The sequence below is a fragment of the Vipera berus genome (assembly GCF_964194415.1).
Source record: "Vipera berus genome assembly, chromosome: 12".
Classification (NCBI taxonomy): Eukaryota; Metazoa; Chordata; class Lepidosauria; order Squamata; family Viperidae; genus Vipera; species Vipera berus.
The window spans coordinates 17,555,158-17,699,336 of NC_138215.1; the positions used below are offsets into that span (position 1 = coordinate 17,555,158).

General features: G+C 43.1%; 2 protein-coding genes across 3 annotated transcripts in view; one reads left to right on the forward strand and one right to left on the reverse strand.

Moving 5' to 3' along the window:
• Positions 1-57,729: 57,729 nt before the first annotated feature.
• Positions 57,730-115,299, forward strand: NEO1 (neogenin 1). 2 transcript variants are annotated; one of them, XM_081337050.1, is made up of 28 exons: positions 57,730-58,212; positions 81,299-81,616; positions 85,288-85,563; positions 86,071-86,224; positions 87,101-87,237; positions 89,977-90,131; positions 91,219-91,339; positions 93,843-94,062; positions 94,916-95,070; positions 95,193-95,341; positions 96,312-96,450; positions 96,766-96,815; positions 97,277-97,421; positions 98,260-98,370; positions 99,165-99,359; positions 99,720-99,815; positions 101,255-101,478; positions 101,629-101,767; positions 101,897-102,004; positions 102,735-102,929; positions 105,228-105,296; positions 105,564-105,708; positions 106,845-107,083; positions 107,550-107,642; positions 109,986-110,144; positions 111,077-111,334; positions 113,256-113,392; positions 114,374-115,299. In XM_081337050.1, the coding sequence occupies exons 1-28, from the start codon at positions 58,059-58,061 to the stop codon at positions 114,455-114,457; spliced, it is 4,425 nt and encodes a 1,474-aa protein (XP_081193176.1). In that variant the 5' UTR covers positions 57,730-58,058; the 3' UTR covers positions 114,458-115,299. The 2 variants fall into 2 exon arrangements, with proteins under 2 accessions (XP_081193176.1, XP_081193175.1); XM_081337049.1 differs by lacking the exons at positions 57,730-58,212; positions 81,299-81,616 and having other exon boundaries at positions 85,329-85,563; positions 87,079-87,237; positions 114,374-115,298.
• A 12,336-nt stretch (positions 115,300-127,635) lies between these two features.
• Positions 127,636-144,179, reverse strand: part of HCN4 (hyperpolarization activated cyclic nucleotide gated potassium channel 4) — a gene marked incomplete at both ends in the record, with an annotated part of 43,102 nt that continues 26,558 nt past the window's right edge. The window contains 6 exons of the mRNA XM_081337051.1: positions 127,636-129,173; positions 129,699-129,863; positions 130,589-130,829; positions 131,448-131,594; positions 134,828-135,046; positions 140,650-140,811. Coding sequence (XP_081193177.1) covers positions 127,636-129,173; positions 129,699-129,863; positions 130,589-130,829; positions 131,448-131,594; positions 134,828-135,046; positions 140,650-140,811 — 2,472 coding nt within the window. The remainder of the gene's footprint in view (positions 129,174-129,698; positions 129,864-130,588; positions 130,830-131,447; positions 131,595-134,827; positions 135,047-140,649; positions 140,812-144,179) is intronic.

The window sequence follows — 144,179 nt, forward strand, 5'->3', positions numbered from 1 at the left end:
TCCCTTTAGAATCTTGAAGGATTCGTGCACTTCTTGGATATTTGGAGCTGTAGAACGATAGCGGTAGTCCCTGATTTTGAAGAAAAGTCAAGAAATTCAGGGGGGGGGGTCCGCTACCATACTTGTTCACCGCATCCAAGTAGCGATCCTCTAATTATGCTTTCCCCCCCTCTTCCTTTCTGGATGTAGATTTATGCAGATACAATTAACCAATGGCTTAATGAGCCAATCTTCCTGCAATTAATCAACTAAACATCTCTGGGCAACAGCTTTTGTTAGAGCAAGATTTTTAGTCCACAGAGAAAACTCATGCTGCGCCTGGTTTGTGGGTTGTGGGGGCTGCAAAATGGGTTAGATCAGGGATGTCCAACCTTGGCCACTTTAAGACTTGTGGACTTCAGCTCCCAGAATTCTCCAGCCAGCATGGCTGGCTGGGGAATTCTGGGAGTTGAAGTCCACAAGTCTTAAAGTGGCCAAGGTTGGACGCTTCTGGGGCAGATGCTCCTTAAAATGCAGATGAAACCAACTTCTCTTCTGTGGCACCACCCAGGACAAGGCGGGGCGAGTGGCAGAGAAGATTTGGAGGGGTGGAGAACAGAATTAGCCTAGCTAGCTTCCTCCTTCACTCCAACTCGACAATCTGGCTCAAAGCAAGTCTCAACCTGAGCATTAGGGCATGAGCCAGTTCTCATTAGACATATTAAACCGGGCCATGATTTAGCCTCTTACACCATGTGATTCAGTTGCCCCTGGCAAGGATGCAGGGAGCGTTCATCACCTTAGTTGCTTAAGTGGCAAGAGGTGTTTCCAGTTCCAGCTGGGCCTCGGCTGATCTCAGCAGATTCTGCCCAGATCAGCCTCGTTTAACCCCAGGGCAGCTGGTGTGCCCACTTTGCTAAACCCTAATGAGTCTGGGGTTGGGATGAGACGGTTCTGCAAACTCAGCTGTTGTGGCTTATGAACCGTGGCTCACTGTTTAATGCTTGTGTGAACCCAACCGGTTCTTCTTGTCAGCTGATTTGTCTGAACTGATGACGTCAGGATGAGGGTCCATCCTAAGATGGGATCCCAGCTTGATGAAAAAGGCCGGATCGGTCAAATGTGGAATCCTTCCCCCACCTCCACCCCTTTGTCCTTACACTCAGCTGCCTGGAGAACTGAAGAAGCTTCTTGGATGAGAAGCGAAATGTCTTCAAGGAAGAACAAAGGAAATCCAGCTGCCTTTTGAAAAATGCACCTTTGGGATGCCTTTGATCTGTATGGAACATACAGATGTTCCATAATTCAAACAATGCATTTGGATCATCTACTACGGGGTGACTCATCCTTTCCATGTCTGGTTATGTATCCTTGTTCCTCCAAACTGTAGAATAGCTGGATTATTATTTTCTTGTCTGCTGCTTCTGAAAAGCCAATATTTTTCAACCTCTATCCATCTTGTGGAAGCAATAAAGGATGCATATACAATACAGGCTTAGTTTGTTTTGGTTGTTTTTTTAAAAAAAAACACCAAAACAATTGTCCATTTTAAAAAAACCATGAATACTTGGTGGGTGTCCAAAGCAGCACCACCATGTGGGTTGTCTGTACCACTGGGAATATTTTCCTAGAATTCCAAGAGCTGGTGACCTTCCTCTTATCTGCTAGAACTTCCTCTGAATGAAGTGACATGGGGGCTGTGTGTTTAATTAGCTTCCGATGGTCCTGTTTTTCTTATTTGCCATTTGCGTTGGTGTGTGTGTGTGTGTGTGTGTGTGTGTGTGTGTGGATGACATTGTTGGCTGCTTTGATCGTCTGGCCTGCATGGAAAAGCAGGATGTAAATTCGGAGAAATAACAGGGGGAGGTAATTAAAATCCTGCTGCTACTGCAGCTCAGCCCTAGGCAAGGAAGAAGGAATGAATGAATGAGAGAATGAAAAAGCTGGCATGGTGAACACAAGAATGATGATGAGCTTGTCTTTCCGGTGTGCTTCGCAGTTCTGAAGTGACATTTGTTAAGAAACACAGCTGAATCTTATTCATGTCTGCAATCGCATGGGGATAGTGAGGTCACAGGTATCCTTACATCATGATTGGGGTATTGGGGCAACAATGACATCACATCTTATGTCTTTATGGCTTCTACTAGGTGCCTACAAGTAGTCCTTGACGTAGAACCGGTCGTTTAGGGACCATTCAAAGTTCTGATGGATCTTTCTGGGGGTACGTACAACCAGGATCTGAAGTTGTGATGGTCTCCCCCACCACCTCAATCCAAACACTCTCCAACTGTCCTTGTTTTGAGTTCTCCTCCTCCTCCTCCTTCTCCTCCTCCTCCTCCTCCTCCTCCTCCTTTTTCTTTTTCTTCTCCTCTTCCTCCTCTCTTCTCCTTCTCCTCCTCCCCCTCCCCCTCCTCCTCCTCTTCCTCCTCTTCCTCCTTCTTTTTCTCCTCCTCCTCTCTTCTTCTTCTTCTTCTTCTCCTCCTCCTCCTCCTTCTTTTTCTTCTTCTTCTTCTTCTCCTCCTCCTCTCTCCTCCTCCTCCTCCTCCTCCTCCTCCTCCTCCTCCTCCTCCTCCTCCTCCTCTTCTTCTTCTTCTTCTTCTTCTTCTTCTTCTTCTTCTTCTTCTTCTTCTTCTTCTTCTTCTTCTTCTTCTTCTTCTTCTTCTTCTTCTTCTTCTTCTTCTTCTTCTTCTTCTTCCAATGAAGCGAAACATCATCTTCTTCTTCCTCAAGGGAAAAAGTCCAGTTTTGAAAAAGCACCTTGGAGACAGTTATGACCTGGATGACTGAATCTTTACAAACAAGGGCATGAAGAATAAGGGGAGGGGGGGGAAACCAACAATCTGGCAGCCTCAAGAAAAAGCCAGCTTTGGGGCTCACGGCGTCATTGTAGTTTTACAACAGGGAGATGGGAACAGCTACAAAAAAGCATTCTACCCCACCCACCCCATCCCAGGAGATAGGGGTGTGACCATCCCTCAAAGCATGACGTCAACAGGGATCAGGGATCCATTTCCAGAGTCTTTCATGTTTGCCTTGATGTACTTCCTTCCACCAGAAGCTATTTGGCCCTGGGCAGTGGGGGAGACTGTTTGAGTGACGCACAGGCAGCAGCGAGGCTGGGAAGCCGAAAGATCTGGGTGTTCACAGCTTCCAGGCACAGGAAGAAGCGAGTCTCCTGTCTGTTGGTCAAGGTGACCTCTGCCATGGGTGGGACTGTCACCACCGGCCATATCGGGTTTGAAATCCTCTTTCAAGCCTGGGAGAGGCAGAGTGGAATAATTGAAACTCGAGCCCACGGGCTCCCACCTGTTGAGAAAGCCACCCCAGTGAATTGAATGGGACTTGGTCTCGGATACATTTACATTAATGGGGACTTGGCATGGACTTTTAGCCGTGCTTGCTTTTTTCGAGGTCAACGAAAGAAGATCAAAGAGAGCACAAGAGTCACAGTGGATGAAATCTGCCTACAGGGTGTCCTCAACTTAGTATGACCACAGTTCAGCCAGGAAACCTATGCTGCTAAGTGAGACCTTTGGTTAAGTGAGTTTTGCCCCACTTTAGATAGCTTTCTTGCCAGCGTTGTTAAGTGAATCACGGCAATGGTTAAATTGAATCGTGGCAATTGTGAAATAGAAGATGAAGAAGCCAAAGTGCTTTTGGGACTTTAGAATTCAAGCAGACACAAGCTGTACCTGGAGATAACAGAAAAGACAGAGCTGGAGAAAATAACAAAATGCTAGGACTCTAGGCCTCTAGGCCCAACACCTCTACACCGTGAGCTGCATTGGCTTCCGGTTGCCCTCCAGGTGAGATTCAAGGTGCTGGTAATGACCTATAAAGCCCTAAATGGCTTGGGGCCGGGATATTTGAGGGAACACCTGCTGCCAGCATCAAGCTCCCTTCGTCCAGTGCGCTCCCACAGGGAGGGTCTTCTCAGGGTACCGCCGGTAAGAGATTGCCAGCGGACGACACCCAGGGATAGGGCCTTCTCAGTGGGTGCGCCTGCCGTCTGGAACCAGCTGCCAGTGGAGCTTAGGACTGCCCCCGACCTCCGCACATTCCGCCGGGACCTGAAGACCTGGCTCTTCGAGCTCTCCGGCCCAGGCTGAGAATTTTTAATTTTAATTTTAATTGTTTTTTTTTACTTTTTCAGGGACTGTTGTAATTTTTTTTAATCATTTTTAACTTTTGTATTTCTTGTTTTAATTACCCTGTAAACCGCCCTGAGTCCTGCGGGAAAGGGCGGTATACAAATCCAATTAAATAAATAAATAAATTTTGTCCTAACTCAACCAAGAAAGGTCTTTTTCAAACCTTCTATCTATGGGGATCGTGAGGAAGGAACATGGGCCTGTTTTGCATGCAAACCAGGTCCTCTGGGATTTGCAGAAGATGCCGCGCCATGATTTGATCCTGATGCATGGAACAAACCACCACTGTGCAGATTCACACAACATGCCAAATAAATAATGATTAGGGCAATGTATGAGCCACATGTTAAAGTAAAAAACTCGTGCATGTTGACTGGGGAATTATGGGAGTTGAAGTCTGCTTATCTTCAAGCTGAAAAGGATGACAATCTCTTCCTTCCTTCCTTCCTTCCTTCCTTCCTTCCTTCCTTCCTTCCTTCCTTCTTTCTTTCTTTCTTTCTTTCTTTCTTTCTTTCTTTCTTTCTTTCTTTCTTTCTTTCTTTCTTTCTTTCTTTCTTTCTTTCTTTCTTTCTTTTGTAGCCCACCTTTCAATAACAGTCCAACACAACCTTGAGGAGTAAGTGGGTGGGTTGAGACTGCCTGAAAACCAGCTGAGCGATAGTGGCTGATTTCCAATCTTCCATAAACATCAGTGGCTGACAGTAGATTTGAACCCATATTTCCTTGGTCTGAGTCCAACGCTGTTACCGTTCTGTCATACCAAATACGAGTAACTCCCCTGCAGACTTGGGTCTGCTTAGACAGGCTGGCAAAAGCTTGAAATAACAGCTGGTTTCTTCGCCAAGATAGCAGCCAACTCAGTTTGAAAGGAGAATATGTGCAAATGGACAAATACTCTTTTGCTCTTTCTATATACGGACCGTGAAAAAACTGTGGAATTTGGGGAAGTGGGAGGATGCCCCCTCCCCACAATGTACTGAAAGCAAAATATATAGCAGCTAGTCCCAAAGTATCAGTCTGGGGTCCCCAAGTCCCTTTCTAGAGGTCCATGAAGTTAGATATATTAAAATTTCTCAGTTTTAGTTTAACTTCTAATGCAGATTAGAACGTAAAAGGATCCTGACACCAAAAATGTTTGAGAATTGTGAAATTTAGCCATACCTTCTCAGTTAGGTTGGGTCACTTTAATCCAACCAAGACAAACGACTTAATGTGTTGTGATTTAATCCTTTTTGTGATGCATCTAACAGGGCTAGGGTCAAAACTGGGCCTATCAGCATTGTCCTTTTTCATAGCCATTAGGCCACAGGTCTGCAACCCGCGGCTCCGGAGCCGCATGCGGCTCTTTCAGCCGTCTCCTGCGGCTCCCAGTCCTCTGCCATGTGCAGTTCAAAAAAAAAAGTGGGACTAAAAAAGTTCAATCAATTCAAATATGCAGGGTAGGTGCATATCTCGCCTTGGCTCCACTCTTCAGTCAAACCCTGTTCTGTGCATGCGTGCATGTACGTGCATGTGCACACATTTTTTGCGGCTCCCAGTTTTTCCTTTTGTGAGGGAACCGGTTCCGAGTGGCTCTTTCACTGTTTCAGGTTGCTGACCCCTGCATTAGGCTGAAGATCATCCCTCCATTTTTTTTCTGGTGTATGAGGAACATCAACTAGATAGAAGATGACAATGGCTTCCCTGAAAAACGCTTTGTAACAGGAAAAGCAGGACAGCACGTGGACCACAATTCTTGCACAAGGTGAATAGGAGCAGATGGAGGGTGAGACTTGACAACATATGACTTCAAGCTAGCAGGGTGGAAGGATATTGAAGTGAGATACTCCACTGAGTAGGGATGGTAAGGTTGGAGAACAAGCCTGCTGCAATCTAGCCATTTGCCCGACTCTATTTCTCTCTTCTCCAAAGGTGTTACATCCAGATGCACATCTAAAGGATTCCTCTCCAGTGAGACTTCTCTCCTTGGTCCTTGCTGAAGGTGCTTCTTTGCTCAATATCACCCAGTGGATCTCCTAGCTGAGCAGAAAAGTTGGCCTTGACTTCTTGCCAAGAAACTCATTTTTCAGAGCTGTTACTCCATCTTTTTCTTACCAATTACACCAGTTCTCAGTTCCAGGACCAAGAGATAAAATGATAAGCCTTGGATCTCACCTCGCTGTTCTTCAGCAAGGAGAGCCAAGCATAAACAGATGCGGACAATTTATTAGCAGCCGTCATAGAAGGGAGACTGAACAAGCACGTAGACCCCGTTTCTCTCTGGCAATTTATTCCCTCCGCATCTCCTGCTCTTTTGTGTTCGTTCATCTTTTGAAATAAAGAGGGAGGAAGAAACTTAAGCCGGTATCCCATTCTGGTTGCAAGAATATTTTATGCTAATCATTAATGAAACGATTTGCATAGGGGGAGCCCATTTGCATAAAGCCATAAACTTGGCCATGGCTGCTGTAGATGTTTAGTGCGCAATTTTAATGCCGTCACAATGATTGGCTTGGTGAATTGAATCTTGCACTGTTCGGGAGGATGACAGGGAAGCCAACGTCTCCATTGCTCGCGATGCCCGCTCTGAGTTATCTGAGCTCATAAAAGAAGCCGTTGGTATCTGATGGAGCCCAGACGAGGTTGCTATCATTTAGTCAAGGTAAAGCAGCAGCGTTAAGGCAAGCAGAACTAGTACAAGTTATCTAATCAAGTGATGCCGGCCAGGCAAAATTAAAGGATAATTCTTACGCAGAAAAAAGCTTCCGACAAGACTTTGGATAAGTGGTCCATGGTGCTCTCTGAGCTTGCTTGTTTTCTTGCAGACATTTCATTACTCAAACTAGGGAACCTCATCGGTGCTAGAAGGAAGGAAGGAAGGAAGGAAGGAAGGAAGGAAGGAAGGAGGAAGAGGAGGAGGAGGAGGAGGGTGCCTGGTTGAGGAATTCTGGGAGTTGAAGTCCACAAGTCATAAAAGGGCCAAGTTTGAAGACCCCTGGTCTAGGATGATCACATTTTCCCAATTGAAACTATGGTTAAGTCTGTCTGTATGTTGTGAAATTAAAGAGTTTTCATCCTGTCCTCTGACTGCTAGCTGGTGTTCGTGGACGCCTTCTGCCAGGCTTCTGCCTCTTTGTCCTCCATGGTGGTGGTTGCAGTCATTACATTGTTTGTGGTAGATGCCTCTTGTTTTTTCTTCTGGGGGTTGCTCGGCCTCCTGGTTCGCTTAGGATGTTTTGAAGGGATTTTGGATAGTCCTTATGCAGAAAACAGATTCGGACAGGACCTTGGACATTCTGGAATGTTCCCTGGGGATGGGCACCAGCACAAGCCCAAAAGCTTGGACAAAATAAGCCTTTGGTCCTGGTGACCGGCTCAGATTGGATCCAGAACCTTGGATAGTTCCACAGGAGCTTTGAGGCTGAACCGATGGGTTGAATGTTGTCTCAGCAAAAAGCAAAATTAAATAGAAGCTTAAGCAAAGAAGATGTCTAGCACAATTCAGGGTTATCTCTCCTTGAACTTCACGCTATTAAAAGATTCTTGTCTATTGTTTTTTTAAAAGTCTCAGACAGGTCTGAGTTGTGGGGGATTTCAATGGGTTTATCCTTTGATACTGGGCATGTTCTTTGAATATAAGCCTGCCAGCCCTATCAACGGTTGGAGCTAGATTTTTGAAACTCTGGTGTTTGAAGAGGCAGCAGGATCTGCATTCTGCTTTGGTTGTGGATACGCACCCTCAGACACTCTCTCTGCTCAAAGACTGAGCTTCCAGAGACTCTTCAAAGCCTGGTGAAAAACAAGGCTAGAAACGCATCATAAAGAAAGAGAGGAAGCCATCTGCACATGGAAAAAGAAGAGACAAACTAAATTGATTTTTTTTTCAGGCACTGAAAAAAATTTATGGAGAGCATAAATTTTATGCATGTTGAATTTAGCCACAATCAGAATTGGATGGACAAAGTTTCCTGAAAGGGAGGGGGGTTGTAAGCTGCTCCCCAGTTAGAGCTAAAGATGCTAGCTCAAAAGACCTAGCTGTTGTTGTCTGTTTAATATCCTACCTCAGTGCTTTTATAGGTAATCATAATTTTAATTATGTGACTGTAGGGGATTCTGCAATAGTTGTAAGTGCATGCACTGGTCAAAAGTCACTTTTTTCCAGTGCTGTTGCAATTTCAAACAGTCCATAAATGTATGGTTGTATAGGACTTCCTATATCCATTTTTTCAACTTGAATGCACCACATTCAAGTTTTCTCTTCTCTTCTCTTCTCTTCTCTTCTCTTCTCTTCTCTTCTCTTCTCTTCTCTTCTCTTCTCTTCTCTTCTCTTCTCTTCTCTTCTCTTCTCCTCTCCTCTCCTCTCCTCTCCTCTCCTCTCCTCTCCTCTCCTCTCCTCTTCTCTTCTTTTCTTTTCTTCTCACCCTACCCTACCCTACCCCTACCCCTATCCCTATCCCTACCCCAACTCTACTCTACTCTACTCTACCCTCACCCTACCCTACCGTAGCCTACCCTACTCTACCGCTACCCCTGCCCCAACTCTACTCTCATCCTACCCTACCCTACCCTACCCTACCCTTACCCTATCCTACCTTACCTTACTGTACTCTACTCTACTCTACACTCTACTCTACTCTACTCTACTCTACTCTACTCTACTCTACTCTACTCTACTCTCCCTAAGCCTGACCCTGAATCAGATTGCTCAGCCATTGCTGCTTCCACTCTTAAAAAAATGCCATTTACTTTTGCTCCTGCTTATTAAGTTCATTGTCTTGAAAACCAGTGATGGGAGAAAATGTCAGGGCTGGTTCTGCCGCAGGGGGCCGTGAGGGGGTTGGGCAAGGAAGAAATTAGCAGGATAAATTGTGGCTCCACATTTGTTTTCCAAACAACATGTTAATAAAGAATCTCTGAATTACAATCTGGCGTCTTACACAAATTCTGTTGTGGAAGGGACCTACAGGAGCAATAAACCCAATATTGTATCTTGCTGGCAGATGTATCAGAGATGTGTTTTTTTAAAAAAAAGTCTATCTGGGTTTTAAAGCTGTTGACAGCTGGACAGCCACATCAGCAAGCACAGCCGTGCAGGCTGAAATGACAGGGCACCTACCATCCTCCAGAAATGGATGGTGTGGCCCCTAGAACGGCTTCGAACTTGACCCCACACGACAATTTACTACTTGAGAGGGGAAGAGCGGTTCAATACATGGGGGAAAAAGCCCCTTTCACTGGATTTATGCGCGTTTTTACTCATTTAGATGCAAAAGAAATTAAAGGAGAGGCTTTGCTTTCTTTTTACGGGGCTCTGAGAAACGCAGTCCTTGGTCTGCAAGAAATTATGGAGCCCCCCGTGAGTGAGGAGCATCATTTTCCTACCCCCAATCCCCCAAAATAAATGAATAAATAAATAAAACCTGCTGCTTGCATAGGGAACACATGCACGCCTGTGCGCGCCCACGAGCTTTTCTCCTCTCCTACGTTTCCTGCTTTGTGGACACGATTTGAAAAGAGGATTGCCTTTCTGCAGTCAAGTCTCTGCAGCAAAATTTAATTGCAATTAAAGGCGAAAGCAGTGTGTGTGTGTGTGTGTGTGTGTGTGTGTGTGGTTTATTAATTGTATTTTTCCCAGTTAATGAAACATAATATTTAATTTAAATAATTGTTGCCAGGCTTCTGCCAGGAGGGGGCTGATCCATTTTCCAGTGACAAATGCTTCCCAGCTTTTCTGGCTCCTCTTAGCTTGTGGAATGGATTTGTCTGTCGAAAAAGGAGCGATGCATTTTCCACCCTCTGCTAGAATAACCAACCCCTGGTCCGTGGACTGGTACCGGGCCACCGCAGCATGCCAGCAGTCGGTCTGCACAAACAAGCAAAGCCCCATCTGCGGGATCCAGGCAGCACACAAAACCACGCACTCTCCGGTCCGTGGAAAAACCTCTCTCCACAGAACTGGTCCCTGGTGCCCCAAAGGTTGGGGACCTCTGATGTAGACCCTTGGGCTATGGCTAATTAAATTACTGATGGCCAACAGAGCAGTAGAAATGTCCCCGTTCTCCCTTGATCCAAATTTAAGAAGAAAAGAGGTAAATGGGGGCAAATTCCAGATCGATGCAACCCCCCCCCCACACACAAACCCCATGCCCCATTATCATGCCATCCTTAACATCGTCTTTGGCTTGTTGCTACTCTTACCGACCGTTGGTACTCTGGAAGTGTGTGACGCAGAGGTTTTAATTGGTTTTTGTAGTCTCCACCAGCTACCAAGTGTCTTCAGGCTGCGGTGGGACAGAAATGTGCAAAAGGATTAGAGGAAATAATATTATTTTCCATAAGCCCCTTTGCGCCTTCTGGAGGAAAAAGATGCAACAGAAATGAAACATAAAACCGAACCTACGGGCGCACACATTTTCTCTTCTGGGTAAGCGTGAAGACAAAATGATATTCATGTTCCATTTTTTCCCCCTTCCTAAAATCTCTGTGAACTGTTGACAGGCTTTCCCAACGGAGTTCAGCGGGGATAAACAATGGCAGCTGAAGTCATTAACTCTAATACTTACAGACGTTTGGGAAGGCCGTGGCTTGTGGATGAAGAAACATTTGAAGTGGCGCTTAAGCAAAGGGAGAAGGTTTGTGTCTGTCATCCCTTGATTGAGCTTCCTTGGACAGGCGCAGGTTACCCAAGCACGGAAGGGGGTATTTGCCACCCCCCATTGATCAGAAGGGTGGTCTGTGACGGCAAGGGTGTTTCAAACATGGGACGGGAAAGATGCGCAACCAGTGGCGAGGATATTTATTCACACTTAAATGGCTTTGAAGGGCCCACAGTCAGCTCCCAAAGCTTCAGTTTTTCCAAATCAAACAGGAGCTTCAAAAGAGAGGAATGTCAACACAATGGAGCTAGAATTTCTTCTCTGAGATACTTCCAGGCGATCGTTAACTGGAAAACCCAGATGAGGAATCCTGAGTGAACCATCTGGTTTCCCTCCATGGAAATGGTTCTCCATGGAAATCTATTTTCCAAAGCAGCTGAAGGCAGGACAAAAAGCGACGGATGGAAACTAATCAAGGAGAGAAGCAACCCAGAACTAAGGAGGAATTTCCTGACAGTGAGGAACAGTTAATCGTTGGGAAAGCTTGCCTTCAGACGTTGCGAATGCTCCAACACTGGACATTTTTAAGAAGAGATCAGACCACCATTTGTCTGAAATGGTAGAGGGTTTCCTGCCTGAGCAGGGGGTTGGACTAGATGACCTCCAGGGTCCATTCCAACTCTGTTATTCCCTGGAGCTTCTCAACAGATGCTGCGTGGAGTCAACCACTCTTCAAATATGGGGTTTCTTAGAAGGCTCTGAGTAGCTTCCTTAGCTTCATGTTGAATTGTTTCTTCCTTGGATCATCTGCTCTCCTTGGCTCTGGAGGACAAGCCAGATAGAATATCTGGCTACTATTGAGTTTGGGGAGAATTAGAGCAAATTACGAATATGCAAATCACGAACTGATGCCAAGGAGGGATTTGTAACTAAGTCCATGGAAAGCTGGACCACAGATAAGTTTAATTTTCTCCTTCCTGATTTTCCACAGGACGTCTGAACAGGCCAGTCCTTGGCTCGGGAATCCATAGATCCCTCCACCCCACCCTGAGTGAACGGATAAGGGCTAGAGCCGGGCGGTCAGGATCCCTTGGCATGGCATAATCCTGAGAATGCTCACATTGCAACGTGAGAACTGAAGAGCGACAGAGAAGAGGATGACAAACGGGCCCTTCTTTTCGTGGGTGAAAAAGTGGAGGCTGCCATGAGGTGGGATGCCCATGGAGTGAACTTTTGCTTTGCTCTCTCCACTGAATTTTGCAGGCAGACCTTACCCAACCGGGCCCCTAAAAGTGCACCTTTCTTTTCTCCCCCTCCCAGCTTGTTCCAGGAAAGAGCCTATAAGGGTGACTTTGTTGCTTGACAGCTGGAGAATAGAGGCTGCGTTTGGAACTCGGCAGGCATATTTTTGGGGTTAGGTGTTTATACAGTGTGCTTGGTGATGCCAGCAGCAGGAGAAGAAAAGATTATTGTTCCTTAGCCAGAAACCATTGGCGTCTCCCTGACGGTGCTCATAAATATCTCTGTTCTAGCCATACGCAGCACAGCCGCGAGGAGGAGGAGGGGGGGGCAGCGTGTAGCTTCGAGACTGACTTGCGTTCCAAGTGATGGCCTCCTCAAGCCAAACCCAGGTTCTGCCTCTTTGTTATCTTTCCTGGTTCCCCTAGGACTGCAATCTGCTCCCCCAGAGAAGGAGACGGGATTTTGAGGCAAAATCTGGTGTGTGATTTCAACACCGTTTGCTCTTCCAAGTCCGTTTGGGGCTGGCTGGTTGTTGAAAGGTAGAATGGAAAATGGAACTTCTCCAAACCATGAAAAATGGTCAGACTGGGATCCAGCAGCTAAAGCCAACGCTCTAAAATCGTAGAGCAGGAAGTCCTCATTGAATCTAGCTCCCGGCTTTGCAGGAGATGCCAGTTCAGGCCAACCCAACAGATCGCGGACCAGCTCAATCAATCAATCAATCAATCAATCAATCAGAATAGAGCTAGAAGGGACCTTGGAGGTCTTCTAATCCAACCGCCTGGTCACGGAGGAGACCCTAGACCATTTCAGACAAATGGTTGTCCAGTCTCTTCTTCTTTGCTGTGAACTCCACAGAGGCATCAGGAAGGGCATCCGGACAGTAAATGCTCAGCTCCAATTAGTCGCCCCAATAAAGGGGATTACAGGATCCTAAAAAAAAAAGAAGAAGAACAAAAAAAGAAGACTTTTAGCTCCATTCATTTGGAAAACTGTTGGCTTCTCTGGATAAGGATGGGCTTACTCACTGTTTCTTGCTTGGGCGAAGGCTTCGTTGACTTTGGGATTCAATTTAGATGAAAACCTAGAGCCTTGGAAGCCCCTTTAGATTCCCGCCCTAGTATCCTGCACAGCGCAAGAGCATATGAATTTAGCGGAATCCATTCCCCTTCCGTCGAACTGGGCTTCCTCTTTGGAAACGGCGTTTGGGGGTCTGCGAGGGCCGAGTTTTTCTTTGCAAATCTACAGGTACCTCCTGGGGAACATCGATTCCATCCAGCACAAATGGGGCAGCTTTAGAAGGTGGCTCAGTGGGTTAGGACGCTGAGCTTGTCGATTGGAAGGTCGGCAGTTTGGCGGGTCAAATCCCGAGTGCCGCGTAGCAGAGTGAGCGCCTGTTACTCGTCCCAGCTTCTGCCAACCTAGCAGTTCGAAAGCATGTAAAAATGCAAGTAGAAAAATAGGGACCGCTACGGTGGGAAGGTAACAGCGTTCCGTGCGCCTTTGGCGTCTAGTCATGCCGGCCACATGACCACGGAGACGTCCTCGGACAAGCGCTGGCTCTTCGGCTTTGAAACGGAGATGAGCACCGGCCCCTAGAGTTGGAAACGACTAGCACCCATGTGCGGGGGAACCTTTACCTTTACCTTTAATCAGTTTATAAAAGGGTTTGTGCATCGCTGGGGGACCCCAGGAAGAAAATCCCCTCAAACGCAGCAGCCTCTAAATATGCAACAGGATTGCAACAGTGGGGTTTCTCTCCCCCCCACCCCGCCACCCGCTTTCCACAGCCGGAACATAATAAAATGGAAATTATAATACTAATTTGGAGCGATGCCAAATTGACCTAAAAATGTCTCTGATTACTTGCAAATGAACCCTGAAGATTGGGGAGGAGAAGAAAAAATATGCAAAGGCTCAATTCTTCAGAAGGCCCAACTCTAACTACAAATGAGAGAGCGAGAGAGCTTGGAGTGATATCCACTCATCCCCCAAGCTCATTTGCTTAGCTTAGAGAGGGGGGGGGAAACCCTTCTCTTATCCCTTCCCAATTATCCTGCGTATTAATTTTGGTTTCAAAAGAAAAACTTCAGCTGGTGGGGTTTCTCTTCTTATTTCACCCAAATTGCTCCTCTCTGAAACTGGGCCCAAGTGGCCTTTTTTAAAAAATCCCCCATCAGATTTTGCAGGTCAAAGAACTCAAAGGGATGCCTCCTCTGAATTTCTACAGGAGAAGGAGAACTTTATCCTCAAGGGCAGAACTTCGGGGGGGGGGGGGTGTCAGCCGCAGCAGAGCAGCGGGGGGGGGTAATCCCGGAGGGGGGGGGAGGAAATTCCTTATTGCTTCCCTCAGGATTGAAAGGAAACAGAGGGAGTCTGGAAAGGTAGTCCTTGACGTAGGACCACAAATTGAGCCCAAAGTTTCTGTGGCTAAGGAAAACAGTTGTGAGGTGAGTTTTGCCCTGTTTTACAGCCTCTCCTGCCACCGTTTTTAAGTGAATCCCTGCAGCTGTTGAGTTAGTAACCTGGTTGTTAAGTGAAGCTAATTGTGCTGACTGCCAGGAGTTTGATCCTAACCGGCTCAAGGTGGACTCAGCCTTCCATCCTTCCGAGGTCGGTAAAATGAGGACCCAGATGGTTGGGGGGTAAATATGCCGACTCTGTAAACCGCTTAGAGGGCTGTAAAGCGCTGTGAAGCGGTATATAAGTCTAAGGACTATTGCTATTGATATCTATCTATCTATCTATCTATCTATCTATCTATCTATCTATCTATCTATCTATCTATCATCTATCTATCTATCTATCTATCTATCTATCTCAATCTAGTGGCAAAGTGGTTAGAATGCAGCATTGTAGGCAAACTCTGCCCACAGCCAGGAGTTCGATCCTGACCAGGTCAAGATTGAATCAGCCTTCCATCCTTCAGAGGTTAGTAAAACGAGGACCCAGATTGTTGGGGGCAAATACGCTGACTCTGTACACCGCTTAGAGAGGGCTGTGGAGCTCTGTGAAGCGGTACATAAGTCTAAGGAGAATTGCTATTGCTTTCCCAGAATAGCTTCTTGAGGGACAACTATGAGAGCAGCTAACTCAAGGGAGTTGCACTTTCTGGCATTCTCCCACAACCCTAACCCCCCCTCCCACCCCGCAACCTCTGTGTGAAAATTGTCTACATCGGCTGAGCTTTCCCACAGATGTGGCCACCAGGGCAGAGATTTCCTGGAATGAAGCAATGCAAGGAAGCTGATGAGATATTTTCGGGGACTCCTGCCCAGATAGATGTTGTGATCTGATAGCGAAGGAGACTATCTCCTTGGGGGTGGGGGGAGAATCTGACTATGGAAGCAAATTGAAGAGGTCCTTCTGGCAAAGATGTGGCTTGAAGAACAGGTGAAGGGATCATCTCTTAGAGCGTGTGGTTGGTTGCTGGCCCTGCCTCTGCAATCCGGAGGAGATGATTGATGACAGTTCTGTCCATCTATCAGCTGGGGGGGAAAAACCTACCTTCTTTGGAGAAATATTGTAGCTCTACCAAAAAACACACACGAGTGATTCATATCTTTCTTCGGGATTCTATTTCAAACTTCTTTTTTTTTAAAAAAAAATCCATCTTCATCACCTCTGGCCTTGTAAGCTATTATCCTCCTCCCCTCCCCTCCCCTCTAAGATTTCCCCTTTCACATCTTCTTGCAACCCAACAGTTAAAAGGAGCGCCTTTTAGAGAAATAGCTTCTGATCTAGCTTAGAGGAAAAAAAATCTCCTGCCTGCTTGACCTGCTATATGGAGGTGGAGAAAAGTGCTTGGAGATACATTTCAGCTTATCTGCAGGCAGGGAGAGATTCACACCTGGGCTGTTGGATGGCTGCCTTTCTTTTTTTTTTCTTAGCAGGAAAGGGCTAGGTTGCAAGCCCACTTTTAGGGATGAGCTTCAAAATAGGTTCAAAATAATAATAAAAAAAAGACATAGAGACGTTGCGGTTCACGGCTGGCTTCACAGATGTCCATTCTAAGCGTTGAGCTCCATACTAAAGCAGGCTGAGATGGGCCTCACTTAACAAATGCATCAAGATACAGTTGATCAGGTAGCTGAAAAGTTCCTCAGTGGTTTCCAGAAGGGAAAGGTTGCCATGAAAGTCTAAGATGGCACCAGACAGCTGTCCAACCATCCTTCTTAAGTGCAACCTAATGACAAGCAGACTCCACTGAGCTCCTTGGTGCTCTCTGAATTTGGATATTTTCTTGCAGATGTTTCATGACCCAGCTAGGCAGTATCATCAGGGCTAAAAGGGAGCGGGATTTGCAGAGAGAGAAGAGGAGGAAGAGAAATATGAGGTGCTTGGTGCTCTGTAGCCCTGGTTATATTCTTGCAGAAGTTTCATGACCCAGCTAGGTAACATCATCAGTGCTAGAAGGGAAGAGGAGGAGGAAGAGGGGTGGGGAGGAGGAGGAGGAGGAGGAGGAAGGGGAGGAGGAGGAGGAGGAGGAGGCGGCAGCTGTGGGGTCCTTGGTGCTCTCTGAATTTGGTTATTTTCTTGCAGACGTTTCATGATCCAGCTAGGTAACTTGATCAGTGCTAGAAGGGAAGAGGAGGAGGAAGAGGGGTGGGGAGGAGGAGGAGGAGGAGGAGGAGGAGGAGGAGGAGGAGGAGGAGGCATCTGTGGGGTCCTTGGTGCTCTCTGAATTTGGTTATTTTCTTGCAAATGTTTCATGACCCAACTAGGTAACATCATCAGTGCTAAAAGGAAGGGGGGTTATCCTCTCCCTCTGATTGGGTAATGACACATCTGCAACCCCACTGGAGGATATTTCCACGTATGTTTTGCGTGCTATTTTCTAGAAAACAAGTGTTTTACAAGAATATATGTGTGTTGTACATATATTTTGACGGGGGAAATTACATTTCACAGATCAGAAACGTGTGAATTCCGAAAGTCTCCTTCTGCTATAGTTCACATTTCAAAATGGTGATCCGCAGCAATTTATGCATTAAAATGTGGACTCAACAACTTTCATCCCCTGCGCAGCTGCTGGTGTACCAGATGCTTAGTAGGGCAAAGACACAACATGTTTAGCATTTCAAATGCAGAATAAGGACTTGTGTCTTTTGTGAACATGGTAGAGAGGCAGTTGATAGGAAGATGCAATTTCTGCACTGGCTCTCTGTGAGCTTGGAGGGAATTGAAGAGAGTAGGTGGGACAGGCCCCCTTAATGGGGTCACGCTCATCGGCCTTTTTTCTCCTAATAGCTGGTGGCTCCTGGAAAAATATGTTTTTTTATCCAAAATCAGTTGTGCCTCCTTATCATTCCCTCATTCCTCCTTTTGCTCTTTCCTTCCTTCCTTCCTTCCTTCCTTCCTTCCTTCCTTCCTTCCTTCCTTCCTTCTTTCCTTCCTTCTTTCCTTCCTTCTTTCCTTTCTTTTTCTTTCTTTCTTTCTTTCTTTCTTTCTTCCTTCCCTTCCTCCCTCCCTCCCTCCCTTCTTTCTCTCTCTCTCCCTCTCCTCCCTCCCTCCCTCTTCCTTCCTACTTTCCTACCCTCTGTCTTTTTCCTTCCTTCCTTCCTTCCTTCCTTCCTTCCTTCCTTCCTTCCTTCCTTCCTTCCTTCCTTCCTTCTTTCCTTCCTTCCTTCCTTCCTTCTTTCCTTCCTTCTTTTCTTTCTTTCTTTCTTTCTTTCTTTCTTTCTTTCTTTCTTTCTTTCTTTCTTTCTTTCTTTCTTTCTTTCTTTCTTTCTTTCTTTCTTTCTTTCTTCCCTTCCTCCCTTCCTCCCTCCCTTCTTTCTCTCTCTCTCCCTCTCCTCCCTCCCTCCCTCCCTCCCTCTTCCTTCCTACTTTCCTACCCTCTGTCTTTTTCCTTCCTTCCTTCCTTCCTTCCTTCCTTCCTTCCTTCCTTCCTTCCTTCCTTCCTTCCTTCCTTCCTTCCTTCCTTCCTTCCTTCTCTCTCTCCCTCTTTCCTTCTTTCCTTCCCCTTCCCTCCATTCCTCCCTTCTTTCCTTTCTAAACCTTAAAACTGAGCCTAAAATTTAGGTTGTGAGACATTGGTTAAGTGAGTTTTGCCCCGTTTTATGACTTTTCTTGCCACAGTTGTTAAGTGAATCATTGCAGTTGTTAAGTTAGTAACTCGGTTGTTAAGTGAATCTGGCTCTCTGCCCCCCCCCCATTGCCTTTGCTTGTCAGAAGGTCACAAGAGGTGATCACGTGACCCTGGGACACTGCGACTGTCGTAAATACGAACCAGTTGCCAAGCATCCAAATTTTGATCGCGTGACCCTGGGGATGCTGCAAATGTCGTAAGTGCGAAAGATGGTCATAAATCACTTTTTCCAGTGCCGTTGTAACTTTGAACAGTCACTAAATGAAGTGTTCTTAGTTGAGGAGTACATCTATAAGTGCTACAGTATTGCTATTGGCTAGAAAATGGGCATTACAAAACACCGGGGGCATTCTCTGTGCCAGGATAGGCACTGGAAATACTGGGTCTGGCTACTCTAGAGGAAAGAAGGACAAGGGGGGGGACATGATAGCAGTAGTCCAGTATTTGAGGGGCTGCCGTGAAGAAGAGGGGCTTCAAATTATTCTCCAAAGCACCAGAGGGCAGGACAAGAAGCAACGGATGGAAACTAATCAAGGAGAGAAGCAACCTGGAACTAAGGAGAAACTTCCTGACAGAGTGAGGACAATTAACCAGTGGAACAGCTGGCCTCCAGAAGTTGTGGGTGCTCCATCACTGGAGGTTTTTAAGAAGAGACTGGACAGACATTTGTCTCAAATTGTATAGGGTCTCCTGCTTGAGCGGGGGGTTGGACTAGATGACCTCCCAGGTCCCTTCCAGCTCTCTTCTGGTTAAGGCATCCTTGCAGACCCTTGACATCTTGCCTAAAACAAGCTTGGATGAGTGACTCATTCCGACGCGTTGTCCCACACCTGTCGCCCTCTGCCCTCTTGCTCGCCCAACTGCCCCCCCCCAAATGACTGGATAAAAGGGAGGGCGAGGCAGAAGGAGACACTGGGCAGACCTGGGTCATGGAGGGTGCCCGGAAGCCTATTACCTCTATCTTTGCTAGCACCTTCCAATGCCCTTGCTTAGGGAGGGAGCCTTCCCTTCTCCCGCCTGGTTTCCTTAATTGCTGGCCTTGTAAATTGCTTGATTTATGGCTCTGCTGCTCTGCTCCTGGGGAAGGGCCAGTTTTCCCCCCCACCCCAGACGAAGAAACAAACAGCAGATTTAACAGCCCTTCAGAAGGTTCATTACAGCGTCAGGCACCGAGGGATTCTCCCTGGCCAGCTTTTGCCAAGGAACGGCTTCTCTGACTGCCCTCTGTACTACTACGTGCAAACATGTTCTTCCCACTCGCCCTCTTTCAAAATAAATAAATAAAAATACTCACTCTCTCTCTCTCTCTCTCTCTCTCTCTCTCTCTCTCTCTCTCTCTCTCTCTCTCTCTCTCTCTCTCTCTCTCTCTCAGCAGCTGCACCAGAGATGCTTCCTCAAACAGGGACCCTTTTAATTGTCCTACAGGAGAAATTCTCGAAGGAGATTTTTGGTTTAAGCAGCGGTTTCCTTGAAATCGTGCAACGGGAGCCAAGTCCTTGAAGTAAAATTACGTCTGGCTTGAGCTGGGAGAAATGTTCCCCAGCAAAGGGGGAGGTGGGGGCGGGGGAGGGAAAGGCAGGCAAACCTCTCCGTGTCTCTCTTTTGTGTGTACAAGGCTTTCCCCCAGAATAGGTGACCCCCAATCCATTCTTTAAAGCAGCTTTTTACTACTTCAGATCCACAGTTTAAAAAAAAAAAAGGAACCAGCCCTCTTCCCATATTTGAGGGGCTCCTATAAAGGGGACGCGGTGGCTCAGTGGGTTAGGATGCTGAGCTTGTCGATCAGAAGGTCGGCAGTTTGGCGGGTCAAATCCCGAGTGCCGCGTAGCAGAGTTGAGCACCTGTTACTCGTCCCAGCTTCTGCCAACCTAGCAGTTCGGAAGCACGTAAAAATGCAAGTAGAAAAATAGGGACCACTACGGTGGGAAGGTAACAGGGTTCCGTGCGCCTTTGGCGTCTAGTCATGCCGGCCACACGACCACGGAGACGTCCTCGGACAAGCGCTGGCTCTTTGGCTTTGAAACGGAGATGAGCACCGGCCCCTAGAGTTGGAAACGACTAGCACACATGTGCGGGGGAACCTTTACCTTTACCTTTTTATAAGGGGGAGGGGGTCAAGCTACTTTCCAAAGCACCAAAGGACAAGACAAGAAACAATGGTTGGAAAGTAACCAAGGAGAGAAGCAATCTGGAATTAAGGAGAAATTTGTTTTTCTCTGAATTCGTTTCGCTTCTCCTCCAAGAAGCTTCTTCTTCCTTGATCTGTAGGCTCTGCCCATTCATTGCCAAATTTTCTAGAAAAGTGCAAAAAAAGAAGCTAGAACAACCTCCTACATCTACTGAGCATCCCCTGTTTGTTTTGTTTTGTTTTTTTCACTTCCCAAGTACCGGAGGAGGCCAAGGTAAAGATCTGTAATGCTTCAACAAGGTAAATAATATCTCTTCTCAAGTACAGAGAGCCTCATTGGGGTGAATTACAGTGGCCCAACACAGAAGCAATTATTTCTAAATGTTTTTATTGATCGATATGTCTTTTTTTTTGTTCTTGCCCGTAGTGCCAGAATCGAAAAAGTTCCTAGCAATTTCCCACAACACAAATGTACAAAAAAACCCAAAACCCAACAACAACAAAGACAAAGAGAGATTAGTGCTCCAACTGCAAAAATCCCGCTAAAGTCTTGGAAAGAAAAGAGAAACGATAGGGGAAATCGAAAGGGAGAGTTATAAAAGTTATATAAAAAGGGGGGAGGGGTCTAGAGGGGCTGGGCCAACTCCGCTGCAAAGAGCTGGATTTTCGAAGGAGAGTTTCATGGGAAATGGGGCTCTGCGGAGCTCTTTGGGATGGCGGCTTTGTTTATTCAAAATAATAATAATTAAATAAATAAAAATCCCCTGCTTTTCTCAAACCGGAGGGGCCTGCCAACAAATCTTCTCGGACCCCACCTAGCTAAGTAGAAAAAGTCCTCGGCTTACAAAAAGTTCATTTAGGGACCGTTCGAAGATTCAACGGCACTAAAAAAAAGCGACTTAGGACCATTTCTCGCACTAATGATCATTGCAGCATCTCCAGGGTCGCGTGTTCAAATTTAGACACTTGGCGACTGACTCGTATCTATGACAGTTGCAGTCTCCCGGAGTCACGTGATCCACTTTTGCATCCTTCTGACATGCAAAGTTGAACCGGGGCGGGGGGGGGGAGGGCAAGCCGGATTCACTTAACAGCCATGTTACTAATTTAACAGTTGTAGAGGCTGACTTAACAACGGTGAGCAGAAAGGTCGCAAAATGGGGTAAAACTCTCTTAACAACCGTCTCACTTAGCCAGGGAAATTTTGGGCCTCGGTTGCGACCGTAACCGGAGGACTCTCTGTTATTGCCTGTTGTGTTGGAATCCTGAAACAATTCCATGTTAAAAAAAGTGAAAAAGCACGAGGAACGATAAAAACCCTCGCTTGATTTAGCAGGACGGTTCATTCCCTGGGCAAATGCTGGAGGGATTTTCTGTCGTGAGACGAACTGCTTCGAGGATATTTTCTGCGAAGGAATCGAGGTGGATTAAAAAAAAAAAACCTGGTTCCACTTGCAGCAATTTTCCTTAATGATGAGAAGGAACCATTTTTCTGTTTTTTGTTTTTAAAAAAAGGAAGACGAGAGATTAAAAGAAGAGTGTGCGGGATGTGTGTGTGTGTGTGTGTGTGTGTGTGAGAGAGAGAGAGAAAATTGAAGCTAACGTGGAAGAAAAGATTAAAAAGATTGGAAACGAAACATTAACTCAGCAGTGGAGAAAATTACAACACAAGATATTGAATTAAGAGACATACAGAGGTTAAAAGACCAATCAAATCAATACTGCGCGTCGCAGGGGGAAGAGAGAAAGGAAATGTTTTGGGAGGAAAATTCATATTAAATTCTGCAGCGGGATCGAGGCCGTCTCCAAAGATGGGGTGGGGGGGCTGTTTCTCAAAAGTTGAGGCATTTTCAGTGGGGTTTTGGGTCCATTAATTGGGCCATTTAGGGTGTTGTTGTTTTTCGGCTTCTGTTCTAGAAGCCGGCGCAGATAGTCCTCGACTTAAAAACAGTTCATTTATTGACCGTTCAAAGTTACAAGGGCACTGAAAAAACTGACTTATGACCATTTTTCACACTTATGACCGTTGCAGCAACCCCGGGATCACGTGATCAAAATTGCTTGGCAACTGACTCTCATTAATGATGGCTGCAGCGTCCCGGGGGGATCACGGGATCCTCTTTTGCAACCCTCTGAATGGGGAAGCCAGATTCACTTAACAACCGTGTTACCAGTTTAACAACTGCAGTGATTCACTTAACAGCCGTGGCAAGAATAGTCATAAAATGGGGCAAAACTCACTTAGCAAATGACTCACTTAGCAACAGAAATCTGAGGCTCCATCGTGGTTGTACGTCAAGCTGCAAAAAAGTTCATTAGAAACCACCAAGGTTTTTTTAAAAAAAAAAAATCTGTAATTTGGTATATAGTGTATGTTGTATGTTGTGAAGTTGGACTGTCTCATGCAGCTGTTGGTTTAAGATCTTTAAAACGTCTTTCCCTGACTTTGGAAAAGATCTCAGATCACGCTAAGCCACCAGGGAAGCTTGTTTGCATGAACCTGCCCACGGTAATCGACAAATCATGGTTCAATCAACTTAACGAAGCCTTAAAACCAGTGGTGGGATTCAGCCGGTTCGCACCCCTTCGGCAGAACCGGTAGCTAATTTTTTGTTGCCCAGGCCCAGAATGGACCTCTGGAAGCGACATTCACACAGAGAACCAGTCGTTCACCTATTTGAATCCCACCACTGCTTAAAAACCTGGCTAGGGATCAGCAAACCTAGCTTCAACAAGCGTTGGACAAGCACGGCGAGAGAACCATGGTTCAGTTCTCCCTTTCAAGGCGTGCCAGCAGAACTGGCCTGGCCCTTATCTTAAACTGGCAACATGGAGCTGGCAACATAGGAGCCCAACGGCAAGCAGCGTTGTGGGTGGAGGAGAAGAGACTGAATGGTGTTGATTCCTGGCAACCGTATCGCACAATTGCAGGTGGAATTGGTGGCAACAGCTGCCCGGCCTAGGCAGGCAGAGGGGACTTGTGCTGATGGAGATTGGGGTGGAGGGCAGAGATGGCGTGGAGCTCTCCTTTGGGTCGTGTGGGCCTGAGCGCCCCATCGCTTCCCTCCCGCGCATAAAGAACTCTTCCATTAAAGCCATAGGCAAGACTTTCCCGTCAGCTCAGGAAGACTCCCATGCATAATTTGATGTGTGTGTGTTGCAACAACACCTGTCCTGTCTGCTGTGCTTCCTCCCCACTGCTGTTTTTTTCCCCACCTACTGTGTAGGATGGAGTCTCCCCAAGGTCAGCCTCCCTCCCAGCCCCCCCCCAAACGTTTCTTTTCCCATGCACTCTTCAACAACAAAGGTGCAGAGATGGGATTTATATCCCTTCGCCCCTGGGACAACGCAGTGGAAGCCTTCACAGTGCTGGGGAGATGGGCCTTTGAAATTGTGCACGAGGCGTCAGTCCCAGGCCTGGGGTTGGGTGGGGTAATTTACAGCTCTTGTGGTCTTTCCTGGCGTATGTGGACAATAGCAAAGGAGCAGAGGGCAGCTAGGGAGGGAGGAGAAGCCATTGTCTCCTGAATCAACAGGGCCCCTGGCTCTTCCAAACCAAGCCGTTCATCTTCCTTAATTCCACCCTTTGAAGAATTTCCCACCAAAGGTGATGAGTGGCTTAGAACTGAGGATGGAGATTCGGGGTTTTATCCCTTCCTTCCGTGCAAGGCAGACGCATTTATTTATACATATATATATGTGTGTGTGTGTGTGTGTGTGTATGTGTATGTATATGTATATATGATATTTTTTTAAAGGCAAAAATGAGGCAGAATGTGGCTCTTTTCAAGATGAACAATTTAATTGCAGCAGGAAGTCCTGGCGGATGAAACGCCACTTCAGCAGAGGCATAAAGAGGTCTCTTCCATCAGGAAGGAGAGCATAGAACAGTGATGGCGAACCTTTTAGAGACCAAGTGCCCAAACTGCAACCCAAAACCCACTTATTTATCACAAAGGGCCAACACAGCAATTTAATCTGAATATGAGGTTTTAGTTTATAAAAAACCTTGTAATTTTTCCTTTTCACCATCTCTTCAAGTCTTCAAAATGCGTGTCCGTATTTTGTCCGCATCTGGCGTAGGAAAGACTGAAGGACATTTTTCCTGAAAACTAGCTTCTGATGGGTTGTGAAAAACCTGCAGTTTACCTGCCATAGGTATGCCAGATACGGTCCCTTAAGGAGACGACCAAGGTAATTGGTCGTGCTGGTGGGGATTAGAGGAAATCCTGTGACATCTAACAGATGGTCCACATTGGGGGAGACTCTTCACACCAGATGTCCTGAATCAGCCTTGCAAAATCCTTTCCCCCCCCCCCCTTCTCTCGCCAAACTATCCCCATGCGAGCCTATCACCCCCGGAAAAGCATAGCCCAAACCAGAAACCAACTGGGTTTTTCATCTTCAGAGAGAAACAATTTGCCTGTATTCCTTTAATCTTGTCTTTGCTGATGTCAGCCAAGCATCTGGTGTGAACAGGATAAAGTATGGTCTGCTGATTTTGTGTTCCCAGTTACAGCCAATTGACTTCACGGACTGTACTAGCCCACTACTATATAGCATCCATCTTAAAGCTTGCTGGCTGAGGAATTCTGGAGCTGAAGCCCACACATATGAAAGGCTTCAAGTTGGAGAATTCTGGGAGCTGGAGTTCATACCTCTTAAAACAAACTGGCTAGGGGATTCAGGAAGATGAAGTCCACCCATCTTAAAAGTTGCAAGGCTGAGAAAGAACCTTAGGAAGAGATTGAGGAAGTTGGATGCAAAGTTTCATTCTGGCCCCTGAGCAAGTGGCAATTTTCAATCCTGCCTGCGCTCATTAGTGCCAGCCTGTTAAACCCCACCCAGCTGGGCCAGATCAAGGAAGCGAAAAATGACACACGTTTCAGTAGCTTATCTTTAACATCCCTTTGGGGAAGATGCAGAACCTTGGAAAACTGTTAAGAAGAATTTCCCAGCCTCATTTTCAGGGAGTTAAATAAAGCAGAATCTCTTTGGTGGCATCAAAATGCTCCTTCTCAGGCTTCTGGGCACCATTGGTGAGTGGCCATTCAAGAGACGATCTCTCTCTCTCTCTCTCTCCTCTCTCTCTCTCTCTTCCCCCCCCCAGCTTCCCCACAATCACTCACACAATTTTTGTGAAGGATGGCTGAGCAAAAAGTGATTGCTCAGCATTGGAAGGACGTTCTACCCCTGATTTCACGGCAAAGGTTTTTATTGGGGTGTTTCAGCTTTGCACGATTTCCTTGGAGCAAAAGGCAAAGAATTGGGCTGAGAAGCAATCTTATCCCACAGAGTTAGAATGGTGACCCAATTTTCCAGGTCTTCCCCCTTCCCGTTCCCCCCCCCACCATTCCTTTTGCCCTCGTCTCCCCTTTTGTTAACACAGAAAGGGATTCTCTGGTTAGTTTCATACTAAAAGCAGCTTCTGCATCTCTAGAGTAGCAGATAAGAAAAATCCCACTGAAATCAACAGGATTCCTTACCTAAGGAAATCTACGTAGAGCGGGTTTGGGCTACTAATTGAGGTATCACATAGAAAGCAAGAGATCCTGAGTTCTAGTCCTGCCTTAACCACGAAAGCCGGCTGGGTGACTTTGGGCCAATCCCTCTCTCTCAGCCCAACCAACCTCACAGGGTTGCTGTTGTTGGGAAAATAGGAGGAGGAGGGTGTGTTGGAGATAGATAGATAGATAGATAGATAGATAGATAGATAGATAGATAGATAGATAGATAGATAGATAGATAGATAGATAGATAGATAGATAGATAGAGATAGATAGATAGATAGATAGATAGATAGATAGATAGATAGATGATAGATAGATAGATAGATAGATAGATAGATAGATAGATAGATAGATAGATAGATAGATAGATAGACAGACAGACAGACAGACAGACAGACATGGGTAGGTGGATGGACAGCTAAATAGATGGAAGATAGATGGACTGATTGGCAGACAGATGAAGATAGATGATAGATAGATAGATAGATAGAGAGAGAGAGAGAGAGAGAGAGAGAGAGAGGTAAGTAGAGAGAGAGAGAGACAGACAGGTAGGTAGGTAGAGACAGACAGACAGACAGACAGACAGATAGATAGATAACTTTTATTGTCATTTTTTTACTGTGGGCACATCGGCACACATTAAAACTGAAATTTTGTTGCTTGCTCTCAAAAGTGTACACATACATAACACACTTTTAAACATACATTCGCTGCCTTGAGTTATTTGTAAAAATAATAAGGGCAAGAAATTAACTGACTGACTGACTGACTAACTAGATTCCTCTTTAAACGGCTGACACAGCAGCCAAGTCTTACGCTGCCTTGCGGAACCTGATCCCATCCCTTAAAATGTTTCCATTTATCTTGAGATCTTGGCGGAGAAGCCAGAGACTTCGGCATAAGCAGCAGGCCCTGGGCTCTTTCGTGAAAAAGCAACCCTGTGTGGCTTGCTCAATCTTGGGGAAGGAAAGGGTGAAATCTAAATATCCCAAGGAAATTCAATTAAGTTGAAAAAAAGGAGTCCCTTTCCTCCGTTTACCCTCCCTGTTGAGTCTTGAGCTTTGGTTTCGCCCACTCTCCGAGGGGATCCAGAGGAAAAGAACCACATTCCTGACTTTAAATAAGGTGTTTGGGACTTCAGCTGTCCCGTGGTGCTTGCCGGCTCTCTTGCACAACGGTTGTTTTCGGAGGCTAAAACACACAGCGAAGGGTTGCTGAAAGTGGGTTTGTCTCGTTTAACAAAAAGAAGGACTGGGGTTTTTTTTGACGTGATAGCCGTGTCAGGGGTTGCCCCAAAGAAGAGGGGATCAGTCTATTTTTCAAAGCACCCAGAAGGCAGGACAAGAAGCAACGGATCGAGGAGGGAAGCAACCTAAAACCAAGGAGAAATTTTCTGACACTGAGAACAATTAATCAGGGGAACAACCTGCCTCCAGAAGTTGTGGGTGCTCCAACACTGGAAGTTTTTAAGAACAGACTGAAGTGGTATAGGCTTTCCTGCCTGAGCAGGGGGTTGGACTAGAAGACCTCTAGGGTCCCTTCCAACACTGCTATTTTGTTATTCTGTTTATGGAGGACACTATTTGCAAGGGGAACCCTTGATCCCAGACCATAAAATAATCCTCTGAAGCAGCTTCTCCTTTCTTTCTTTCTTTCTTTCTTTCTTTCTTTCTTTCTTTCTTTCTTTCTTTCTTTCTTTCTTTCTTTCTTTCTTTCTTTCTTTCTTCCTTCCTTCCTTCCTTCCTTCCTTTCTTTCTCTTCCTTCCTTCCTTCCTTCTTTCTTTCTTCTTTCTTTCTTTCTCTCTCTCTCTCTCTCTCTCTCTCTCTCTCTCTCTCTCTCTCTCTCTCTCTCTTTCTTTCTTTCTTTCTTTCTTTCTTTCTTTCTTTCTGGCATCCCCAATGTTTTTGACCTGGACTTCAGAATAAACTCCTCTATTTTTTTCCTCTCTCTCTGCATTCAGTTTACTCACTTTGAAATCCTGCCCATCTGGTTAGATGGGGAATGTTTCGCCACAGAGTGGGGTAATGAACATCAACAGTGAAATGCTCACTCACATAGCTGCACATCTGTGCTTACTTTAAAAGCTGATCAACAGCTTCCTGCTCTTAAAGCTCTACAAGAGCCGGTTCTAGGCTTTTATTTTGGACGCTGTTTCTGCACAAGGGTTTGTGCTTCAGATTTCGATTTTAAATTCTGGTGCGCACGCTTGGAGAATTTCTGCCCACTTTAGAGACGGGGTCAATGATTGATTTCATTCACCGTTGAGGCCTCCTGACTCTGCAGGGCAGCTTGCAACTGAAAGATACAACAGTATGCAAAACACTATGTAGAATATCAGATAGACAATAATAATAATAATAATAATAATAATAATAATAATAATAATAATAATAATAATAATAATAATAATAATAATAATAATTTGTCGGGACAGCACCCTCTAAATATAAAATAAAAATCTAACAAAATGACTACAGCCACCTTACCCCAAAGTCTGGGAGAACAGCCAGGTTTTCAAGGCCGTCTGAAATACCATCAGGGTGGGGGCTCAATCTTCTGAACTGCTTGAAGGATTTCCTTAAAGATTTTTTTAAAAAAATATTCTGAGTTGTATTTTGTTTCTTCACCCATTTTGTTCTGATAGCTGACTTGAGGAGTCTTATTGGACTGAAAGGCAGAGGAAAAAAAAATCTAGTAGATAAGGGGTATGTATGATAACCATATCTTCAACTTATTGCTAAGAAGTATATGCTGGAAGACCATCGTTCTGTCTCTGTACATTTTCAAAAATGTAAATTAAAAACCATTTGTTGCTATCAAGCTACATTTTGCAAAGCCCTGGGTATGTATTAAGAACAGATGTTTCTGTAAAAGTGTAACTCTGTACATGAACCTTCAGGAAAAAAAAAAGTGCTACTGAGTTTGATGAAATTTATTCCTGGGTAGATGGAAATGGCTAGGCTAGAGAAATTTTAGCCTCCGCATGTGGCTGGGTTACATTTCCTGGAATCAGTAGAAGAAAATATACATATTATATATATATATATATACCGGTAATATGTTTTGTTATATATGTTTCATTATTCAGCTAGGTTAATATAATCAGTGTGAGAAATTGTGGAGTTTGCTCCTTGTTTATATAGTGTACAGTAGCTTGCTCTGCCAGTTTTGATGGGTTGGTGTGTGTTTTTTTTCCTTGATAGTTCCTTGATTAGGGGATTATTCTCAGCTTGATTGTTTGTCTGGTGTTAATCCCTGCTTATCTGGGTGGTGGCTGCTGGAGTGGATGCGTTCTGGTCTTTTTGTTCCTGGAGTCTCTCAGTCTTGGTCTCACTGAGAAAAAGAAAAAAAAACAGTAAGGAAAAAAAATAATCAGTGGGAGAAATTTCCTAAGAGTGAGGACAATTAATCAGTGGGAACAGCCTGCCTTCAGAAGTTCTGTGTGCTCCATCACTTGAGGCTGGACAGCCATTTGTCTGGAATGGCATAGGGTCTCCTGCTTGAGCAGGGGTTTGGACTAGAAGACCTCCAAGGTCCCTTCCAACACTGTTATCCTGAAACACTAATTCTGAAGAATAAGTGGTTCTTTCTTAGCCATCATCGAGTCGACCTCTCCGCGTTCGGCTCGGCTTGAATGTAACTCAGGTGGGCAGTAGGAGTAAATGTCATCTTAAAAAAAAAAGGAAGGAGGGAAGGAAGGAAGGAAGGAAGGAAGGAAGGAAGGAAGGGGGAAAAAAGAGCTTGCTGGCTTATTGCAAATTGGAAAAGATAAATCCAGATCTGTACAGTATGTTGTTTGCCCCCAACTGAAGCTCTCTGCCTTTTTAACTCGAATGCAAAGCTTGAAATGTGAGTGGCTGCATCTTTTTTTTGCTTCGCCGGGAGAAGCTGCAAAAGGGTGCAAAATCAGAAGGCTTGGAAGAGAAGGCCTGGGGGAAGATCAGACGTGGCCCAATGAAGTCCCCACGAGTTGGTTCTTGATGAAGGGGGAAAACCTCCCCCTACCCCCACCGCTCCTTGTTTTGTGGCCAAGCTTACAAAGATACGTCCGTCCCCCCTGCACACACACACACAAGATGGAGGCACGCAGCTAATCTGCCCGAACCAGAAGGGCTTTCCCTTGAGAAGGTGAACGCACTGGGTCAGCTTCTGTTCCGCTGCATTGAGGGAACCCCACCGATTTGGTGATGAAAGCCAAAAGCCGAGCGCGTGATTCATTCTATCGCCTCTGAACAGCCAGGCTGGCAAAGGATTACACAGCCGGGATGGTGGAGCCGATAGAGGGAAGACGGGCCCTGCAGGAAAAAAAACAAAAAAATGGAAAAAAACAAAACAAAAAACCAACAACAGTTGGAAAAGCAACAACGTGAAATTTGAAGGACACGAGAAGTCAAGGAGACCCTGTTGGACTCATTTGGCTGGCAGCCAGAGTGGTAATTGGATAACATGAAAGAAGCTCCTTGTCCCTTGTGGTGCTTTTGGCATTAGGAGCTCAATCATATATGCATCCATACAAACATACATACATGCGTACACACACACAAACACACACACACACACAAACACACACAAACACACACAGGTAGTCCTCGGCTTACCACCCCAAAATTCAGAACCACCCCAAAATTCAGACGCAGGCACTGGAAACCGTGACTTATGACCGTTTTTCACACTGAATGGTCGTTGCGGCCTCCCCATGGTCAGATGATCAAAATTCGGCTGCTCCGCCCCTGGTTCCTCTTTATGACGGCAGCAGGATCACGTCGTCCCCTTTTGTGACCGTATTGAGACCAGCCAAGTCAATGGGGGGGGAAGCCCTATTTGCGTCACAGCCGTGTGACTCATTTAACCCCTCGCAGGGATTTGCTTAACCGCTGCGGCCAGAAGGGTCATAAAATGGGACAAAGCTCACTTTGCAATGGTCTCGCTTAGCAACGGAAATTCGGAGCTCTGCTGTGGTCGTGCCTTCGAGGACACAGTTATAGTCTTTTTTAATGTTTTTTTCTGGATCGATTTATAACTCTCTGAATCGCTGACCCTTTTTCTTTGCTATATACCTTCGAGAAATCGATTCTTTCTGGAGGTGTGATGAGGGCCCAGCTCAGCTCCTGTTCTCCGGGCAGTTTCGCCCTGCCCTCCCCTCTAGTCCATGGGACCCCAACCCCTGGTCCGTAGACCGGCACCAGGCCACGGCATGCCAGAAACTGGTCTGCAAAAAACAAGCAAAGCCCCATCCGTGGGATGCAGACAGTACACGAAACCACGCACTCTCCGGTCCATGGAAAAACCTCTCTCCACGGAACCGGTCCCCAGTGATCCAAAAGTTGGGGACCTCTCCTCTTGTCCATTTCATCAACCCTGTTCCTCACTTTCCCAAGGGTAACCAACTCCTGCCAGCTTCCCTTTTCTCTCGTTTTACAAGCCCCGTGCGTTTTCCTCCTAAGCCTCTTCCCTTAGGTACGAGCGATAGCATCATAACTTTGAAATACATCAAATGTGGCAGCCCACAGGATCGGTGACGGCCCAAATGTCCTAGCGTAGGAATAATCAGACAGGGAAAAATGGCTTCTAAGCCAAGAAAGGTGCATTTTTCCCCACTGCCTTTTCTTTTTCAGCAAAAGCAGAGCAGTTTTCCTTTTGCTCTTGACTGGTTAGAGGTAAGATGTCCTAGCGAGCGATTCCGAAGCTAATAGATTCATCCATCAGTGGGTTTTACAGCTCAATGGCACAGCAGAAGCTTTGCAAGTAGGAAGTTCCTGGGGGCGTTATCTCCATCATCTCTATTTAAAAGGTTTTCAGTAAAGGATGATCTCTCCTCTGCCTGCAGTAGATCAGGGATAACCATTTGCGCCTGCAAACATCCAGAGACCCACAAGGTGGCCACAAGGGGGAGGGGGGCAAGGTTTCCTGCCCCCTGGTGGCCAGTTGGATATTTGCAGGCCAGATTAGCCAGCCCTATCATACAAAGCTGGAAGAAGCATCAACACATTGACTCAGAATAAAGTAGAAAAGCAGGTTTATATTTTTTTCAATAGAGTTATGTTTTCATCTCATCTCTTCGCGGTGTAGCTCTTTGTGTGGCTGACAATCCGTCTATATATCGTTGGGGAGGGGGGGTGAGAGGGGGGGTATTTTATGTTGGTGTTTTCTATGCACATAGCAGTTCTGCAAAATATAATTTTTGAAAAACTCCTTGGTGGAAAACTTTCTGGAATAAGGTACTTTGGATATGCAAAACCCTGAGGATGCTGGTATTTGTAGTTCAGCATCATTGATCCTACCTATCCTAGGCATGAAGTCAGGAATTGCTCCTGGCTGCTGCCTGTGGTGAGCTGGGCACGAAGGAGCATCTGAGTATTCTGGTTTATTTTCTAGCCACCTGTTGAGTTTTCCCTTTGGGTCTTATTCGCTCTTGATGTTTGCATTCTGACCTGGCCCAGATTGCTGCTTGCATCCAGGCTTTGATCCTTGTCAATTGATGTTGTGCCCATTCAAGTCTACTTTGAAACCCTGAAATAACCCAGGACTTTTGCAGAAATCAATCTTGCAAAGCAGTTAGGTAAATATGGTTGCTGATCATGCACTAATTTAACTTCCTAGGCATGGCTGGTTGACTTCCTTTCCTTCCTTCCTTCCTTCCTTCCTTCCTTCCTTCCTTCCTTCCCTCCCTCCCTCCCTCCCTCCCTCCCTCCCTCCTTCCTTCCTTCCTTCCTTCCTTCCTTCCTTCCTTCCTTCCTTCCTTCCTTTCTTTCTTTCTTTCTTTCTTTCTTTCTTTCTTTCTTTCTTTCTTTCTTTCTTTCTTTCCCTCCCTCTCTCCCTCCCTCCCTCCCTTCCTTCCCAAAACATCTATATCTACATTAAAGCACAGAGAGTTCTCACTGAGCCTGACCTTAAATATGGGAGATAATGGAGGAGGGAGCCCCCTGTTTCCCTGGAGGTCCATAAAGAGGCAAGCAGATCGATGCCTGACGAGGCAACTGAAGCAGCTGCCTACCAAACTCAGCAGCCGGGTCCCCATAGCGCCCCCAGGGAGAGGCTGCAAGTGGAAGTCAATAAGAGTGAGGTGACATTGACTTATTAGCCTCACTCTGGGAGGAGGCAGGGAAGGTTTAACAAGGAGGACATCTGGTTTTAGTCAACACAGCCCAGGCCTCCTTCTCGGAAGGACCAGCAGAAATGTTCATTGTGGGCTGGGGGCATCCAGGCTGAGGCTAATATCTCCCACTGGCCTGGAGGCCCAAGCAAAAGACCACTTGATGTGTTCTTCCTTGGCCCTGGAGCCAGTGGGGGAACAACACACCCGGCAAAAGTTATGTATACTATAGAGGACATAAGGAATGGCCTTGAAGCACAGAAGGAGGAGCCGCTATTAAGGCAATGGTTAGATAAGAAGGGCTGACCCCAGACCAAGAAGGTAAGATTAGTCAATATCTCAGGTGTCCCCCCCCTCTTTTACACATTCAGACTGGCAGGATTGTGTTTCTTTAGCTATAAGAAAGAAAGAAAGAAAGAAAGAAAGAAAGAAAGAAAGAAAGAAAGAAAGAAAGAAAGAAAGAAAGAAAGAAAGAAAGAAAGAAAGAAAGAAAGAAAGAAAAAAAGAAAGAAAGAAAGAAAGAAAGAAAGAAAGAGAAAAAGAAAGAAAGAAAGAGAGAAAGAAAGAAAGAAAGAGAAAAAGAAAGAGAGAAAGAAAGAAAGAAAGAAAGAAAGAAAGAAAGAAAGAAAGAAAGAAAGAAAGAAAGAAAGAAAGAAAGAAAGAAAAAGAAAGAATGAAAGAAAGGGGATTTTTCCCTATTGCATTCTGTTCCCAACCGGGGGTGCGAGACAATATTCCAGCGGGTAGGCAAACTTGGGTTTTCAAAATTATAGTGGATATGCATAATTCTATGCTATTATTTCAAACTTTTGTAAGGGGTGCGAGAATATATCAGAAGCGTTCTAGGGGTGCAGGGTAGAGAAAAGGTTGGGAGCTGCTGTTCTAAATCTTTCTCAACCTTGGCAACTTTGGGTGGACTTCAGCTCCCAGAATTCCCCAGGCGGTGGCATTCTGGGAGTTGAAGCCCACCCATCTTACAGTTGCCAAGGTTGAGAAACACCAAGTTTAGATCCTCAGATCAACTCACAGCTGCTTCTCATCTCTGTAGCATCTCACATCCCTCTGTCTGGCATGGATTTATTATATCAGACTTCTTTTATAAACAAGGCAGAGGGTTGTGTTTGTGACTCTGTTGTGTTTAAAATCGAAGCCAAGGGAACAAATAATGGAATTGCAGCTAAGTGAGTTTGAATTTCCGGGGATTCTCATTATCTAGGGGATAAACTCCAGCAAGAAAACAAGAGAATGTTTCCTTTGGGACTAAAACTTACCAAATAGGGTACCAGCAGGCTGGGGTTTTTTTTCTATCTAACCTTATGCACCATTTGCTTTTAAGTAACCTAACAATGGGAGGTGATTCAAGAACCCTTTTCTCTTCCCTCCCTGCCTGACTTTCTAGCGAATTGCATCTAGCATCTTGCGGCTCCTATGCAAAGACCATGAACTGTAACAAAAATGCTGTAATGTTGCACATTGGCACCGTGTCGGAGGCAAAATGCAGTGGGAAGGGTGTCTGTTTTATTTTGCTTGCTTTCATTATTAAGGAGGGTAATCAGATTTCTTGGTCTAGATCCAAGAAACAGTCGCAAAGGCACAAAGAGAGAGGATAGGGTCTTATTTCCTGGGGAGAGGTCTTGTGTATCCCAAGTCTGTCTTTCATTCTCCTTCTCTCCTTTCCTCTCCATGTTGGCCTAGAGCAGAGGTCCCCAACCCCAGTCTGTGGACTGGTACCGGGCCGTGGCATGCCAACAACTGGTCTGCACAAACAAGCAAAGCCTCATCCGTGGGAGGCAGGCAGCACACAAAACCACGCACTCTCCGGTCTGTGGAAAAACCTCTTTCCACGGAACCGGTCCCTGGTGCCCAAAAGGTTGGGGACCTCTAGCCTAGATGGTCTCTTCCAGCTCTTTCGTTTCATCGGGAAATTGGACTGGCTGAACGGTGCTTTTATGGGTTGGAGAACAATCAAGAATTGTGTCACAAAGAACGGTCTATAAATGCATCCAGGAAATTGAAAAGTACAGTCTGAATATCCCATTCCAGCACCTCAGATCTGTTGGAGGTTGGGATAGAGGTAGGAAGTGGTTTACTCAGAGCTCCTGTGAGCAAAGGAATTTCTTGAGGTTTGGCTGTTTTGCAGCTTTCGTTGCGTTTCCAACTGAAAAGAATTGTGGTCCAGGATTGACTTCATAGTCTTTCATTTGTTTGTCCATCCTACCTAAGGAGATTGTTTTGCAGACCCTGTGATTTCTTCTCCTTTCTTTCTACCTTTCTGCCTCCTCTTTCTTCTTCTTCCTGCCTGGCTTGGAGAACTAAAATGGACTTCGGTGTTAGCATCTAAAGAAGCAGTTAATGGCCCGAGCCAGAGAGCATATAAAATTTGGAGGGATCTTCAGTATAACTCTCCATCTTTAAAAACAAGCGTTTATCCAGCCGTGGACCAAGCAAAGTACAACTGTTGTGCAGTTTATGAGTTCATCAGTTAGTAGGTTATTCTCCCGTTATAATTGTGTACTGTATATATCTTGGCTTTTGTGGGCTTTCTTAGGTATCCCAAAAAATCAAGATGGCTGTCATGGTTGAATGATCAAAGCCCCACCTCATTTTTACATAAAGGGTGGGGCTTTGATCACAAGCTCTTGGCTGCCATCTTGACTTTTGTTGTGGTGTATCTTCCCTATTGGCCAATCAAAACATCCCGGGTAACTGATGAAGGGCTTTCTAATTTGCAAAAGTTTATACGAAACCGTTAACCTGTTGCGTCTTTTTTTGTTCAGTGTCAAAGATGCCCATCTGGAATTAATCTAAGAACAAAGGGTTCATGTACTATATAATACCGTAACTGGATTCTCCCATCCTCAGACTCGTCTTTTATCTCATCCCCTGTGCTGGAGGGAGGCAGCGTTTACAGCAGGAATGAATCATCCCATTTGAGATTGGTGTTCATGAAACTCTTTAACACGAATATTCAGACATCTTCAACTTTGATCTGACTGAAGGTCATGGGTTTGACTCACATGTAATGGTGACTAACTTTGTACTCGGGAGAACTTCAAGACTTCTGGATCATAGCAAGCAACTTCACAGCTTTGCTGTGGCTTAGTATCAGATGTGACCTCAGCTAGCATCCTTCTGATTGCTAGATACTAGTGACCAAGAAGATGGTGAGTCTTTGCAAGTGACCTTGATGTTCATATGAAAGGTACAGGCTTTTGAACAAAGCAGTCCTTTGATCTGAAAAAAATAAAAATAAATCAAAGCAGGGGTGCGGTTAAGTATGGACAGATAGAAACATCTGACAGATGAGAAACAGCATCGGTTACATCATCAAGCCATCGTTCTTCTTGACTAGAATCCATGTTGAGCCTTGCAATGGATAAGGCAGGCTAGAGTAGAGCCCCACCCTCCAAGATCAGCTGGAGCTTCCCTAAAAAGATGAGATTACCGAGAGAAAAGACTGTTTGTGCTCAGAGTGGAACTGTGGAGTACTTGGTACTCTCTGAACTTAGCTGTTTTCCTGATGTTTTCTTAGCTGTTTTCTTCACTACCCAATTAGGCAACGTCATCAATGCTAGAAGGGACCAAACAAAAGCCCACTTCCTTCTAACACTGACGATGTTACCTAGTTGGGTCATGAAACATCTGCAAAAAGACAGCCAAGCTCAGAGAACATTATTTTTTATTTTATTTATTTTATTTTAATCCATTTATATCCCACCCTTCTCTGAAGACTCAGGGCGGCTTACAATCTAAGCACAAATCAAATGTGCTTAGCAATAGCCTTCATTCTATGTATATGCCTGCTTATTAGGACTTTCGCCCCCCACCCCCAAGCGGCATTATTACAAAGTCAGCTTATTGCCCCCAACAATCTGGGTCCTCATTTTACCTACCTTGGAAGGATGGAAGGCTAAGTCAACCTTGAGCCTGGTGGGACTCGAACCTGCACTAATTGCAGGCAGCTGGTGTTACTTAAGGAGGCATTAGCTGACTGCTCCACCAAGGCTCTTTTAAGGACCCCACAATTCTCCTCTTCCTCCTCCTCCTCCTCCTCCTCCTCCTCCTCCTGCTCCCTTCTCCTTCACTCCATAAACCCCACCTCCTTCTCACACTGATGATGTCACTTAGTTGGATCATGAAACATCTGCAGGAAAAGAGCCAAACTCAAAGAGTACCAAGAAACCCACACACCACCTCCTCCTCCTCCTCCTCCTCCTCTCCACAAACCTCACTCCCTTCTAACCCTGATGATGTTACCTAGCTGGGTCATGCAACATCTGCAAGAAAACAGCCAAGCTCAGACAGCATGAAGGAGCACTACAGGATGAGGTTGAAGAGCCAGCTGATGTAACCAAGACCGATAGATGATATTAAACTTTATGTGTTTCTGATGAAATGGATGTGAGTGAGCAAAGCTTATGTTAAAATAAAGTCATTTTTCATGTAAGATACCATGAAAGACTCTGGCTTTTATTTCAAGACTAGCGCTGTTGCCCCTCTGGAAACAGTTTAATATATAAGAGAACACTTTGATAGCTGATAGTCTCAAAGTATTTATATATTGTATTGCTTTTATCAGTGATCTCTTAGAAGATTCTTTGTTTAATTCAAGTGGAGATATGATTGGGGTTGATTTACTTCTGTGATACCGAGTGTATTTGTGGGCATTTTATTATTTTCTCATTATATGAAGAAGCATTAACAATGAATAAATAAATAAAGCATGCCTGTAGTATGTGTGTTAATTACACCCAGATTACATCGACCCTTTTCTCCTACTTTAAAACCCATATTCTGGGGGATCCTGAAAAAAAAAGTTCCTTGCCATAATCATCGTCATCGTCATCATCATCACCATCATCATCATCATCATCATCATCATCATCTCTTTTTTCAAAATGTTTGATATAAAGAGTTTATGTTTAATTAGCATTTCTACCCTCAGCTTTTGAATCTTTGAAATTCAGCAACTTTCATTGTCAGTAAGGGTGACCCCATTACTTCTCTTCTTTGAATAATCAGCTGGAGGATTCTCCCTGCCCGTGGAGACTTCGTGGCTGAGTATTTAAGTCAGTATCTAAATGAATCTGGAGAATTGGGATCAGTTGGAAGTTTGCTAAAGATGATAAAGTGTCTCAAGATATTTGTTACTGCTGTATTTACTTCTTAGATGGGATTAATTCCAGAGATTGGGCAAATGAGGAAGGGACAAAAGACATGAAGGCAAGCCTCTTGGTTAATATAGCCTGGAACTGTCTAACTCGAAGGCCATCCAGATCGCTGAATGGCGTCCACTCCTTCCTTTCAGATTTCATCCTTTGAAAGTGTGCTTTGCTGAAAAAGCCCCATCCGTGAGATGCAGACAGTACACGAAACCACGTCCTCTCCAGTCTGCGGAAAAAGCTCTCTCCACGGAACCGGTCCCCGGTGCCCCAAAGGTTGGGGACCTCTCCTCTAGTCCATTTCATCAACCCTGTTCCTCACTTTCCCAAAGGTAACCAACTCCTGCCAGCTTCCCATTTCTCTCGTTTTACAAGCCCCGTGCGTTTTCCTCCTAAGCCTCTTCCCTTAGGTTCAAACGATAGTATCTCCCTGAGCAACATCCATTGTAGGCTCAATTGTGCTCCTGTGTTGAGGACTAGCTGCATTTTAAAACCTCTGACTTCTCTTCAGTGAGGTTGGCAACTGAGCTGACAGTGAGTGTCTTCTGGAGAATTCATGGGCTCATGAAAATAGCCAGCGACTTGAGGCAAGCTCAGAGGCTGGCGCAGTGTAAACAATTTAATAATCAGCCGGTGAGTGATTCCTTTTTTCTTTCTTTTTTAGCAGCCACCTGGCTTCTTACGCTGAAAACGTCGTGTGCTCCATGAGGGGTTGTGTGTGTGTGTGTGTGTGTGTGTGTGTGTTAGTTTTGGTTATGGGGATAGATGAGAAGGCAGGAAGATCAATTGGCCTTGTTTATAGCTGCCTAGCATCCTAGGGAATTAAAACAATTTCCTTACTCCTTTTTCAGGGAGGGCTTTGAGCATAAATCCTGAGGTTTTGTCCACTGCTCCTTGCTCACCTTGGTAGCTTTCCGATGTGTTTTATACTACATGTTGTAATGCTTGATGGTTTTTTTTTTAAGTAAGGTATTGGAGATTAAAGGAGCCTCCGGCATCAAGAATTTATCCTGGCTGCAGTTCAACAACCAGCAATCTAATCTTATAGCTAGGACGGCCTTTTTTTGGGGGGGGGAAGGAGGAAATAATGACCCAACATCAAACGGCTTTAGCTCCTTCGCCACTAAGGTTTTAAAGGTGTGAGAGGGAGAAACTGAGGCTAGAACAGTGCAAAGAAAACGGCCAAATGGATAATTAGCCTGGTGGCTGATTGGCAGCTGAACATTCCTCTTATCAGGCATGAAAATTCCCCTGGAAGTCCTTGACTTACAACAGCTCTTTTAGTGACCGTCCAGAGTTACAACGGCGCTGAAATAAAAAAGTTGGCCTGTGAGCATTTTTCACACTTAACGGCCGTTGCAGGCGCCCCAGAGTCACGTGATTTACAGTCGGATGCAGTGTCCCCGGAATCATGTGGTCCCCTTTGGCAGCTTTCCGACATGCAAAGTTGGAATAATCATAATAATGATGATGATGATGTTAGAAGGGACCTTGGAGGTCATCTAGTCTAACCCCCTACTCAGGCAGGAAACCCTATAGTACCATTTCAGTTATCTACAAGGAGTGTTGCAATTTGCAACCACTTGCACGTTGAGTCCCTTAGGCTTACAATCCGTTGCAGTGTTCCCCCCCCCAAGTCGTGGGGCTTGGCTTACGTTCACTTAACAAATGTCTCACTTAACGACAGAATTTTGGGGCTCAATTCTGATGGCAAGTTGAGGATTGCCGGTAATTACCCTCTTGACTTTTTTTTTTTTTGAGAAGGAGCTAGAAAATTCTTGGAGAGCCCTTGAATCAGGCTGGCTAAGCTCCAGGGAGAATCTGGTTGTTAGGCGTCTCTTTCCCTCTCTTGCAAATCCTTTTCCTCCCATTTCTGCCCAATTAAAAAACCCTCGTCTTGAGAGAAGCGGGAATCTCTTCCCTCCTCCAGCCTTGACTTGGCATGTTGCCCGCTCCCCAGAAAATGTGCAAGTTGCTCTAGTAGTCAATTTCATAAATCATCATATCCGTGGAAAACCTCCCCCCCTCTCCCCTTTAATTCTCACTCCGAAAATTAGAGCATGCTCTTTTCCTCTGCAGATTCCACTAGGAAAAACGAGTGAGCCCCAGCCTCTATAAATCTCCTTTTTTCTCTCAGAAACAGCAGGAGACGGCAGTCTCAATTCCTGCTCTCTTGTTAAAAAGGTTTGGGGTTTCAATTCCTGCTCTCTTGTTAAAAAGGTTTGGGGTTTCAGGTGAGGCGAAAGAGCTGCAGCTGACATCTGAGGGAACCAATCCTCGGGAGTAATTTGGGAGGACTAATTGACTTCCGTAAATTAAGACCTGGCCAGACTGCTTCCTAAAATCTTTTAAGAGGAGTGGATTTTGATTCCCAGTATTCCCCAGCCAGCCTGCTTTTAAGTTAGGCAAACTCCACTCCCAGAATTCTCTAGTCAGCATGCTTGGGGTTCAAAGGACTTCATCTCCCAGGATTCCCCAGCCAGCCTACTTTAAGTTAAGCAAACTCCCAGAGTTCCCTAGTCCACATGCTTTAGGTTCGAAGGACTTCAGCTCCCAGGATTCACCAGCCAGCGTGCTTTAAGAGGTATGGACTTCAACTCCCAGAATTCTCCAGCAAGCATGTTTTAATAACGGTGGACTTCAACTCCCAGAATTCTGGGACTTGAATTCCACACCTTTTAAAATATGCTGGCTGGACAGGACCAGTAATGGTGCAACACAATTCCAAAGTGTGGCATGGGGCTTGTTGTAGCTGAGTGCAGGAAACCAGGAACAGGAGCTGAGTTCAAAGGACTAAGAGTTTATTTCAGCTACCTGTATACAAGAATCTGGACCACTAACAGCCAAGGTAAATTGGTGTTAGATAAGAGTCAGAGAAATTCGTGTCTCTTCTGGCTGCGCAACAATTCCAAAGAGATGGCTCGTTTAACTCCACCTTCCACCTCAGCTGCTCATCTCCTGCATTTGTGCCACGAAGCTATGACCCCTGAGTTTTTGGTTTGCTATGAGAGCCTATAGGTGGTCTCGACTTACAACCCTTCATTTAATGACTGCTCAAAGTTACAACGGCATTGGAAAAAAGTGACGTAGGACTGTTTCCCATACTTACGACCGTGGCAGCATCCCTGCGGTCACGTGATCAAAATCCATAGGCTTGGCAACTGCCTGGTATTTATGAGAGCTGCAGTATCCTGGGGGGGGGGAGAGATCACGTGATCAGCTTTTGCAACAAGCAAAGGCAATGGGGGAGCCAGATTCATTTAGCAACCTTAACCGCTGCAGGGATTCACTTTCTCGCGCTGGTGAGAGAGGCCGTAAGATGGGGCAAAACTCATGGGGCAGCCGTCTTGCTCAGCAGTGGAAAATATGGGGCTTAATTCGGGTTGTAAACCGAGAACACACTGTACAGCTTTTCAAACAGTTAGCTCAGAATCTGAGCAGGATCCCCGCTGCCCTCCGAAGGGATACTTTCCCCACTCGTGAAAAGTAATCATCATTAAAAAAAAAAGGAATGCACCAGTGGTTTAATGTCGTAGTGCGAAGAACAGCACTTAGCTATTCGGTGCATGATGTTTAATCTTCCCTGTTCTTTCCGTGGGGGCGGGGGGAGGAAGTCAGCCTGCACATCTTTCTGTGCTGAGTTTACAGGACCGAACTGCTTAGCTGGTCCATGGGGAGGACCTTGTTGAAGGCAGCAACAACAAGCCATTCACCATTTCCCATGCTCCAGACACCAGATCACAGAGCTGGCCAAAGCTGAGATTCATCCTCTCAAGAGTTTGGGCATTACTGAGTGAATAGATAGTTCTGGTGAGCTCAAAACTATCTGACCATATCAATTTTTCTCAGCCTTTGCTGCTTTAAGACAACTGGACTTCAACTCCCAGAATTCCTCAGCCAGCCAGGATTCTGGGAGTTGAAGCCCATTCGTCTTAAAGTTGCCAAAGTCGAGAAACGTCAGTTTATGCTATAACAGGACATGGTATTTATTAGCAAACTGGTGACGATGTTTATTTATTTATTTATTGGTTTTTTTCCTCTCTCATTTTTCCACCAGTTTCTTATTTTTCTTTTTTTTCTTTTTAAGGAGCATTTTGTTTAATTTTTGTCATTTTAGGCTGCCCGATCTTGGTCGCTTGTATTTTTCATTCTTCAGAAATAAAGATTAATTTTTTAAAAAAAATCCCAAAGGGCTCCTGCATCAAACATCTCACAGTACTTGCTAAACCAGCAGGATTTTTTTTAAAAAAAGATAGGAGTTGATTTTGGTTCTCAGGAGTTCAGCGGGAAGAAGGACAAATCTGCAACAACTTGCTTTTTTATCTCCCAATTTGGGAGTTATCGGGGCTGAGCTGAGTTTGCAGTGAATTGGCTTTCCTGCGTGAGTTTTCGCATGTTGTGTGCAACCAACATTTGTGGCTTCTAAACTGGGGTTTAATGTTGGGCATGAAAACTAGCCGCATAGAGACAGTCCTTGACTTACAACTGGTTGAAGGTCCAATTAACCTACCTGGGGGAGGGTCTTTATGGACCAGATTCGAAGTTGGGACAGTGGCCACCCCCAATCATGTGACCACACGTAGCAATTTGCAGTGTCCCACAGTGTTCCAACAGTTTTGCCAAAAAATGGCATTTACTTTCAGCTGCCATATAGCGGCGATAAAAAAAAATCCCAGGTTAGAGAATGAAATTTAAAAATAAGGCTTCAGTTAACGTGGTTTTTACATAAGCAGCCTTCTCCTCCTCGATACCCCCCCCCCAGATGCACTGAAGTGCTTAAACAAAATGGCGATGTAATAACTCTCTGTCAAGCCTTCATTCGGGGTTTGTGCTCTTCTTCATCCCAACCAGAATGAAACTTCCATTTCCCCCTGCGTGTCTCTTGATGGTGCCCCCCCCCATGCAGCTGAAGGTGGAGATTCTTGTCTGTGCCCACACCGGGGCGGTTGGTGGCAGTTTTTTTCGTTCGACCAACGGCCCTACAATCCTCTGATTTATGGCTGAATCTGCTCTGTTAATACCAAGGCCAGAATCATTGCAACAGGCCAGCTCTATGGAAAAAGGGAACTTATTTCCTGGGAGTTGGCATAGAATGTCAAGGCAAGACTAGGTTTGAGGGATCCTTGGTGCTCTCTAAGCTTGTCTAGGACTAGGGTTTGTGGAGAGGAGGAGGAGGAGGAGGAGGAGGAGGAGGAGGAGGAGGAGGAGGAGGAGAAATGTGGGGTCCTTGGTGCTCTCTGAGCTTGGTGGTTTTCTTGCAGACATTTCATTACCCAACTGGGTAATGCCTTCAGGACTATAAGTGAGTGGAGTTTGCAAGGAGGAGGAGGAGGAGGAGGAGGAGGAGGAGGAGGAGGAGGAGGAGGAGGAGGAGGAGGAGGAGGAGGAGGAAGACGACTGTGGGGTCCTTGGTGTTCTCTGAGCTTGCATGTTTTCTTGCAGATGCTTCATTACCCAACTAGGTAACATCATCAGTGCTAGAAGAGAGTAGACTGGGAGGAAGAGGAGGAGGAGGAGGAGGAGGAGGAGGAGGAGGAGGAGGACTGTAGGGTCCTTGGTGTTCTCTGAGCTTGCATGTTTCCTTGCAGACGCTTCATTACCCAGCTAGGTAACATCATCAGCGCTAGCACTGATGATATTACCTAGCTGAGTAATGAAACATCTGCAAGAAAACAAGCCAGCTCAGGGATCACCAAGGACCCATCATGAACAAGCCATGTTGTGGCTTAAAGCGGGTGAGCCCAGGCTCTTCTGCAGGAATAAACCATCCAATCTGGTTCATTAAATAATGCTAAGTCCTCCTCATCACAATTTGCCTCCCTCCTTTCCCGTCCCACCCATTCCATATCAGCTGCATCATCTTCCCAAGGCAATCCTGGCCGGGCTGTTGCAATCACAGGACGAAGCTGCACCCAGCAGTAGGGTGTGTGTATTTCTCTCTCTCTCTTCTGCATCCTAAAAATAGGTGAACCATTTCAAAGCCAGGACACTCCCAGGGCCTCAATCCTTTGGCTGTTTGCTTCGCTCAGCGCACATAATTGTAGGGTTAATTATTGCAAACATTCGTCCAACCTTCCCAGCTGGATGGAAGGCAGCAGCAGAAGCCATGTTGGCAGGCAGAACGAGGCTCATTCACCAATTTAGCTCCACGTGACCAGGCACCTGGTCCCCGAAGCAGCCAGCAGCAAGGAGAAAGCTGCCATTTGCTGTGGAAAAGAGTAATTCCACACCACGAAGAGAGACAGAAATATTGGTTCCCTTGCCTTGCTTTACCCCTAAACTTTAGGCTTCCTTTCCTGGAAATCTACTTCTAGGAATAATTCCACGGCACAAAGAAAGACACAAATATTGGTTCCCTTGCGTTGCTTTACCCCTAAACTTTAGGCTTCCTTTCCTGGAAATCTACTTCTAGGAATAATTCCGTGGCACAAAAAACAAACATTAATATTAGTTCCTTTGCTTTGCTTCACCCCTAAACGTTAGATTTCCTTTTCTGAAAGCCTAGATCACGTCAGTGGTGCTCCAATGTATTGTGAAACACTGGTCCCCAACCTTTTTGGCACCAGGGATCAGTTCTGGAAGTAAAATGGACTTCTATGTACTGGGGGAGGGATGGTTTTGCACCCAACCTAGATCCCGTGCATGCACAGGTGAAGCTTTGCTCGCTCGCCTTCCATTTGCGTGGCCCGATTCCTAACAGATCCCGGAGCAATACTTACTGATCCTCAGCCCATATCAAACATCCTGATATCATTCCTATTTCAGCCAATCATAGCAAACTGGTGGGATTAACATGAGCAGGGAATAAAATCCGTTGCAAAATACATATTTATTTTGGTTGTGTATTTTCTTTTTTTCTTTTCACTTCTTTCCTCCACTCCATGTGATTCTGTGCAAGCCATCTTTTTTTAAAAATTTTTATTTTTTTACAGTAGAGGCATGGAAGGGAGACGGTGGGTCCCAGAAACCTCTGGTGGATCATTTTGAAGCTCATGTCTAATTTTCAGAGCTCTCTGGAAACCACCAGTTCTACCCACTAGCCATGTACTCTTTTAGTAATCCCTGAGCGATGAATGGGAGCTAGAAAGAAGAAGACAGATAGCCATCTTCTAGACAGGTCCCCTTATCTGAGGCGATTGGCAACGGAAGATGAAGGATTTCGGGTTTCCAGTTGCTTTATTAGAGCAAGAACGAAAGGGTTCCTTACCCCCTCTTCTTCCTAAATTGGGTTGTTCTAACAAAGAAGCAGGAAGAAGGAGGCAGGGAAAAAAATCAGGCACCGATTGAGGCATGAGAAAACTGCAAGATTCATTTTGGCACTGAAAGCGTGTTCTTGGACTAGTCAAAAGGAGTTTTTTTTAAAAAATGGCAAGCCTGCCAGATCTCAAAAAAAATCTGACGTTTTCCCCATTCTTTGTGATGGAAGGAATGCAATTTGCAACTGAAAGCGCACTCTGAAGCCTTGTGTGACTTGACTGTAACAATCCATTTTGTGACAGAAGTAGGAACTGAGTGATATTATAGTAGAGTCAAAGGAGGGAGGAAGAGAGAAAGAGATACAGTAGGTAGAGATGATAGAGATAGATGACATAGAGATAGACAGACAGACAGATGATAGAGATAGAGAGACGATAGATAGACGATAGACAGAGATAGACAGATAGAAAGACAGAGAGACAGAGATAGTATACAGAGTCTCTGTGTTAAGAAAGATAAATAATTTGTGTGTCAAGTGTGCATAGATGCTTCATGCCACAAAAATTATGAGATTTGCACCACTGAGCAGTGACACAATCCTCCTTGAAGGCCCTCCTGTTAACTCCAGGATCTGATTTCCTGTCCTCAGTTGGGAGAAGCTTCTCTGCATGGATCCTCCAGACCCAGAAATCTCTCCTGGAATTGAGCTGAAGCAAAGCAACGGGATGACCTGAAGCAAACCAATCCTACAACTTCCTTTCATTTGTAGAGTACAGGACCAGAGTGCTACACGCAAACTGTGTGTCAGACTAGCCTCAAAAGGAATTTATTTTTCGATTCACCTGTCTGAAAGCTCAACTCAAGGACTCAAAGCCCAGGAGGCTGGCGGTTGTTTAATTTGGAAGCGCTGTCACTCAAGAACAAGGATGCTCAAGCCACACCAGGGCACAAATACAAGATGCATTTTTAGCACATCATCTGTCACGGAGTTGTAAGCGTTTTTTTACGAGTAGGATTCCCTACATTTTCCACTTGTTCTGGATTTGGGGGGGGGAGGTGTCAAGAGGGAGATAATTCCTTAGAAAACTGCTGGAGGGATCACAATGGAAGGATGAATTCTTTTGAGATTGACAGTTTTAGGAATGGGTTTGGAAGTAGAGAGTAAAGGGGGCTGGAAAAGAAAGATTATGCCTGTTTTCAGGACAGGTTATTTTTGCAGGAAAGACCAGTCAATCTGTTTTTTACCCTCTCAAGAATGACGTCCATTCTTAATCTTCCTTAAAGGTTCATGGGAGGTCTCTCCTGACCCAAGAACCCAGAATCATGGTACCCTCTCTTGAAGCAAATCACAGTTGAACACATGTAGTCCTCGATTTACAACAGTTCATTTAGTGACTGTTCAAAGTTACTACTGGCACTGAAAAAGTGACTTACGACTGTTTTTCTACATTTACGATCATTGCAGCCTCCCCCCGATCACGTGATCAGAATTCAGACGCTTGGTGGAGCGGTGGGCTAACGCCTCCTTAAGTAACACCAGCTGCCTGCAATTAGTGCAGGTTCGAGTCCCACCAGGCTCAAGGTTGACTCAGCCTTCCATCCTTCCGAGGTAGGTAAAATGAGGACCCAGATTGTTGGGGGCAATTAAGCTGACTTTGTAATAATGCCGCTTGGGGGGGTTCCGAAAGCCCTAATAAGCAGGCATATACATAGGATGAAGGCTATTGCTAAGCACATTGATTTGTGCTTTAGATTGTAAGCCGCCCTGAGTCTTTGGAGAAGGGCGGGATATAAATGGGATAAAAAAAAAACAACTGACTCATATAATGGTCGCATTGTCCTGGGGTTACAGGATCCCCTTTGGCGACCTTCTGACAAGCAAAGTCACTGGGGAAGCCGGTGGCAAGCAAGTTTGTAAAATGGGGCCAAATTTACTTAACAAATGCCTGGCTTAGCAACAGAAATTTTGGATTCAGCTGTGGTCGTCAGTCAAGGATTACCTGTGCTTTTTATGAAGCCAGCAATTCTCGGCAACAGCGAGCGAGCTCTTTAGTAGCCTTTCCCCATTTTTCATTGAATACGCTTAAATCACAACCTGTTGGTGACTCACATGATTTCAGGGCGCCAGGGGAAAAAAAATGTAATCTGTGTTGTGTGCATTCCCCAATCGCTTCTGACTTTGATTTCTTGAAATGAAAAACGAGTCGTGGTTTTTCTATATGAATAACAAAGTGACGGACGCAGTAAAATGAGAAGACCTTGTGTTCCCAGGAGGAAGAGCTGGATAAATATAGGGGGGGAAAAATTATATATCTGCTTTGGTTCAGAGCCCAGTTGGCTGCAAAACCCACAGGGAATCCAAGTCTCTGCTTGAGCAAGATGTCTACTCTAGTTAATTTAAATCAGAGTTAATCGTGGATTTCTTGACCAATAATGATAGTGTAAATGCTGCTGTCACGGTTATTCCCGGAGGCCTTATCGGACATGCTGAGGGTCATAGCAACCTGGCCCCAGAGTGAAGAAACACAGCTCTTTGGCACATGGGTCTTGCAAAGCTTTGGGCCCGAAGGACTCAAATTCCCCAGGGACACTTTGCAGAAGTGGAGACATGGAAAAGGAGAGAAGGGCAGGGAATGGAAGAAAAAGCCAAGCATGACCAGCTCTGCTAAAGTTAAACATTGAAGTGGGAAGGGAAGGGGGAAAACCTGACATATTGGCCCATGAAGTCTCTTAGAGAATCCCCAAAGAAATGAGGTTATTGCTGCCCCAGTAAGGGTGAATCTGTCTTTCTCCTTTGATGTTTTAGAGCCATTAGGAGGTCAAAGATGATCTGATGAAAAGGAGAAGGGGATGCCTAAAAGGATTGCAAAAAATGGGAATAAATGGCTTCTTACCCAACTGGATTCACATCTGGCACTCAACTGTTGTTGAATGGTTGATTGTGTGGCTTAGCATAATGCTTGAGCCTCCATTGTTGGCTTCTAAACCCTAGGCAAGGCCTTAGTGTGATGGGTACAGATAGTCCTTGATTCACAACGGTCCATTTAGGGACCATTTGAAATTACAGCGGCACTGAAACAAGTGACTTATGACCGCTTTTCACACTTATGGCCATCGCAGTACCCCTACCGTCGCGTGATCAGAGGCTTGGCAAGCGGCTCGTGTTTAGGACGGCCAACGGGAAAACCAGATTCACTTAAAAACTGCAGTGATCCCCTTAACAACGGTGGCAACGAAGCTGGCAAAATGGGGAAAAAATTCAGCTAACAAATGTCTCGCTTAACAACCGAGGTTCAGCTGTGGTTGCTAAGTCGAGGACTGCCTGCATCTTATTAGATCTGTGTCTTTTTTCCTCTTTCTTTCTTCCTTCTGACAATCTGTTCTCCGTTTCGTTCCTCTCCTTTTGCACGCACTGGAAAGCGAGGAAGCTGGGGAACAGCGGTGGGATTCAAATAGGTGAACGACCGGTTCTCTGCGTGGATGCCGCTTCTGGAAGTCCGTTCTGGGCCTGGGCAACAAAAAATTAGCTACCGGTTCAGCCGAAGTGGTGCGAACTGGCTGAATCCCACCACCTGCTGGTATTTCTCCCCTCCTTTGTAGAAATGGTGAAGTTGCACTTTGTCTTCACCCAGCAGGTGGAACACCTGGTTGCACTTTGCAACCGTTGCTAAACAGATTGGGTGCTTGGCAGGACCGTTCAGCAGGTTAAGCAAGCTGCTGCCTTGCCAATCTACTACAATGAAATCTAATTTTCATTTTGGAGTCGCTATTGTTTCTCAGGGCAAACAATGTAAATTGTTTCAGTCGTGGTGTCTTTTGTGTCTGTGGCTCTGTGGATGTGTGTACGTGGGTGTAGGCGTACAGTATGGGAAACTAGATAATAAAATAGTCTTTGGCTGAGTCGGCATTAATTTCGAACAACAGGCGCACATATGCCTGCGCTTTTAATGGCAGCTCGCAGCTTCTTCGCTGCAGATTTGTGAAAAGGAGACACTTGAGTAGAACCAACAAGGCCAGTTCTGAAAATAGTCAGCAAGTGAGATCTTTTGCATGAGCATGCATGTGTGAACACACACACACACACACATTCATACACACACAATAAATAATAGTCTATGAGGTGGAATTGAGACCTTGCCTTGTGAGGTTGCAATGAGACACAACAAGGATTGGAATAGAATAGAATAGAATAGAATAGAATAGAATAGAATAGAATAGAATAGAATAGAATAGAATAGAATAGAATAGAATAGAATAGAATAGAATAGAATATCTTTATTGTCATTGTGTAACTCACAACCAAATTAAGTGCTGTCCACAGATTACAATGGCTGGAGAAATTAGGGGAAGGAGGAAGAACAGATTGCGGTAGAAATTGTATATTTGGCAGTCCAGTAGGAAAGTGAGATGGGTCAGGTAGGGTAAGGTGAAGCTTTTAAAGGTAGAGATTGGTACAAAAGGCCATGCCTAGGCAGCATCATAGGGATCGCTTCATAATAAGTACCGGATAGAAAATTTATTCTGATTTTTCCTCCGTCAGCTTTCATTCAATTCTCAGAAGGATTCTCCTTTTCAAAAGAGAAGAGAATTTCTGCGAAACGTTAAGGAGTGTCACGTTTTCGCTTTCTAACAAGCCAAGTCAAGGGGGGAAGCCAGAGGCACCGAACAACTTAAGTGATTCACTTAACAACTGTGGCAAGGAAGGTCGTAAAATGGGGCAAAACTCACTTAACCACCATCTCGCTTAGCGACTGAAAATATCTGAGCTCCGTTGTGGCTATAAGTCAAGGTCTATCCATAGATGGAGCTTTGGAGGAAAGGAAAAGGGAAGGAGAGCAATTATTTTCGTGGCTCACCCCTTTCTTCTGTAACAAAATATTTTCTTTAGCTAGCTGTATAAGAGCCAGTGGTCTCATTTCACTCTAGCCATCCTGGTCCATCCATCTCCCTTTCATATCTGAAAGCCCCAGGGGAGTGGATATCTGCTGCAACTACTAATACTGGACCATATGGGCCTCGGGCTATATAATTCATGATCTGAAGGAGAGAGAAAAAGGGAGAGAGAGAGAGAGAGAGAGAGAGAGAGAGAGAGAGAGAGAGAGAGAGAGAGAGAGAGAGAGAGAGAGTGTCCTAAATTAAACCACCATCATTTTTAAAAGAAAGAATTAGAAATAATCGGGAAAAGCGAACATGTAAAAAAAAAAAACCCTCCGAGAAGAACGCTGACGGTGTTATTTAGTTGGATTTTGTTTTATAATCAACCCAATCTTATTTCCGAGGCTTCATACAGGAAGAAAATATCTCGGCAGCTTTTTCATTTTTGTTGTTGTTCTTTTTTCCGCGAAACAATGCAAAATCAGATTCAGCAGCCGGAATCCAAATGTGGTGAGCACGGCTCTCGAGTGATTGCGATTGTGTAGGAAATCTATGTCATTGCAAAACAGAAGAAATGCGTCCTCCTCCTCCTCCTCCTCCTCCCCTCCTCCTCCTTTCTCAGTGTCTCCTTCTTTTTCTTTCTTTTCTTTCTTCTTCTTTTTTTTTTCAGGAGACCCATTCTGCCTTTCCTGACTGTTTGCATACGGAGGCCTTCAGACTGCCTGGGCACAGAAGAAGTTTGCCCTTTGAGAAGTCGCCAGCCTCTTGGACAGAATCCACCCACTTTGGGAAACAAGTTCCCACAAGCCGTTTGTTTTGCTAAGGTTCCCCGTCTCGCCATCCGTTTCACGGCACCGGGGCCCTTTGTTTAGCTAGTCACTAGAATGAACTCCACTCGCCTCGACTAGTAGCTTTCTCATTACTAGTCTTTTTCTGGGAGAAGTTCCCTTTTGTCTTGAAGTGGTTGGTCGCAGCCAGATTTTTTTTAAAAATAAATAAATAAAATAAACACAAACTGGCCTCAATCAGAAGGAACTTGTTGAAAGCTAATTTGCACAAAATCAACAAGCACCCTCTCCATTCAGCACCATCGTTTCTAAATGAAGCCGCTGGGATGAAAAGAAGCATCTGGCGAAGACGAACGGGAGTGGATTTGGGAATGGGCTGCTCTGGGCCCTATTTTAAATCAGGGCCGGGGAGGAGGGGTGGTGGGAAGCACACCGGCTTACAATAAAGGAGAGATGGCTGGGCCTCTAATCCTTGTTTTGGCTGGACAAGGAGAAGGAGGTTTGGGCATGGTAGGAATCGGAAAGAAGGAAGGAAGGGAGGGAGGAAGGAAGGGAGGGAGATAGGAAAGGAAGGGGAGGGGAGGGAGGGAGGAAGGAAAAGAGGGAGAGGGAAGAAAGGGGAGGGAGGGAGGGAGGAAAGGAAGGAAGGAAAAGAGGGAGAGAGGAAAGAAAGAGGAGAGGAGAGGAAGGAAGAAAAAGGAAAGAGAAAGGAAGGAAGGAAGGAAGGAAGGAAGAAAGAAAGAAAGAAAGAAAGAAAGAAAGAAAGAAAGAAAGAAAGAAAGAAAGAAAGAAAGAAAGAAAGAGAAAGAAAGAACAGAAAGGGAGAGAAAAGGGAGGGGGAGGGAGGGAGGAAAGGGATGGAGGGAGGAAAAAAGGGAGGAAGGAAGGAAGGAAGGAAGGAAGGAAGGAAGGAAGGAAGGCCTGATCTTCAGTCCACGTATCTGCCTTCTCTCCTTCTTCTTCCCATGACAAGAAAAGCAGGGCAGGAAAAGTGGGGAAGGGGCTCTTGGAAAACTGGGGAGCCGTTCCATGGGGTGGGAGAGCCTCTGCTCTGCTCCTTCTGTTCCTTCTCCTATCAACTGAAGATCCTCCTAGCCCCAAGAAGACCTGCTTCCATCCTGGGTCTCCTGCCCTAGAAGAACCGGCCACTCTCCCTCTTTCTGTTCACGAATTTTAAGACCGCCCCCCCCCCCTTTTTGTTTTGGCCATGATTGTTAAAAGAAATCCTTGCAGTTGTTAAGCAAATCACTACTTTTGCTAAGCGAATTCGGCTTCTCCCGTTGACTTGGCTTGCTGGAAGCCAACCGGGAAGATCGCAAATGTCGATCCTCTGAGCCCGAGACGCTGTATGTCGTAAATGTGAGGACTGGTTGCCATCTGCTTTTTTTCAGTGCCATTGTAACTTCAAACGGTCGCTAAATAAATCATTGGAAGTCAAGCGCTACTTTGCCTAGAAGAGTTGAGTTTGTCTTCCGGGTGAGGTTCAAGGTTTTGGTTATGATCTTCAAGTCCTTACATGGCATGGGTCCGGGGTACCTCGAGGACCACCTGCTGCCGGCGTCAACTCCCCTCCGCCCTGTGCGTTCCCACAGAGAGGGCCTCCTCAGGGTGCCTCCGGTCAGGGAATGTCGACTGGTGGCCCCCAGGGGGAGGGCCTTCTCTGTGGGCGCTCCGGCATTATGGAACCAACTGCCGGTTGAGCTCCGGATGGCATCGGACCTTCGCTCCTTCCGGCGCGGGCTGAAGACCCACTTATTTGAATTAGCTGGTCTGGCCTGATGGGGAATGTTAGGGTTTTTTAATGGGTCTTTTATTGTTTTATTGTTATTGTAACTTTTAATTGGGCATTTGTTTAATTCCTTTTTAATTTTTGTATTGTTATTTATATATGCCCTGTTAACCGCCCTGAGTCCTTCGGGAGAAGGGCGGTATACAAATTTAATAAACAGTAAACAGTAAACAGTTCCCACTCCCCCCCTTCCCCCTCTATGTTCCTATGACTTTGCCTCCCTCCCCCCTCCCCCCCTCCCCCAGGCCTGGAGGGAAGAAAGCTTGGCTCCACGGGCGCGCTTGTCCTCTTTCCCTCTTTTGATTGCCACCGCGTCCAAGGACAACCTCAAGGTGCGCGCAATCTCTCTAGCCTTGGAAGGGAGGCAGGGACTGGGAGCGGAGCAAACAGAGGCAGGACAAGGAGCAACAACAGGGACTAGAATTACGAGGGTTCGGCGGCACGATTGACCTTATCCCCCAAAAATGGAAGGACGCTTGGCCTCCCGCAAGGGATGAACGGCTGCAAAAGTTGACGGAGTTAGCAGAGGTGGCTTCAACCGACTGCTTGGATTAAAGGAAAAAAACAAAACAAAACACCATTTTAGTTCATTTAGTGACTGTTCAAAGTTACAACTCCCCCCCTCCGCCCCCGCCATGCTTACAAACTTTGTTAGCATCCCCACGGTCGCCTGCTCAAAACTCAGATGCTTGCTGACTCGTAGTTGTGACCGTCTGATCCTCTTCTGCAACCTAACCTGACAAGCAAAGTCAAGGGGGAAGCCACTTAACAACCGGGCGGCTAACTGATCAACTGCAGTGATTCGCTTAAGCACGGTGGCAGGAAAGGTCGTAAAATGGGGCAAAACCTCACTTAACAGCAGACATGTTGGGCTCATAAGTTGAGGAATATCCGTACTTTTCTTTCTGCTTGGAAACCGCTTCTGGACTTTGTGCTCGAGGTAGAGGGGAAAAAAAAAAGAAACTTTGATTTTGGGTTTTACCGATTAGATCTGTTTGTTGTAGAAATGGCTGGTTTATATTACTAGGTAAAAGCAGAAAGATGAGGTTTGATGCTCTCTGCTTATTCGGAATTCAATGCTTTTTCTTTCTTTCCCCCCACCCCTCTTTCCCCTACACTTTTCCCTTCCCTTTTCCCTGCTTTATTTTCCTACTGTTTTCCTTTGGGTTTTTGTATTTTATATTATAAACTAAGGGATGCAGTGGGTTAGGACGCTGAGCTTGTCGATCAGAAGGTCGGCAGTTTGGCGGGTCGAATCCCGAGTGCCGCGTAGCAGAGCGAGCGCCTGTTACTCATCCCAGCTTCTGCCAACCTAGCAGTTTGAAAGCACGTAAAAAATGCAAGTAGAAAAATAGGGACCACTACGGTGGGAAGGTAACAGCGTTCCGTGCGCCTTTGGCGTCTAGTCATGCCGGCCACATGACCACGGAGATGTCCTCAGACAAGCGCTGGCTCTTCGGCTTTGAAACGGAGATGAGCACCGGCCCCTAGAGTCAGAAATGACTAGCACGCATGTGCAGGGGAACCTTTACCTTTATTATAAACTAATTTTATATATATATATATATATATATATATATATATATATATATATATATATATATATATATATATATATATATATATATATATATATATATATATGGAATTTGGAGTGTTCTGCCAAATGGAGCTGGGTGGGAAGGACTTCAGTTCAGCAGTGGAGTTATGCCCGTGGTTTAAATAGCTGTGGGAAACTGATTGGAGCTTGGCAGACTTCAGCCTTTGAAAGCAATATGGCTCTTAGCTCTGGCCCGGAGTTGAATTGGGGGCACCACGGCTGCTCTGGGCTCAAGCATTAAGTTAACAAGAGACCGGCTCTCCCAAATGTCAAAAACAGATCCAAGGGAAGGGAGGGCTGTACTTCTTCCAGATTCGTTAAGGCAGGATAAACGATCTGAAAACAGGGAATTCTTGAAATGTGGGGGCATTAAAAAATAAAAATAAAAAACCATAAACAAAGCAGACATTTCAAAACATCTCAGAAAGAAAACCTTAAAATATTCATGGCTTGCACTTGGACAAAATGGTTGCCTGCCAAGATAACCAGGGAAATGAGTTTTTAAATAATTCAAAATCTGGGCCTGTTACGAACGGTGGGCGTTTGGGGGCCAAATGCAAGGTTTTTTCTGCCAAACTACGCCAAAGCGATACATGGAGTGGGTCACCTCTGGCATGCTGACCCATTGCTGAAATCCTAGAAATAAACGGTCCAATTGCTGTTTGGTACGCCTGTGCGTTTCGGTTTTTATTTGAATTTTTTTTCTCTCTCTCTCAATGAATATTCCCGAGTATGCAGATTACAATGTAGGCATCCAGTTCCGCTCTTAAGCTGCCTCAAGCGCGTTGCAGGTAAAATTCATGGAATGGTTCCAGTTTGCTTAGAGGTTACAATGGTCCTGGATTGTAACTACAAGTTGATAGGATTTTTTTCTCACACCAAACTTTTTGCAAGCCTACATATCTCCTCTAGGCTCTTTCTAGGGTGTGGATGTAATTTTAGCTCCCTGTCGGCTGCAGGAACATCCAGTGTGCACTCGGGATAAATGTACCAGCTTAGAAATGTAGGTTTGGCTGGGATCTGGGAGGCCACCAAGAATCAAGTTGTAAAATTGAAAGAGGTCCTCAGGACCGTGTCATCCAAGCCTCGACAACCTGCAGGAAAACTACTTAAAACTGCCCTCAGGAAGAGTCAATGGATCCTTTTCTTGAAAGCATCCAGAAATGGAGAACTGAAGCAAATCAATCAATCAATCAATCAATCAATCAATCAATCAGAATAGAGCTGGAAGGGACCTTGGAGGTCTTCTAGCCCAACCCCCTGCTCAACCAGTAGACCCTATGCCATTCCAGACAAAGGGCTGTCCAGTCTTTTCTTCATCCAGTGATGGAGCACCCGCAATTTCTGAAGTCAAGCCTTTCCTCTGGTTGATTGTCCTCACTGGTTTCTCCTTAGTTCCAGGTTGCTTCTCTTCTTGATTAGTTTCCATCCATTGTTTCTTGTCCTGCCTTGTCCTGAAATTAACCTTTATTGTCAAAGTACAACTATGTGTACACTGAGATTAGCTGAGCCTCCCTTTGTGCTCCCACCCCCCAACACACAGTGACAACAAACCCTCCATCTTACTGCACCATGTGAACCAACTACACCACACACCGGCCTCCCAAGTCAATTCTGCATAAAATTCACAAAAAATATTTTCCATTCAAGAGCCTAACAGCCCATGGATAAACTGTGTTTTTCAGCCTGTTGGTGTGGCTGGCTATACTCCTATATCTCCTACCCGATGGTAGGAGAGTAAAGAGATAACCGTCCAGGGTGTGAGTCATCCCTGAGAATCTTCCTCACTCTTCCAAGGCAACGAGCCCTGGCGATGTCATCCAGTGGTGTCAGGGGACAGCCCACGATGTCTTGTGCTGTGCTCACCACCCTCTGTAATACTTTCCTATTTGACCCCCTCTTCTTTGTGGCAGCCCCTCAAATACTGGAATACTGCTATCATGTTACCCCTAGTGTTCCTTTTCTCTACATTACCCCTACCCTACCCTACCCATTTGTGTAGGCACACACTGATCTGCTGTATGCAGGTCTTACTATCAAGAAGATTTTCCTTACATTGAAGTGAAATCTAGCCGTTGCAACTTTTTCAGATTTTTTTTTTTACTTAAGTTACAACGGACCTGGAAAATTAATGGCCAACTTCTCTGTGGCCTCCTTTTCTGTCCTCTGACAGGATGGCATGTTTCTTGGGTCTTGGCTTTTCTCCAGATTCCTTCAACTTGTCCTCCTAGGGACAAGTTTTCCAATCCTCGCAGCATCTTCTTCCTCAACCTTCTCTAGACTCCCCTTCAACCTATCCATACAGGTAGTCTTCCGCTTATCACCGCTCTTTTAGCGACCATTCCAAGTTACAACGGCGCTGGAGAGAGAGAGAGAGAAAAAAAAAGCGACTTGCACCGGTTGCTCATGCTTGCGACCCTCCCAGCATTCCCACGGACACGTGATTCAAAGTCGGGCATTTGGCAACCCAGCATTTGGCCACCCATATTGCCATGGGTGCAGCATCTTGTCGCCTGCGTGTGTGCGCGTCTGGTGTGGTCACCGTTTGCAACCTTCCCAACAAGAGCCTTGGTGGAGCAGTGGGCTGATGCCTCCTTAAGTAACACCAGCTGCCTGCAATTAGTGCAGGTTCGAGTCCCACCAGGCTCAAGGTTGACTCAGCCTTCCATCCTTCCGAGGTAGGTAAAATGAGGACCCAGATTGTTGGGGGCAATAAGCTGACTTTGTAAAAAAATGCCGCTTGGGGTGTGTGTGAAAGCCCTAACAAGCAGGCATATACATAGAATGAAGGCTACTGCTAAGCTTGTAAGCCGCCCTGAGTCTTCGGAGAAGGGCGGGATATAAATGGAATTAAAATAAAAATAAATAAAATAAAAAACAAGCCAACTGAACTGGGGGAGCCGCTGACTTTGACAACGGCGCAGGGTTCAGCTTGTCTCCCCCCCCAAACTCCCTCCCTTTAACCCCGCGGGACCCCTTCCCTTCCCTCCCTACACCCGAAAAGCCAGGACGGGTTTTCCCTCCGTCCCGCTCCTCTTCCCCGTCCCGTCTCTTCCGTCTCTTTCAGGGCAGCCCATTGCTCGGTTTCTCCTCCTCCTCCTCCTCCTCCTCTTTGGAATTCTCCCTCTCGCCGGGTTTTCCTTCCCGCTGCCCTCCGTCACTCGTCGGGGCGGAGTTCGGGAATGTCCGTGAGAGACGAACTCCGCGGGGGGGGGAAGAGAGAGAGAGAGAGAGAGAGAGAGAGAGAGAAGAGAGGGAGGAGGGAGGAGGCCGAGCATCGCCTGCCGCGGCCCGGGGCGAGCCGGCGCGCGTGCGCAGGCGGACACGCCTCCTCGGGGCTTCCTCGGCCCCCTCCCCCTTCCTTTGGAATTCTGTCAGCTCAGCGCGCGCTCCCTCCCTGACAGACACAGACACACGCGCGCGCTACAGAGAGAGAGAGAGAGGGGGGGGGGAAGAAATCAATGGAAAGGCGGGTGCGCCTGCGCGGCGGGCCAACGGGCGAAGGAGCGTGAGGAGAAAAGGAGAGAGAGAGAGAGAGAGAGCGAGAGAGAGAGAGGGGTGCGGGAGCGCGCGCCTCACGCACGCACGCACGCACGCACGCACGGCGGAGCCGGGAGCGCGCCGGGCTGTTGCTCCTCCTGCCCGCTGCTGTCGGCGCGACTCTCTGAGGCGAAAAAAGGGGCTCGGCGGCGGCGGGACCGGCCCGCCATGGAGTGACCCCCGTCCCTCCTTCCTTCCTTCCCTGCCCGCCTTCTCGCCCGCCCGCCCGCCTTCCTCGGCGCGGAGCGCAGGAGACGCTGAGCCCGCTCGGCTGCCCTGGCCGCCGCCGCGCCCCCTCTGCGTGCCCGGCCGCCGGCGTGAGGGGGAGCGAGCCATGGCGGCGCGGGGCGCCTGGCGGCGGCTGCTGCTCCTCGCCTCGCTCTGGGTCGCGCTGCTCGGCGGGCAGCGCCCCGACTCGGCTGCCCGGAGCGCCGCCGCCGCCGCCGCCGCCGCGCCGCCTCAGCAGCAGCAGCAGCAGCAGCCCGCAGGTGAGTGCCCGGCCGGGGGGGAGGGGGCTTCGGGGGGGAGGGGGGTTTGGGGGGCGCCCGGGGAGGGGGAGGAGGGTCTCTCTCCTTCACCCCGCCCCCCCGCGCGGAATCCCCCCCCTCCGACACACTCGGCGGGGTCTCGGCGGGGCTGCTGGCCTCGCAGCGGGGATGCCGCGCAGGGTCCCCCCCCCCCGCAGGCGCCGGCCTCGGCTTGAGGAGCAGGCGGGGGTCGCTCCTTTCTCTCCCCCCCCTCTCCTCCTTTCTTTCTCTTTCTCCTTCTGCCTCGGCCTCCCCCAGGCAGGGGACCCCGGCCCTCCTCGTGCGGGGGTGTTTGTGTGTCTTGTCTGTGTGTGTGTGTGTGTGTGTGTGTGTGGTTTTTTTGCTGGTCTGTGGGGGGGTGTCTTTTGTCAGCCGCCTGAGAGCCTTGGCGATCCCGGCCGTGGTGCTGATGCTGCCTGCGAAGGGGGAGGGGAAGGGTGTCCCTTTCTCCCCCCCCTCCAGACAGAAAAACGGACATCAAAGGATGGAAAGAGGTGCTTCCCCCCCCTGCAACCACCCCCCCCCGTCTCTTTTTCTCTTTCTGCATTCACTCCTTCTGCCCACTTTTCCTCCCCCAGGGGAAAAAAAAAGCCCACACAGGTTGCCTCCACTTGTAAGAGTCCCAACCGGAGGTGTTTCACAAGGATTTGGTGTGCCAGCAGAGGCCACTGCGCCTCCCGGTAATAGACGGTTGCTGGTGCCATTTACTACTATTACTATTACTACGGCTACTATGACTACTACTACTACGGCGGCTGTAGAGTAAGTAGGCAGGAGGGAGAGCCCCTGCAGAAGTGCGTCTTTGGTTGGTCATTCATCAGCGCATACCCCTCCTCTCTCCACTCCCCGTTGCCTTGGATGAGTGGTGCTCTTTTGAGATGGGAGACAAATGGTAGGGGGAACCTGGTGGTATTTCTTTAGGGGGAAATCCCACCCCCCTCCTTCACCTGCTTGGCTTTCTGCAGTCAGCGTATTTTTTACTCCTGAAAAGGAGCTGGCGTGTGATGCCGGCGCGCACATTGTCCTTAAGTTATGTCAGGTGCAGTGTGGCGTGCAAGAGCTAGCCTTCAATCTTGTGGGTGTGTAGTGTGATCCCAGGCTTGTTTACTTCTAAAAACCTGGGCAGGATGGGAAGCTTGTGTTAGCAATTAGGGAGCTGCCCACGTAAATGGCTTTTTGTGTTACGGAAAGTAAAGTTAATTAACTGCCAGAGGAATGTGTAAGTTGCAGCCCCACATTAGGGAGGTGCAACGTGTTTTGAACCTGCAACATTTCAGATTTGAAATGCTTTTAATTAAAAATGTGCATACCTTTATGCTGCACTATAAGAGGCTGGGTTCTTATTGTACAGTTAAGGAGACCAGATATTAAAACAAATGAAAACGGATTCAGTCCTGTCAGAAATGTCTAAAACAGCCTCAGATGGTTATGCTTGTCTTTTTGACATTACACATCAAGGTACTTACTATATGGATTTTGTTTTTCAGTGTATTTATTATATCTGTAGTGATCTCAGCTTTTCAGTACCTATACCTAGCATATCCTGTGGTTATGGTACATGGCTGAAACTGGGGAAAAACAAGTTGGCAGTGTATATTTTTTTGGTAGTAAATGTGTACACACAAACAGAATGTTAATTGGAGTACATTTCTTTACCATTTAGCTGGGACGCTACCTCGAATTGAAATCAGAATAATGCTGAGAAAAGGCATGTAAACTGCAAATGGCTCTTATTTCAGCTATTTCATACCTTCCAGTTGGTTTTATTACCACTTTAAACATGCTGCCTGAGGATGATGCCAGTTGTAATCCAAAACATTTAGAGGGCAAACATGTTGGAGAAGGCTGAAATTCTGACTGGTAATAAATAGTACTATTAAAACTATTTTAGTTTACGCCTTATAATCTTTACTAACAGTTTTCAGGTACATATTTGAGCTTAGCATCCTTGTGTATTTTCAGTCTTGAGGTGAGTTTAGATGACTGACATGCAAAAGTCCTGACATGGCAGTAGTTGTGGCTACTGATACTGCAGTTTGAAAAGTCAGTCATAAATGTTTGGGTGTGTTCTTTGAATGTTTACATCTTTGTAGAGTGACTTAGTACTTGAAATGTTTCATTTTTTTAATTTACTTTTGATTATGTGCTATTCTGCAACAAAATTTCTTTGTGGCTGACAACATAAAACTAACAATCACTGCAAGGAGTGATACTATAAAGGAAAAAAAAAACATCAGGTGATTAAAATAAAGAGCAGGGGGATAAAAAGCACAATCCACAAATGGCATTAAAATCGCTGCAGTTTAAAAGACTTAGAAAGATAAAAGGTGCTAAAGAGGTAATAAACAAAATCCCAGGTAGTTTTTTGAGGAAAGGAATTACTATTAGGAGGCTGCTGCTGAAAACAACTTTCTTCTATTGTAATTGCTGATTGAAAGTTTCCATCTCTGATATTCTGTGAAGGGCTTCTGGTGGTATGTTCTCGAGGTAGATTTAGAACTAGTGGCTCAAGCACAGTCTCCACCAATCTGGATTGACCCAATGCACCAGAGCATCTAAGGCAGAGGTCCCCAACCTTTTGGGCACCAGGGACCGGTTCCATGGAGAAAGGTTTTTCCACGGACTGAAGAGTGCGTGGTTTTGTGTGCTGCCTGCATCCCACGGATGGGGCTCTGCTTGTTTGTGCGGACTGGTTGCTGGCATGCCGCGGCCTGGTACCGGTTCATGGATCGGGGGTTGGGGACCCCTGATATAAGGAGAAGCTCCTTCTGATCCTGCACTTCAAGGAGGTGAAAGGAGCTGAATTCAGGAAGTACTACTTTTCAGTGACACCACCAGCATTTGGGAATTCAGGTAGTCCTTGACTTACAATCATAGTCGGGATCAGAATTTCCATTGCTAAGTAAGGTGGTTGTTAAATGAGTCATGCTTGTTTTTATGACTTTTTTTGCCAAATCATTCCAATCGTTCAATGAATCACAAAACCATCAAGCAAATCCAGATTCCCATGTTGACTTTGCTGTCGAAAGGAGGTTGGGGGAAAGTCCAAATGGCGATCACATGGCCTTGAGACCATGCCGGTTACCAAGTGCCCGAATTTTCATCATGTAGGAATGAAGATGAATGAACCTTTATTGTCAAAGTACAATCATGTATACACTGAGATTGACTGAATCTCCCTTCGTGCCCCCACCCCCAACTTACAGTGACACAAACGCTTCAGTGGTCATAAGCGCGAAGACTGGTTGAGCCATTGTAGCTTCAATCAGTTGCTAAATGAATGGTGGTAAGTCAAGGACTTTTCCCAAGGGAGATCAGACCAGCCTTCTCCCTGATGATTTTTAGAAGGTTGTTGGAGAGCTTTTCCAGCTGAGTTCATGACTTGTGTCATCTTTTATTCACATATTTATGTTTTGCCTTTGTTTTTGTAATGGTTGACAGAATTTATTGGTTTATGATTTTATGGTTTATTTTTTATGTTTTATGTACTGTGGGTCTTTTAATTTTTTCATATAATGGAAGCTGTCAAAAGTCCCTGGACTGCAGTAGGCTTTCAACATGACTGATTGGTATAAAGATAAATAGATAATAAACAAATTCTGTCCTTGAAAATGGCCAGAAGATGGAAAAGGTGGTGGGTATGTGCAACTGTCCCAATGATCTTATGCAAAAATTCTCTAGGACAGAGGTAATGAATAGTAGCAACTAACAGAGTGGGGTACAATGGCTTCATCTCTAAATTGTTCCCCTTGAAAATTGCCAGTGAGTCACTCAAAACAGACAACCATGATTCTCTAGTAGCATCTCACAAGGCAACTGTCATAAGACAAAATTTGTGAGATTTTGAAATAGTATAAAAATAGTATAAAATAGTATAAAAAAACAAAAATCTCCTACCGCTATACATTATTGGAACGCTGTGTTTTTCAACAAGGTTGACGATTCTTACAATGTTCGTGTTTGAATTGCTGCTATCATCAAAGAGCAAGATGGGCGTGTTATGCTGTAGGATTATGGAATCCTGGCTTCTCCCCTCCTTCCACTAAATTGTAGTGGTCTCAATAAAATAAAGGAAGGTGTGTGTGTGTGTGTGGGGGAGAATATGTGAAATAATATCTATACCCCACTATTGCTGTGATTGTTGTCATCACAGATGAAATAAGCCAGATAGGGACTGAGATAAATGTTATTTTGCAGTAGAGCTGAAGTGAACAACTAAAACGCTTCTGCTTCTAAAAATCAGTTTCACAGTACTGAGTCCCAATGCAGGATGAAACTATGTAGAAGGAGCCTTGGTGGAGCAGTGGGCTAATGCCTCCTTAAGTAACACCAGCTGCCTGCAATTAGTGCAGGTTCGAGTCCCACCAGGCTCAAGGTTGACTCAGCCTTCCATCCTTCTGAGGTAGGTAAAATGAGGACCCAGGTTGTTGGGGGCAATAAGCTGACTTTGTAATAATGCCGCTTGGGGTGTGTGTGAAAGCCCTAACAAGCAGGCATATACATAGAATGAAGGCTACTGCTAAGCTTGTAAGCCGCCCTGAGTCTTCGGAGAAGGGTGGGATATAAATGGAATTTTAAAAAAAAGTAAATAAAGGAACAGAAGTTGGCATGAGTAGTGTGATCCATTCCTACATGGAAAGGAGAGCAAATTCTCTTGGGGCTATTGTTGTGATGAGTGGCAGAGAACTTTATGAAAAAAGGGGGGGGAAGCTCCAGGTTTTGCTGTTTCTTCATAATCTATTGCAAAACTTGGGTTTGTATGTATCCACTAGCAAAACAATGCTTATTTTTATAGCACAGGTACCGGTATATGGAAAGTTAACATAGCTTGATTAAGAAGGGCAGTGTATTTCTCCCGGAATTTGTAAATGCTATATTAGTTTGTCCATGGGGTCGCGATGGACAGGACACGACTTCGTAACTAACAACAACAACAACAATATTAGTTTGAAGAACTAGTCTGTCCAGCTCAGTGCTCTATTTAACATAATTCAAATTACATTGTTTCAGATAACATAATTCAGATTCAGATTTGATGATTTGGGGTCAGTGACCTTGTTTCACATAATGCTTTCTTTGGGGAAAATGTGAGAATTCTTCATTATTCCTTGGTGTCAGATTGGCACTTAGCTAGTTTGTTGTTGGGCTGGTTTCCAACCATCTGCTCAATGATAAACCAGCTAATCATGAATTACATATTTCAATCATTTTGTATTATGACTTTGCATCATTTTGATGACACCTGTGTCTCTCCACCCATTGATCCCCACTGAGAAAAGGTTAAAAAGTACGGACAGCATTTTGGCTGTGGTAGAACCTGTTGTCCAGATGACTAGCTTTATTTTTTCACATAGTAATTTCTTGATTTAACAAGGTAATGGTATGAAAAGTTATGCATTAAAGCAGCATCTTATTAAATCTGAAGGTAATTTTATGCATGCATAAGAGTGCATAATTGCAGAAATTATGAGAGCAAGAAGTTTATACTTATTGATTAAAAGTCATGTGCCACCTAAACCTTTTCATCTGTACTACTGCTTAAACATTGATTATCCATTCAATAACCATACTAATTTGATTGGCATTGGCCAGAGTCTCTAGAACACTTGGCACAGGATTTTCTGAAAAGGTTATCAGTATTTATTCTTGCATAAAAGAAAAACCATACATTGTAGATGAATGGCTGTATCCCTGAAGTGGCTGTTTCTTCCACAATTTAATCTTAAATTTATTTCTACAGTGAAACTCAACTACTTTTTGTCCTTGCCTCTGAAATGCATGAGTAAATAATATCATAACCTTCCACAATAATCAGCATTACGGGTATTGAACAGTTTGATATTTATTTACCACAAAAAATAAGTTAAGTAAAAACTGTTGGCATATCAGAGTGGATGCTTGCATAGAGCTATGAAGAGGAAATTAAAAATATATTGATTGGCTAATTTTTTTACATGTCAGTTTTGAATTAGTGGCAGCTTAGCTCCAATGCACTTGTATCTTTCTGCTTCTAGGTGATACTTTATTGTATACTGCACTGCTTAGAGATGGAGATTGAGATATTTATTATTATTAAATGTTTCCAAGCTGTACTTTGCATAAAATAACATTAGTAACACTCATAATATGGCTTGCAAGCTAATGAAAATCTATCTAGCATTCTGTGTATTTTTGAGTGAGCATGTGTATATGTTTACATTGTATTTTTAGTAAACTAATCAAGTCAGAAGGTAGCTTGTAGATTATTCGAAAACACACAATGAGATTTAATTGAATTGCAGTATGATGCATCTCATCATGAGACTTCAAAGTCCTAATTAAAATAACATTTATCTCTTTAATAGTTCTTCATTTTTACTTATTATGCCTTACTATCTTTCTAGCTGTTGCATCTTCTTTGTTAACGTGCTTTGGCTGTGATTTCCTAGAGAACTTTCCCTGACTTAGCCAATATGCAGGAACTTGGTCAGGCCCTTTAAAGCCCAAAGAACAATTTGCATGATTACTCTTTCTTATTATCTCAGAGGAGTGATAAAGTCACTAGCAATGGCAAGTTAGGTAAATATAAAATAGATTTTTTTTTAAAAAAAGCATTGATGCAATGGGCAAAATATCCCAGGTGTATTTGAAGCCCTAAACAGGAAGTAGCATGCTATATCATCCCAGACATTGTACTTCTGATTGAGTCTTCAAAAGTTTTCTTTTAATCCAGACAGTGTTGGTTTATTTACAATGTGTGAATCCAGCTATAGTATGTTGATAGAATATGGAAGACTAAGTTCTATTCTGCCATTTAAATACAAATTGCCAAAAGCTGCACTAAGCTTTGCTGCTTGTCTGTGAGGAAATTCAGCAGATAACATAGACAATTGTGGTTCCTGTTGGTATGGTTGTATTTCAGCCACTTTTCCCTTTGGAAAATTATGCTTGATCTGTGATTTTATATCAAATGTAGTGATTCTGTAAATTTCTACCCTATATACAATTTTGAAATTGTAGACTAGATGTTTCATCTGAATTTCTTTAGTGGATTTAGTTTCTTGGCCAGAGTTTGCTTACGGAATTTTTATAATTCACTTATAAGGATGTAAGAAGGCAAAGTATACTTTGGAAAATATTTGATTCATTGTAGAATATAGTTTTTCAGTCTATACCTTGTGTAAATAACACACTTTGTAAGCATAATTTGGAAACATCTTGTAGTGATTTAAAATAATCATTTGAAAAAACTCTTAGGCTGAATGTAAAAATAATGGAAATCTTTTTATTTAACGTGCTTGTGTATATATGAAGCACAAGTTCTATTGCTGCTTTATAGTCCTTCCCCAGAATATTGATCAACAAATGTTTAAGCAAACTTGCACTTATGAGGGAAAATTTCTTCATTGACACAAAAAATAATGAATACATTTATCATCACTGGAATCCATTGTGTAGTCATGTAATGCAGTTGGAAATGTGTTTAATGTATTGATAATATGCACATCGTAACAGTTGTTAGAAATATGTCCTTTTTGGGGGGAGATAATCTAGAAAAAGAAATAAAAATGTTTCTTTGATGCAACACTTTTCATAATACATTGAAATGTTTTAAAGGGAGTTTGCAAAGATGTTTCTGCTTAGCATACTTTAGGAAACGAAAGTGATTATTAACCTAAAGTATTGCTTTTGCTGAACACGACCTTATGACTGTAAGATAATGATCGTCTGTAGGAAAATGTATATACAGTGGAAAATCTTTTTTTTCTGTTGAGGTTCATATTTATTTGGAAATAATCTGTAAGAACTGCATGTCAGTAATGAATAGGGAGTTCAACCAGCAGTAAATAAGACAATAAAGTGACAATATTCCTCTCTCTCTTTCTGATACTTTTGTCCTTCCTTCCTTGACAGATTGCTCCTACTCAAGGTGAATTGATTTTTTTCAAAGGGCTCTTGAAATTAATTGAGGGCCATAAAAGATTAGACCAAGGATTCCTTAAGGGGTGAAGGCCACAGATTGTTCACCCTGGGTTACACGTTTCTTAGGTTCGAGTAGGCAAAATATGCAGTAGTGCTGTAGTCTCAGCAAAATGACATGTGGTGAGTGTCATTGGGAAGCTCCCAAAAGTTACTTTTTCCCAAATGACTCTTGGGAATCTCAGTAGAGGCTGTATAACTTCTATTTGTACCCTGGATTTGTTTTTTTTAAATGAATTGTTTTATTGTTTAAATCTTTCTCAGGTTGTGTGAGTAGGAAATAGAGTTCGTTCTCTTAAAGGGAAAAAAATAAATGGAAAGGAAAAATCCAGTCATTGCAAGAAATTGATGAACTTATAATAACCAAACTAATTCCCCATGCCTTTTAAAAATGTGCAGGGATTCCAAAACGAAACGTTTACACGACTCCTGAGCACAAATTGACCTCTTTTTGACACATTCTCAGTTTAAAAGAACATGTCACTCCTCTGTGCCAAACTTTCAAAACAGGTATTACTTTACACTTTAATTAACTGCATACATTTTGAAAGAGAAATAAACTAGTGGGCTTATTCCACCACAGGCATATAAAGCCTTGCTTCACAGAAGAGAGCACTTAAGTAGGAACAAGGAAGCTTGTGTGATGTGAACTAAGATTGTGTACTTTAGGGGGGAGAAAGTCTGATTTTGGTGTATGGCTTTTGGCAGGCTCAAACAAAACAGTCAGTGTTCTCCCAGTTTAGAAAAAGTATTCCTTAAAAACAGTCCCCTTTTTAAAAAAAAACCCTATTAAATGAAATATTTGTAAAATGTTACCTTGTCTAAATACTCTTCTTTTTGTTAGTAGATTTTTTTCTATTATTTCTATGAATTCTTGCTTATTCTTTTATAAGAAGACTTTAAAATTAGGATTCTGGGTTCAGCAAGTCTTAATTTCCAAGAAGTGAAAACAGAATTGCAATCCTAATGTGTGTGTACCCACATATATAAAATGGAAAATCCACCAAGTAATGCTTGGGTACTTTTGCCTTCTTGTTGAACAGTATTTAAGGATCTGTAGCCACAGCAGGAGACAGAAAACAGTGATTGTGTGCAAAACTAAATGGAAATGTGCAGCTATTTTATTGTAAATAGCATCCTGTGTTAATAAGACAATTGGGATTTAAAGCTGTAGTGGTTTGCCACTGTAGTTTGCAGAGGGAACATAGTATTCTACAGACCAGTGCATGACAATGACTAAAAATTGTGATTAAAACATGCAGATTTGGATTTAAATTCTTCCCTCATGAAGTTGATGTGGGATTGTAGTCACTGTATTTCTGCTTCATGTATGTCAGTAAGAGGGGGAAAAGAGTGGAGATTATATGCTGCTCTAAATATCTTAGAGAAAGGGTGGGATAAAACTGTTTAAGAAATAAGAAATAAAATTGTTAGAAACAATTGTAGAGACTTAACAAAAAGCAAAGAATGATAAACATAAGGAAAAGCTGGTTATTCAACCAAGCTATAACTCGTGGATCCTTGTCGTGTCAGTATTTAATTAATCAGTAATCTTCATTTTCCATATCTGATTATGGTGATGATAATAATAATAGCCTAGGAAGTTGCCTTAAAAGAAAAAAAAACTGCTGTGACAAGAAACTTCCATCATAACATATGATGAACATGTTCAAAGAGTGCAATACAAATCTAATTAACTTGTGCAATTTTTAGAAAGTCAGCTTATTTCAATTAATCCTTTACATAAAATATACTGCTGAAGTACATTTGTCAAAATAGGGATGGTAATAATTTCTGGTTTCTAGGTCACCATTTATAAATGTTTTACAGTGATATTTATATCCACCTCTTTCCTTCTTGCTCCAGCTAATATATAACCAGGGATCATAGTGGGGAGAAAAATGGAACTAAAGTTAAATATAAAGAACAGCAAACTAATAGCAACAAGGATAGCAGTCAGCCTTAGAAGTCACAATACAAGCAGCCCTCAACTTATGGCCTCAGTTGAACCCAAAATTTCTGTGGCTAAGTGAGACATTTGTGAAGTGAATTTTGCCCCATTTTACGACCTTTCTTGCCACAGTTGTTAAGTGAATCACTGCGGTTATTAAGTTAGTAACATGATCGTTCAATCAATCTGGCTTCCCCGTTGACTTTGCTTGTTAGAACGTTGCAGAAGGTGATCACATGACCCTGTGATCACAAATCTGAGTCAGTTGCCAAGCATCTGAATTTTGATCACGTGAACCATGGGGATGCCGCAGTGGTCGCAAGTGTGAAAAACAGTCATAAGTTACTTTTTCAGTGCTGTTCTAACTTCAAATGTTCACTAAACGAGCTGATGTGAGTTGAGGACTACCTGTAAAGACACCGAAGTAATGGACAGGTTCTGCCTTAGTTAAAAAGGAAACGGCAGTCAAGAAATACAGCACCACACTAAGATTTTGTAGAACAGCAAAGAAGCTGATAATTTTCCCAAGTTCTCCTTTTGAAGATGGGATGACATTTGTTCTTGTCTAGTCTTATGAAGCTTCAGCAGTTGTCCAGAAGATTTCAACATTTCCAAGAATGATCCTTTATGACCCTTAGAGCAGAGGTCCTCAACCCCTGGTTTGTGGACAGGCAGCGGTCCACAGCATGCCAGAAACTGCGCCGCGCAAACAAAGCCCCATCCACAGGATGCAAGCAGCACACGAAACTGGGCCCCCTCCAGTCCATGGAAAAACATCTCTCCACGGAACCGGTCCCTGGTTCCCAAAAGATTGGGGGCCACTGCCTTAGAGACAGGGTCATCCACCTAACCCTGGAATCTTGCGTTCACTTAAGTTAGCTCAGTTCTCTCTTATCCTCTCCCCGTCTACCTTATGCTGCGGTTCCCTTGTTCCCCCAGAAATGTAACAGTGAAAGAGCTGGAGCTTCATTTCCCCTCTGAGTGGAAAAAAGGTGCAAAAGAGAAATGAAAAATTCTGCCTTTTTGTTTATGGAGATTCTCAATCGTCCAGGTCATGGTTCTCTTGAAGGTGCTTTTCCCAAAAGGCAAGTGGAACTTTCTTGTTTTTCCTGTCTTTTTGCCATTACCAAGTCACCACATTCTCAAGTTTTCAATTAGCAATAATCGCGCCTTGGATAAACCTCATTGGCTACGATAACTGCCACAATCTACATATGCCCCCTGAGCATTGATTGGGTAGAAGCTGAATTTAGCACGTCTACTACGCTCAAACACAAGCAAATACTTTTACTAATAAATGGGATCATTTGCTTGTACATTCCTGCTTGGGAAATCTCTCTGTGCTTCCTAGTCACTTGCAGTTATAGTTTTCAGTAGAGTTATCAAATCGTTATTTGTATTTGTGGAGATCTGGATTTGTTTAGGATGAGATTCATAGGATTCCCAATAAAGTTATTTTCCCAAAATAAAAGCTGTGCTATTCAACACAGAACCCATATTTATCATTGTTTCTGCTCTAGAAGTTCCTAGGATATTTGGATAGCTTAGTTCTGAAGAAAATTATTAGTGTTGGAGCTAGTCAGACTGCATAAGTTTCCTGAAAGGAAGTAATTGTAAAATAACTAGGAAATAATTAGGAAATGAGGATTTCTGCTTTTGCTTTGTCTTTATGAAAAGGGCAGAAGGTTTCTCTGGCAAATACTGCTGTGTAAAAAAAGAAACCCATAATTTTGGATTGATTGGTTATTATGAGAGCCTTTTTTACAGTGGCTTTGACTTCAGAAAATTTAACTTTATTAAAGTCTTTTAATGATCATTTGAATAGAGATTGATTGTTGGCACGCAGTGCTCCTAAATGGCTTTGAATGGAATGGCTCTAATGTTTATATATTGTTTGTGAATTGTTTTAATTATAAATTGATATTTAGGAAGACAAGCACCCTATTTGGACAATCCTATTCATATTTAGGCTCAGTGGGTTAGGAACGCTGAGCTTGTCAATCAGAAGGTCGGCAGTTTGGCGGGATGAATCCCGCGTGCCGCGTAGCAGAGTGAGCGCCTGTTACTCGTCCCAGCTTCTGCCAACCTAGCAGTTCGAAAGCACGTAAAAATGCAAGTAGAAAAATAGGGACCACTACGGTGGGAAGGTAACAGCGTTCCGTGCGCCTTTGGCGTCCAGTCATGCCGGCCACATGACCACGGAGACGTCCTCGGACAAGCGCTGGCTCTTCGGCTTTGAAACGGAGATGAGCACCGGCCCCTAGAGTCGGAAACGACTATCACGCGTGTGCGGGGGAACCTTTCCCTTTTACCTTTACCTATATTTACCTAAAATGCTAATAAGAAAAGAATTACTAGAAGTATTATAACTTAAATATAAATTCATTCATTGTATCTATTGGTGGCTGCTTAAAAGCTGCACTTTCCCCTGAAGTTGCATAGTAGCCATATAGCCCTAGAAAAAAAATAGGCATTCAATTAAGGAAGCACCAACAGCAGGCAACAAGGTTATCATGTGCTATTGCTACCTCTTTAATGCCTCCCTAATTTATAACTATTTCTTATAAGCAACTCTGACAGTTTTAATTTTAATATATCAAAATATTTTACTTGTCAACAAAACATGCATGCAAAACATACACAGCAATTTTCCCCCCAGTTGTAAGAGTTTAACTTGGAGGAGCAACTTTCCTTCCTTCCTTCCTTCCTTCCTTCCTTCCTTCCTTCCTTCCTTCCTTCCTTCCTTCCTTCCTTCCTGCCTTCCCTCCCTCCCTCCCTCCCTCCCTCCCTCCCTCCCTCCCTCCCTCCCTCCCTCCCTCCCTGACTCTGAGAGGCTAACAATAATTGAAAACATAAAACAATAAGGAAACACATAGCTGAGGTAAAAAATACAACACAACTCAGCCCAGCCCAGTCTAATCTCTGGGGAAAATGATGCTCCAAAGAGTGGATGCAACTACAGAAGAGGCTGTATTCCTGAACCCCACCAGATGGCTCTGCCTAAAATCAAAACCTGGAGCATGCCCTTCTTGCTAGACCTTATGGCAGGGGTCCTCAACCCCCGATCCGTGGATCAATACCGGGCTGTGGCATGCCAGCAACCGGTCTGCACAAACAAGTAAAGGCCCATCCGTGGGATGCAGGCAGTACACAAACCCAAGCGCTCTCCAGTCCGTGGAAAAACCTCTCTCCATGGTACCGGTCCCTGGTGCCCAAAAGGTTGGGGACCTCTGCCTTATGGGACAAGTTGACATAATTGGGAAGAGTAAATTCCTCAAATAACCCTTAGCTCTTATAAAAAGGTAAAGGTTCCCCCGCACATGTGTGCTAGTCGTTTCCAACTCTAGGGGCCGGTGCTCATCTCCGTTTCAAAGCCGAAAAGCCAGCGCTTGTCCGAGGACGTCTCCGTGGTCATGTGGCCAGCATGACTAGACGCCAAAGGCGCATGGAACTCTGTTACCTTCCCACCGTAGTGGTCCCTATTTTTCTACTTGCATTTTTACGTGCTTTCGAACTGCTGGTTGGCAGAAGCTGGGACGAGTAACAGGCGCTCACTCTGCTACACGGCACTCGGGATTCGACCCGCCAAACTGCCGACATTCTGATCGACAAGCTCAGCGTCCTAACCCACTGAGCCACCGCGTCCCTTATAGGAGCTTTTAAAAGACTATGGGTATTCTACAAGGACAGCAGGAAAAGATCTTAATAGATCTTTTATAGGTCTATTCTGTCTATGTTATGATTTACTCATCTTTCTTTTGTTATCTGGAAAAATCAGTAGGAAACTGCTTCTCCATTTATTGTTGATGTGGTTTTGGGGGGAATCTGAGTACCGCATGTTTCTTTAGAATCTGTTGATAGCAATTGCCATTTGTCTGGATAGAGAGAATTAATGGCAAAAAAACCCTCCTTTCCCACATGAGCACAATCATTCTTGGGAAAGATGAAGGCAAAGTTTCTGAGTTCAGTAGCTATTATTACTAAAAACTTTGGGTCAGTTTGGAAGCAATTACATCATAATTTTAGGTCAAACAACTTTTTGTTGAACTTTTTTTTAAGCCTAATTGGATGCATGTGGAGTGGAAATATCCGCTGTGAAAAGGCTTTGATTCATTGGCAAGTTATAACACACTGGTAAAATAAGGCAAAGTTTCTGGACCTCATAGTGCTGCAAATTCATTCTTTGTAGCACTGGAAGAACAAATTTAATGTTTCAATTTTCCCTGATGATCTGAATGCTGCTCAACGCTTGGAAATGTTTTCATAGGGATTGCAAAAATAATTACGGGATGAAGGAATTATGTTAGCATTGATTTTTTCATATCATCTCATTTACTCCACCCGTCGGGAATTGCCGACTTCAGCGTTATGATGATGATGACGGATGGCATAGCTTTCTAACTTAGAAGGGTTAGTTGTGCGGGCTTGATGGCCCCTTTTTCTCCTGTTCCAGGCTATCATCCAGTGATCTGTGTGTGCCTGTGTCCTGTAGATCAGGAATGGACATCTTTCTCTCCCCTTCATACCCAACCTCATTCCAGCATTCTCAGCCTCACCAAGATTGTTGGAAAGAAGAAACAACCAAATTTTATCACTTGGCCACTTTAGTGCATTTGAAATTGCAGGCGAAGGAAGATTGAAGCCCCCTCCTCCATTCTTTCCCTTGCTTGCCCCCTTCCTCCTTGCTACTCTTACAGTTGTTACCTTCAATTTACCTTCAGGTTTTTCTTTCTGCAAAACATGGTGACCATATTGTCCTCTTGTGTATAAGAAGGCCCAGTTCTCTGGCTTCTGCAGAGACAGAACTGACAGTAAGTAGCTGCAACAAGTGCGAAGGGGAACTATTGTAATGGATTTCCCCCCAAAAGCACTGAGTAAAACCATATGTTGCCCTATCCCCACTCTTCTGTAATAGATTGTCTCTTCTGGAGCCTCATTTAGTGTGGGTGAATGTATTTTAAGCTATATTGATTACACAACATCTGTAGTTTGTTTCTAAATGTGCCTGTATAATATATTTCTCCCTCTCCATTGGTATGTTACTACTACGAATTCTCAAACTTTCTAACAGCGTTCATGTTAGTGTGTGCGTCTTTTCCATTTTTAACTTCTTATTGTCCTAAGGGACTTCATAAATATTGCTTCCTCCTACAAAGCTGCTGACATGTAGCAAAATTTTCTAATTCATTATTCATGTGATGTTCATTTTCTATGTTTAGGAATTAATGCATCTTCAATGGATAATTTTTTTTCCCATGGCTGCAGTACGAAAAAAAAATATGAAAGCAGGCAAAGCAAACTCTACATGCAGAGAGAGTTATGTGGCACGTGCTAGAATGCTAATCAACAAAGAAAATAGTGGGCATAAATATTTGCTATACTTACAGAGGAATTTAATTTTACCCTAACCCTAATCTCCCCGAAAAATGTATTTCCTCAGTTTGTTCTTTTAGTAAAGGCACACATTTATATCTCCCTCCCTCCATTAACAGACAAAAAGCTTCAAGCTGACAACTTAGGGCATAAAGGTATATAGGTTGTTGCAAAGACAGATGCCAATTTAATTTGTCATAGAACAAATCCCCAATTTTCTGGACTGGCACTCAGCAGATTTTGAATGAAGCAGATAATTTTTTTTATTTCGTATGGATCAGATGTTTTTCTTGTTCCCTTAGCGGTCTGGACCACTGATGCAGTTTATTTCATTTGGCTCCATTTGTTTTATTTTGAATAAATTACATGATTAGTGTTTTGATGTCATTTGCCTCATTTACATAATTAAATAGGAGACAAACTAAAATGAATGAAAACCTTAATTGGGTAATCAAATGAACAACATAAATTATTGCAGTGATGTAAATTCAGATTTAACAGACACTCAGTTTTAACAGACATTTTTTCCCCCAAAGTTCCATTAAATTTAGCTCTTACTGAAATAAGGAAACCTTGGCTCTTTTATGACTCGTGGACTTCAACTCCCAGAATTCCTGAGCCAGCCATGCTGAGGAGAAATGGAGAGGTTTCCATGTTGAGCCATGGCTGGCTAAGGAATTCTGGGAGTTGAAGTCCACGAGTCATAAAAGAGCCAAGGTTGCCTACCTCTGATCTAAATGATAATGCTACAGTACCATTCTCTGCACTAAAGTCTGTTTCAGTGAAAGTCTTTTCATCTTGAACACGCAGAGTTGTTCTAACTTAGTACCAGTTTTGAAACTTTGAAAACACTTTCTGTGTCCCATTTAGGGAAAGTTCAGGCTTTAAAAGTCAAATTGCAATTGCATGCATTAAGTGGTTTCAGCTTCCTAAGACAAGAAATATTGTTCTAATGAAATAGTAAATAATAGTAAATAAACTAGAGATACCCATATGTTCTTATCTTCAGCCCTAGTAGGGCTGAAGGTTTCTGTAAGGTTTAGTCAAACAGTCTAGAATGCCTTGAAGGCATTGGGTTATCTAATTCAAATAAATGCTAATGAACCATTTCCCTCATCTTTCCCAAAGATTGCAATGGAGTTAAGCAGCTTTTATTTATGTCACTGAAGTGGGTGGGGAAAGGAAACTTGTCCAAGCAGAACAAGTCAAGGCCTGTGAAAATGCCAGCACTAACTACAGGAACAGTTTAGTTTTGTCTTTTAGGAGCCATTGGGAGGGTCCAAGATCCAAATGGGAGAAGGTGATTTAAAGCACACGTGGCCACACATGGACACACGTGGACTTGGGGTTTGGCTAGTCTAAAGAAAAGAAGAAATAGGGGAGACATGATAGCAGTGTTCCAGTATCCGAGGGGCTGCCACAAGGCAGAGGGGGTCAAGTTATTCATCAAAGCACCAGAGGGAAGGACAAGAAACAATGGTTGGAAACTGACCCAAGAGAGAAGCAACCTAGAATTAAGGAGAAACTTCCTGACAGTGAGGAACAGCTTCCATCTTCACTGGAGATTTTTAAGAAGAGGCTAGACGGTCACTTGTCTGAGATGGTATAGGTTCTCCTGCTCGAGCAGAGGGCTGGACTAGAAGACCTCCAAGGTCCCTTCCAGCTCTATTCTGTTCTGTTCTGTTCTACTCTTAACATTACACCAGTTGGCATCTCCTGAAACGTGTCTCTTCTGTAATGAATGGCCAACAGGTGTGATGTGTGCCTCCAAGCAGGCAGCAAGTAACCCTTTCTTCCTGAATCAGAATCATTTCACAGACCTCTTACCTGGATTCCAACTCTGGCCTTATGTTCCCCCGGTATGGCATGGACATAATTTTAATATCATTAGGTGATATTAGCAGTGTAAGCATCCATAGCGGAGGCAAAGGGGCAAATAAAGAAACTTGAGTCACGATGCAAAGTCCATCACTAATATACTTGTGTTCCATATCAAGGAGGCACACAAAGACATCAAGGCATTATGCCGTTGCTTAATGTACAGCGCATACATTTATTTATAGCATTTTCTTTGGGCAGTGTATGAAGGTTAAATCCATCACCACAACATATAACTCCTAATGCCCTGGTTAAAGCAGCAACCTCCCAGACCAAAAGCCACGCCACATACTGTGTATTTGTCTTCCGTGCCTTTTACATTGCCAGTTAAAACAATGTGAAAGAGTCACTAGAACTGTTTAATACAAGCTACTGGGTTTTTTTCACAGAAAAGTAAAGACACAAAACAATTTGGGTTTGCATTTTTTTTTATTCTTTCCATCACACACAGAATCACATGCACGCATGCAGCTCTCCTGAAATCTGTTATTAGTATAGTAGTTCTAAACAACTGTCAAGTAATATATTTACATTTTATAAATACAAAAAGAACATTTAATTTCTCCTTTCTTCTTTTGATCAGTAACAATGGCGCCTGCTTCGCTGGTTTGCTTCTGTCATATGTCCCCTTTCCTTCATTCTGAGACACGCAGCTTGCCTGTCTCCCACAGATGGTGAGCAAGGAGGGCCAAAATTATTAAATGTATAATTAAATCTCAGTTAAACTCCTAATTAGTGCACATTTTTATAAGGATTGTAGCTTTGTTTTTAGCACTAGATCCAAAAGTATAACCCTAGTTGTGTAATTGGTGTTTTAGATTAGAATGTGCTTCCATTCCAGTAATGAAACTATAGTAGATTGTTGGCACTGGATTTGTTGCAGTTGGGCACTCTTTCAGGTGGTTCTGGGAATTTTTGAGTGTTTTGTAAATATCAGGAGAAGGGTTACTATGTTACAGGAAAATGATTAACAAGAGTTATATTTCTTATTTTGCTACAAATAATTAACATACAACTTCCTGTGTAATCAAAATACCTGGGGATGTAGAAAATTAGATCTATCAGTATAACTCTAGCCATGATTTTTGTGGAAAGCAGAATTTTGGGATTCATGTATTGAACAAAGGAGATTCTGCAAAGGAAAATTTTCTGCAGCCAAAGTGTCTGACTTACCTCTAAGCTGTGTCCATTGCTTAGTGCTAAGAATGGAACTATAAACAAAACAACTTAAATATGGTGCAGTTATATAAATATGTAAAGCAATCTGAATACCAAATTAATTTTATTTGTAATTTAATCACAAAATTAATGACAAAGGAGGGAAAATATGGAAAAAATAGCTGTTAAAATGATGTAGTGTCATTTTCCCTATGATTTTTTTTTACAGAATTTAAAAAGTTTATAAATTTTGAAATAAAGTGAATAGAGAAATTTTCCTGCAGTATTAGATCTTGGCTCTTGATTAGAAATGGTACAGGAAGATGCAAGGTGTTATATACTATACATAATTAGCATAAAATCTATTGCCGGGAGAAATGATTGCTGTTATTATAGAAGACTTTAAGTAATATTTGGCCAATGAGAGAGACTATAAATAAGATTAATTTCATTGCATTAGATCAAGATTAACATTGCCTTATGGAGCAAATTAATTCTTACGTTCATTTCTCTAACAAGGGCCATATTGATCCAGAATAATTAAAATCCACGAGGAATTTAATAATAATGGATGGGGGTTAGTGTTGGCAATGAGTAATTAGGAAATACATATAGTAATTACCTTTGTTGTATAGGCGTATATGGGCGAATATATTGTATGTGGCACATTTGAAATATTCTACCTTTGTCTCTTATATTTTGAAAGAAATTTCATAGTTAAGTCATGGAATGTGCTGTGATAATGTCTACTGATTAATACTAACCTGAATTATTTTAATCCCCTTTTAAAAGAGATAAAGGATGAATCTATCAAAGTTATTAATCACCATAGTGACATAATCAATACAGGAAACAACAGCAGAAAGGGCAATTAATTAAATTTTGTTTGCTGTACTTTAACTGATTGGCTGTAGCACATCCTTTGCTTTCTTTAACAACTTCAGTTGTTCCAGCAGAGTTCTTCTGTTTTGACATTGTTTTTCCCTCTTGATTGTAATCTAGAAATTGAGGTAGATTTCCTTATTCCATAGATCATAACAGAGATTAAAATCATCATGTTTATTATTTGTATTCTGCTAAGCGAATTCCTTCAGCCAAGTCCCTGTTCTTAGGACTTTTTCAGTGCTGTGCCTGTCTGTCAAAAGACGGGATTGATGTCAGTGACCTTCAGTAAACATTGCAAGAGTTACATACTGAAAGTTGACTGATGCAAATGGAAGAGATGTTGACAATATGTAAACCGTTTGAATAAGCTGTGCTTCTTTGTAGCAAGACTAGGCAAGCAACCATATATGCAAAATAGTGGGAACAGAAAGATACCTTGAAATGAATTTGTTGCATGTTGCTGGTTCTATATACTGCTAGCTCAGTGAAAAGGGAACAGATCTACATATCTAAATGTGCATACAGAATATTCTTTGCAGTCAGTTGTCGATGCATGCAGAAATACTGCGCCTGGTTCCAAAAGTGTTGCACGAAACTTCCAACTAGTTTCATTTTGTTTAGTCAATTATCTGGAGATTTGAAATCTACTGTGGGAAAATCGGGACTCCCAAGATAGCCCAGGCAATTCTAATGCAGAAGTAATCATTCTGAAATTATATTTAAAAAGCTGGTTTCATTTATTATCATCTTTTTAAATTGCCAAATGCAGATTGGGAAGAAAAATGTGTCTTTAGTCTTTAAAGCAAAGAGAGGAAATTGCAAGGGAAAGGGATTGTTGCTGGGAGAACTTTATTATCTAGTAAGATACATGATAAGCCAGTGAATGAGGCCTTCTCTTATCTCTCTGTAGGCTCATATAGGTATAATCAGGCCTGCAGATAGGAGGTGTCAAGATTATTCAGGGCTTTAAAAATGTAGATAGGCCTTTAAAGATCAAAATCAGCACCTTGGATTGTACTCGGAAACAGCTAGCCAACCAGTGCAAGGAGTTAAGTGCAATATACCCAGCCACTATTTGTAAAATTCACCTATCTTTTCATATCATTTCAAAAAAAGGGGGGGGGAAGAATGCATTGAAGAGATAAATTCATTTTTTATTTTTATTTTTTTAGTAAATAGGGCTGTGCAAAACGTCCAAGTTTGGTGATTCTGTTCAAAGCTGATTTCAGTCACATTGTTGAATCAACTCAACTTTCCGGACCAAATCAAATTGGTTAAAAGGGGGATCAGGTTGGCTCTAAATCAATTGGACATTTGAGAGTCCAGTGAATCAATTTCCTATATATATTTTGGTTGTGGAATTGGAATCCAGTGCTAGTGCTGATGAAAGCTGTTGCTGAAATCCAGATCGTGATTTATGGAAATAATTTTGGAGCGTGGACTGCCTTGACCACAGTCACAAGGAGCTACTTTTAGAGCAGCAGGCAGAATGCCAGCTGCTTCCCCCCACCTCTTCTCCCTTATAGGGGAAGGTGGATGATTCAGTACAAAAACCTTATTCTCCCCAGCCCCCCCACTGGCTGGGGGTCTGGCTCTTGTGGAACACATTTTGTTCCCACTCTTAATAAGCTTTTAAACAAAGCTATTAGAGTATTGTCTCAGTTTCTGACACTTTATTTTATGCATTTGTCTCCGATTGGCAATTAAGGCCTACATTTGCCAGGATGTATATCCTTAAAATGCAAAGCGTTTTTCCAGTTTATATATGGAGAATTAGCAGACCCAAGCAGAGCTGTCAATTGCTGCAGACAATATAAATTTCTCCAAACTGTGCATCCTTGTTGCTCTTGTTGTTAGGTTGCATGCTTCTAGTTCTGACTGCAGTGGCAGGGAGTACCTATGCGCTGCAGAGTTTTTTAAAAACAATATAGGATGCTCTTCACAGGCAGGAGAGGAGGAATAGCTTAATAATGTAACCACTTCGGTGGGAAGGTAACAGCGTTCCGTGCGCCTTTGGCGTCTAGTCATGCTGGCCACATGATCACGGAGACGTCCTCGGACAAGCGCTGGCTCTTCGGCTTTGAAACGGAGATGAGCACCGGCCCCTAGAGTTGGAAACGACTAGCACGCATGTGCGGGGCAAACTTTACCTTTACCTTTTTAGTGTACCTAAAGTTTTGTTAGTACTTGAGAAGGAACTCTTCTGGAACCCCAAGATCGGTTGGCTAGGCAGGGGATCAGTAATGACCTTGAAGAACCAAGAGTTGACTTCCTTAATATATCAGACACATCAACATTTTAATGCATTCTAAGTTATTGTTCAGCTTGAGCTGTATTTATGGGTTAGATATGTTGACTATATTATTATTTTTTCTCTTCTGTATCTTGTAGCCAATGTGTAATGTGTAAATATAATGATCTTTAGAAGGTAGGCTTCAGAATTATAATAAAAATATCTTGACCTAACCTCTGAAATTGTATAAATATACTGACACTTTGCCCCTAAAGGAGTAGTCCTACAGCAGTGCAAGATTTTAATTTTGAGCACCATTGGGCATTTTATTTTGCTGGTTTGAATGACATCTAGTGGCTATGATGTTACTGTAATGCACAAGGAGAACAAAGAGATAAGTAAACCTTTATGAATTGTTCCTTTGTCCTGCTTATTGTTCTATTTGTTACAGTTAATTTTTGTTGTTAAATGCCACACAGTTACTGTATAAAAATACTGGAGAAGCAAAGCACATTCTCATTTTGGATCAATGATATTACAAGGGAGGGAAGATACTGTTAACACAGCAGCATAATCTTGCATAATTTAATTAAAGGTTTTATGCAGAATTGATCTTCAATTTTATTCTTTCAATTCCATTAAAATGTTGGAAATAAGTGATATAAAGGTTCTCCAGATCCTGTTGATTCACCGGATAATTATCTGCAAAGTGAACAGAACAGGGGAAGCTTGCAAGCAACATTCTGAGCTTAGTAATGGGCTGGATCTGTGGAAAATTATGGAGAAAAACTTTCCATAAAAAATTCCAGTGAACCTCAGTGATAGAACAGTTGGTAGGGTGCTCCAAATGTTGCTGATTGTTCCATTCCAAGGCCAACTTTCTTCTGGTCATGTGCTCTATAATAAAGCATATGATACTAGCCCTGTGGTTTCCACTGTATATCAGAGATTCAACAGATTACTGTACTCGGTCAGATAGAAAATAATATAGACACCTCCTGTGGCCAGTTCTGATGAAAAGGTTGGAAAGAATCCCAGAAGCCATGATCTGCATATTCTCTCTCCTTTTTTTATTTACAGTTGTATTGATAGAGAGAGATCAGGGTTTTTATTAATATCTGAGCATGACATATTATAAGATGTGCATGCTAATTTGGGGGCCATATGTTTCCTAGTGGCACACACTGTTGCTTGCTCTGTCTCCTTTTTAAAAAAAAAAAGAATGTAGGGCAATGTATATTCACCTGAAATCACCTGAAGCCAAGGCTTCTGTGAGACATTTGTTCCATCCTCCAAAAAGGAGGATAACTAGAGGCTTTGTTTCAAAATGTCTAGGAGCCGCTATTGCTTTATCCTGCTTTTCTCTAGTATTTGCCTGCCAGGCTGCAAAAGTCATTCTTTCGACTATTGATTAGGGCTTCTTCTGCTAATCTAGCCTTCTTCGTGTAAGAAGCTTGAGGTTTTTTTTTAGTATGATACACTGGGAAGGTAGATTTTGGAGCAGTGAAGGTCTTTTTTATATCTGTAATAATTTTAAGATTTCTGCATAATATATTTGGGATGCTCTAAATAATACTCTTTCTCTCTCTCTCTCTCTCTTTCTCTTATAGAACCTACAGTGAGAACTTTTACTCCGTTTTATTTCCTAGTAGAGCCAGTGGACACTCTGTCAGTTAGAGCTTCTTCTGTTATACTGAACTGTTCAGCATATTGTGAATCACCTCCAAAAATTGAATGGAGAAAGGATGGGACTTTCTTGAACTTGGTATCAGATGACCGCCGGCAATTATTACCAGATGGATCTTTGTTAATCAACAGCGTTGTCCATTCCAAGCACAATAAACCTGACGAAGGTCATTACCAGTGTGTGGCAACGGTGGAGAATCTTGGCACCATTGTAAGCAGGACAGCTAAGCTTACAGTTGCAGGTGAAAAACCTTGTTTGGATATCTATTGCCTACTTTTTCCAAATCTGAGGTTAATATTTCTGCAGAAATAAATATGTATTGTGTACTACAGGAGAAATAGGCTGAGAAGGCAGTCTCCAAAAAAGCAATGTCTATTTTAAAAAGGGGCAGTCCTCAAGAATGCTTTGAAGCATTAGGGCAGTATTTCTCAACTTTGGCAACTTTAAGATGTGTGGACCTCAACTCCCAGAATTCCCCAGCCAACATGGAAAATGGCTGACTGGGAAATGCTGGGGAGTTGAAGTCGATATAACTTTAAGTTGACATGGTTGTGAAACACTGCTTTAGAGCAGGGGTGTCAAATTGCCGGCCCGCGGGCCAAACGCGTCATTTGGAAGCTGCGCCCACCCCATTGCCGGCAATGGTGAAAAGGCTCCAATACGTTGCGTGATGTCACGTGACGTCGCGAGTTTGACATGTCTGCTTTAGAGGGTTAACTTTAGGACAAGTTTTAGTGATAACCTTAGATTTATAGTAAATTGTGTAGGGCAGGGGTAGGCAACCGTGGCTCTTTTATGACTCATGGACTTCAACTCCCAGAATTCTGGCTCAGGAATTCTGGGAGTTGAAGTCCATGAGTCATAAAAGAGCCAAGGTTGCCTACCCTTGGTGTAGGGGTTGCCTCCTAGTCATAAAATCAAGTCCAGTCACCTGATGACTCAACTTACAACTACTACAACATATAGCCAAAATCGTGGGCTCAATTGTAGTCATGTCAAGGTCTATGTCTGGTTTATATTATATATCATTTTGATTTATTCATATTGAGGTTATTACAAGTACACACACTAAATAGCTAAATAACCTAGTATAATTCCTGACTCCACCATTTCCTCCCCACTCTGTGGTGGTCATTTCCTAATTTTTTTAAAAAAAAATATTAAAGTGAAATAGAGAACAATGAAAGGTTGGGTGAGCATTGCCTCAGACTTTTCCACATGAAGCAGCTATGGTGTTTTTCCTCCTCAGGGGTTTTCCTGACTGATATCATTACAGAATGCCTTATTTTTGAGTGTTTTACACAGCCATTTCCCAACCACCACTAGTAAAATAATACTTTGTTACTGACAAGATGGAAGTATGGTCTCCAGCCCTTCTGTTAGCCAAGATTCTCATTTATTTTGGGAGATGATCAGTCTCATGAGATCATTGTTAACTGTCCTCTGATTTTTTGAAGCTGTCAGGAAATCAAAAGCCTACTTTTTCTTTAGTAGAGAGTGAAAGCAATAAACCTTCACGTTATTACTACCCTCATTACTTTGTGGGCTTTGACATCTTCCAGTCAAACAAACATTTCTCAGCCAAATAATTTGGGAGTTTTAGAAGCTGCTAATTTGCTAGCTTCAGATTAAACAGTCAGAATATGTTTTAATTGAATATATTGCTTTTCAGCAAATTTGTGCAGCCCAAATTGTTTTTATAGTACATTAAATATCTTGAAGGAATTATTAACCATGAACCGTTTTAAGGCATTTAAAAAACTTTTTCTATCTAAGTGAATTGTTACTTTGATCACCATTTGCAATTATAGTTTCCTCTTTCATTTCTCATTGTTTAGAAAAGAGTATAGCATTAGTATGGTTGGTTGCAGATTTGACATTTTTATCTACCTATCAAATCTTTCCCAGGGACCTGGGATAGGCAGATGTTGTTCGATGGTGTTAAAGGTATCATCACAGGATATATATAAGCTGTTGCAAATAAAACTGCTTTTTGTAGTTGACTGATGGTGATCTTGTCAATGCTGTTGGTGTTCAAATGGTGCTCCAGATGTTCCAGGATTGCATCCAAGATGCCTACGACTATTGGTGCTACCTTTGCTTTCTTTTGCCACAGTCATTCTACCTCTGTTTGCAGGTCTTTATATTTTTTTTATTTCCTCCAGTTCTTTCTTTTCCATTCTGCTACCTCCGGGTATTGCAACATCTACTGTCAGATTTCTTTGTCTTTTTTTTTTAAAAAAATCATCAATAATTGTTTATTTGGGAGCATTAAGTGGCAGCTGCTTGTCAGTTTGAATTCTAAAATTCCAAAGCACTTCAGCTTCTTCATTTTCTTTGATTGTCTCTTTTGTGTTCCCTCCAGTTCTTGCTTGCAGACAAATGGTATTTCTTGCAGATCTCCCAATGTACCATTGTTGCTACTTTGTTACGCTGCTGCTTGTAATCAGTCTGTGTAATCTTCTTACAGCAATTAACTAGGTCAGGGGTAGGCAACCGTGGCTCTTTTATGACTCATGGACTTCAGCTCCCAGAATTCCTGAGCCAGCCAAGCCAGCCAAGCCGGCTCAGGAATTCTGGGAGTTGAAGTCCATGAGTCAGAAAACAGCCACGGTTGCCTGCCCCTGAACTAGGTGGTCCACTCTTTCCTTCTTTGAACTGTTTTCCCAGTGTTGACTTTATGTACATTGGTTCTTGTGCAGCCAGAATTAAGCCCCTCTGTCTCTTTCCTTAACTTTCCTACTCTTAGCCATTGGGACGCATTGTTATTTATTTTATTTTTTTGTATTCCTGTTTTTTAATGTGCCAACTATGTTTTTTAAGCAAAACAATTTAGAGTTTCAGGTAAAAAAAAAATCCTTAACAAAACTGGAAAATGTAAAGTCTGCGTTGAAATAAACTCAAGAGACAGGAGTTTTTTCATATTTAGGCAAGCTTATAAAGATTTTTTTTCCCCAGCATGATTGATTCTAGACCACTCATCTAAATGTTTGCATTTTTATAATACTAGAAGTAAAAGTGTAGTATACTGTAATAAGCTTTCCGAGGGATACTACTATACTACTACTATAGCTCTAATTGGGGTCCCAGTTTGTATTTTACTATTGTTTGTTTTCACTATTGTTCATTCTGTATGCTTACCTTATTCTGTACACCGCCCCGAGTCCCTCGGGAGAAGGGCGGTTTATAAAAACAAACAAATAAATAAATAAATAAATAATTAACGATTGGATGGCAGCTATGCAAATTCAATATTTTATGCTGTTGCCGTTTATGGACTCCCCAGTGGAATAAACACTTGTACTTACTTGTGTTAGTGACTTTTTTTTTGTCCCTTTGAGTCAATGTTGATTCCTGGCTACTTCCTGTTCTACTCTGTAGTTTTCTTGGTAGGATTTTGGAGAAATGTTTGCCGTTGCTTGATTCCTAGGGCTGAGAGAGAGTGACTGGCCCGAGGTTATTCTTTTATATTTTATCACAGCTTTTCTTTTATAATTTTTCTTTTTAGTTCATGAATTCTTTTTTAGCTGTGCATAACTATTCATCTGACATGCTGCTTTCTCCCTTCTGATTTTAATCTGCGGTTCCAATTAGGCTCTAATTTAATTAAATATACGACATGGAGCAGCTGTATGATGTCAGTTTCTCCTCTCTCATTATTGGTTACGGCATTCAAAAGTAATTTCTCAGAGGTAAACTAGAATCTTTAATAATACAAGAACTCGTATTCCTAATGTTCACAAGACGTCTGGACAACGAATTTATGAATCTTTTTTTTTTTTGCATAAAAATTACTAGCTTAAAATACTGTTTTTTAATTTCTCAGGGCAAAAGAAAAGATATAGGAATGTACTTGCATTGCTTGTTTGCTTGTCTGGGCTTTTTTTTTCATTTTTCATTTTTGGTCCTTAGGGCTTCCAAGATTCATTACCCAGCCAGAGTCTGCATCTGTCCACAAAGGGAACCCCATAGTTCTTAACTGTGAAGTTAATGCTGATCTAGCACCGTTTGTCAGGTGGGAGCTGGACCGTCAGCCCCTTTTTCTGGATGATCGTGTATTCAGATTGCCAAGTGGAACTTTAATTGTCAGCAATGCTACAGATGAGGATGCCGGAACGTACTGTTGTGTTATTGAAATTGGTGGATCTCCCAAATACAGCGACGAAGCAGAGGTTAAAGTTCTTCCAGGTACAGGCACGTGTTGTGCTGAGGTTTTTTTTTTCTCCCTCTCCTAGTTCTTTCTTGCCCATCACGAGTAATGGGTGTCGGAAATTCTAAAAACGTGGTATTCAAACTTGCTAATTTGAGATGGATGCTTCCCTGCGACCTCTCAATGTCCTCATAAAAGTTTATTCTAAAGCAAGGGGGTCCAGTCTTGGCAACTTTTAAGACCTGTGGACTTCATGCTGGCTGGGAAATAAAGTTGCCAAGGTTGGAGAGCTCTGTTCTAAAGGTTTCAATTTTCTTGCCAGGAGGTTTCTGGAATATTAACAAAACTTACTATTCACCTGTTTGTGCAAGAGAGGTGTAGTTTTAGACACCATGGCAAGATAAGGCCAGTATTTATGCCAGTTTCAAGTACATTTGTCTAATTCTAATTTGCCGTGAAATGTTTAATGGGAAGCAAGTGAAAAACTAGTTGCCATCACTTTTCCTTTAATGTAACCTGCTATTTCCTGATGATATTATTTGCAGAATCTGACATTTCTTCAGACTTGCTCTTCCTGAAACAGCCCTTTTCCCTTACCAAGGTGACTGGGCAGAGCGCAGTTTTGCCGTGTGTTGCTGCAGGCATTCCTGTCCCTCTAATCCGATGGACAAGAAATGAAGAAGAGCTTGTTACCGAAAAGTGAGTTTTTAATTCTGAGGTTCCGGGTGGAAGTCACAGAAAGGGTGGCTGTTGGGAGATAACTGGATGGCAGGCAGAGCCAGTAGCTACTATCCCGTATCATGGAAACTGCTAAAAAGAGGGACCTAACGACCCCAAAAATGTTGACGAAGGAGGGTCAGATTTGTCTCTTGAGACAAGACAGCACTGAAGTGGCAGCAGTAGGGCTTGCCTTATTTCAAAAATGCCTGATCCTAGATTAGGAAAGGGCACAGCTCCCTTAAGGGAGCAACTGTCAGGTCCTGGATGAATGGCCATGAACAGGCAACATAATTTCATTGTTACTGTGTGTCTGTGTGCTTGCAGTAAAAAAAAATGACAATAAAAATCATTTTATCTTGATATTTTTTTCATATTCTGTCATGATCCATGCAATCAAATGCCTTGTTGTGCTATAAGCCTATCTAGCTTTCCAAAGCCATACAGTATTTGATGACACATCTATATATACTTTGGAAATATTCTTCCCTTCCCCCCCCCCATTTTTTCTCCTCTTCTTGGTATTCAGGCTGTTATATGTTATCATAGCTCCATGCTTTTTAGTTTTGTTCATTGGAGCTTTTGTCTTAATTATTGTTTTTGTGTCAGTTATTAACTCTTTAAACATTCCTAAGCCTTGGATGGTTGCTATGGCAATGTTGACTTATATCACCTGTAATAGTGCAGATTTTCAACCAGATTATTTTCAGTTGAAAATGGTTTGAGAGAAAGGACACTAAAAATAGATATTCTGGCTTCCGAAGAATGTTGTAAATGTTTGTATTGTTTAAACAATCCAAATCCTTCATACTCCAAAAAAAAAAAAATCACTCCAGCAATGTGTCTTGTTTTATACAGTTCTCACAAATTTCTTTTCCTGTCTGGGGGAACTCTGAAGATAAATGTTATCAGTGAAGATGATTCAGGAACATACACTTGCATCGCAGATAATGGGAATGAAACTATTGAAGCTCCAGCTGATCTTACTGTGCAGGGTATATATATATATTTATTTATATGGATATATACACTTTTTTAAAAAAAATCAGTGCTAATATAGCTGAGGCAGTTGAATTCTAAAAAAAACATTGTTTTGTTTAGGAGCAAAATTAATGTAGTTATGATTACTGATCCCAGGTATCTGGAGAGCAGTATGACTGAAGCAAGAGTATTATCATAGCATAGCAGTGGAATAATAATTCGTTTGCAAATTAAGTTTGTAACATTTCTATACAAAGTTGGGAAAGAGCTTAGCCTAAACCACTGGAAAGGTTCCACCTTGAAAACCGGGCTAGGTAGACAGATAAACAGATGGTCTGCGGTGGATAAAGATGCTCCATTTATTACTTTGTAAATACACAGCTGACGTTGCTATCTTGTGGCTTGAAGATAGCAAGAACTTTTTAATCCCAAGAGTGTACTATATTCTTCAATAGAGACACACATTTTTTATATAGTAAGGTAGATTGTCTGGTTAAATGTACACAAGGACTGTGTAGTACATATATAGGTGGATAATATTATCCACCTGTATATGTACTAAAAGTCAGCCCTGACTTCTGATGTGTGCATGGACTTTTCTTGGCCACACTTTTAGAAATGGTTTGCCATTGCTTCCCTTCTTAGGGATAAAAGGGAATTGCTTGCCAATTTCACCCAGCTGGCCTTGCACCCAAACCAGGACTCTGCTCTCAAACAACTTTCGACCTCTGTAAATTTCCAACTTTCAGTTTTAGGGTTCTATACCTAAAAGGTACATTAAGGAAGAGGAAATTGATCTGATCTCACTTACCAGATTTCCCCTGTTTAAATGATCAGAAGGTAGTTTTCTCTTTTATCACTGTAATTCAGGAAGTAACGTGGAGACAGACAGATGAAGACAAGGTTATAAGTTCACTTTTCAGCTGGGAATGTCAGCCACTGTATTTAGCTCTGCAGGAGATTCCTGAGAATGGTATGACGCAAATTCCATTGGTTTTTGAGTTTCCTGGCCTGTCAGTGTCAAACATTATTGTTAAAAAAATCTATCAAGTGGAGTTTCTTTTTCCTCTTTTTAAATGAAGGCTTAAAATGAACACTTGAAAAAAGGTAAATGAACTGATAGATTATTCCTGCAGCCAGGGTATATAAGCTGATTTAAAGAATATCTCGGTGCTAAAAAAAAATGGGATTGATTCCATGCAGTGTGTGTGAATTTTGAACATTCCTATTGCTCTCATTCATTGAATGAAATAAAGTAAAAGCCTTTATAATCACCTTTAAGTGGTTCCTCTGCCTTTTTGTTTGACACCTGGGAAATCTTGGGGTGTCCAGTGCACGGGTGTCAAACTTGCCATGTCATGTGACATGTCGAGACATATCGTGACTTTTTTCGCATTGCTGGAGCGTATGATGCAACCGGCTCTGGTGGCAGAATTATTTTCAAAAGCATCCTTGCTATGTTACAAATTGTTCTAGGCTTTAAATGACAGTTACAAGATGGAAATATTGACAGATACATATCCAAAGTAACATTGTTCATCAACAGTCTTCTTCGTTGTTTTAATTCTTTACAGACATCATTTAGAAATAATAAGAATTGCTTTCTTTTTAATTTTATGAAGAGGTATTATGAAATTTAAAACCAAGATAGTGGTTCATTTTTTATGAAAAATGGGTTCTTCAGTAAGAACTTCCCATCAAATCCCGTGGGACCAAAATATATCCCTGAGTACTTGATGTGGATATACATAAAGTATCTATGGTAGTGTTGTTGATACTCAAGAGAATTGTATTTGACAGCTTTTAGAGTTCAACTAGGTTGTCTTAAAAACTGATTTATAATATATTAAGAAAGCTTTATGCCAGCTGTTGCTTTAATAATAGCTTGCCACTTTTAAAAGATTATATCCTGGCAATAGTGTATTTGCTTTTCCAGTTTTAAATTCTACAACAATGGGAAATTTTTGTTTTTCTCTTCTGGCACTTATCTGAAATCATTGATCTTAAAGTTAAAAGTGAAGGGGATGTTTTGTAAAATATCTTCTTTTGGCTCTGGAATGGCAAATTATTAACATGTTATGAAAGGTAATGGGACTTGTAGAAACTAAAGGCAGATGTATTGATGCACATCACTGTGTACAGTTCCAACAGTACAATTCTAAGCATTCATGGTTAGAATATATTTCAGATCCATTTATTTGAATCAGGTCTGGTGTTGCTGACTAAAACATCATACTGGTAGATGCGCCTCACTTATACAAAACAAAATTATCCCCTTTGCCACTCAGAAAAGGTCATTTGTGGGTGACGTTTGAGCATGTGCTTGAACGTAGACACTCAGAATTGTGTTACACTTATTAAAGCAGGACATTTGATCTCGATCTGCTGATAAGATATAAAAAGTATTGCTGAAAGCCTTAACTGAGATTTTATAAAATAGTTGCCAACAACAGGAAATACGAAAGTAAGCCTTAAAGTTCACCTTTGCTTCCCACAAATTTGATTTTATTTGTTTAAAATATAATTTGACATTTAAAAAAATAATAATAAAATAAAATTTCCCACAGGTTATCCTTAGTAAAATTGTATTGTTTAATTATTTCGGGGTTTTTTTTACCAATAACCATTCATTGTTGGAAAGTGTCTTAGAATAGATATCTTTGAAACATAAATGATAGACCTCATCTTGTCCGATTAAGCAGTTTTTTTTGTTTGATCAATAATTAGTAATTGACCTTTCTCTCACTTTGAAGTGCCTCCCAGTTTTCTGAAGCAGCCCACTAATATTTATGCACACGAATCCATGGATATTGTGTTTGAATGTGATGTGAGTGGGAAGCCAACTCCAGTGGTCAAATGGGTAAAGAATGGAGACATGGTCATCCCTAGTGACTACTTTAAAATTGTAGTAAGTACATATTTAATAAGACATTTGGTCAGGTTTAATTGTCACAAGCTCAAGCTTAAAAGAATGCCAAATGGTTTGGATCACTAATATATTGCCCTAGAAAGTGTAAATATAAAAATCTTTCCCTTCAAGTAACCCAGTCGCAACAGTTTGCAGCTAGATAATTGGAAGAGCTTTTTGCGTCACGTGACTGCTTCTTCCTCAACTTTAAGCTGAAAATATTTCCAGGTATACAGCTGATACAAACTGCATCCTAGAGCTAAGACACTAAAAAATGTGCCAGTTCAGTTTTGGATTATTTTCGCAAAGAGTACTGTCATTAGATTCATGTTTGATTTGAAGGCATGGGGGTAGTACAGTTCCAAGGAGAAAATTTATTCTCCATTGGTCCCCTCACTTATAGTCAAGCCTAAAATCCTCAACGGTAGCAAAATGGCAGAAAAGAAAAGCTAACAACTAGAAGTTTATAACAGCAAAACTAGAGAAAAGAGAAGACCAGTCTTTCTTTAGATAAAGTATAGCAACTGCTTCAGCCGGTAACAGCGTGTTGGAAGATACGGACCAACCTGGTATCTCTGGATAGCATAGGAAAGGATGCAATCAAGTTGTTAGCGCTGAAACAAAAAATGGTGTTACAGTTCAGTTGCTTTATGGACATTGAACAGAAAGGCAGCACTGCCTTGCCCTTTGCCTGCAAAATGTCTTTTCCCGGACTTGCAAACAGCTAGAGGTTGAGCCACCAAAGGGAGATCACCATAAGCCAGTAGGAATTCTTGCAGATTGGGCAATACACAAATGACGGAAGTAAATAAATAAGCACTTATTAAATTACTTCTGTCAACATTGAACAGTATAAATAGCGAGAGTGAAGATGTAAGAAACAAAATAAGGACAAGTCAGAACGATAAGGCTGGAAAGAGTTGTGAATATAGATAACACACAATCTCTCTCTCTCTCTCTCTCTCTCTCTCTCTCTCTCTTTCTCTGTTTCTTATTTTTATGATTTTTATTTCCAAAATCCTGAACAGTGACTAGAGTACATTATAATGAATGCTGTACATCTTTCTTTTGTTTTGTTTTTTTAAAGAATGAGCACAACCTACAGGTTTTGGGTTTGGTAAAATCAGATGAAGGCTTTTATCAATGTATTGCGGAAAATGATGTGGGAAATATACAGTCTGGAGCCCAGCTGATAATACTGGATCATGGTAAGAAAGTAGAGTCGTACATTGTTAAAATATAGGGCAGAATATTGAGCTATATTTTCCTCCCCATGGGGCACTGTTCACCCATGGATAGATTGCTCCTGCCTATAATTTTTGTTTTTCTCAGGTACTGCCTGAACAATTCACTGCATTTTTCTTGGTAAGATTTTTCAGAAGTGGTTTGCCATTGCCTCTTTCCTAGGGCTGAGAGAAAGCGACTGGCCCAAGATTAGCCAGCTGCCTTTGACTGAAACTCATGGTCTCAGTCTACAATTAACACATGCCTTTTTAGTATTCTATTCTTATAAATACTTTTAAAATCAATACTTTGTCCTATCAATATGAAATTGATACCAGTATCAGAAAAATTGAAATCTACTTCATCCTATCAGTTTAAGGAGATCCGTTGGTAATGTGTTTTTATTATCGGGGGTAATATTCCATTCTTGCAACTATTTACAACATAACCCTGAGGCTAGGTTTGTTGAAAAAGCTCTGATATGAACTATGATATGAACCATATTATGATTTAGCATGATATGTGAAGCCTGAGTGTTTAGAATTGATTCTGACGCTATGAATTTGAAGATTTCACAGTTCTCAAAAAGATAAATGTGTCTGCGAGACTGCTAGATTGTAAAGACATTATTGTTTGCTGTTCGCCTTTCCAAGTTCTAATAGAGCATGTTAGGGTGGCTCCCCTCATTGGATTTTAACCTCTTAAGTGAAAGGCCTGAGCATGTTTTATTACTGGACAGATGCAAAATATTTTCCTTATGTTCCTATTACACTAACAATTGACTTTGCTATCTTATCTTATACAGCATCACTTTTGTTGGACTGGCAGGAAATGTTGCTTTCCCTTTTTAATGTTCTTTGTTGATATATTGATGGTGACACACCTTTGTATTATTTGGGCATGATAGTAAAGAATAAAATGACTTCCTTTAAAACAAAATATTTCCCAAATAGGGGAGGGTTGTTTTCATTGTACTTTTATGATTTCCTTTAAATGTTTGCACTGGAAAAAAGAGATTAAATAAAACATCCTAGTCAAAATACTATAGTAATGTGTCAGGGAGCTCAACAGATATACTTTTAGTAACTTCAAACATCAGAAAGCAAATCAACTGTCCAAAGTTTCAAATAATTAAAATATCCTCATATTGTCCACTGCCATTCAAGAATTACAATTATAACATGAAGCGTTGGAATGTCTGTCAAAACAAATTTGCAGTCTGAAACCATAATATCCAGTCTTTTGAATTGGCAATTTCCATACACTTCCCATTGGTTTACATCCAAGTTGTGTATACATCACAGAAATTTCTCATTGATATAGTATTTCAACTTCTCTACAGTAATATTCAGTATAAGTGTTACTATTCATCTCTTTAATTTTTTCCATCTTTTGTTGTTGTTTTTTCACTTTCAATTCTCTCTCCCTCTCTCCCCTCCTTCCCTTGTTTTAGAATTCATCTTTTATTCATCATTATGCCAAACCATTTTATATACTCTCCACATCTGTCAAGGCACCTGCGTTGCCTCTGAAATTTATTCCAACGCATAAATAATACTGTATCAAATAATGATTGCCTCCAGTTAATATTGAAAAATGACACTCCTTAAAGAAGATAAAAGAAGAGATAACTTAAATGCTTTTTTGTTAACATGTAAAGGATTCTATTCTAATTATTGTTCTTCAATATGATTGCACAAGGCAGAATATCATTGGCCAGTGTTGGGGAACAAAACAATCATTCTGTTTTAGAATGGATGATCATATTATGGAATTTAGTTATAATGACTTTGTTAATGAGTTTTTACTAGATTTAATGAAGAGGGATATAATATGCAATTTTAAAGTTTTTTTAATTGAATATTCTTCTTTGTTCAGGGCAATTAATTAAAATATAATTGTTGCATTAAAAAGAAATGCCATTTTAAATTAGCATGACCACTTTAGTAGGACAGTTCAGAGTGAGGTATTTGAGATTAGTAAAAAGCAAATGTCCCAAATGGAAAATTATGTAATTTATCAATATTTTAAGAAGTTTTACTGTGAATGTTCTGCATTTCTATCCTAGTTCTGCTAAGAACAGATGTCATAATCCTCCATGCCTTTGATTGCAGATTTGAACAGATTGTTTTCTAAAAATTAACTGTTACCCCATAACCAGACTTAGTTTTCAGAAACTAATGTTTTAATGATGAAATGAGACTTGATCTGTAATATTCATCCCACCCTTCCCCTTCTCACTTTCATTACAATAGAGATTTTCGATTGCTTCTCCAATAGTGATGTCTCCTTGATATTTCCCATTAGTTGTCAGTAGTCACCTTTTTGCCTGCATGCCCGCCTTCAGTTTAATGGCCTTTTTTTGTGTGTTCATTTTGTTTTCCACCGTGGTTTTGTTTATTTCTTTTTTTGGTTTTTTTTTCTGTTTTCTCCTTAAATCGTCGTGATGTTTGCCCTTCATATTCCCCAATGTTTGCACATGACAAGATGTTGCCATCCCAACATTACCTCCCACTTCACTGACCAGTGCCACTACTGACCATCTAGCACCAGCTACAACTGGACCTTTGCCTTCTGCCCCTCGAGATGTGGTGGCGTCCCTTGTGTCTACTCGTTTCATCAAGCTAACGTGGAGGACCCCTGCGTCTGACCCCCAGGGAGACAATCTTACCTACTCAGTGTTCTACACCAAGGAAATGAGTAACAGGTGTGCTTCTTTAAATATCGCTAAACTGTGAGCATTTAGGAGTATTGGCCCATAACTAAAAAAAAACCAGAAATTGGGCTGATAGGCAAAGCATGACAGCCCCTAATTTTAGTACATACTACAGACTGAAGTTTAATTATGAAAATAACCAGAATTAGATATTTAGTTCAGCTGATTTCACAAAATTTGCAGGCTTTCGTGATGCTAAGATATCAAGCTATGCCAAAGGCATAGATCATTGATGGAAGATACCCTCAGATTTCACCGGTGCAAAGATTGTATAAATACTTCCAGTCGCAAGTCTCTATATGCTGTCTATACTTGTACAATATATACTGTTCTGCAGTAATTATTTGCTTCATTTTTTTTCTATTCAACTTTTTGCGGCAGATCTTTTGACAGTCTGGGCTCCCAGGTTGTAAATCCTGATAAAAACATTGTACTGCTTTTTTTAGCAGGTCATGTTGTACAAATTTCTCACTGAAAAGTCATATTTTGTTGAAGTTTTATTAAAAGTTATTTGAAGACCGTGGGGGTTACAAATGAGTTTATTTTACATCCTCTAGTACAGCAGGCCACATTAATTCAATGAAGTTCATCATAGTTACTTTGCATCTTTTATAATGCAAGTCTATGGCTGTCCGATTGATTATCCTAGATTAAGTCAAAACAGTCGCCATGATTTAACTTTTTAAGATACTTTTGGTCTGGATGATTTACAAAACAGCAGTAGCAATATTCATCCATAACTGATGATTTCATTCCAACATAAAACAACAATAATCTGTCCTAATATGTCATGACGTGCCCATTTCCACTCCCAAATCTTTTTCTTTTCTTTTTTTAAATAAAGGGAGCGTGTTGAAAACACGAGTCATCCCGGAGAAATGCAAGTGACAGTCCAAAACCTGATGCCTGAAACAGTGTATATTTTTAGAGTGGTAGCACAAAACAAACATGGACCTGGGGAGAGTTCAATACCGCTGAAAGTGGCCACACAACCTGAGGGTAAGCATTAAATATCGGCAGGTCTCTGCATTTCACAGAATGCTATTTACGTTGCTCTTTTTACAGTTTTGTTATTAATGTTTTTTATTATTATTTTGTAATATGCCCTGCTTATTATTTAGTTCAGCTTCCAGGTCCAGCCCCCAACATTCGTGCATATGCTACCTCTCCCATGTCAATCACTGTTACGTGGGGTACACCCTTATCTGGCAATGGTGAGATCCAGAACTACAAGCTGTATTACATGGAGAAGGGAACAGAGGATGAACAGGTGAGATACATTAGTCTGTATGTTAAGAAAGTCATTTTTACATTGGCATATCATGATTATGAGGTATAATTCTTGGTTCTGTTTACAATTTGCTGCTGCTGCTGCTAATAGCTAAGACCTAAAAAAAATACCCCTACTCCGGTTAGATCAGAATGTCTCCTCAAGAAAAACATGCGCTGACAGGGATGCCCCTGTTCTCTGAGCTGTTGCTTGCAATATACGAAGAAGTGGCTTTCTTCCTGATGATAATTGTCTGGTGGAGTGACCTTTGATGAATTTTCACATATATTAAAATCCAGTTTTTACTTTGGCTTTGAACAATGGCTTACCCTCACTCGCTACAGGTTTTAAACCCGTGTCTATTTTGATAAACCAACAGTTTTGGTCTTTCTGATATATTTTTGTTATATCCAGTTCATTGGATTTATCCAATGTTGAGTGACAGTCTTGTCAGCAATGACAGTTGTCTTTAGAATTAGCTACCTTTGTTCTTTTTTGGATCCTTGACCACTTAAAACATCTTCGCCATCATTGTTAAATCAAATAGCTAGATTAGTAATTCTTGAGATAGGCTAGTTAGTATTTATAATCTATGGCAGGTATTTCAATTAATACTGAAATCCAGATCTTGGGAGTTTCATCAAAATACTTTTGTCAATGCTTCCTTCTGTTTTTGAACTTATTGGTGCAAAACTATAGAAGCATTCATTTATTCAGAAACCATGCTTTTGTTATTTTGACTGGTTAGGAAGCTTTGCTTTGATTCTAAATAGATTATTTTGTCCTCAATTATATTGTATTTATGATATGAACACAGGATAGCTGGGAGAGAGAGAGAAATCTCCAGAACCAGAAATGAGCAAGTATTTAAGTAGCCATAATTTCAGCCTCATGTGGATTAAGCATGTTAAATAAATTTATCAAGCCCAAATTATGATTTATACATCATATTTTCCATCTTTTTAAATAGGACATTGATGTTGGAGGTCTTTCCTATACAATAATTGGTTTGAAAAAATATACAGAATATAGTTTCAGAGTTGTGGCCTACAATAAACATGGCCCAGGAGTCTCTACTCAAGATGTTGTTATTCGTACGCTGTCAGATGGTAAGTGTTTTCCAATTACAGAAAGCATTCATATGTATTTATTTGCATTTTATATATAACCAATTTGCTTCTATCAACACAAGGTATTATTATCTTGGCAAACCTTTGTAGATACTGCTCTGAAAATTTACACACACATGTACACACACACACCCACCCGCAAATTCAGTGAAATTGGGAGATCATGGTAAAATGTACTTGATTTTAAACTTGGAGCAGCTATAATTCATTTTTAATTTACATTGGGGATACAAGGCTCCCTGAGAGATGTTCAGTTTTGAAGCAGATTTGAATAACTTCTTTTAATATTTCTAGTTCCCAGTGCTGCACCCCAGAATCTAACACTAGAAGTGCAAAACTCCAAGGTAAGACACTTCCCTCTTTAGACATAGATGAAGCATTTGATTTTCCTCCTTATATCTTGAGTGTATCAGCTGTGGTTTATAAACTTCCCTATTTTGGGACTGGATAAAGTCTCAATTTGCATGCTTAAAAGCTGCAGTAAAGATTGACTGTACTAGCTCAGTGTGCAAATAGTGAAGATTTTCATTGTTTCAGGACCAATAGTGGAGAGTCATGTTGATGTTTAAAAGTATGTTGTGGAAATTATTGATACATACATACATGCAATACTATTTGTAAGTTACACAATTGGGTTGTTTTCAGGTACATAATTTTAATGTCAGAGATACTAAGTTTATATATAATATTTCTAAGTGTGGGTAAATTATTTCTCAGACCAGTGTAGTGGAGATTAATGAAGCATGACAATGAGCCTAATTTAATTTAGAGAATATGATTTATAATGCCGTTTAACTTCCCACAGAGCATCATGATGCATTGGCAGCCTCCTCCCACAGGAACACACAATGGGCAAATTACTGGCTATAAGATTCGCTACCGAAAAGTGATACGCAAAAGTGATGTCACCGAAATCATTGTGGGGACACAACTTTCACAGCTCATTGAAGGTGAATAAGTTGGAATTCCCAGTCTAATAATAACCTAAACAAACTGCAAGCTTCTTATTTTAGGAAAACAAGAGGGTCTATTATAAAAATAACCTTCTCTGTCCTTGCAATATTTCTTTTGCTCGGGGAAGCCCTCTTAGCTTGTTCTAGTTTGTGGGTTCATCGCAGATGCTCCTTTGTCACTCGAGCCATCCTAAAGATTGGCGGGCATTTCTTACTTCTCAGGAACTCTCTCTTTTGTTCTGCCTTCTCTGTCCTTGAAATAAGGCTTAACCCATCTAGAAATGTCCCCCCCTAAGTCAGATTTGTCAGATGACAATATTTTAATTCACCTTTGTTTTGTTAATGTGTTTGTCTAGGTGTTTTGTTTTTATAGAAAATGTTAAGATCACCTGCTGCGGAAATAAAATGAGTAAATCATTTGTAACTCTTAGTCCTTCTATTTGCTGAAGGAAAATTACATAATCTTTTGCCACCAACACACAGGAAAGGTCATTGCAGTGTGTCAGTTCTCTCAGGCTTGACAGATAGTAATTTCTGTCGACCAAATCTTTTGGAGCCTTACGGCAAATATTGGTGATTTGTCCTGCTTAGCTGTGGGTTATGCTCCAGTAATCATCAGGAAGACGAAAGGCCAAAACATAAAGTATTTGTTTAACTAGATCTGTGTCAGCCGTGACTGAAATGATAACTTCGAAATAAAAATCACTTGAAGATACTCATTGGGGCACTTAGAAGTAACAGGATAATGGAACTATTGCTATTCTAATTAGAAGCGGAAAGCTTGCTGGCAATTAATATTGAAGACTATATTTCAGTATGATGTGTTTTGTACTAGGTTTGGAACGAGGTACTGAGTACAGCTTCCGAGTGGCTGCCTTAACAGTTAATGGCACAGGAATAGCTACGGATTGGATATCAGCAGAAACCTTTGAAAGTGACCTTGATGGTATGGTTAACCAAGATTTAACAAGAGTACGTGTGTTACGAACGTGAAAGCTTCATGAGAAAAGACCGAAATCTTTTACATTCCTTCATCAAAGGATGAAGGGTGGAGGCACATCCAGACTTGCAAGATTCTGTCACTCTAGCTGTTACAGTAAAAGCAGTTGTCGTGGTTCCGACAGATGAAACTCTTCAAAGAACTTCCAGGCATTGTTTACCTTAAAGAATCTTTATTTGAGTAGCATAGCATCGGTGCTAACACAATCGAAGCCAAAAACTGAGCACATAGTATCAAAGCACAATTCCCTCCTCCAGTTAACAGCCATAAATCACATTCCCCAATTAGTGTGAAGCGCAGGCTTCCCCTCCAGCTCTCCAGCCTGCCAATTCCTTATCCTCTCTTATTTCAACGACCTTGGTTCTCACACTAGGTCCAGCGTTATGTCTAGCTAGACTCTCGTGCACATCCCCCCCCACTCCCAGCATCATCTAACTCTAAAAGCAAAAAGAAGAAAATGGCTGCATCTCCATCTGTTGTCAATACAAAAACATCCGATGTTAGCAGCGTTGACAGTAGTCCTGACATCAGTAGTGCTTTATAGGGCTGAGCAGCTATTTTATTTATTTTACATTTACTTATTAATTAAATGTTTGTGCCACCCATCTCCCCTATAAGGTGACTCTGGGTGGATATAGGGGTCTAAATAACTCGGTGACATCTCTTAAAAGTAAATTAAGTCCTTTAGGTTTATTATTTCTTAGCTTAAAATGTATTTAAATAAGTTCTCTTCTTTGTAGAAACTCGTGTTCCAGAAGTGCCAAGTTCCTTGCACGTACGTCCACTTGTAACCAGTATTGTGGTCAGCTGGACTCCACCAGAAAACCAGAACATTGTGGTCAGAGGCTATGCTATAGGGTACGGCGTAGGCAGTCCCCACGCTCAGACCATCAAGGTGGATTATAAGCAGCGATACTACACAATTGAAAATTTGGGTAATTACGCAAGATTTTAATCGGATACTTTGCTAAGTAACAATATAAAATCAATACTGATCCAAATGCTTGCTTTTTATGTCCCCATTTGGTGTTAAAAGTGTCTGTTTCTATATTCACTCTAGTTTTCACATTTGGAAATAATAGCAAAATGAATGTTAAGTTTCTTCAATTCTTGTTGTAGTGCCTGAGTTAATACAATAAAGCTAAATTATTTTGAATTATCTCTGAAAACAGATGTTTCTAGTGTGTATCGTGCGGTTTCACGCTGCTTGATGTATGTGAAAATATCGAGCACGTTTATTATAATAGAAAAAAAGTAATGATTTGCTGTAAAAATTGAATAATTTTTCCCCCCAGATCCCAGTTCCCATTATGTGATCACTTTGAAAGCGTATAACAACGTTGGTGAAGGAATCCCTCTTTATGAGAGTGCAGTGACTAGAGCTTATACAGGTAAAGAAAGGATAGCCTAGATGGTTTAGCCCAAAAATATATTGGAGTACAAACCGTTTCTAGTTTGCTGATGGCTTGTTTCTTTCTTCCGTGTTCAGAGACAATTTGCTGAACTGTCTTCTGAACAATGACTTTGAAATCTGGATCAGTGATTTCCTGGTTTCCTTAATAACCCCTACTATCAGTTTGGGACATTGGCGTGAATTATACATTCCTAAATTTGCTTGCTGAGCTTCCCAATCTACAGTATTATAATTGTAAGCATGTTGGTATAGACATAGGTCAATCAAAAGCATGTTATGTTTTTCAGTAGTGTGTGTCGTTATCATTTTTTAAACTAAACGACCAGTTGGATAAAAAACAAACTTTTAAACATTGTAGAGAGGTCAGTCAATCAATCCATCAGTCAGTCAGCATAGAGCTGGACCTTGGAGGTCATCTAGTCCAACCTCCTGCCCAAGCAGGAGACCCTATACAATTTGAGACAAATGTCTGTCCAGTCTCCTCTTAAAAACCTCCAGTGATGGAGCACCCACAACTTCTGGAGGCCAGCTGTTCCACTGGTTAATTGTCCTCACTGTCAGGAAGTTTTTCCTTAGTTCCAGGTTGCTTCTCTCCTTGATTAGTTTCCATCCGTTGTTTCTTGTCCTGCCCTCTGGTGCTTTGGAGAATAAGTTGAACCCCTCTTCTTTGTGTCAGCCCCCTCAAATATTGGAATACTGCTATCGTGTCACCCCTAGTACTTCTTTTCTCTAGAGTAACCAAACCCACTTCCTATAACCGTTCTTCGTATGTTTTAGTCTCCAGGCCTTTAATCATCCTAGCTGATTTGTTAAATTGTTACTGTTTGACAAAGGGCACTATCTGGTAGGTAATTTGAAAGAAAACACTGACTTGGTATTTTGTTGTTGGGCTGCTAGATCCTAGTTGTTCTTATAAAGATATTTTCTGAATGTCTTTCAGCTTGCGGAAATGCAGACTTTCCTTTTAATACTAGGCATTAATACTGTTTACTCCTTATCATTGTCTCTGTTGGATGCTAATTCTACCTTGATTTTCCAGAGCTGGAATAAATTAATATTTTAATGCAACTATAATACTGTATATCCTAATTAGTAAACTTTCAAATGAATACCCAGATTTGAAAGTCATTGTCCTCGTTATCTTCGATAAACCTACTCAAAGGCTAAGTCCTGTAGAATCTCTGGATGCCGCGTATTTTTAAAAGGAAGCAAAATAATCACTGAGAACTTGTTTGTGGTTTTTTTTGCTGGTGACGTGTTGCCTATTAACTCTGGCTTTTCTCTCTTTTTCTCCACTCCTCACCTCTCATTCCATTGTATTACCCTGCATTCCACCCTTTTGTTTCTTATTCACGTATAAACGCCACCTTTCTTTTGTTATTGCAATACCCTACGTTTTACCCATCAATTCTTTAGACACTTCTGAAGTTGATTTATTTGTTGTTAATGCTCCATACACTCCAGTGCCAGACCCCTCCCCCATGATGCCACCCGTGGGAGTTCAGGCTTCCATCCTGAGCCACGATACCGTTCGTATTACCTGGGCAGACAATTCTCTGCCAAAGAACCAGAAGGTTTCAGATGCCCGTTACTACACAGTCCGCTGGAAAACCAACATCCCTGCAAACACAAAGTACAAGGTAAGGAAAATGGTGGGATCTCAGGGATTTTACCCAAACCTTCGGCAGCCGAAAAAGAAAGAAATTTGACGTGCGTTTTCATGAGTGAGCGAGAGAAAGGGGAACAATAGGAACGAAATGTTTTACACTTTTATTTTCTGATTCTCATAGACAGCAAATACAACAACCTTAAGCTTCTTGGTGACTGGCTTAAAACCAAACACTTTATACGAATTCTCTGTCATGGTGACAAAAGGCCGGAGAGCAAGCACGTGGAGCATGACAGCCCATGGCACTACTTTTGAGCAAGGTATTCGTCATATGCCATGCCTTTATTAACAGCATTATGTTGTTACTTCCTTTGCTTTAGCTTTTTTTTGTTGTTGTAGAAAACACTTTGGATTATAAAGATCTGTGTTTAATTGACATTTTCTTGCAGTTCCAACTTCTCCACCCAAAGATGTAACAGTGGTAAGCAAAGAAGGAAAGCCCAGAACTATAATTGTCAACTGGCAGCCTCCATCTGAAGCCAATGGCAAAATTACAGGTGAAATGTCTTGGATAAAATACAGTGAGGATGATGTGGTTACAGATAAATGAGAAGACGGATACTAATTATGTTGGATCCGCTCTTAAGTTGGTTTTTTTTTTAAATTGATTTCACTTACATATTTTTGGGTGGCAAAAGGGATGATTCATCGGATGCACAACAAATGCAATGGTGTGTAGGCAGTTGTCCCTTGCCTGTGCAAATGTTTGAGTTGTGCTATGCTTCAGACATGATTTCAAAAAGAAACTTCAGAATACGGAGGACTAGAGATGTATTGCTTGTCTCCAAGTTCTTAAGAAGCTTCCTACTATCCCAGGCAGAGTTGCACAACAGCTGTGGTGAGCAGCTGCCCAGTGGCAGGAAAAGAAATGGCTACTTGACAAAGTTGCAAAAGAGATGCTATATTTGTGCCCTTGGGCGCTCTGGACCATTTTGGGGGATTGAATTGGAAGTGCTGTACAACCTTACTACATATGTTTGCCAGTTTAAGCAACATCTGGAAGAAGGTGTACGTGTGGTTGGGGACTGGGCTGAAAGAAAATGAATGGATGGGGAGGGATGGTCTCGCCCTCATTAAACGCACACACTTTTTCTAATGGCAATAGTTCACAAAACCTGTGTTTTTAGGAGAAGCGATTGCAAGACAACTTGAAAACGTGATTTTTTTTTTCCAGAGCTTGGAGACATGCCTTCCTAATTCACCAACCTTTCCTATTTTGTTACGCAGGCTACATAATTTACTATAACACCGATGCCAATGCTGAAATACACGACTGGGTCATTGAACCCGTGGTAGGCAACAGACTGACCCACCAGATTCAAGAGCTGACCCTTGACACGGCGTATTATTTCAAGATCCAAGCCCGGAACTCCAAGGGCATGGGCCCTATGTCAGAGGCCGTCCAGTTCAGGACACCTAAAGGTAGGTTGCAGAGGAATGTCCAGCCCTTCTGATTTACTCTATGAAACAAACAGCTGATGAGGAAAAAGGGTTTCGCCTGGTACTAAGCTGTAAAACATTTTTTTAAAAGGTAATTTTCTACCTGGGATTTTGGCTTTACTTTGCCCTGACCCAGGTAGATAGAAACAAAACAGTTGTTAAAACATTTGCGACAAAGGAAAGGTAGGCAGTAATTCTTTCATGTTATTTCTGTAGGGCAGGGGTTCCTAACCTTTTCTACACCCTGCACCCCCTAGAACGCTTCTGGTATATTCTCATACCCCTTACAAAAGTAATGCCTGGTTATGCGTATACACTATAATTTTGAAACTTCTCAACCCACGTTTTCGCACACACCCACCCGGAATATCGTCTCGCAGACCCAGTTGGGAACCCCTGCTGTAGGGTGAAAACCAACAAGCGCTAAACGTAAAGGTTATTTTTGTTATAAGCAATATTTTACGTGGGTTTTTTTTTCTTTTTTTGAGCAGATTGTTTATCAGGCATTGTCCTCATTAGAAGAACTTATTATTATCTGGACTTCTATGCTGCAACGCAGTGGCCTAGAATGTTTTTTGTTAGGAATGTTGTTTGTTCTTTCCATGTCAGTGAACGGTTGCTCTCTTGTGTGCTTTTTCTTCCCCTGTGCTTGCCTTGGTAGCTGAATCATCCGATAAAATGTCTAATGATCAAGGTAAACCAATAAAGGTGCTTTATGTGCGGTGCCATCTTTTATGAGTGTTATTGTTCTACTTGTGCCATTGAATGACAATATTCTTGTGAAATTTTAAAATATAAAACCCCCGGGGGCTTCTTTTGGGGAACAGTATATTTGGAATGTATGCAATTTTTTTTTAAATCTAAAGTGAAGTTATTGCAAATTTAAAAAAGCTCCACAGTGACTTTTAAATTCTCTGTATGCCACTACGTTTTGCAGTTTTTAAAATGAAAATATTTATCGGGTAGGAGTTTTTATTTTTTTAATCTTTTAGGGTGTTTTTTTTTAAACTCTTATAGTATTCCTTTTATTTCTTAGAAGGCCTGACAATACCCTTGCAAAAATAATTCACATAAATAAATAGGGATTTGTTTGTATATAGTCATAGTCAGAAACCAAAATCAATATACAGTAGCTTTAAATGAAGGAAAGCAAGAAAGCAATAAGAATAATAAAACTCCTCAGTGGCAAAGAACGGGTTGCATTCATCCAGCCTTGTATTCTCTTTGAAGTGAGTTTTTCACTGCATTTACCTCTTATCAGCCCCCAAAGGGCAGGAACATCTATCAACTGGAGTTTGTCAAGAACTGAACGCTACATCGGTTGTAGAGATTCCTACGTGTGATCTGGGCTTTGTTAGAAAGGATTAAGCAGGGGGATAATCATAATGTGCCCACTTCCCTTTCGGATTTAATATGTCTTGAAAATACCTGCCATATCAGTGATTGTGTGTGAGCTGTTGTAAGTTAAGCGTTAGGCTCCAGCTGTACAAAAAATGAGGGAAAGCGAATTAGGGAGAAAAAAAAAACACGTACTGAAAATTACATGTATAGAGAATTACATTTTGTCTTGTTATCAGAAAAGATTTAGGCTTTGATTACAAAGGTATATTCTCGCTATTAATATCATTGGTTTGACATCTTTAAATATCTGCTACAATCTCTGTGTGTATCTGTTTGTGTGTGTCTGTGTGTCTCTCTCTGTGTGTACTTGGAGTATGTGTCTATCTTGGAGGTGGGCAATCAGACAGAAACTCAGCCTCTTAGAGGGCTTCAGAGACCATCCTGTTATTTGATGAGATTACAAAAAGGGATGTAATTAACACTTCAATATATATTTTTAGGGGCTTTAGGTTTTTTTTTTAGAGTTTTAACATTGGGGATTGAAGCAAAAGTATTATGAGAATCGAACTGTTCCTATTTCCTCCTTTAACTCCCTCCCCCCCCACAAAAAGTCCAAAATTTTTCCACTAAAATTCTTTAGCAAAATAATCTAAATTCTCTGGCACAATTTGGGATTGATGTTTTTGAGAGGGCTCTTTTTTTTAAAGTTGTTGGCCTATTGGAACCCTCCTGTTCCCATTCCTGTCTCTTTTGAAAAAACAGTAACAATTTTCCACTAAAATATTTGGGGCCGTGTAATCTCAAGCTGAATAGGTGCTGAAGAGAAACAAATTGCCTATCTGCGATCTGTGTAAAGCCAAAAGAACAACGTATTAAATTTTCAAAAGTGAACAAGAGATAGTCAAAACCCTGAACACTGTTATTTTTTTTATTTTGCAGCATTGGGATCTGCAGGAAAAGGAAATCGACCACTGGATGTTGGAACAGATTATAAAACACCCATCAGTGGTCAGTATCTTCTCATCTCTGTTAGTGGCCAAGAGCTTGAAATGGTTCATGTTATCATTTCCCCAAAAGATAGTGTTTTTCAGGTCAATTTTCAGTGTCAAGGGCTTATTAGAGAAAAACTCAGTTGAAATTCCTGACCAGGCAGGATGTATATCTGTCGCATAACATGGGTTTTGATTTAGCGTAAGCGGTAATTTTCAATTCTTTCATTCACATTGAAATTACAGCTCTAAAATAATTTTGAGTAATTTTTATGTTCTTTCTTAGGAAGCAACAGCCCTCATGGCAGCCCCTCCCCCCTGGAATACAATATGCTTCTGATAATAATTGTGTCTGTGGGAGTGATCACCATTGTGGTTGTAGTGATTGTTGCTGTATTTTGCACCCGACGGACCACCTCTCACCAAAAAAAGTAAGGTTTTGTTTTTCAGTTGCTTTGGGTGTGTGTGTGTGTGTGCGTACGTGCGTGGGCAGGAGTGTCTCTGTTGGCTTCAGGGATACAGATTTACAATGAAAGCAAAATAAAAAGCACAATAAAGTGGCCTATTGTACTTTTGTGGACTTAAATTTTAGGGCTTTCTCACATAAAAATTCTGTGCCTGTTTAACAGCTCTAGGCTTCTCTGATTCTGTAATGTGAATAATGTTGGAGGGAGAATTAATGTATTCAGATAATACGGAATGATAGTTAATAACGGTTCGGATTCGGTATAGTTGAAACCATTTCAGAACTATATTTTGGGTGGATGGGTGTGTTTTGTTTTTTATGAGCCGCTGTGCCTCTGTTTCTCCGCGGTAGGAACATTTGCCTCACTCTTCCCTGATAATATTTTTTTTCCTGTTTGTTTGTCAGCCTAGAAGTATTTTTATTTTATTTTATTTTAATTCCATTTATATCCCGCCCTTCTCCGAAGTAGATCAGATGAAGAAACTGATTCGGCGGGAAAGCTAAAATTATGCCTTATTGAGATAGGCTTACAGTGGTAAGATCTGGTGGTCTTAAAAGCTTCTGGATGACTTCTCCAAGGTCATCTCCATAGCTTCCTCCTCCCCCTTCTGTGTGAAGTGTGGATGGGGTGATTTTCGTTGCCACAGGATATACAGCAGCTAGTGGCAGGGCAGTCCTCAGCAGGAGTGAAAACAGTAGTTGTTTGCCTTCAAGTTGCTTCTCGGTGCTTGAGAGGTTAAAAACGTTGATGGTACAGAATGGACTTCAGCATCCAAGTTAGATACGCAAGGACCCTTCTCGCTATTTTGAGATGAGCATTTGGAAAGAAAGAATGAAGATCCTCCATGCACAATCCAAAGCATATTAACAAAGGGGAATATTTGTAGCTCTGGGTTGAAATGTGTTCTCTGAGCTTGGTTGTTTGCACTAACGAGGTTACCTAGTTTAGGTAATCTGCAAGAAAACAAATCAAGCTCAGAGAGCACCAAGGAACCTCACAGAAAGTACTACTGGGCAGCGTTATTCTTCGCAAAGATACTTTCATAGAAGATAATTCTTGCAGGAAAATGGGATAAGTGATTTTTTTTTTGTCTTTTACAGAAAACGAGCTGCTTGTAAATCTGTGAATGGGTCTCATAAATACAAAGGCAATTCCAAGGACGTCAAGCCACCGGATCTTTGGATCCATCACGAGAGGCTGGAGCTGAAGCCTATTGACAAATCTCCAGATCCCAATCCAATCATGACCGATACCCCAATCCCTCGTAATTCCCAAGACATCACACCCGTCGACAACTCTATGGACAGCAACATTCACCAGAGAAGAAACTCGTACAGAGGTGAGGATAGATGATGCTGACCTAATTCTTAGCTTGGCGGTAAATGGTAGAACCCGACATAACGAAATTGCATAGAATAGATTGTGGTGAAGTGTTACGAAAATTCCCCTATTAAGACAGCTCACCTCAGTTGCCACAAATTTTCTTTTTATTAATCATTCCCTATTTACATAACAGAATGTAAATCAGAAAAAAACGCAGTAGTAATGCTATTAATGACTCATTACTGTCGAGCATATTGTTTGTGTTACTAAAAAAGTGGATTCTCCTCCGCTTTTGAGAATTTCAGCCGTGGAGGCTGCAGATTTCTTTGAATGAAACTTTTTTTTGAAGAAAGTGAAAATACTTTTTTCGATACTTGAAGGGCCCCTCAAGTTTTAAAATGCTTCTCTGCTGAATCTTACGGTTCTTTCCTAACATGGACCTAAAGACAAGCAGAACCTAACGTTTGATCTTCTGAAACCAGGGCATGAGTCGGAGGATAGCATGTCCACCCTGGCAGGAAGAAGAGGGATGCGACCAAAGATGATGATGCCTTTTGATTCTCAACCTCCTCAACGTAAGTCTAGGTTCAGGGTTTACCTCCCAAAGCCGGCTTGATTGAGTCAAACATGTTTCTGGCTCCATCTCATCCATGCAAGATTAGCTTGCAGGACGTTTAAAGCAATAGTTCAGTACCCAAGTCTTAAGAGCAGTAAAAAAAACTTCTGGCTAAATAGCCTGTTTACATTTTCTTTCGACAGTGACTTCAACCCCTTGTTTTTGTAGATTCATCCCGGCAGCAGAACATAATTTACCCTGCCTGTGTATCGTGCAGATATTCTGAGCAGAATAGCCTGCATTATATCATAGGTTAGACTTAACACCAGGAAATGAACAAGCTTGGACTTTTCACCTTAGTATAGGGATCTAATTTATGGTTCTCCATAGCGATATGCTAATGACAAGCCTAGTGGATTTAAATAACAAATATTACCAGCAGAAATGGGAGTTTGCACAGCCATTGTTTATGTATGGGCCGGTCCAAGAAATGTCATGTGTAATTGAGGGTTCTGTCAATTTAATCTATTTAATTATTCTGGAGTAGGTAAACGCCAGAACCATACAGATCAGTGCCAGGTTGCAATTGTAAATTGGCCAGATCCTGCTAATACCTATTACAAATCACGTACACAGGTAGTAAAAGGAAGCTAAGTAGTTTTTCTTTCAACAGCGTTAGTTGAGATCCTCTATTTATCATAACTTGTACAATTGGGGTGATGCCAGACTTATTTGTGTGCCATGGAATTACAGAGATTTTAGATGGATATATTTTTCTTTAAAAGAGTTGGGAAAGTGCTAGAGGGCAACAGAGATGAATTTGGACTGTGACGGTTGCAAGATTGGAAGTGAAGAAGGGAACATGTTTATTATGCTTGATAGTTCCTCGCTCAGGGTAGTGAAACAGTAAGAAAAATATATTGAGAAATTGAGGCAAGGAAAAGATATGTATAATTAATTAATCACTGTAATCCAAAAGGTAATTTAGAAACACTGATGGTTATAAAAATCCAAATGTCATTCTTCCCATCATGAAGATGTGAACCATTTTTACATGCAATATTCAGACTAACATGGACTGCGAGGGTGGGAATATTTTACAGTGATTTTCTCACAAGTAGTGTAAGAAAACTGTCATTATTCCAAGTGCAGATGTTTGAAACACTTCATAATTTTACAAATCCTTTCCTGTTGCTTTTTTCCTCCACCTTAATAAAGGGAGATCAGTAACGTTCCTTCATTTTCAGAGATTATTTCTTTCTGTCACGGTGCGCTGTTAATGCATTGTGTGTGGTACCTTTTACTGGAAAACTTAAGTTTTATTATGGCTAAAGCCTGGCATAGAATAATGGAACCAGTAACATGAGAATAGTCGAGTTCCTGAGTTTGTTGTAAGCTATACTCTTTATTTTATTCCAATCTGCAATATATCTAAACTATTCAGAGCTTTGGTACTATTCGTTATAAGATACGTTGCAGGTTTATCATTTATCATGATCTCACAACTATATTCCCTTCCATTGGCAGTATGGGAACAAGGAATTAAGTTTTCTTTGGGTTTTATTTTAAAAGCATTATGTTTACATGGGTTAAAGAATAACTTAACTACAGCAAGCGGAAAGTAACGGATCTGCAGCCAGCTCAATTAAAAGCTAGGATTTCTTTGTTGACTTCAACACAGGAAACGATCTATATAGTGAAAATATGATCCTTTAAGGTTACTTAAGAATCGAAGATTTATAAACGAACTCGGCAGTAGCATGAGTGCAGAAATGGTGAACTGAAGGGAAATTATCACATCAGCGATTCATTCGGTGATGTGTTTCTGTACACTTTAAATCAAGTTCAACTGAACAGTTTTATGTGGAGGAGTGCATACAATTATGTTTATGTGATACCACAAAGTTGGAGACCCCTTGTTCAGAATTACCCATTCCTAATTATGATCCAACGCGTAGCTGCCAATCCATCCTCAGATACCATTAATCCCTCTTTGCTCATCTACGGCAGAAGCTTCAGTTTGATCATCTGTGCTTCAATCTCACGTCTCACCTCACTTCAGCGTAGGGTGCCGGGAAACCAGTAAGGTTTCCTTTCAAGCAAATCAGATGCTTTTTCAGCACCCGGTCAGCCCAGCATCTGCAATTCTTGCTTCCTAATGTTTGTATCCCTGGGGATTTCTTGACAGAACAGTATCTCTTCTTCCAGGTCTCTGGAACTGGGCCTCCTAGTCTCTCTGTCTTGTTTGTTTCAATGCATTGTTGTTGATGAAAGTGGGGTGTGGTTGGGGGGCTTCACTTCAGCCCGCATGCCGGTTGGTCTTCTGTTAAGCTTTTTCTTTCTGTCTTATGTTCATTCGCAGCTGTGGTTAGTGCTCATCCCATCCATTCCCTTGATAACCCTCACCATCATTTCCACTCCGGCAGCCTGGCCTCTCCAACCTGCAACTATCTCCATCATCAGGCAAACCTATGGCCAGTTGGCACCTCTGTGTCCCATTCAGACAGGGCTAATTCCACAGGTGAGAAGAACGGTCAGTTTTCGGAGGACCACCCTTGGCGAAAGAATTGTGAGGACCAGAACCTCATGCGATCTAATTGCAGATATCAAACCACATGTTTGGGTGGCCATCTCTAGCCGAAATCTACCAAACTTAGAAGGTTGTACCTACTGATTTGAACTAATTGTGTGTTCCTTTTTCCTTTCGCAATGGCGCACACACACTGTGGACGGATTTGATTTGTTTTGCCGCACTTTGTTCTGGTTGGAGTCGAACTGTTGCTGTTCAACAGCCCTCCACACCTTAAGCTCTGAGAATAAGGTGGTCGTTGCTGTGTTTTTAGTGAATGGCACATTTAAGCTTTTAGAATTTTATTTACTCTTGAATCTGATGGTAATTCAGCTTCTCTGTTGAGAATTTAGATTTGCATAATTTGCTCTCTTATTATTAAAGCTGCAAATAATGACTCTGAAGTGAGAACACTCCCTTGTTTAATTGTAGAGCGCTAGTAGCATCTGATTTAATTTCCAACATCAAGAGTACCCATTTGTTGCATCGCATATGGAAAAACTAACAGCTTAGAGGAATCTATACCTAGCATTCATAAAACCACTTTATTAAAGCTAGCCAACTAAGAAATCTCCAGACACTCCACTAAAGGGAGGAATAAGATAGAAAATTCAGTGGGTGATTTGGAAAGCTTAATATTACTCAGTGATTGTATCAGATGCTAAGATTTTAAAAAAACACAAATTAACCCTTTAGGTAGCCTAAATTAAAAAGCACAAAACTTTAGCAGCAGTGTAGAGTTTGTTGGCCTTCTTTGGAACTAAAGAGAGTTTGTGACCCAACGAATACCAGTGAAGGTGCTGGGCAGTTTCAGGGACTCTCTGAGTGTTAGGTTGAAAAGTTATAAAGCTAGCGGTTCACTTCCTTCCTTCCTTCCTTTCCAGAAACGATTCGAAATACACCTAGCACAGACACCATGCCAGCTTCTTCGTCTCAGACATGTTGTGCCGAACACCAGGAGCCAGAGAGTGCGTCTGCATCCTACCTACCCAGTACCCAGGAAGAGGAGACAGGCCAGAATCTCCCCACTGCTCACGTCCGTCCCTCTCATCCTCTGAAGAGCTTCGCTGTGCCAGCCGTCCCGCCCACTGGCAGCGCTTACGACCCTGCCTTGCCAAGCACCCCTTTACTATCGCAGCAAGGTGAGTAGGGAAAGTTGAATGGAGGGGATAGGTGAGCGATACCTTAACATGATCTTCTAGATCAGAGGCCCCCAACTTTCTGGGCACCAGGGACCGGTTTCGTGGAGAGAAGTTTTTCTGCAGACAGGAGGGTGCATGGTTTTGTGTGCTGCCTGCATCCCACGGTGGGGCTTTGCTTGTTTGTGCAGACCGGTTTCTAGCATGCTGCAGCCCGGTACCAGTCCACGGCCTGGGGGTTGGGGATGCCTATTCTAGATCAGCATTTCCTTCTTTAAGCTTCCCGAATTCCCCAGCCAGCAGGTGTGGAGCTGAAGTCCTCACATCTCAAAGTTGCCAAATGTCAAAAACGCTGATCCAGAAATAAATGTCAACTTCTTTGAAGTTTTTGACAACTGCTACAAAGTCGCAGTTACTCTAGAAGGTCAGCTTAATGGCATTCATCTGTAGGAATGTCTTCCCAGGGTTGCAAGGGGTGGGGATTGAATAAATCACTTTTCTTGTTACACTGACCCTTTTATTTTCTTTAATGCAAAGAACTGATCTCTCCTGTCTTGGGAAGTTTAGAAGGAAATAGTCACTTTCCCACCTTTAAAAAAAATCTGTGCAATTTATATAAAAATGATTTTGCCTTTTTCTTGAGCCTTCTAATTCTACTCACAGAATTGTGTTCAAACTTATTTACTTATCATCACATTTTTAAAAACATCACAATTAAAACATTGCGTTCTCAGATAATCAGGAGCTTTAAAGTCTTTGGGTCCAGTCCAACGTTCAATGCATACAGAGTTCTGTACCAATAAAAAGTCATAAGGAAGAAAAAGTCATAAGGAGTGGCAAGTAATAAGATATTGCCCGTCAGTCTGAGGCAAACGAGAATTTTGAGGTAGTGAGGCCAAAGACAAGGTCAAAATGCTGCAGAAATTATGCCATCACCCAAACGTAGCTAGTACTAAATCAAAGTTGGTTTCAGGAAGTTGAATATTTGGAATAAATAAATCCCCCCTGAGTAAACCACAATTGCCATGGGATTCTTCCAAAGATAAAGATTTTTCCATCTTTTTGCACTTTGGATATAAATGTTACTGATGCTCGTATAGGCTAGATGGGTCTGGTTCTGCCATGGGTGCAGTGATAGGACTCAATTCCACAAAAACAGGGGACCTCGAGAGCCGTGGTGGTGCAGTGGTTAGAATGCAGTATTACAGGCTAACTGCCCACAGCCAGGAGTTCGATCCTGACCAGCTCAGGTTGACTCAGCCTGCCATCCTTCCGTGGTTGGTAAAATGAGGACCCAGATTGTTTGGGGGGGGCAGCAAGATGCTGAATCTGTAAACTGCTTAGACAGGACTGCAAAGCCTCGTGAAGCGGTATATACGTCTGCTACTGCTGTTAAGTGGTTCCTGCTCTTCCTTCCCAGCAGCCAAGCGGGTTCATTAAAGCAAAGAAGACGACAATTGTGGCATTACAATTGAAGCACCATCCTTTTGTATATCGATGGCTCATGGATGCATATACAAAAGGGGAGGGGTTTGGATCACGATGACACAAGGTGCCATCTTTCCCTGGGAACGTCATATTCCTAAACGAGTTTCCCAGCAAAACATCCATGAAATCTAGGATCACATATTGCTGCTTTCCGAAGTATTATCCTTACGGCTTCCTGGTTTAGATTCATTCAAGGCTTCTAAATTAACAGTTTCAACCTTTTGGCTTCTCCGGGGTTTTTTTCTCTCCAGTTATAATAGTTTCCGTTGATTTGTAGTTTGCTGGCTGTGTGTAGATTTGGTGCAGAATCCAAACCTGAAAGGAGTGTGATTGCATCCGACTGTATTGAGTCGCCACAAAGCTGCTTCATTATCCACATGCCATTGTATGGGTTTTGTCAGTTAAAAGGTTGACCGTGATTATAACTTGTGTCAAGCTTCTAGCCATCCAGTTCATTCAGTGAAGACAGCATCAATTGGAACTCTAGGCAGGACTCGGCCTCCCATGCCAGTTGTAGTCCCGAGTGCCCCTGACGTGCAGGAAACCACAAGGATGCTCGAAGACACAGAAAGCGTAAGTGTACTTCTGGACTACGACTTGATCACGTGGTATCATTTTTGGCTTCGTGCCGGTGCATAAATGTGACAGTAATAGCGGGGAGACCCTTCCCCACTGCACACTGAAGGCAGAGGGGAAACGAGACCAAATGCAGAGAGTCCTCAACTTATATTTATTTATTTATTTATTTATTTATTTATTTATTTATTTATTTATTTATACCGCCCTTCTCTCGAAGGATTCAGGGCGGTGTACAGGGCAATAAATATAAAAAACAGAATATAAAAGTTAAAATACAATTAAATATAATGCCCAAATTTAAAATTTAAAACAATAATTAAGAACATATTTAAAACCCCAACCCTAACCCATCAGACCAGGTCAGACACAAGTGGGAGCAGAATGTCCATTGCTAAGCAAGGAGGTGGTTAAGGGAGTACAATCTAACTTTGCAACCTTTTGGGCCCATTTATGAAGCAAATCCCTTCGGCTGTTAAGCGAATCACACAGCCATTAAGCAAATCCAGCTTTCCCCCCGTTGACTTGCTTAGCGTCAAAAGCCAACCGGTCGGGAAGGTGGCAGATGGTGATCACATGACCACCAGGATGCTGCAACTGTCATAAATATATGCCCTTTGTGCCCCCCAGGAGAGCTAAGTCCAGCCCACCTTGATTTCCATTGACTCTTATCTACCTCCAGTTTGCTTTGGCCGTTAGTAGCTCAGATTCTTGTAGAGAGCTTCAGCTTGCAGTAAATCTTTATAACCATTTGAACTGCCTGGATCTTCTGATTTTCCTGTGCGCTTGGCAGTCGGTAAAATGAGGACCCAGATTGCTGGGGGAAATATGCCGACTCCGTAAACTGCTTCAGAGAGTGCTGTAGAGCCCTGGGAAGCGGTATATAAGTCTAAGGGCTCTTGGTAACCTTCCTTTCCCCCCTCCCCACACGCACAAGGCAGCTCATCTTGTCCAATAACCCTGTTAAATCTCCTGCAGAATTACGAACCGGATGAACTCACCAAAGAGATGGCCCACCTGGAAGGACTAATGAAGGACCTTAACGCCATCACCACAGCGTGATCACCTTCCCCAAGGAATGACGCCAGGTCACAGGTCTTGGGACTTCGCCTTGGAGCACAAGGAAATGTATAAAGACTAGGGGACAGCACAAACGGAGGCCTGCCACCAGCCACAGCAGCAGCAGCAGCATCAGGGCCCGTTTCTGGTTAACCAAGGGACCTCCTTGAATGTTGGGATTTCCGCTTCCTGCTGAGACGACGATGCTGACACGAGGAAGGGATGGGGCGATGTCTCAGGCTGATGGAATCCAGCATCCGGACGAAGTTAGCCTTCATCGGAGACCGCTTTTGTCTCGGAGCTGCGACCCTTCTTCCCTGCTTTTTTCAGTGTTGGACATTCACATTTATGTACAATTTTATTTGTGTGTTTTTATTTTATTGTATCTTTTTTTTTAATTAAAAAGTGTAATCTGACAAAAAAGAAAAGAAATTTGTGTTGTTTCCCCACAGCCTAGAAGGATGTCCGATTGCTTGTTCTATTGCGTATGCGGGAATTCATTGCCAGTGTGGATTGTTCCGTTCATTTGTTCGTTTCGGATTTTTAATTTTTTATTTCCTTTAGCGTGTATAATTCTGTCGCTTCCCAGCAGTTAATCCACGGCCTTGGGGTATGCTGCATTGCTTTTTGTAAAGCTTTTTTTTATTTTTATATTACAATAATTCAAAAAGCCTGACTAAATCCTTTCTCATCACTGTGAGGTTAACTATCTGTTTGGATTGAAATGTAACACTGAGGGAACTTTTGTGTTTTTGAGCATTTTCAGTACAGGAGTAGAATAAGTAGCCTTGGGCTGGGGGCCACAGAGTGGTAGGAAGTTTCATTGTTTACAGGGACAATGCAATGCAACTTTACCCGCTGGACTCTTTTAAACCCTCCCCTGCAATACACCCGGTGATGACTTAAATAAATTATTGTTATGAGTAATCGCAGTGACTTGGAAAAAATAACACAGTATTCCGAAGGATGGCTACAACGTAACTCTGTTGTAGTTACTCACTTTTGCCATTACCTCTGCCTTATCGAAAGAAAGGAAGCACACCTGTGGCTTCAAAGATACCATCTCAACCAGCCCCAGTTCATCAAAGGGAATCGTCAAAATGGAACGAAGACTCAAGTTATCACCTCCTTTGTAAAGTCATCCGTTAGCCCAGGGGTGTTCAAACTTGATGACGTAAGATTTGTGGACTTTCAACTCCCAGAATTGACTGGGAGTCAATTCTGGGAGTTGGCTGGCTGGGGAATGTTGGCTGAGGAATGCTGGGAGTTGAAGTTCACAGGTCTTTCAAGATTGCCAAGGTTGCACACCCCTGCTTTATTCTGTTTCTTGCCAATTGGAAAAGGTGTTCCGTTGAGCAAAAACCCTCTCATAAATGTTGGGTCCTTTAAGCTCAGATACCGCAGCGTACCTTAGCAGCACCTCTCTTATTGTTTGAACGTTTGATTTTAAAGTTGTGTCTTTCCTGATATTTGCATTGAAGTGGGAGTTTTATTCCGGATTCTTTAGCATACAATGATCAATCATCAGCTTTATGTGAGCCATCATTCTGCGTAGCTGTAGTTCATCTTCAAGGTTTGGGGGGAATACTTCCAGTGTTGAACCACAATCAAAAGAAATTAACTTTGCAGGAGAGATGAGGAAAAAAAATGTAGATGTGTATGTTTGTGACTCAGGTGCTGCCCAAGCCAGTAGAAGAGAGGAGTGGGTTGGGAGAGAGAAATAAATTCCTAATAAGCTGATAAAATTCTGTTTCCTCTCTATGTTTGCTGCCCATAATCTACAATGATAGTTTAACATTCTGGAAAAAATAATATTTTGCAGCCCTGGGAGCGCAGTGGTTAGAATGCAGTACTGCAGCCTAACTGTCCACTGCCAGGAGTTCGATCCTGACCGGCTCAACAGCCTTCCATCCTTCCAAGGTCGGTAAAATGAGGGCCCAGATTGTTGGGGGCAAGAGGCTGACTCTGTAAACTGCTCAGAGAGGGCTGTAAAGCCTTGTGAAGCGGTATATAAGTCCAAGTGCTATTGCTGCTGTACCAAGTTCAGTGATAACAAGATTATGATAAGATGGGATCAGGTAGAGATTTTGTAAGTTCTTTTAAGTTCCTGCATGTTCAAAGCTTGGATTGCACGTTGCTAGCAATTCAAGTTTAGAGTCACCTGGCTCATGTTATCACCAATTGTACAGAGAAGAAAATATTTTTAGGAGCAGGTAAGAAGAGACCTACACCACCCTTTCTCTGTCTTTCTGTCCCTCGCATTTATCGTTTTCCCCACACCGTTTTCCCTTCCAGCTCAGCCTTAGATTGCGCCAATGAGCTGAACTGATTCGTTCTTATTAGCCGCTGCTTAGCACGAGCGTTAAGAACTGCCACGCTGAATCCAAACAAGCCATCTATTTCTTAAAAGAATGTTTTTTGCAATTATATGAGAAGTGCCATCAAAGCTCAAAGTAGACCACCTTGCTCGGTGCTCTGTCTTCCAGTAGTAACCCTTGGGACACCTCAGAGGTAATCCATGCTGTCTACAGTTAAGGTGTAAATGTCATTCTGGTGAGTTAATTGATCCTCCCGCTTGGTTTGAGGTGGAGCAATTAATAATAAAGGGTGACCAGCTTTCAGTTAAATCCAAGGAGTGGAACGATTCACACCTTGACCTGGATCTAGATGTCTTCTGTATGCATTTTTGAAGCTTGGAGAGCAGTTTCCTTATTAGAAAGTGGAAAGGTCTTCCTTCCTCACCCTCATAAACCAGAAGCATCTTTTTAAAGAAACTTTTGCCTCATTCGAAGATGCTAAAAGAGGAGCTTAAAAAACCCTAAAGTGTACACGTGTTGAAATTTTCTGAATCGAACCATAGATGTGACCCAAAGTTGTGTGTCCATCAGGGTGAGTGACAGTAACCAGCTCCACCCTTTGGTGGAAAGGCAAGACAGGCATGTAAAAGGTAAAAGACATTAGATGGGTCTTTTTGTGGCCAAAAGTGTTTTTTTTTTATATGACCGTTTTTTTTTTCATGGTACGGACCCTTTTTCATAGCCAAGAGTATGAAGTCTTTTCTATCTTCGGAGTTCTGGCTGCATCCAGTGAATTTAGTTGGTGCACACACACTGCTCCCCAGGTGTGTGCCTTCTTTCTCTCTTACTAAACCCAAAGAAGCATCATCTTGTATATTCAATATTCCTCCCATTGGTGGGTTCTTGTTATATTATACTATATTGCTACTTTCGTAGAACATCAAGAATGTTGGTGATACCGCCACGAGTCTGGGAAGGGGGTGGGATGGGGTAGGGAATATTTTTTAATAATAAAGCAACTGTTCAGAGTTGGTTTTTTAAGGTTGAATCGAAAAGAAAAAAGAACATTTATTCAAGCCAGTGTATATTATGTATTGCACTTTTTACATTTTAACGCTGTTTTTTTTACATATCTTGTGATTTTAAATTTGCGACATTGTGTATCTTGTACCCTCATGGCTGCTCTGTGCAGCTTCCTCCACTTGAATAAGAGGATGGGGTGGGGGGTGGGGGCGGTTGGGGGGGGGAACAGAAGAGACCCCTGTATTATATTGCTTTACAGTTTGATGTAGAAGAATTCTGAAGACTGCTGTAATTCTGAAGACTTTCTGTACATTATTTTTCTGTAGTATTTGCTGTATACTCTACATTTTTAATACTGTCATGTTTATTATTTGGTATTGGATTTCCAATACACTTTTTTTTCTAAAATCTAAATCCAGTTCCCACTTTGTCAAGAGTTTTTGTTGGTTGGTTTGAATAGTTTGTCTTCCCATTTTAGCAGCTCCGCGTGTTATGAGAAATTCAGGATGTAAGCATCGTAGTTTAGCTGCTGCTATGAGAGATAGGATCATAACTTTCTTTAAGCGTGTAGTGTGTGTATGTATGTATGTATGTATGTATGTGTATGTATGTATGTATGTATATATATATATGTATGTGTATATATATATATGTGTGTGTGTGTGTGTGTGTATGAATTGTTACCAACAATTTTAAGGGTTTAGTAAGGAAGACAGATGCGTTTATCTCTATTTCACAAATTAAACACGCACCCTCTAAGGCAGGGGTGTCAAACTCAGTTTCATTGAGGGCCGCATCAGCATTGCGGTTGCCCTCAGGGGGCCGGGTGGGTATGGCCAGGGTGGGCGTGGCCTAGTGGGTGGGCATGGCTAGAGTGCGTATGGCCTACTGGGTGGGCGTGGCCAGCTCTACATCGTTCGCATCAAGGGTGCCTATGGGGGCCTGGGCAGGAGTGGGACAGATCTGAGGGTCTCTGGCGGAAGGAGGGTCTCTGGGCCAAGGCAGTGGGGGACATTAACTCACTGTTTCCAGGATGGCTTCGTGGGCCGCATGAAACCACTTCGCGGGCCGGATCCGGCCCCCGGGCCTTGTGTTTGACCTGTCTGCTCTAAGGTAAATGAATCCCGAGGGTTATAACTCAAGTCATTTTCTCGAAGTTGATCAAAACAAGCTTTTGAGTTCTTGGTACTCTCTGAGCTTGATTGTTTGTTTGCAGACATTTCACTGCCCAACTAGATAACATCTTCAGCATGATAATTGTAGGATTTGCTCCCTATTTATTAGAGTACCTTACCCTCCCAGTGTTGGTTTTCTCCTTGATAGCTCTTTGATTAGGGTATTGTTTTCCATTTGATTGTTTGTCTGGTGTTAAAGCCTGCTTCTTTGAATCTGGGCTACTGGAGGGGATGTGTTATTTTTTAATTTCCTTCCTGGTTTTTGTTTTGTTTTTTTTTTACTTTAGGGCATGATGTAGAACTGCTTATATCCAAATCCACACTCACACTGATGATGCTACCTAGGTGGGTAATAAAATGTCTGCCCGCAAACAACCAAGCTCAGAGACCACCAAGAGCTGCATAGTTTGACCTTAAGCTACAGATATTCTCTTCTGTTGAAAACAAGCTTTGTTACAGGGGGACTTTTTGCCTTACCTGGGGAAAATCTCAATGTCTTGCAATAAAATATGTTCTCCTAATTTTCCGGGGGGGGGAGGGGTGAGGGGGAGGTGGCTTAAGAAAATTAAAATGACGTGGCCTCTAGCAATCTGTGAAATTGATGCTGCTTGAATATTTCTAGCCAAAGCTGCTCAAAAACCGGGCACAACATTTGAAAAAGGCTGTTTCTTGTCGTCATTCGTCTGAACTCTGAAAGGAGAGTGATGAAACAAGAAGGATTCAGCACGTTTTTTTCTGAATGTGGTTAAGATTCCTTGGTTGTGCCGGACTTTATGCGGCGAAGGAAGTCAAATGGGTAGATAAGTAGGGTTTCAAGCCTTATCTTGGTCAGCTAGGTCTGGGCATTGAAGGCTAACAAACATGGAAGATGCCTCCTTGGGGAAAAAAATTGATCTGTGCTGATGGCAGCGGCTTTCCAGAGTTTTCCCCCTCCCTCTTCAGGGCGCCTTCCGGCTTTTGAGGCCGCAAAAGGGGGACCAGAGATTTCCCGAACTCAAGGTAAGTATTCGGAAGCCCAATTCTCCCTCTGTGGCATCTTCCTGAAAGATGTTTGTTGTAAAAACAAATTGCCTGGCTAGAAATGAGGGACCTTTTGGTGCCAGGGAAGATTGGGCTAGAACCAGCACTGGCCCTTCCACCAGATGAAATCCTCTTTCACTTGAAATCCCTCCAGCCAAGAAGGACTTTCGTCTTCAATTTGTTTTGCCCAGGACCCCGTCATCTTCCTTGGCGGTGGCCGGTGGGCAAACCACCAGCTTAGCTCAGAAAGGGAAGGGGAAGGGAGAAAGGGAGAAGGAAAGAAAAGGAAGTAGAAGAGGAGTCCAGGTCACCCCAATCTGAACACTGCCGAATTGGACAAGGCTCGTATCTCATCCATTAATTGCTCTGTCAGGCTGCTATTTAATTAGCTCTGGTCTCCCAGCTGTTAAGCCTTAGTCAAGGCTCCATCCTCTGCTGCGTTGTCACAGCAACTAGTATTTTAAGTGCTCCACTTTCTCCCCCCCCTTTTTTTAAAAATTTTTTGGTGCTCTTGAAGCAAAAACCATCTCCGTTACTACTAAGTGCAACAATGGTCAGAACATTAGGCGGAGGTGGAGGAGAAGCAGATCGAGCAGAGGCAGAGTCTCTTGAGTTTTGCTATACCTGGCCGCAGAGCCAGCGTATTCAAGGACCACGGCAACCTCAGGAACCACCGTCGGGATCTCCCCATTTGTAACTGAATATTCAGCACCGTCCTTTTGGAAAGACGTTTGTGCCCTCTTGCGGCTGCAGTGATCATGCTTGCAATCTGGGAGCCTGAATTGGCCTTCAAGCAGGAGAGAGAAATGACCTGGGTCCACCTTTGCAGCCCAAAGGTTTTTCCCCCCATGAAGTTGTATCCCCATAGGTTCTACAGCACCTGAAGGCCGGGCAAGAAGCAGCAGATGGAAACTAATCAAGGAGAGAAGCAACTTACAACTAAGGAGGAATTTCCCCGACAGTGAGAACAATCAACCAGTGGAACGGCGGGTCTCCAGAAAACAATGGAGTTTTTCAAGAAGAGATTGGATAATTGGACCACCGTTTGTCTGAAATGACCTAGGGCTTTTCCTGCTACAGCAGGGGCCCGACTAGAAGACCTCCAAGGTCCCTTCCAACTCTGTTAACATCGCTTTCCCTGCCATATTAACACGTTCCTTGCCTTGCTTGTTTTATTCTTTTATCTCGCTTTTCTCACTTCCTTGACTGCGAGTTCTTAAAAATAACTTCTCATTTTTAAAAATAACTGGCCGTGCAAACATTGCTTTTCTTTCAACGTGTGCACAAATCCTTTGGACAGTTTAATGACTGGCGCCTGAATGGGTTGCAAAAAACAAAACAAAAAAAAACCTGGCCTGCTTATCACCTCTTACCGTTGCCATGGAGCTACGGCAACTCCCGGGCTGCAGCTCCACTTTGAAGTGGCATCCATCATGCCAGGAGAGAGAAACAAAAGGGCACTTTGGGGAAATCCCTGCTTGCTTCGTGCAGAGGGAGCAGCCACTGTGCTTGTTTGTGGAAATGGCACCCCTGGAAGCCATATTGGAGAACAACAGACAAAGACTCCTGGAAAAAAAGAAGTCCTTCCCCAAGGAGGACATTAGTGACAAACATGACTAGAAACTTAAGGAAAACCGTCACGGTCTACATGTTCCTCCTAAGGCAGAGAATCTATCTGCACTCTCCATCCACTGCACGGTCACTCAGTACAGGTCATCCTCGACAATGGAGCCCAAAGTTGTTGTTGCCAAATGAAACACTCGTTAAGCGAATGTGGCCCTGTTTACGACTTTTCATGCCACCGTTGTTAAGGGAAACCCTGCAGTGGTCAAATTAGTCATACGGTTGCTAAATGAATCTGGCTTCTCCCGTTTACTTTGCTTGTCGGGTGGTCACGAAAAGGGGATCCCGTGAAAGTCATAGAGTCGGTGACCAAGCATCCAAATTTTGATCATATGACCATGGGGTAAGTGTGCAAAAAAGGTCATAAGTCACTTTTTTGGGGGGTGCCATCGTCACTTCCAAACGGTCATTAAATGAACTGCTGGACGTCAAGGACTACCTATAAATCAAAAGCTGCTTAGGATGGAGATAGGTTACCAAACGTGGGGATTTGAGTCCCTGGGAAATCAAGCGATCTAAGAGTTGAAGGGTCTCTGTGTGGAGTTGATGGCCTCTCCATCCTTGGAGGTCTTCTGGGAGAGATTCCACAGGCACCTTTCATGATTTTCCACCGCAGGGTGGAGAGTCGCTCCCTTCCAAGTGTACAACTGTGAAATGTAATTCTGAAGACAAGCTATGTGTAGGGATAGAAATTTTACCAACCAGCATGCACAAATCCTATCCAAAAGTTGAGCCCTCTCTCTATGGAGTTGAGTTGTTCTCCATCCCTGGAAATCTCCAGGAAGAGGCTGGAGAAGCACCTCTTGTTGTGATTCAGGGTCAGCCTGTGGGTTCGGCAGTTGGGTCGGATGACTCAGAGGAGGAGGGGGGTGTTGAAGAGCTTGCTGAGGGGGTTGGAGAGCTTGCTGAGGGGGTTGGAGAGCTTGCTGATGAGAGCCCCCAGCCAGGCCCCTCCCACCTGGTCACGACGGAGACCCAGCTGTGAGCCTGACAGCGTGGATGAAGATGACCCACAGCTGGCCCTGTTCAAGGACGCCCGACGCAGGAGGCAGTCAATCAGGAGTAAACAGAGGAAGGCAATGGGGCACCTCGGAAGGAGGCAGAGAGAAGCCACGCCCTGAACTGTAAAAAGGGGAATGCGTGGGAGGGCTGGTTTGCTGAAGGCAACCGCTTGAATAGTTCCTGTTTCCTAGCTCCTGTTTCATGGTTGGTGTCTTGTTTTGCTCTGCTTTATGTTAATAAATTTGGCAGGCTTAATTCCAGCCTCTTGCCGTTTGTAAAGGGGTTGTCCCTGCCTTTTCTGCAGGGCCGGTAGCAGTCTGGTACAGAACACCTCTTGTGATTTTCCAGTAAGGGATGGAGAGGTTGGTCCTTCCCACTCTGTAATGGTGTGGTTGACTGGTGATAAGCTGGTGGTAAACCAGCACTTCTGTTGAATGACAAGCCCGTTTCCCAGGCTTCAATAATTTCCCTGGCTGTTTTTGTGCTTGCTCGTCCGACAGTCTTAGTAGCTGCAAAATTGAATTTATTCATCTATGCATGGACACACACACACACACTTCTGTTGCTCTTTCATTAGCATTTTTATTAGAAAAAGACCTCCCTCTCCCTAGAATACTCTTAAACCTTGAAGGAAGACCAAAGTTTAATTTACATTTCATTTCCCACCTAGCAAAAGCACTTGAAAGCAGGAGAAGCTAGCTATATTCTCGGGGCAAACATTCGAAGATTAAGAGGCACATATTTAAGAGTCGATTTCTTGCTTGTCTTTGATGGATTTTTTTTTTCTTTTTCTCTTTTGTGCAAAAAAAAAAAAAGACCCTCCCGATACATTTTGGTATAAAATCGAGCAAAATATTTAGAGAAAGCCCAGGGTTGCCAAAAGAATCACTGCTATTGTCCCCCGTGTGAATCTGGGCACCCTTGTGAGGGATCCTTGTTTGTTCCTTGAATTCCTGACTCTCTCTCTCTCTCTCTGCAGTGGCAGAAAACGCGAGAGGGCTCCAGAGGAGAAGAGCAGGACTTCAGAGTGAAAATGGCTCATTTTTCTTCTTCTTGTTTTCTTAAGGAAATAGTCAGATTCCCAGCATTACGTGGGGAAAGGACAGGAAAGGCAAAAGAAGGTGGTGGAGGAGGAGGAGAAGGATTAACATGGATCGATAACAGAGATGAAATCACAGCTTGAATAAAACTAGCTGCCTACCTCCTTGGTTTATCTAGTGCAGTGTTTTCCCAACCTTGGCAAATTGAAGCGGAATGAACTTCAACTCCCAGAATTCTCAGCAATGGCTATGTTGGCTGTGGAATTCTGGGAGTTGAAGTCCATATACCTGGAAATTGTCATAGTTGGGAAACTCTAGTCTAGTGTTTCTCAACCTCGGCCACTTTAAGATGGGTGGACTTCAACTCTAGCCAGGGAATTCTGGGAGTTGAAGTCCATTCATCTTAAAGTCACCAAGGTTGAGAAACACCGGTTTATCTATCATGGATCAATATCTTAGGCTCCCATCTCCCTCGGGAAGAGAGAGTTGAACTGCAGTTCATGAGGGTCTTTCAGGGAACCCATAACTTAGTTCAGGCTTTGGAGGAACGTGAGTGTTATTGCTCAGATGATAGGACATGGTCAAGTCCGAGTTCTGTGTCTCGTTTAAAAAATGGCCTATTGTAGGACTCGCACAACTGTGAAAAAATAAAAACGACTTGTAGGTCTCAGCTTTTCAAAGGGTTTCATGATGCAGCGATGGTTCCTTAGCAATGGCGGACGGGTGCAGCGGTATATCTCGCCCACCTTCGTACAAATTGCTTTTCTACCTTTTGATTTTCTTTTGTCACAGAAGGTTTGCCCAGCAGACCAACTCCCTTAGAGATGTACAGGCAGTCCTCGGCTTACAACAATAATCGAGCATAAAATTTCTGTTGTTCAGTGAGACATTGGTTCACGGAGTTTTGCCCCCCCCCCCATTTTACGACTTTTCTTGCCACACTTGTTGAGTGAATCCCTGCAGCTGATAAGTTGGTAACCCGGTTGATGAATGAACCTGGCTTCCCCACTGAGTTTGTTTGTGAGAAGGTTGCAAAAGGGGGTCACGTGACCTTCGGACACAGCAATGGCCATCAAGAGGAGCCAGATGCCAAGCCTCTGAATTTTGATCACCCGATCATGGGGATGCTGCAAAGGTTGGAACTGCGAGAAACAGTCATCAGCCAAATTTTTCCATGCCGTCGTAACTTTGAACGGTCACTAAATGATTTGTTGTAAGTTGAGGTCTACCTGTATCTCTAGCCCAACGGAAAAGCGTTCTTTCAGCTACGAAACTCACATGCGAAAGGACCGGTCACTTCTCCGGTCCCCCAGAAGATGGGTGGTCCAAAAGGGATCACAAATTATATCGCCGTCCTAATCCTTAGCTGGGCTTCGTTCAACCACGAGGCCAATGATCTGGATGAGGTTGGCCAGAATTGTCGATTGTGGCTTGACACTCCTGTGGGATAAATTGGAATCAGGAAGCTGCTGTCGCCTTTGCAATGCCGGATAAAAAGGAACGGCGTGTCAATTTCAGACGTTGCTCAGAAACAGCGGTGGCTGAGATGCGTTTGAATATTAGTAGCTCATGTTACCGGTTGGGTTTGATCTCCGAGCTTGGCGATTTGGTTGCAAACGTTTCATCTCCATTTGTGTGTGTGTGTGTGTGTGGGGGGGGGGGGACAGCTCTTCGCTGAGCTTTGGAGATTATTACACAGATGAACACATACACGGACACCCCTTGTTCAAAACCAGCACACTGAATACATCATCCAATGAGCCTGGGGTGTTTTTGCAGGCTCCTGCATTCCAAACCTTGCCACCTTCAAACAACACTCTCCAGGACAGCCCAATATTTCTGTGGTTGAGACATTCATTAACTGAGTTTTCCCCCCCCCCTCCATTTTATGACTTTTCTTGCCACAGTTGTTATGCGAATCGCTGCAGTGGATAAGTTGGTAACCCGGTTGTTGAGTGAATCTGGCTTCCCCATTGACTTTGCTTGTGAGAAGGTCGCAAAAGGGGGTCATGTGACACCACCACCCCACAGCACAATGGTCATAAATACAAGCCTCCGATTTTTGATCGTGGGGATGCCGCAAAGGCCACAACTACGAAAAATGGTCACGAGTCTCAATCTTCAGTGGCCATCGTAACTTTCAATGGCCACTAAACAAACGGCCAAGGGCCACCTGTTACATCTATGTGGTCGATGAATTGACCACTAGCTGGAGAAATAGACGCCGAATCAGCTTTTCAGGGTTTGCAGCAAAACCACCAAACAGCGGCAAAATCCTCAATCTGAAGCGATGGATAAATTAATAGGGGAGGGGGCTATGCTAGCACTCCTCCTCCCCATTCTATAAGTTTCCCTTAACTGGAAAAATTGCTGCGGTCAGCACCAATGGCCATTACTGCTGGGTTGTTGTTGTTTTTTAAAAAAAATATCTAAAAATGGCACCAGGAAGGAAGCTGCGCAGGAGGAAAAGGGCTCTCTTCCTGGACCACTGACCTCCACTTCCTTGCGCTTTTCATGTATTTTTGACGTTGTGGCATGTCGTTCCCACACACCCCTAGTTTTAAATATATCACTCATACGGGAAAGAAAGGGAAACATCATTATTCCTTCTGTTAAGAAAGGGAATCTGTCTACAGCTAATCCCTGATTTACAGAATTCCCACTGCTAAGCAAGGCCCCTGTTAAGTGAATCACTCCCCATTGATGATCTTTTTGCCATGGTTGTTAAGCGAATCGTTGCCGTTGTTAAGTGAACCACGTGGTTGTTAAGCAAGTCCAGCTTCCCTCCATTGCCTCTGCTGGCCGGAAACCAATCGGCAAGGTCATAATTGGCAATCCCATGATCCCGGGATCCTGGAATGGTTGTAAATTACATGCTGGTTGCCAAGAGCCTGAATTTTGATCCCAGGACCCTGGGGATGCTGCAAGGACCGGTCATTAAAACCACTTTTTTTCCCCCACCCCCAGTGCTGTTGTAACTTCGAACCATTGCTAAACGGCTGGTCATTAAGTCGAGGGTTACCTGCATTTCACCCCTTTCCAGTTTGTAAAGGACTTCCCTTCTCTCTGAATTTTTGGAGCAGCTGAATATGTTGGTTTTCTCTTGGATCAGATGTGTGGGGTGGGGGGAAGGGGAAAAGGATCATTTTGAGCAAAACTGCAGCAGGAGAATTATGCTCATTTTTTCCAGCTAAATTGTGGCTCTCACTTGGATTGCAGAGGAGAAAAATAAAAGCCGTATCTGTACACCTTTACTGTTGGGGGAGGGGAACGTTGAAATCTAGATCAGGACTTAAGTTCTTCCCCTTAAAATGTGACACTCTTGATAGGAAGTTGGAGGTATTTTAATTTCCATAACTGGTCAATTGGGAAGCCACCTTAAAGGTTTGCTTGCATCTCAGCTACGTGTCCCTCAAGGGAAATCCCTTTTGTGTCTCCCCCACCACCCCACACTTGTCCCAAGGTTTCATCTGAAGCTCCCTTAGATCACAACCTGGCTGGGTACAATCCTGAAGGCTAAAATGCTCCAGCTTGTAATGAGAAAAAAAGATGGGACACCCCTACTGAGAAAAGACCCTCAAACGCCAATCTCGGGAGTGGAATCTCTCCGTACGAAAGCAATTTTTTTTTTTAGCTGGAAGCTAAAGAATTCGACGCGTGTCACCTTATCCTTCCACATCGATCCCGTGACTCTTTTCCGATCTCTTGCTCCATGTAGTAAAATATTCTATAAAAGAAAGTGACTGAAAATCTATAGCTCTAAGAATACCTGGTTATCTTGTGTGTGTGTGTGTGTGTGTGTGTGTGTGTGTGTGATATCGCCCTTGTTCTTATTTTTAATCTCGTTATTAAACTCAAAGAAATGGGAAACCGAGGCGCATCAACATTCGCTGGGACCTGAAAAGCAGAAAATGAAAGTTAAGGGGGCTCCGGGAAACAGGAGGAAAGTGGGGGGGGGGGCTGGGCCAGGCCGAAGGGGAGGGGGGGGGAGAGAGAGCATCTCACAAGTTGGAAGGCAGTTTTGAGCGGGTGGGCTCTTGTTCCCCACTCAGCTGTAGAGACCCTTTCCTCTCGGCGATGGGTGGAGAGGAGGAGATGGCAAATGGTGGGGGTTGGGGCAGACAACCTGAGGATATTTGGCGTGGTAGAGTGACCCGTCCTGGCCCCGAGCTATATGGCTTCCCCAGAGGTCTGGGGCCTCCCCTGAGGTCACTGCCGTTGCCTCCGCCAGAGAACGAGGAGAAGCTAGAAACGGACTCTCGGGAGGAGGAATGGGGGCTCGAAGTCTTCGCTGCTTCGTGGGGCAGAGATGGCTGGGAAGCGGAGATCAACTTGAGGTCCTGGCTTAATCGTCCTGGCAAAACCAGCGGCCGACTCCGGGGCTGGAGCACCTGGGCAGGTGGGCTGGAGGTCTGAGGCAGGAGCAAAGAGCCTTGAGAACCCAGCGTCCCCGACGGGCCACACTGGAAAGTCCTGGGGGGCAAGCTTTGACTGGGAGGGCTAAGGCCTGATGGTCGTGGGTACAAGGGTGGGGCCACGGGACCGGGCTTTGGGGGAGACAGGGAGGTGAAGGAGGACCGTTCCTGGTGCAACTGAGCAATGGTGGCCGGCTCAGCAGAAGGGCCTAATGCACTTGGCTGGGTGGGGCCAGAGGTAGGAGGGGGGCCTCCTGAGGCCTGGGCTAGTTGGCGTAAGCCAGAAGAGGGAGAACTGGACAAAGGGGGCAACTGGAAGTGGTTGGTCCCTCCAGTTCCTGAGAGCTGCAACAGCTGCCCCGTGGAGTGGGGCCTGCCCGTAGGTTGCAAGCGGCTGCAAGGACTAACAGGGGAATTTGAGGAGAGTTGAGGGAACGAGGAGGGGGTGGTGGCTGGTGGTGAACTCGGGGGAGCCTTCTGGAATGGGCCAAAGCTGGTGTCTGAAGACTGCAGCTGAGCAGCCCCTTCAGTCAAATCCAGAGGCCCAGGACACAGCTGCCCCAGTCCGGTAGATGTGGGGCTGCCCAGGTTTTGTTGCGTTGACCCAGCGGAAGGAGAGCTGGCCAAGGACTGATGCAAGGGACCCAAGCTCGTTGACGCAGAAAACCCAGCCAACTGCTGGATCTGGAAGGAGGAGGAGGAAAGGGTCTCCACCCCTGGCGTGCTTGACGGGGATCCCACGATGGAAGGTCCAGCAGAAGACACCAAGGAATGGAGCCGCCTCAAGCGCCGCGGAGTCTGGCTTTGCGGCTGCCCCAGAGAACCCAGAACGGAGACCGGCGGGCGGAAAATGGCTGTGGGAAGGCGTGGGTGGTGAGTCAGCGCTATTGCTACCGAAGTGGTGGCCGCGGCAGCCTGCAGAGGAGCCTGGATCAGCGGGGTCCAAATAACAGGCGTGGGAGTCGATGCTGCTGCTGCCCTTGCCGCTTGGATGTTGTGGGCGCAGTGGGCCATTTCTCTGTCATGCTGTACAATTTGTTGGATGATCTCGTTCTCCTGGTAATTGAAGACGCCTGAGTTGAGGTCGTGTTGGACCTTGTGGAGAAGGATGGAGTTCTTCTTGCCTGAAAGGAAGAGGAAAGACAGCTGAAGAGCCGTCTTGAGGAGCCACCAACCAAGGAGAAAGGGTGAAAATCCTGTCCTTCTCCAAAAGGACTTTCTTGCCCACCGCAGTCAACGTCTGCAGAGGATTCATTTCCATGGGAAATCAAAATGGGGGTTCAAAAGCTGCAGCCCGAGAGATCTGCAAGGATCTCCTGAGACTCTGCGGTGAATGACAAGAAGTTCAAAGACCATTCGTGGTCCAAGCCTGGACAAAACAAACGGCCCTTTGGGCCAGAGGGCTCCTCCCAGAATTCCCTTTGAGCACTGAATTGCATCACCCCCAATGTGTGGTACGGGTCCCCAATATTTCGTAGCAGAAATTGAAGCAAAAATCCCCAAAATAGACTTATATTGTGGGATGGGGACCACCACGTTATCTAACTATTAGACACCCAGAGCCTTTAGAAATGTAAGGTAAAGGTAAAGGTTCCCCCGCACATGCGTGCTAGTCGCATGTGTGTGTAGATCTCTGTGTGTGTACTTACCAATGCGGTCCAACCTATCCAGTGCCACCGTTTCGAAGGCCCTTCTCATCATGGGATATTCCTCTAATACTTCATTGAAGTTGTCCACCGAAAGCGAGTAGAGACGGCAGTACGTGTCGGCTCTCACGCTGGCTGTGCGTCGGCCACGAGTCAGCAGGCAAATTTCTACAAGAGAAGAACACCTTGAAATCTATTCCGTGGTATGGACCACAGGCTTTTCAGGGCCTACAGCAAGGGCAAGTAATCTAGTAGTAGTCATAATAGTAGTTGCTTACTACAGTTAGAGGCGAGGAGCATACCAATCGGAGATTCAATCAAACTACTAAGCACTTGAATGAAAGATCTAAAAAAAAAAATTGCAGAGAAGAGCAACAAAGATGATCAGGGGACTGAAGACCAAAAGACGTGAAGAACGGTTACAGGAATTGGGTCTGTCTAGTTTAACGAAAAAGGATTAGGGGTGACATAATGGCAATCTTCCCATATGTGAGGGGCTGTCCCAGAGAAGAGAGGATTGACATATACTCCAAAGCACCTGAAGGCAGGCAAGAACGCACCAAGTGGTGAACCAACCTAGAACTGAGGAGAAACTTCCTGACAGTGAGAACAATTAACCAGTGGAACTGCTTGCCTCCAGAAGCTGTGAGTGCTCCATCACCAGAGGTTTTTAAGAAGAGACTGGGCAACCGTTTGTCTGAAATGGTACATCCTGCTTGAGGAGGGGGTTAGACTAGAAGACCTCCAAGGTCCCTTCCAACTCTTGTTATTCTGTCATTCTATTGTTGGATAAAACATTGAGATCAGATAATCGACTCTATGCAAAGGACTCTTGGCACTCTCTGATCTTTGTTTGAGCTGCACAGCCAAGAGAGGGAAATGTTTTTCCGTACCTCCAAAGTAGGAACCGTCGGCCAGCTTGGTCTCCTTGTTGCCTTTGGTGAGCACACTCACCACCCCATGTTGGATGAAGTACATCTTCTTCCCGATGGTGCCTTCTCGGATTATGTAGTCCCCTGGCTGGAAGACCTCAAAACGCAACTTGGTCAGCATGGAGGTTACAAAATTGGGGTCGGCGTTGGCGAACAGAGGCATGGAAGCCACCAGTTTCCTGCAGTTAAAGTTGATGATCTCCTAGTCCCAACAGAAGCAGAAAAACCCTGTGAGATACGGGGGATTTCAGCTGTTTAAATCAGGCTTCTTGACCCCTCCTCCCCCTCTCGGCAAGGTAGCAGCAGGCATGAAAAATGGGTGTTCATCTATGCTTTTCAATTTCTGAAGCTTCTTTCTTATGCTTCATCATTCAGTCGATCAATCAGCATAACACATTACGTAGAGGTTGATCAATCTATCCTTCCCATATGTGAAGCAGCACCATTGTTTAATGTCCTAGACAGTCCCAAGCTCTTTCAGCACGTCTGATCTTTGTGCTCTCTGAGCTTGGTGGTTTTCTTGCAGACATTTCACTACCCAACTAAGTAATATCAACATCAGAAATGTTTCCAAGAAAACCACCAAGCTCAGAGAGCACCAAGGACCCCACAATCCTCCTCCTCCTCCACTACCACCACTCCGCAAACCCCATTCCCTTCTCACACTGATAATGTTCCCTAGTTGGGTCATGAAACGTCTGCAAGAAAACAGCCATGCTCAGAGAGCACCAAGGACCTCACAGTTCAACCCTGAGCTACAAATATTTTCTCTTCTATCGGTACCTTTCACTTGTGCTTCCTTCGCCTTTATGTTGCTCACCTCTTTGAGGGGCTCACTTAGTTCTCCCAGGATGCTCTCTTCATCAAACATTTTGCCCTGATACCGATGTTCATAGTAGTCATGTATTCTCTGGCGCATCTCAGCTGGAAGTTTATGGAAAGACATGTATTGTTCGACTTGCTTGTACTGTGCGGGGAGAAAAAGAGTGTTCATCAAGATGGCTTTTGACATAGCTTCAGTGCAGGCTATTTATATTCTCCAGTCCAGATTCAAAAATGGACATTGCTAGATCATCATCACCCCCCCCTTTTCTCCTCACAACTGGGAGGAGACAATTCGGGCGCTTGGTCACCAGCATGTATACCCCACGGCTGCAGCATCCCAGGGTCTTGTGATCACCATTTCTGACCTTCCCAGCTGGCTTCACACATGCAAAGTCAACAGGGGAAGCCGGATTCATTTAAGGACCTCGTGATCTCCAGTGACCACCACGATTTGCTTAACCGCCACGGCAAAAAAAAGAAAAGATGAATAAAATGGGATGCAACTTGCTTAGCAACTGCCTTACTTAGCAAGGGGAATTCTGTCCCAAATGTGGTGGTAAGTCAAGGGCTGTGTAGCTCCCAGTAAACCCCTTGGAGAAATCTATTTCTCTGAAATGCTGGGAGGACGTGTTCAAAGGGTACATTTGTGCCTGATCTATCCCCGTTCACACAGTGCAATAGGAATCCATCCAGAAGCTGTGCTAGCAAGGGATTTCTGGGCCAGGGGACAGCCTTTCATTAAATTCTGCTCACGTGCCTCCTTCTCTTTCAACCTCTCCCCCATCTGTGCCACGGGACACCCATCCATCATTTTTATGGACAGAATCAAGCTGAAAGGAAGCAGGTTCACACCGTGACTTTGAAATGAGATCTGCACTAAAACCCCTGCCAATTACTGCCTTTCTCTTTTGCCTGGAGAAGCAAGATGGAATCCCAGCAGTAACCCAGAGCTGGTGAACAATTTACTGATACCCCTTTGAACCCCACCCCACCCTTGATAATAAACTGCCCCATACCAGCTGTTTAGAATTAGAAAGTGCATGAAAGTTGTAGCTTAAAGGGCTAAAATGTTCATATTTTTTTTAAAAAAAATAGAGGGAAAAAACAATTCCCCCCAAATGAGCAAAATTATAATTATCTTTTCTCTTTTAACTATTACTGCTAGACAAAGGTGGTTAACTATTAGTGTTAGAGTGGGGTCTAAACGGGGATAAACTAAGGTTTGATCATTTGCACCTATGAGAGTCATCGGTGCTAAGCTAATCGTGTTGTCCACTTTTGTCTTCTCAAGCCTATTCGGAAGCTCAGAATCATATCTGCAGAATTTAAAAAATAAACCATAACAATGGAAAAGCCTCATAAAATCAATTTGCTCGGGGTAGGTGTCTTCCGCTCAAAAGTCCCAAGGCTGCTTTTCTCAAAAGGCAACTGGACTGTCTTTGTTTTTCCTTGAAAGCGTTTCGCTTCTCATCCAAGAAGCTTCTTCAAGTTCTGACCGAATGATGGCAGATGGAAGGATTCATATTCCTTGCAGTCCTCTGGTCGTTAGTACTCTTTCTGAGAGTTATTGAGGCCACTTGGAGGTTTATCTGTGCCTGAATAGTGCAAATGGGTGTGGAGCCTTCTTGGAACAGCTTTAAGGACCTTGTAGCAAACAGGTGATCGGATTCCCCCCCCCCCGCTCCGTTGAGAGAGGGCTATTCAATCTTAATGTAGACGGCCCCTTTGGACCCTCTTTCAAACCAGCGATCCTCTCTGCCCAGAATGTGGACTTTGCTGGCTTCAAAAGAGCGGCTTTTGCTTTTCAAATCCATTTGTCTTTTCCCTCTAAAAGATTCCTTTGCCATTCAAATATTTCACGCCAATTTCGTTAGAGCAGCATTCCTTGCGTTTTCTCTCTGCTGCTGCTGCTCCTTCAGATTTGATCTCTCTGCGCTGAAGAAAACACCCATGCCTTTTTTTGCTCCTTCTGTCTCCCACACATGATCCTAATTAAGTCTACCCACTTATCACACACACACACACCCCAACAAGCAATCTGAAACCGACAGGGAAAGAGAAATCACAAAAGGAGGAGAAGAAAAACCATCGGCCACGGAAAGGAACACACACCCCGGGTTGACTTTAAAGACAATAATCGCACAAATCGAATTGGATGGAACCAACAGATGGAACTAAACGTATCTACCGGGCAGACCACAGAATGAGGCACACATGATTAAAAAGCACAGGAGCACAAGCCGACTGTGCACAGCTAAATCTGATCATCCCCCCTAGGAATTTTATGCGTTAATTCTGACTGGTTCATACAAGGTTTTCCAAGCATTTTTTTTTAGCCTGTATAACAAAAGATCCCTTGAGGGTGACATGGCCAACGGTACTGCAATGTATATCTTTTAATTTATATATCTAAGTTGGGTTTGGCCTTTCAGCTCACCAACTGATGCATTTGCTCAATCAATTGATTGGGGGATTGACTTGGGCCAAGCACGGTACCAGTTTTGAACCCCCAGTCAAGCAAAGGTGATGCTGCCTCCATTAAGCTTTGAACCTAGGCTGCTTGTCGCTAGTAAAAAAACATGTAGGAGGGATTTTGTAAGTGCCAACGTGAAACAAGCAGACAACAAACACATTAATTTGGCTCACACACACACACACCCGCTTTGGCCCTTCTGCCCTTGCCAGGCATGAGTCCTCCAGGGGTTGTTTGCAGGCAGGTTTTGCTGCAAACCTTATTTCGGAACAACGAAGCATCTTCCTGATTGTTTGCATTTGGTACCACATTGAGTGTTTTGCTTATTCTTAGATTGTTCTGTTTAATTGGGAACTGATCTAACTATTTTTAAATCAAATACACTCAGCCTTGTGTCCGTGGTACTGACTTTCAAGATAATGCATTTTAAAGAAACAGCAATATTTCCTGTGAGCGCTCTCTCTCTCTCTCTCTCTCTCTCTCTCATCTATCTATCTATCTATCTATCTATCTATCTATCTATCTATCTATCTATCTATCTATCTATCTATCTATCATCTATCTATCTATCTATCTATCTCTACAGTATCTATCATCTACATGTATCTATTTATCATCTCTCTCTCTGTCCTCTCTCTCTCTCTCTCTCTCTCTCTCTCTCTCTCTCTCTCTCTCTCTCTCTCTCTCTCTCTCTCATCTATCTATCACCTATCTCTATCAATCTATATGATCTATCATCTATCATTTCCTCTGCTCCCTTTCTGATCGCTCTTGGGGTGAAGGAAAGAAGTGACAGCTGATGAGAAGGATCCACTCCCTGGACCACATCTCACAGGGACCTGGATCCTAGAGTCATCCAGCTGTTGAACCTCATCACCAAAGCCCCCTAAGAAGCCACTTACCTTCTCCTGATACTGTCGCCGTGAGGAATCCAGAGACTGGATAAGGGCTGTGGCGTGGCCGATGAACATGGCATAGCAGGTGGCACCAACGATCATGCTTAACATGGTGAGCCACACGTCAGACATGCCCACTGGGGCTTGCTGTCCATAGCCGATACACAGCATGTGACTCATAGCCTTGAACAGCGCATAGGAATATTGCTTCCCCCAGGAATCATTCTGAAGAGACAGACGAGAGTTACACAAAATGAGATGGACACAGTTGGATGAGGTGGGACTACTTTCCCTGCACTCGGTGCTCCACCATCACTCCCATCCACTCTGAAGGGTCAGCGAGGGTCAAATGTCCACCAGGCTTGCCACACCTTGCTAGTTCCACGCTTGAATGCACCATAGGTGGTTGGTGAGAACCTCAAGTCAGAACGGGCGAATTGTAACCATTTCTAAGTTCTCAAAATGCACTTGACTAGCATCCATCTGGAGCAGGGGTGTCCATGGGGGGTGTCCAAAAAGGCACGATGGCGCTTACAACACTACAATCAAAGTTTTGTCCTTGCCTTTTTTTAATGGGGGCCCCATAAAAAAGGAGAGACTTCCACTACCATGGATACCACTAGTCTGAAATGTGGGGAGGAAGCTGTTGTGTTGCTTGGATGGTCCTAGATTGGTGAAGCCTGGGGCCTGGGCTGGCCTTCCTGAGAATTCCCTCTTTGGCCTTGCATTTTTTCCCACATTAAGTATCTGTATCTCGATCGGTCTATCTCAACCTTGATAACCTTAAATTTTATGGATGTCACCTCCACGAGCAAGAATTCTGGGAGTTGAAGTCCACCCATCTTAGTCATTGACGTTGAGAAAGACTGTTCTAGATGGACAAATACAGGAAGCTTTTGAATGTAGTCTTAGCAAACACAAAGATGTCCTAATAGACAGACATGAAACAACATGTAATCTCAGCATGATCCAAGGCACCTCCTCTACCACCATTAAAATAACTTCAAGTCAATTTAAATGTACACATTATCTAAATCGAGGATCATTTAAGCCATCTGAATTCAGAGAAGAAATATGTGTTAGCATCTAAGGCAGGGGTCCCCAAACCCCGGTTTATGGAGCAGCAAAGCTCCATCCTTGGGATGCAGGCAGTATTAAACACCACACCCCCTCTGGGTCTGTGGAAAAACCTTTCTCCATGGCACCGGTCCCTGGTGCCCAAAAGGTTGGGCAACTCTGATCTAAGGAGACATCTTATAAAACTATTAGAAAGAAACCCTCATTTCCAAAGCCTTCAACACATCCAAAAATTCAGCTACATGCCCTCTGAGCTGAATGCCATAGATCAGGGGTCCCCAAACCCCGGTCCGTGGACCGGTACCAGGCCACAGCATGCCAGCAACCGGTCCACACAAAGAAGTGAAGCCCCATTTGCAGGATGCTGGCAGCACACAAAACCACGCACTCTCCGGTCCGTGGAAAAAACATTCTCCACGGAACTGGTCCCTGGTGCCCAAAGGGTTGGGGACCCTTGCCATAGATGCTTAGATGGCTTAGAGGCAACTGAGACGGTGTTCATCGGACTGGTTCTGCCCTTGTGCAGATCAATCATTCCACATTTTATTTGTTCTACTTTTTGAGCTTCTATTTTTAGGTTCCCCTTCCTTCTTTGAGCTTCAGACAATGTATGTTCCTTCTTCTTCTTCTATCGGCTTAACAAATTTGCAAAGTAGGAATCAGCCTCTAGATCTTTCAGGAAACCTCAAGGCTGAAAAGGAAGATCAATCCCAGGGCTTTAACCCCCTACAACTACTACCCATTTGCAAAAACCTGCGTTCTGCTACCCGTCCTGTTGCAGCATCCACATGGGGAGTTGTGGAGAGCTGATGGCACTTCAAAAATAGATCCCTCTTTTAATAAACAAATTGTTCCTGCGGCATGATGACACATCTGTACTGCTGCTTCTCCAGCAGAGGTGGCAAATGCTATTTTGGCTCGGTGCCCATGCAACTACTTCAGTGGGGGGCGGGGTGAGAGAGGGAAGAATCAGCTCTTCATTTTGGAGAGTGGAGATAGGGTGGCCCCCTTGTCTATGTACACACAGCCTCGTGCGCACCCATTTGAAGGAAGTGCAATCCGCATGGAACGAGGGCGAAGGAGATTGCAATCTGGCACGCTGTACGTACGTAGAAGGAGGCACACGTAGGACAAAACAATGATAATTGTTGGATAAGGCAAAGTAAGTTACGGATGATTAAGAAGATCCATCTAGTGCAGCTTGAAGACTTGTGGACTTCAACTCCCAGAATTCCTCAGCCATCCATGCTGGTTGAGGAATTCTGGGAGTTGAAGTCCACAAGTCTTGAGGTTGCCAAGGTTGGAGATCCCTGATCTAGTGGGACCAAGAAGAAGGACCTTCCTCCCGGTGGAACATCATCCCTGCAGAGATAATCCAGCTTCCACCTTGATACTCTTTTGAAAGGCCCTAAAGACATGGATTTGCCAGCAGGCCTGGGAACCCCAGGGTGATATGGAGCACATCAAGTGATTTCTCTAATTGCTGTCACTGGTGGGGGTGGTTGGGTGATGATTTATTCAGTTTTTTTTTATTTGGGATTTTATTTCTGTAAGCTATCTGGAGTTACGGTTTCTGACCTTCAGGATGCTATCCTGAAAAAACAAATGTCACTTTTAGTTACTGAGTGGACTTTGGTGTGATCCAAAATCCAAAGTTTAGCTAAGTGAGAAAGCCTGGAACTGCCTTGTTTGCCAATCTTTTTCTGAACTGCTCCTTCCAGTCCACATTTCTGAATGTCCTTGAAAAGTCAGGTAAAAAATGTTCTCGGAATCCAGAGGATCTTGTGTGCTCGGAAGCTGCACTCCCCCCAAAGTGGGTCAAGTCAAGAGAACAGCCAACATTGATGTTCTGAAACTCGAAACTAATTTTACTGAACTGAACGAATAACATCCAGCACGGAACTGCTAAATCTGTAACCATTAATGGAATAAATGGGGGGGAGGGGAAGAGAGGGCAGGACTTGCCCAGACTTTGCTTGCTTATGGACACGTAATGATTCCAGACTGATTCTGTGAGGTGATCTCACGATGGATCGTTAAAGGAGCTTCCAAGTAAAAGCATCACGCAGAGATGCAATCATATTAGCTTTATTCAATGATAGATCAAAGAGAAAGAAATACTTGGCATGAAAGCATTCATGCCTGCATGTGAGAGAGAAATAAAATAAAAGCAAGCTAGCATTACATAACTAAAACAGAAGAAGAACTAGGAGCTAGGAGTAGAGGTAGAACTGGAAGGAGAACAAGAACAAAGAGCAGCCCCTCATGCAGAGGTATTTATGGGGGGTCTTGGTCCCACCCTGACCATAAAACTCTCTCGCCAATGGGGCTGTCGGGTCTGAGACCTTTGGCTCATTAGTGGAAGCAAAGAAGCCTCTTTGCTCCCATCTGATGACCTTTTTGGGGAACTGCCAATGGCTGGCACAAAACATCTAACAGATTCCTCTCTTGACTCCAACCCCTGGCTCTGCCTCTTCCCATCCGATCGATTTGGGTCCAGATCCTCAAAGCAGGAAGCTGCTTCTGGGTCCACCTCAACTCTGCTTCCTAGCCTGACTTGAGCAGAGGAGACCCAACCAGACCAGGCTTTGGGACCTCCCCCCTCAAGCACGCACAGCAGTTGCCAACCAATTCAACAATTCCTTCCTTCCTTCCTTCCTTCCTTCCTTCCTTCCTTCCTTCCTTCCTTCCTTCCTTCCTTCCTTCCTTCCTTCCTTCCCTTCCTTCCTTCCCCAAATGGCTCAATAAACTATTACATGAGGATCTGTAATCCATTCCACATGAGGGCTGCAGTTGCTGGGAACTATAGTACTACACCCTTTGAATTTCATAGCTTCCCAGCCCCTGATGTATGGATTCTACCTAAAAGATTCATTCACAAAATATGAAGGACTTTGAAGATAAGGTGGGAGGGAAGGACATAATTTGTTTATACTCTCTCCTGATATTCATTCATCCATCCATTCATTAAACTATTCATTCATCCATCAATTAATTAATTAATTTCTAAATGGGGCTAAGATCATTTCCTGAGTCCAGGTACCCTGAAGCGACATCTACACATCTTTGACATACTACAGGAGGATATGATGGTTATAATAACATTTCCTTAAAATGTTTCTTCTTGTTCCTCTCATAAAACCACAAATCCTGCTGTTCAGGAAGTCGTTTTCCTCCATTAAACAAATGTGGAAGTATTTTTAGACTGTGATCATGCCCTACTCTAGATCTTCCCCTCCCCCACCCCTTTTTTTTAAGAGGTTATAAATTTAGATTGACTTTTCTTGCTGGGGTGTGCATGCACATGTGTGAATTGCTTCCCAGCACTTTTGATTACCCGGACCTGTTTCATCCAATCTTTTATCTACGTGCCTTGGTAGTCCATACCTTGTATTGCTTATATTCTTGTTCACACTTCCATCTGTGTGAAGTTGGTGACTGGCAGAGAAAGTGTATGCATTTTCCCTTTAATCTTATCGGAATGGACAAAAAAAGAATTGGGATTTGGAATTTTCTGGCAAAGAATGGTGAGCAAATTCAAATAGGTGGAATGTCCTGTATTTTTCACTCATTGAGTGATAAGGAGGTAGCTGATGGAACAGAGAAACATCCCCCCCCCACACACACACACACCTCCTCTCCAGGCACAATTTGCTCCCTCCCTTTCCGTCCTGGTTAGGTTTTAATTTAATTTCATTTGTTTTGAATTTAAGCTCCCTTATTTATTGCTTTAATATTTCAAGCTGCGTTTTTTTCAACGGCCAATAAGCCACCGTAGAGACGCCTTTGGTGAGATGGGCGTACACATTTGATAAACAAACAAATCTTTTCAGTATAGTTTTATAATCATAATCCTAAGTCATTTTAATGCTTTGATATTTTAATTTACTCATTTTTTTGCTTATTTTATCATCGGTAAGCCATCCAGAGTCACCTTATAGGCGAGATGAATGACATAAAAATTTAATAAATGAATGAATGAATGAGGGAGCCATCGAATGGATGAAAAAAAATCCTGCTTCTTTTCGTATAGTCCTCTCTCTGTTGGATCTAGAGACACCTCCATTTTTGCAAAATCTCAAGCAAAGCTGTCCTTAGCACATCTTTCCATGGGCCTTTTCCAGGTTGGCAGGCAGGGCAGCCCCCGAACAACGGAAAGAAATATAAAACTGAAAATAGTATCTTTCAGTAGACCTTTGTGGCACCTTGCCTGTGAAACCCAGCCGAGTAGAAAATAATAATAATAATAATAATTGGAAACCATTCTCAAACCACCTGACAATAAGCTGGCCCCAATGTAGCAATGATATGGAAGAAGACAATTTTCCAATTGTAAGCGGACGTGATTTATCGATCGTCAGCTTCCCATGATTGCCAACCTTACCCATATTTTGATTGGCCTGCAAGGAAAATGGATAAAATCAGAGAACCTAGACCAGGGGTAGGCAACCTTGGCTCTTTTATGACTCCTGGACTTCAACTCCCAGAATTCCTCAGCCAGCATGGCTCAGCTTGAAAACCTCTGCCTTTCCCCTCAGCATGGCTGGCTCAGAAATTCTGGGAGTTGAAGTCCACAAATCATAAAAGAGCCAAGGTTGCCTACTCCTGTCCTAGATGTAAGGATGAAAGAGAATGTGTGATCATCAAACAGTGGGCTTCTTAGACGGAAATTGGAGGACTCAGCTCTATTGATGTACTAGAGGGGGGTTCACCAGTGCCAAACGGGTCCGTGCAGGCTTTCAGCAACTCACCACCATGCGGTTCAGCGACACCCAACAGTCCCCTGGAAATTCTTGGAGCATGGGCACCAGGAACTGGAGACAGCCATCCCAATGGCACAGCAACAGCATCATGCCAATCAAGTTGACGATCCGTACCACGGCACTGGCCAGGTCATAGGTCATATGGAAGATCTAGAAGAAGAGGATTCACCAGTAAGCCCTAGGGATGCAACCATTTTTAAGAATACCTCCTAATTGTGATAGATTCATGGGACCAAAGAGACGTGTGATTCGCAGAAGTAAACTCCAAGCAAAAAGTTCTCAAAAAGTCCTGGAATTTTTTTTTTCCTAAAAGGGGAAGGTGGAAAGTTCACTGCCCAAAATATGGAAATGTTGACTTGTTATCTTCTTGGGATGACAGACTTCTCAAACTAGATCACCTAACCAGCCAGTAGGCCAGAACATTATTGGCTTGACCTCACTCATGGAGTTCCCTGACTCCATGGGAAAATCTGGCTGAGGAATTCTGGGAGTTGAAGTCCACAAGTCATAGAAGGGTCAAGCTGGAAGACCCCTGCTCCAAATCCAGTTCAATTCTCTAACCACCCCACCTTCTTCTGAAGCAGCAGCTCTGCTTCAAGAATAAGCCCATCCAGTCTACGGTCCTCTTCTAAATAAAAAATGCAGAGCCAGTATCTCATGATGCTTAAGGCAACCCGAGAGAGGATAGTTTTCAAAGCCTAGCCTTGGTGCAAAGGGCCTCTTGGACCCCAGCGGTCTATTGACAAGATGGCTGGGTTTCCACACTGCCAACTCTGAGTACTGACAGGACTCTTCTTGGAGAGATCTCCTGCTCTTGGAGAAGAAGTTGATCTAGCAGAGTGTGGAGATATTGGAAACGTAGCTGACTTATTTACATGGACATTGCAGCCAAGTCTATCTATGGTTCATGTGACTTATTTTGTCCACAAGGTAAAACTGTTCCTTCAAAGCTCTGCAAACGTCAGTTGAGGCAGCAGTGAAAGGGAGGGGGTTAACATCCCTTTAGACATTAAGCAACTCACAAAAGCCGTTGGAGAGAGGCTTGGTGATTCTCAACAGAGTCAACATTGCCCTAGGAAAAATAACATCACCAAAATGCTCTCCCCCCCACCACCCGTCAGATTAAATTTGAATGAAAAGTTGGGCTTTCCATGTGTGTGTCTGTGTGTGTGTGCACGCCCGTGTGCGCGTGTATATGTATATGTATACGTATATGTATATATTCAAGAACAGGAGTAGCTAACACTCCTGCCTGCCTTTCTAAATCCAAGTGGCAGCCAAGATCAGCTACCTTATTTCGGCAGGTGTGATAAAGCATGACAATGACAAAAATCAAAAGACATTTCTCTCCAGGCCTGGAAGTCAAATTACAAGGACGAAATAACTAACAGAGTAACACAGTAGATGGCAGTAGCTAACCAGTCTCGGCTGATCTTGGAGATGCTAAGTAGGGTCCAGCTTGGCATGCGCTTAGAAGGAAGACCATAAAGAAAGTAAAGAGCAAAATGAAAAGAAAACGGAAGAATCAGTCTAGATCAGGGGTCCCCAACCCCCGGTCCGTGGACTGGTACCGGGCTGCAGCATGCCAGCAACCGGTCCGCACAAACAAGCAAAGCCCCATCCGCGGGATGCAGGCAGCACACAAAACCACGCACCCTCCTGTCCGCGGAAAAACCTCTCTCTGCGGAATCGGTCCCCGGTGCCCAAAAGGTTGGGGGCCTCTTGTGTAGAAGACAACACCCAGCAAGCCATTTTTTGTATTGCAGTCAAGAAAAGCACAGGAAGAGGCTGCCGTGACTTAAACTTTAAAGGAGATGCTACCTTTTCTGAAGAACGGGGGGGGGGGGGGATGTATCCCTTGCGACTAATTTATGATATCACCGATTGGTATCATCATGACGGAGCCTGCCCCGATACAAATATATCTCATTAAGGTTTTTGTGTTTGTGTGTGTGTGTGTGTGCGCGTATATGTATGTTTTATCAAGCAAATCACTTCTTTTTAACAAATGAATCTTTATTTTAGAAAAAAATGAAAAAAAAGATGAAGTTAAACTAAAGAAACTAAAAAAAAAAGTTAACAAACTCCTCCTCAAGTAGGAGGTTGGACTAGAAGATCTCCAAGGTCCCTTCCAATTATTGTATGGTCTACGGCAGGGGTCTTCAAACTTGGCCCTTTTATGACTTGTGGACTTCAACTCCCAGAATTCCTCAGCCAGCAAAGCTGGCTGAGGAATTCTGGGAGTTGAAGTCCACAAGTCATAAAAGGGCCAAGTTTGAAGACCCCTGGTCTACGGTCTATACCTGAACTTTTTTTAAAAAAAAAAATCATAACACCCAGAAAACAAGAAGAGAAGGTAAAAATGGACAAACCAGGAAAAAAGCAACAAAAATCTCCTTATCTATTAAAACTGCAGATAGGCCCTGATTGAGTAATAAATGCCATGTCGTACTATAGTATAATCAGATACAAAATGTTATTGTACAATATAATCTCTCTGCCAAAGAAGAAAATAATATTTCATCCTTCGATTAATGAATATGATTGTAAGACAGATAAGTTATACATTTTTAAAACTTAACACCTTGAATAATCATCCTTTTTCAATTTCTCAATGTTATTTTTTTTCACCGTCCTCCATTCACGATGCAACCATAATTCCTGACAATCAAATTCCAAAGTTTTGATCATGATTCACAACATCACTCTAGAGTAGGATGTAAGAAAGTGGGCTAATTTATGATTCCATATGTTGCATTCCTCTTTGCCAGATGTGTGAACCAGATGATCCTTATTAAGCTGTAAAAGGGTTTTCACACAATGGTATGAAAACAGCAATTGTGTGCGTTTGTAACCGGATCTTAGCATAGGGTGGGGACTCAGCTGAAAAATAAGTCTAGCCCCTTAGCTAAAAAGGCAGTAAAAGCAGCGGCAGGTATGTGTTTGTGCGTGCGTGTGTGTGTGTGTGTGTGTGTGTTTGTGTGCCTTTGAGTTTGCTTGGCAAAATTTTGGAAGTGATTTGACCTGTTCTTCTTCTTCTTCTTCCTAGGACTGAGAAAGGAGGACTGACCGAGCGGGCTTCGTGCACCAGGTGGAACTAGAACTCACTGTCTCCCAATGTCTAGCCAGGTGCTTTCACCACTATCCACCCTGGCTCTCACTACCCAAAATAGCTTATAAGAAGGAGAATTATTATTATTATTCAGAAGGAAAGAGAATAGAGAAAGGTTGCAAGAGCTGGGATGTAAAGGCTACCATTGTCTCAGAGGTGTGTAAAAAGATTAGGGTGCAGAATCCACACAAACCCCCAAAAAGATCCCACCTGATTTATTGCCCATTTGTGGGGATCTATCATAGCTGTTTCTTCTACAGTGACTACCCTTTGTTTTCAGCCCTGCTGACATTTATAGAATAACAGAGCTGGAAGGGACCTTGGAGGTCATCTAGTCCAACCCCCTGCTCAGGCAGGAAACCCTAGACTATTTCAGACAAATGGTTGTCCAATCTCTTCTTAAAAA

Coding starts and splice junctions, on each gene's coding strand:
- NEO1 (XM_081337050.1), top strand. CDS start 58,059: ATGGCGGCGCGGGGCGCCTGGCGGCGGCTGCTGCTCCTCGCCTCGCTC. Junction 58,213..81,298: donor GCAGCAGCAGCAGCCCGCAG/GTGAGTGCCCGG, acceptor TTTCTCTTATAG/AACCTACAGTGAGAACTTTT. Junction 99,360..99,719: donor CTACACAATTGAAAATTTGG/GTAATTACGCAA, acceptor TTTTCCCCCCAG/ATCCCAGTTCCCATTATGTG.